Below are 116,210 nucleotides of genomic sequence, written 5' to 3' on the forward strand. Positions count from 1 at the left end.
TGCCTACTGTTGACCTTGTTCATCATAAGAGTTGATCCCTTGGTTCAAAGTGATGCTAACCTATGACTTATATACTGTATCTAGTGGGTAGCACTGCAGACAGAGAAGACAATTCTATGCACCACACATGCAATTATAATAAGGTAGAACTGCTGTTGTCTTTTCAGTGTGGAAGTGGTCTGATGTAGAAAACTAGCCTCCACATGGGGTGGTTAGCTTCGATAAGGGCTCAATACCATTCTCTGCTTATGACAACAGCATGTACAGCAGAGGCAGCAGAGGTGAGAGGGAGCCATGCTATTGGTCCACACCTGCTTCTATTCCTGCCACCATAGCTACTTTGGAATTCCATCATGGCATGTGTGCCTGAAAGTGACTTGTGGGATATTCCTGTGAACTGTTTTAAAAGGTAACACTTTTCCCCAAGCCCTACTCTGCGAGAGCACTGTGGGTTAATCTTGTGGGCCATAAAAGTCCTTTGGAAACCCAATACAGGGAGTCACGTCAGGTGCAAATTCATTCAGAGGAAGTGGTGTCATTCTGATCATATTCTGCAATATTTAGGGTTGACTTATTTGAGGGAGGTGGAGGAAATGGTATAAGAACTGAAGGATAAATGTGTGGGATGCAATCAGAGCATACGTCCTAAACACAATATAAGCAGATCAAATTCAGCACCATATACATATGATCATAACCACACTGAATTGTTTACAGGAATACAAGGTTTGTTTAACATCAAAACATGAATCAATTTTTTAAAAATCATATTTACTAAAAAAAAGAGGAGGCTAATCATATGATTATGTCAATAGGTAAAGAGAAAGCATTTTGTAAATTTAAAACACATTTCAAATACAGAATGCCTTAGCAAATAGGAATAAAAAAAAACCCTAGTTCCCCTGATGTAAAGAATCTACAGAAAAGACAGAAAGCTTAATATTTAATTATGAAATATGGAGAGCTACAGAGAATACACAAAGAAATCCACTTCACCATTCTATTCAATATTAAAGGGAGGGCCTACCCGTGGACTAAAGAAAGAACAATTTATAAGATAAAAAGGCTGCTGATGGATAAAACCACCATTTTCTGTGGATATGACTGTGTATTCAAAATTTCCAACAAAATTTTATTAGTAAGCTATTTAAATAATGAGGGAATTGGTTCCAAGATAAATTCATATACAAATGAATGTTTTTCTGTATGTCAGAAGCAGTTACAAATAAAATTTTATATTATTACCATAATAAGACCATAAAAATAAAATATCTAGGAAAAACTAATGAAAGATAGCCAAGATCCTACAGAGAACAGAATAGTTTGAACAAGCAAGTCTATGAGAAATCTACTGCTAGGCATATATATAATTATATATATATATATATATATATATTCCCCCAAAGGAACATTTATATATGTTTGCCAAATGACCGATTCAAAAAAATTCATAGAGATACTATTTTTTGAGTCCCAAACTACAAAAAACCTACATATTGCTCAAGTGGACAGTCAACAAATAAATTGTGTCATATTTATCCAGTGGAAGATTATATACCAACAATAATAAATGAACTACAAATATTTACATTGTTGAATGTCACAATCATAATGTAAAGAAGATCTAAAAGAGTGAAACCAACCTATAGGGTGACAGGTCAAGAGAGTGATTAGCAACCACAGGGGATGCATAAGGGGGTATGATTAGGAGTAAGGTTCATTTCTATTTCTTAACCTGATAGCATTACCACAGGTCTGTTCATTTTGTAATATCTGTCAAGCTGGAAATTAATCATTTGCATACTTTTAAAATTAATAGTATACCTAAAAAAGTTTAAACATATTAGACCTCAAAATAAACCAGGTAACATCTCAACTAACCTAATTACGTCATAAACTGAGAGAGAGAGAGGCAGGGAGAGAGAAAGAGAATTATAAGAAAATGAGAAAAAAAGGAAAGACAGTAAATGTGTAGTCAGTGACATGAGGTCACTGAATCTGCAGGTTAACAAGGTTAGGACTGGAGTCACCAACTCATTCTGATTTGCCCAAACTACCCCAGTCACACCCCTGGGGAGTCCCGCACACTGGGAAACCCCTCAGTACTGGGCAATCAGGACCATTGGTCACCCAGGAAGTGAAATGATTGATGCTTTCTCAGTCCCAGCTTCTGTTTCCTCCCACCTGCTTTGGTCCTGCTGTGCATATGCAAGAGAATATGCCAAACATCCTCTACCCAAGTGTCTGTGATCCAACCTGGATACACAGGTGGGGTGGGTGGCTCCAGAGAGATTCCTGTCACAGTCTTGAATCAGGCTTTTGTGGGCAAACAGACTTGGACTCAGGACTCAGGAGTCAATTTAACTCCATGAACATACCAGCATCATGTCCCTCTCACAGGGACACTTCCCAATCTAAGCACAGCCGAATACACAAAACACATGCACTGACCCTCATGAGGCCACGAGGGACTCTCTCATATGACCACAATATGACCAAAGCAGGAATGATTATGTGACCACCTTCCTTTTATCTGAAAAAGTTTCTGTGAGTTATTCTCAATTAAGGAACACATTAAACACTTTCTAAACATTCATATCAGGTAGGAAACAACCTCATCTTTGCATATTTCCCTGTGGTTACCAAAACAACATAAACAAAAAAAAAGGAAAGTCTTACTGATTGGTCCCAACATTGGGGGGCCACTGTAAAAAAAACATGCACGGAGAAGTCCTCAGAATCTGAGAAACTTACCTCTGAACAGAAACTCACCTTCTACACCTGACACCATGTGCTGCTCCACTTGCTGCCAGCCCAGCTGCTATGGGTCCAGCTGTTGTGGATCCAGCTGCTGCTGCCGCCCATGCTGTGTGTCCAGCTGCTGCCAGCCTTGCTGCCGCCCATGCTGTGTGTCCAGCTGCTGCCAGCCTTGCTGCCGCCCATGCTGTGTGTCCAGCTGCTGCCAGCCTTGCTGCCGCCCATGCTGTGTGTCCAGCTGCTGCCTGCCTTGCTGCCGCCCATGCTGTGTGTCCAGCTGCTACCAGCCTTGCTGCCGCCCATGCTGTGGGTCTAGCTGTTGCCAGCCTTGCTGCAACCCATGCTGTGTGTCCGGCTGCTGCCAGCCATGCTGCTGTACAAGCTGGTGTCAGACGACCTGCTACAGAACCTCCCGTTGCCAGCCCAGCTGCTGCTGCCGCCCTTGCTGTGTGTCCAGCTGCTGCCAACCATGCTTCCAGCCATGCAGACGCCCTTGCTGTGGGTCTGCTGCTGCCAGCATCCTGCTGCTGATCACCTCATCAAAGAAACACCTTCTTCATACACCATCTGTTAACTGACTTCCCATTTGGGGAAAAATTCAGTTCCTAGGCCTGGCTGATAACCCGCATGCTCTACTTTAACTTCTGTGACTCATTTGCCTGATACAAACTTATGAATCAGCTGGATGGAGAGCAGAGGACGTCCCCAATCCTCTTCCTCCCGGGTTGGTGGATCATGTGTCAGCTTTGAGCATCCTCAATATGGAGCTACGGTCTCTGCTCTGACTCTGTAGTCAAGGTCTTCACCCTCTCCCTCTGTGTAACTTAGAAAAAGGAATTCTTGTAACTGTTACATAGGTTTTCTGCAACTGCTGAAAATCTTCTCAATCCTGTTTTCTTTTCCCATGCACTTCTACTTCCTGTAATCCTGCTTTCTTCTTCCACAGTCACTCTGAGTTGGCTTCCTGGTTACGGGAAGTTGTACCTCTATTTCTTAATACAGTCTGTTCATTCCACATTGTGTTTGGTTTTATTATAAATCCAGATGTAAGGATTTGCACACCTTTTGCACATCATATGCATGATCCATTCTGAGCTTCATATAGTCCACCCAAAATAATTATCTCCATTCTTCATATGAGAACATCTCACTTGGTCATGTAAGATAGCTGATTTGGACAGACTCAGACCCAGGACTGTATCTTTTGCTTTACTGCTCAATGGCACTTAAGTGTCTATCTCAAGACAAATCAGAGAAAGGCCTGGACTGAGCACCAGCATGATGTTAATTTGAGTGTCTCTGACAGTAGAAGTGATATTCTCCTGTATGCATATGCACATAACACCTATTTACAACGTTCTCCCCAAGTCAGTGTCCACAGCTCAGCTACACAGTAGGGCAGCAAGGCCTGCAGTTCAGAGCTCTCCTGCATGAAGGATCCTTTCCTGTCTCAAGAGCTGTCCAGCCACTCACACTTTTATGGGTATCCAATATTTGGGAATATCCAGTGTGTCCTCATGAGGCAGAGGCTCCTCCAAAGAGATTTGTTCTTCGCTTTCACGTAAATAAAAATTCTTGGATAACCTCATCCTCTGAGTTACCTATAGAATAAAACAAAAGGGAATGAAGCCATTTCCCGCAGAACATTTTAAATTCCCCAACTTCAAGGGAATTTGTCATTCTGATCAAAATATTAGCAAGAGAAGTAAGTTGGGACCTGAGAAATAAGCAACGGGCATGTATGACTTTGAGGAATTCATAAAACCTGAACCTCCTATGGAAACAGAACCATCTCCTGTGAATTGTGAGTCAACTCTGAAGCATTTGAGAGAAATAAAAACCTGTGTCCCAGGATAATTGAAATAATGTGAGAAAGATGAAAAGTTGAAGTGCCTGAGCACTCCCCAGAGTCATGCTGGACAGAGGCTGCTCTGTGGCCCTGAACTAACAATGCTGCCTGAACATGCATTGAGGTAAGGCTTGAGACTGGGTCTCAGAGAAGTAGAAGAGTCTGGAACCTGGATCACCTCCTTGGGAGCAGTAGTGGTGCCTCTGATGAGCTCACTAAGCTGGTATCCGGGACTCGTGCTCCTTCCTGAGACTGTGCATCGGGGATGCTCAGAAGAGGCTTCCAAGACCAAACTTATGGACTGCTGGTCCTTGATGGGTGTTTGGGTGATTAAAATGAGAAACTAGCACAGCCGTGGGCAAACTACGGCCTGCAGGCCGGATCCGGCCCTTATGAAATGAATAAAACTAAAAAAAAAAAAAGACCGTACCCTTTTATGTGATGATGTTTACTTTGAATTTATATTAGTCCACCAAAAACTCCATCCATGCTTCTCTTCCGGCCCTCTGGTCCAGTTTAAGAACCCATTGTGGCCCTCGAGTCAAAAAGTTTGCCCACCCCTGAACTAGCATGTTCTGGGGGACTTACTATTTGCTGGGTATGCCCTCAGTGCTTCAGCTACATATCTTTAATTGTTGAAGAAAGTTTCAGTGCAGGTATAAATGTTTCCATTTTAGATGAGGATATTGAGACTGAGGAGGTAAAGAAATGTCATAGTTTGGTTTCTCTCAGAAGGCACTCTGAAGAAAAGATTCACGTGCATGGAGTGGACTTGGAAAGCACAGGTGTCACTGGTTGGGGAGTGTGGACATGATACAGGAAAGGGGCATATAAGCCAGTATCATTGTGGCCAACTGCAGCTTATGCCTAAGAGAAAATAACAGAAATGATGTAAGCACACACTTGAGGAATTCCCAACTGAGCAATTTGAAGGCGCGTTCTTATAATCCTCTCCAGAAGCAGTGGTTGGGACACACACAGGCAGCATGGCTTCTGTGGATGCAAGAAAGCAGCCCTGAGGCAGAAATTGGCATGAACACACTAAAAACTCGGATCCATGCACTGGGAATTCAATAACTAATGTACACTCTATGATTTTCTCCACTAGCAGGCTAATTGTGTTATTCAGTGTAAATTCACACGTTCGAGAAGAAGAGGACGGAGTAAGAAGAAATGGTAGTGCTGGTAAAGAAGGAGATGTAGAAGGTGGAGAAAATGGGGGTAGAAACAGATGAAGGAGAGAGGGAGAAGAAGAAAAATGAGGGGGAGGAGGAGGAAGAAGAGAAGGAAGAGAAAAGGAAAAAAGGACGAGGTAGAGAAGGAGGAAAAGGGAGAGAGCAGTAGAAAAAAAAAGAGAGGAAGAAAAGAAGGGATCAAAGAAAATGAGAAAGAAAGAAAAAGAAAACACAGGAATTGTATAGTAACTGACAAGAGGTCACCGAATCTATGGTTAACAAGGTTAGGACTGGAGTCACCAACTCATCCTGGTTTGCCCAAACTGCACCAGTCACTACCCTGGGGAGTTCCGCATCCTAGGAAACCCTTTAGTCCTGGAATCTTGGTCACCCAGGAAGTGAAATGATTGATTCCTTCTCATTCCCAGCTTCTGCTTCCACCCACCTGCTTGGTTCTGCTGTGCATATGGAAGAGATTATGCCAAACATCCTCTACCCAAGTGTCTGTGATCCAACCTGGATATACAGGTGGGTTGCTCCAGAGATTCCTGTCAGTCTTGAATCAGGCTTTTGTGGGCAAACAGACTTGGACTCAGGCATGGTGTCAATTTAACCCCATGAATGTACCAGCATCACATTGTTTAAACAGGGACACTTTCAAAACTAAGTAAAGCTGAATACAAAAAACACATGTACTAACCCTCATTAGGCCAGGAGGGACGTTGTCATATGACCAGAATATGATCTAAGCAGGAACCATCCTGATGATGGGACCACCTTCCTTTTATCTGAAAACGTTTCTATGACTTATTCTCAATTAAGGAACACATTAAACACTTACTTTCTAAACATTCATATCAGGTAGGAAACAACATCATCTTTGCCTATTTCCCTGTGGTTACCAAAACAACATAAACAAAAAAAAGGAAAGTCTTACTGATTGGTCCCAACATTGGGGGCCCAGTGTATAAAACCACAGAGAAGAAGAAGTCCTCAGAATCTGACAAACTCACCTCTGAACAGAAACTCACCTTCTACACCTGACACCATGTGCTGCTCCCCTTGCTGCCAGCAACCATGCTGTGGGTCCAGCAGTTGCTGCCGCCCATGCTGTGTGTCCAGCTGCTGCCAGACTTGCTGCCGCCCATGCTGTGGGTCCAGCTGCTGCCAGCCTTGCTGCCGCCCATGCTGTGTGTCCAGCTGCTGCCAGCCTTGCTGCAGCCCATGCTGTGTGTCTAGCTGCAGCCAGCCTTGTTGCAACCCATGCTGTGGATCCAGCTGCTGCCAGCCTTGCTGCAACCCATGCTGTGGATCCAGCTGCTGCCAGCCTTGCTGCTGTCCACAATGGTGTCAGACTACCTGCTGTAAAACCACCTGCTGCCGGCCTACCTGCTGCTGCCGTCCTTGCTGTGTGTCCAGCTGCTGTCAGCCTTGCTGCTGCTGATTACCTTGTCAAAGAACCACCATCTTCATAAACCATCAGTTAACTAACCTGCCATTTTGCAAACAAATGCATTTCCTTGACTTGGCTGACAACCAGCATGCGGTACCTTAATTTCTGTGACCTGTGTGCCCGATACAAGCCTCTGAATCAGCTGGATGGAGAGCAGAGGACGTCCCCAATCCTCTTCCTCCCGCGTATGTAGAACATGTGTTAGCTTAGTGCAACCTCGATATGGAGCTATGGTCTCTGCTTTGACTCCGTAGTCCAGGTCTCCATCCTCTGTGTTACTTAGAAAAGGGAATTCTTGTAACTGTTACGTAGGTTTTCTGCCACTGCTGAAAATCTTCTCAATCCTGTTTTCTTTTCCCATGCACTCCTAGTTCCTGTAATCCTGCTTTCTTCTCCCACAGTCACTCTGAATTGGTTCCCAAGAAACAGAAAGTTGTACCTCTATTTCTTAATAAAGTCTGTTCATTCCACATTGTGTTTGGTTTGATTATAAATCCTGATGTAAGGATTTGCACACCTTTTGCACATCATATGCATGATCCATTCTGAGCTTCATATAGTCCACCCAAAATAATTATCTCCATTCCTCACATGAGAACATTTTACATGGTCATGTTAGAAAACTGATTTGGACAGACTCAGACCCAAGACTGTATCTTTTGCTTTACTGCTCAATGGCACTTAAGTGTCTATCTCAACACAAATCAGAAAAGGCCTGGACTGAGCACCGGCAAGATTTAATTTGAGTGTCCCTGACAGTGGAAGTGATATTCTCCTGTATGCATATGCACATAACACCTATTTACAACGTTCTCCCCACATCAGTGTCCCCAACTCAGCTTCATGGTAGGGCAGCAAGGCCTGCAGTTTAGAGCCCTCCTGGATGCAGGATTCTTTCCTGTCTCAGGTTCTGTCCAGCCACTCTTGCATCATGGGCATCCAATATTCGGGAGTATACAGTGTCCTCACCAGGAAGAGGCTCATCTAAAGAGAACTAACTCTTCTTTGCTTTCAAAGAAATTATATTCTTGGATGGCCTCAATCCCAAGTTACCTATAGACTAGAATAAGAGGGAATGAAGTGATTTCCTGCACTTCATTTTACATTCCCCAACTTTAAGGCAATTTGTCATCTTGATCAGAATCTTAGCAAGAGAACTTAGTAGGGACCTGAGAAATAAGCAATGGGCACGCATGACTGTGAGGAATTCATAAAACCTGAACCTCCTATGGAAACAGAACCATCTCCTGTGTATTGTGAGTCAATACTGAAGCACTTTACAGAAATAAAAACCTGTGTGCCACGGGAATTGAAATATTGTGAGAAAAATGAAAAGTCGAGGAGCCTGAGCACTCCCCCTAGTCATGCTGGACAGAGGCTGCCCTGTGGTCCTGAACTAACAATGCTGCCTGAACATGCATTGAGGTAAGGCTTGAGACTGGGTCTCAGAGAAGTAGAAGAGTCTGGAACCTGGATCACCTCCTTGGGAGCAGTATTGGTGCCTCTGATGAGCTCACTAAGCTGGTATCCGGGACTCGTGCTCCCTTCTGAGACTGTGCATCGGGGATGCTCAGAAGAGACTTCCAAGACCAAACTTACTGACTGCTGGTCCGTGATGGGTGTTTGGGTGATTAAAATGAGAAACTAACATGTTCTGAGTGACTTACTATTTGCTGGGTATGCCCTCAGTGCTTCATCTACATATCTTGAATTCTTGAAGAAGTTTTCAATGCTGTTATAAATGTTCCATTGTACAGATGAGGATATTGAGACTGAGGAGGTAAAGACATGTCATAGTTTGGTTTCTCCCAGAAGGCACTCTGAAGAAAAGATTCAAGTGCATGGGGTGGACTTGGTTACTGCAGGTCTCACTGGTTGGGGAGTGTGGACTTGATGCCAGAAAGGGGCACATTAAGCCAGTATCTTGTGGCCAATGCACCTTATGCCTAAGAAGAAATATCAGAAACGATGCAAGCACACACTTTAGGATAACCCAACTGAACAATTTGGGAGCCGCCTCCTTATAACCGTCTCCAGAAGCAGTGGTTGGGACAAACACAGGCAGCATGACTTCTGTAGTGGCAAGAAAACAGCCCTGAGCCCTAACCGGTTTGGCTCAGTGGATAGAGCTTCAGCCTGCGGACTGAAGGGTCCCAGGGATGAATCCTATTAAGGGCATGTACCTTGGTTGCGGGCACCTCCCCAATAGGGACTGTGCAGGAAGCAGCTGAATCGATGTTTCTAACTCTCTATCTCTCACCGTCTCCCTCCCTCTCTGTCAAAAATCAATAAAATATATTTTTAAAAAAAGAGAACAGCCCTGAGGCACAGAGATGCAGTCTACTGGCAGAAATGGGCCTGAACACACAAAGATTCAAGATCCATGTGCTGGGACTTCAAAAACCCATCTACAATCTATGATTTTCTCCACTAGCATGCAGTATTGTATTATTCAGTGTAAACTCACACTTTCTAGAAAAGAGGACAGAGTAAGAAGAAGAGGGAGTGCTGGTGAAGAAGGAGATGTAGAAGGTAGAGAGGATGAGGGGTAGGAACAGGTGAGGGAGAGAGAGAGAAGGAGAAAAAGAAGAGGAGGAAGAAGAGAGGGAGAAGAAAAAGGAAGGAAGGAGGGGGTAGAGAAGGAAGAAAAGGGAGAGAGAAGATAAAAGAAAAAGGAAGGAATAAGAGAAGGGATCAAAGAATATGAGAAAGAAAGAAAAAGAAAACATGGTAATTATATAGTAACTGACATGAGGTCACCGATCTCCTGGTTAACAAGGTTAGGACTGGAGTCACCAACAAATCCTGTTTTACCCAAACTGCCCCAGTCACACCTCTGGGGAATCCTGCATCCTGAGAAACCCTCCTGTCCTGGGCAATCGGACTCTAGTTACCCAGGAAGTGAAATGATTGATGCCTTCTCATTCCCAGCTTCTGCTTCCACCAACCTGCTTTGGTCCTGCTGTGCATATGGAAGAGATCAAACATCCTCTACCCAAGTGTCTGTGATCCAACCTGGATACACAGGTGGCGTGGGTTGCTGCAGAGAGAGATTCCTGTCACAGTCTTGAATCAGGCTTTTGTGGGCAAACAGACTTGGACTCAGGCATGGTGTCAATCTAAACCATGAACATACCAGCATTATGTCGTTTAAACAGGGATACTTCCAAAACTAAGTAAAGCTGAATACACAAAACATGGATACTGACTCTCAAGAAGTCACAAGGGACTCTACCATATGACCAGAATGTGATCAAAGCAGGAACCATCCTGATGATGGGACTACCTTCCTTTTATCTAAAAACGTTTCTATGACTTATTCTCAATTAAGGAACACATTAAACACTTTCTAAACATTCATATCAGGTAGGAAACAACCTCATCTTTGCATATTTCCCTGTGGTTACCAAAACAACATAAACAAAAACAAGGAAAGTCTTACTGATTGGTGCCAACATTGGGGGCCCAGTGTATAAAAACCCCAGAACGGAAGAAGTCCTCAGAATCTGACAAACTCACCTCTGAACAGAAACTCACCTTCTACACCTGACACCATGTGCTGCTCCCCTTGCTGCCAGCCCAGCTGCTCTGGGTCCAACTGTTGTGGATCCAGCTGTTGCTGCCGCCCATGCTGTGTGTCCAGCTGCTGCCAGCCTTGCTGCCGCCCATGCTGTGTGTCCAGCTGCTGCCAGCCTTGCTGCCGCCCATGCTGTGTGTCCAGCTGCTGCCAGCCTTGCTGCCGCCCATGCTGTGTGTCTAGCTGCTGCAAGCCTTGTTGCCGCCCATGCTGTGTGTCCAGCTGCTGCCAGCCATGCTGCCGCCCATGCTGTGGATCCAGCTGCTGCCAGCCTTGCTGCAACCCATGCTGTGGATCCAGCTGCTGCCAGCCTTGCTGCTGTCCAGAATGGTGTCAGACCACCTGCTGTAAAACCACCTGCTGCCGGCCTACCTGCTGCTGCCGCCCTTGCTGTGTGTCCGGCTGCTGTCAGCCTTGCTGCTGCTGATGATCACTTTGTCAAAGAACCACCATCTTCATAAACCATCAGTTAACTGAACCGCCATATTGGAAACAAATGCATTTCCTTGACTTGGCTGACAACGAGCATGCTGTACCTAAATTTCTGTGACTCGTGTGCCCGATACAAGCCACTGAATCAGCTGGATGGAGAGCAGAGGACGTCCCCAATCCTCTTCCTCCCGTGTGTATGGAACATGTGTCAGCTTCGTGCATCCTCAATATGGAGCTATGGTCTCTGCTTTGACTCCGTAGTCCAGGTCTTCATCCTCTCCCTCTGTGTAACTTAGAAAAGGGAATTCTTGTAACTGTTACATAGGTTTTCTACAACTGCTGAAAATCTTCTCAATCCTGTTTTCTTTTCCCACGCACTCCTAGTTCCTGTAATCCTGCTTTCTTCTTCCACAGTCACTTGGACTTGGCTTCCTGGTTACGGGAAGTTGTACCTCTATTTCTTAATAAATTCTTTGCATTCCATATTGCGTTTGGTTTTATTTTACAGCATCCTCGTGGATGGATTTACACCAGCACTACCTTACATGTTGCACGTCATATGCATAATTCATTCTGAGCTTCATATAATCCCCCCAAAATAATTATCTCCACTCCTCACATGAGAACATTTCATATAGTCATGTTAGAAAACTGATTTGGACAGACTCAGACCCAAGACTGTATCTTTTGCTTTACTGCTCAATGGCACTTAAGTGTCTATCTCAACACAAATCAGAAAAGGCCTGGACTGAGCACCGGCAAGATGTTAATTTGAGTGTCTCTGACAGTGGAAGTGATATTCTCCTGTATGCATATGCACATAACACCTATTTACAACGTTCTCCCCACATCAGTGTCCCCACCTCAGATACATGGTAGGGCAGTAAGGCCTGCAGTTTAGAGCTCTCCTGGATGCAGGATCCTATCCTGTCTCAGGTCCTGTCCGCCACTCACACATCATGGGCATCCAAAATTCGGGAGTATACAGTGTCCTCTCCAGGAAAAGGCTCATCAAAAGAGAACTAACTCTTCTTCGCTTACAAGGAACTAAAATTTTTGGATGGCCTCTTTCTCGAGTTCCCTATAGACTAGAATAAAAGGAAATGAAGTCATTTCCTACAGAACATTTTACATTCCCCCACTTCAAGGCAATTTGTCGTTCTGATCAGAATCTTAGTAAGAGAAGTAAGTTGGGACCTGAGAAATAAGCAACGGGCACGTATGACTTTGAGGAATTCATAAAACCTGAACCTCCTATGGAAACAGAACCATCTCCTGTGTATTGTGAGTCAACTCTGAAGCACTGGAGAGAAATAAAAACCTGTGCTCCAGGGGAACTGAAATAGTGTGAGAAAGAAGAAAAGTCGAGGAGCCTGAGCACTCCCCCTAGTCATGCTGGACAGAGGCTGCCCTGTGGTCCTGAACTAACAATGCTGCCTGAACATGCAATGAGGTAAGGCTTGAGACTGGTTCTGAGAGACGTAGAAGAGTTCAGAACCTGGATCACCTCTTTGGGAGCAGTATTGGTGCCTCTGATGAGCTCACCAAGCTGGTATCCAGGACACGTGCTCCCTTCTGAGATGGTGCATCGGGGATGCTCAGAAGAGACTGCTAAGACCAAACTTACTGACTGCTGGTCCGTGATGGGTGTTTGGGTGATTAAAATGAGAAACTAACATGTTCTGGGTGACTTACTATTTGCTGGGTATGCCCTCAGTGCTTCAGCTACATATCTTTAATTCTTGAAGAAATTTTCAATGCTGTTATAAATGTTCCATTGTACAGATGAGGATATTGAGTCTGAGGATGTAAAGAAATGTCATAGTTTGGTTTCTCCCAGAAGGCACTCTGAAGAACAGATTCAAGTGCATGGGGTGGCCTTGGAAAGCACAGGTGTCACTGTTTGGGTAGTGTTGACCTGATACAGGAAAGGAGCACATTAAGCCAGTATCATTGTGGCAAACTGCAGCTTATGCCTAAGAGGAAATATCAGAAACGATGAGCACACACTTTAGGATAACCCAACTGAGCAATTTGGGAGCCGCCTCCTTATAACCGTCTCCAGAAGCAGTGGTTGGGACAAACACAGGCAGCATGACTTCTGTTGTTGCAAGAGAACAGCCCTGAAGCCCTAACTGATTTGGATCAGTGGATAGAGCGTTGGCCTGCGGTCAGAAGGGTCCCAGGTTTGATCCCAGTCAAGTGCATATACCTTGGTTGCGGGCACATCCCCAGTAGGGAGCGTGCAGGAGGCAGCTGAATCGATGTTTCTAACTCTCTCTCTCCCTCTCCCTTCCTCTCTGTAAGAAATCAATAAAATATATTTTAAAAAAAAGAGAGAGAACAGCCCTGAGGCACGGAGATGCAGTCTACTGGCAGAAATGGGCCTGAACACACTAAGATCCAAGATCCATGCGCTGGGATTTCAAAAACCCAACTACAATCTATGATTTTCTCCACTAGCATGCAGTATTGTATTATTCAGTGTAAACTCACACTTTCTAGAAAAGAGGACAGAGTAAGAAGAGGTAGTAGCCTTAACCGGTTTGGCTCAGTGGATAGAGCGTCGGCCTCTGGACTCAAGGGTCCCAGGTATGATTCCGGTCAAGGGCATATACCTTGGCTGCCAGCACATCCCCAGTAGGGGGCGTGCAGGAGGCAGCTGATTGATGTTTCTCGCTCATGGATGTTTCTAACTCTCTATCCCTCTACCTTCCTCTCTGTAAAAAAATCAATAAAATGTTAAAAAAAAAAAAAAGAAGAGGTAGTGCTGGTGAAGAAGGAGATGTAAAAGGTAGAGAAGATGAGGGGTAGGAACAGGTGAGGGAGAGAAGGAGAAGAAGAAAAAAAGAGGAGGAAGAAGAGAGGGAGGAGAAAAAGGAAGGAAGGAGGAGGTAAAGAAGGAGGAAAAGGGAGAGAGAAGATGAAAGAAAAAGGAAGGAAGAAGAGAAGGGATCAAAGAAAATGAGAAAGAAAAAGAAAACAGTAATTATGTAGTAACTGATGTGAGGTCACTGAATCTGCTGGTTAACAAGGTTAGGACTGGAGTCACCAACTCATCCTGTTTTGCCCAAACTGCCCGAGTCACACCTCTGGGGAATCCCGCATCCTGAGAAACCCTCTAGTCCTGGGCAATAAGGACTCTTGTCACCCAGGAAGTGAAATGATTGATGCCTTCTCTGTCCCAGCTTCTGCTTCCACCCACCTGCTTTGGTCCTGCTGTGCATATGCCAAAGAATATGCCAAACATCCTCTACCCAAGTGTCTGTGACCCAACCTGGATACACAGGTGGGGTGGGTTGCTGCAGAGAGAGATTCCTGTCACAGGCTTGAATCAGGCTTTTGTGGGCAAACAGACTTGGACTCAGGCATGGTGTCAGTTTAACCCCATGAACATACCAGCATCGTGTCGTTTAAACAGGGATACTTCCAAAACTAAGTAAAGCTGAATACACAAAACACATATACTAACTCTCAAGAGGCCACAAGGGACTCTATCATATGACCAGAATGTGATCAAAGCAGGAACCATCCTGATGATGGGACCACCTTCCTTTTATCTGAAAACGTTACTATGACTTATTCTCAATTAAGGAACACATTAAACACTAACTTTCTAAACATTCCTATCAGGTAGGAAAGAACTTTATCTTTGCATATTTCCCTGTGATTACCAAAACAACATAAACAAAAACAAGGAAAGTCTTACTGATTGGTGCCAACATTGGGGACCCAGTGTATAAAAACCCCAGAACGGAAGAAGTCCTCAGAATCTGACAACTCACCTCTGAACAGAAACTCACCTTCTATACCTGACACCATGTGCTGCTCCCCTTGCTGCCAGCCCAGCTGCTCTGGGTCCAGCTGTTGCCGACCCAGCTGCTGCTGCCGCCCATGCTGTGTGTCCAGCTGTTGCCAGCCTTGCTGCAGCCCGTGCTGTGGATCTAGCTGTTGCCAGCCATGCTGTAGACCATGCTGTGGATCCACCTGCTGCCAGCCTTGCTGCAGCCCATGCAGTGGATCCAGCTGCTGCCAGCCTTGCTGCCGCCCATGCTGTGTGTCCAGCTGCTGCCAGCCTTGCTGTCGCCCATGCTGTGGATCCAGCTGCTGCCAGCCTTGCTGCAGCCCATGCTGTGGATCCAGCTGCTGCCAGCCTTGCTGCCGCCCATGCTGTGGATCCAGCTGCTGCCAGCCTTGCTCTAGCCCATGCTGTGTGACCAGCTGCTGCCAGCCTTGCTGCAGCCCATGCTGTGGATCCAGCTGCTGCCAGCCTTGCTGCAGCCCATGCTGTGGATCCAGCTGCTGCCAGCCTTGCTGCTGTCCAAAATGGTGTCAGACCACCTGCTGTAAAACCACCTGCTGCCGGCCTACCTGCTGCTGCCGCCCTTGCTGTGTGTCCAGCTGTTGTCAGCCTTCCTGCTGCTGATCACCTTGTCAAAGGACCACCATCTTCATAAACCATCAGTTATCTGACCCACCATTTTGGAAACAAATTCATTTCCTCGACTTGGCTGACAACCAGCATGCGGTACCTTAATTTCTGTGACTGGTATGCCTGATACAAGCCTATGAATCAGCTGGATGGAGAGCAGAGGACGTCCCCAATACTCTTCCTCCCGTGTGTGTGGAACATGTGTCATCCTCAATATGGAGCTATGGTCTCTGCTTTAACTCCGTAGTCCAGGTCTTCATCCTCTCCCTCTGTGTAACTTAGAAAAGGGAATTCTTATAACTGTTACATAGGTTTTCTGCCACTGCTGAAAATCTTCTCAATCCTATTTTCTTTTCCCATGCACTCTAGTTCCTGTAATCCTGCTTTCTTCTTCCACAGTCACTTGGACTTGGCTTCCTGGTTATGGGAAGTTGTACCTCTATTTCTTAATAAATTGTGTGCATTCCATATTGCGTTTTGTTTTATAGTAAAGCATCCTCGTGGATGGATTTACACCAGCACTACCTTTCATGTTGCACATCATATGCATAATTCATTCTGAGCTTCATATAGTCCCCCCAAAATAATTATCTCCACTCCTCACATGAGAACATTTCACATGGTCATGTTAGATAGCTGATTTGGACAGACTCAGACCCAAGACTGTATCTTTTGCTTTACTGCTCAGTGGCACTTAAGTGTCTATCTCAACACAAATCAGAAAAAGGCCTGGAGTGAGCACGAGCACGATGTTAATTTGAGTGTCTCTGACAGTGGAAGTGATATTCTCCTGTATGTATAGGCACATAACACCTATTTACAACGTTCTCCCCAAATAAGTGTCCCCCACCTCAGTTCCATGGTAGGGCAGCAAGGTCTGCAGTTTACAGCTCTCCTACAGGCAGGATCCTTTCCAGTCTCAGGTCCTGTCCGCCACCCACACATCATGGGCATCCAATATTTGGGAGTATCCAGTGTCCCCACCAGGAAGAGACTCATCTAAAGAGAACTAACTGTTCTTCACTTTCACAGAAATAAAATTGTAGGATGGCCTACATCCCGAGTTACCTATAGACTAGAACAAAAAGGAATGAAGTCATCTCCTGCAGAACATTTTACATTCCCCAACTTTAAGGCAACTTGTCATTCTGATCAAAATATTAGTAAGAGAAGTGAGTTGGGACCTGAGAAATAAGCAATGGGCACGTATGACTTTGAGGAATTCATAAAACCTGAACCTCCTATGGAAACAGAACCATCTCCTGTGTATTGTGAGTCAACTCTGAAGCATTTGAGAGAAATAAAAACCTGTGTTCCAGGGGAATTGAAATAATGTGAGAAAGAAGAAAAGTTGAGGAGTCTGAGACTCCTATAGACATGTTGGACAGCGGCTGCTCTGTGGTCCTGAACTAACAATGCTGCCTGAACATGCATTGAGGTAAGGCTTGAGACTGGGTCTGAGAGACGTAGGAGAGTCTGGAACCTGGATCACCTCCTTGGGAGCAGTATCGTTGCCTCTGATGAGCTCACCAGGCTGGTATCCAGGACACGTGCTCCCTTCTGAGACGGTGCATCGGGGATGCTCAGAAGAGACTTCCAAGACCAAACTTACTGACTGCTGGTCCTTCGTGTGCGTTCGGATGATTAAAATGAGAAATTACCATGTTCTGGGGGACTTACTATTTGTTGGGTATGCCCTCGGTGCTTCATCTACATATCTTTAATTCTTGAAGAAATTTTCCACTCAGGTATAAATGTTCCATTGTACAGATGAGGATATTGAGACTGAGGAGGTAAAGGGATGTCATAGTTTGGTTTCTCCCAGAAGGCACTCTGAAAAACAGATTCAAGTGCATGGAGTGGACTTGGTTAGTGGAGGTGTCACTGGTGGGGGAGTGTGCACATGATACAGGAAAGGGGCACATAAGCCAGTATCATTGTGGCCAATGCAGCTTATGCCTAAGAGGAAATATCAGAAACAATGTAAGCACACACTTTAGGAATTCCCAACTGAGCAATTTGGGAGCCGTCTCCTTATAACCCTCTCCAGATGCAGTGGTTGGGACAAACACAGGCAGCATGTTGTTTCAAGAGAACAGCTCTGAAGCCCTAACTGATTTGGATCAGTGGATAGAGCGTTGGCCTGCGGACTGAAGCATCCCAGGTTTGATTCCGGTCAAGGGCATGTACCTTGGTTGGGGGCACCACCCCAGTAGGGAGTGCGCAGGAAGCAGCTGAATTGATGTTTCTAACTCTCTATCTCTCTCCCTCTCCCTTCCTCCCTGTAAAAAATCAACAAAATACATATTTTTTAAAAAGAGAACAGCCCTGAGGCACGGAGATGCAGTCTACTGGCAGAAATGGGCCTGAACACACTAAGATCCAAGATCCATGCGCTGGGACTTCAAAACCCATCTACAATCTATGATTTTCTCCACTAGCATGCAGTATTGTATTATTCAGTGTAAACTCACACTCTCTAGAAAAGAGGACAGAGTAAGAAGAAGAGGTAGTTCTGGTGAAGAAGGAGATGTAGAAGGTAGAGAGGATGAGGGGGAGGAACAGGTGAGGGAGAGAGAGAGAAGAAGAAAAAAGGAGGAGGAAGAAGAGAGGGAGGAGAAAAAGGAAGGAAGGAGGAGGTAGAGAAGGAGAAAAAGGGAGAGAGAAGATGAAAGAAAAAGGAAGTAAAAAGAGAAGGGATCGAAGAAAATGAGAAAGAGAGAAAAAGTAAACATAGTAATTGTGCAGTAACTGATGTGAGTTCCAGAATCTGCTGGTTAACAAGGTTAGGACTGGAGTAAAAAATATTCCTGTTTTACCCAAACTGCCCCAGTCACACCCTTGGGGAATCCTGCATCCTGTAAACCCTTTAGTTCTGGGCAATCAGGACTCTTTTCACCCAGGAAGTGAAATGATTGATGCCTTCTCTGTCCCAGCTTCTGCTTTCACCCACCTGCTTTGGTCCTGCTGTGCATATGCCAAAGAATATGCCAAACATCCTCTACCCAAGTGTCTGTGACCCAACCTGGATACACAGATGGGGTGGGTTGCTGCAGAGACAGATTCCTGTCACAGGCTTGAATCAGGCTTTTGTGGGCAAACAGACTTGGACTCAGGCATGGTGTCAGTTTAACCCCATGAACATACCAGCATCGTGTCGTTTAAACAGGGATACTTCCAAAACTAAGTAAAGCTGAATACACAAAACACGTATACTGAATCTCAAGAGGCCACAAGGGACTCTATCATATGACCAGAATGTGATCAAAGCAGGAAACATCCTGATGATGGGACCACCTTCCTTTTATCTGAAAACGTTTCTATGACTTATTCTCAATTAAGGAACACATTAAACACTTACTTTCTAAACATTCCTATCAGGTAGGAAAGAACTTTATCTTTGCATATTTCCCTGTGATTACCAAAACAACATAAACAAAAACAAGGAAAGTCTTACTGATTGGTGCCAACATTAGGGGCCCAGTGTATAAAACCGCAGAATGGAAGAAGTCCTCAGAATCTGACAACTCACCTCTGAACAGAAACTCACCTTCTACACCTGACACCATGTGCTGCTCTCCTTGCTGCCAGCCGAGCTGCTGTGGCTCCAGCTGTTGTGGATCCAGCTGCTGCTGCCGCCCATGCTGTGTCTCCAGCTGTTGCCAGCCTTGCTGCCGCCCATGCTGTGTGTCCAGCTGCTGCCAATCTTGCTCTAGCCCATGCTGTGTGTCCAGCTGCTGCCAGCCTTGCTGCAGCCCATGCAGTGGATCCAGCTGCTGCCAGCCTTGCTGCCGCCCATGCTGTGGATCCAGCTGCTGCCAGCCTTGCTGTAGCCCATGCTGTGTGACCAGCTGCTGCCAGCCTTGCTGCAGCCCATGCTGTGGATCCAGCTGCTGCCAGCCTTGCTGCCGCCCATGCTGTGGATCCAGCTGCTGCCAGCCTTGCTGCTGTCCAAAATGGTGTCAGACCACCTGCTGTAAAACCACCTGCTGCCGGCCTACCTGCTGCTGCCGCCCTTGCTGTGTGTCCAGCTGTTGTCAGCCTTCCTGCTGCTGATCACCTTGTCAAAGGACCACCATCTTCATAAACCATCAGTTATCTGACCCACCATTTTGGAAACAAATGCATTTCCTTGACTTGGCTGACAATCAGCATGCTGTACCTAAATTTCTGTGACTGGTGTGCCTGATACAAGCATCTAAATCAGCTATATGAAGAGCAGAGAACGTCCCCAATCCTCTTTCTCCTGTGTGTATGGAACATGTGTCAGCTTCTTGCATTCTCAATATGGAGCTATGGTCTCTGCTTGGACTCCATAGTCCAGGTCTTCATCCTCTGTGTAACTTAGAAAAAGGAATTCTTGTAACTGTTACATAGGTTTTCTGCAACTGCTGAAAATCTTCTCAATCCTGTTTTCTTTTCCCATGCACTCCTGGTTCCTGTAATCCTGCTGTCTTCTTCCACAGTCACTGAGTTGGCTTCCTGGTTACGGGAATTTGTACCTCTATTTCTTAATAAATTGTGTGCATTCCATATTGCGTTTGGTTTTATTGTATAGCATCTTGGTGGATGGACTTACAGCAGCACTACCTTACATGTTGCACATCGTATGCATAATTCATTCTGAGCTTCATATAGTCCACCCAAAATAATTATCTCCACTCCTCACATGAGAACATTTCACATGGTCATGTTAGAGAGCTGATTGGGACACACTCAGACCCAAGACTGTATCTTTTGCTTTTCTGCTCAATGGCACTTAAGTTTTTTCATAAGACAAATCAGAAAAAGGCCTGGAGTGAGCACCGGCAAGATGTTGATTTGAGTGTCTCTGACTGTGGAAGTGATAATCTCCTGTACGTATAGGCACATAACACCTATTTACAAAGTTCTCCCCACATCAGTGTCCCCACCTCAGATACATGGTAGGGCAGTAAGGCTTGCAGTTTAGAGCTCTCCTACGTGCAGGATCGTTTCCTGTCTCAGATCCTGTCCGCCACTCATGCATCACGGGCATCCAATATTCGGGTGTATCCAGTGTCCCCACCAGGAAGAGGCTCATCTAAAGAGAACTGTTCTTCGCTTTCATGGAAATAAAATTCTTGGATGGCCTCCTTCCCGAGTTACCTATAGACTAGAATAAAAGGGAATGAAGTCATCTCCTACAGAACATTTTACATTCCCCAACTTTAAGGCCACTTGTCATTCTGACCAAAATATTAGTAAGAGAAGTGAGTTGGGACCTGAAAAATACGCAATGGGCACGTATGACTTAGAGGAATTCATAAAACCTGAACCTTTTAAGGAAACAGAACCATCTCTTGTGTATTGTGAGTCAACTCTGAAGCATTGGAGAGAAATAAAAACCTGTGCTCCAGGGGAACTGAAATAGTGTGAGAAAGAAGAAAAGTCGAGGAGCCTGAGCACTCCCCCTAGTCATGCTGGACAGAGGCTGCCCTGTGGTCCTGAACTAACAATGCTGCCTGAATATGCATTGAGGTAAGGCTTGAGACTGGGTCTGAGAGACGTAGGAGAGTCTGGAACCTGGATCACCTCTTTGGGAGCAGTATTGGTGCCTCTGATGAGCTCAACAGGCTGGTATCCAGGACACGTGCTCCCTTTGAGATGGTGCATCGGGGATGCTCAGGAGAGACTGCTAAGACCAAACTTACTGACTGCTGGTCCTTCGTGTGCGTTCGGATGATTAAAATGAGAAACTAACATGTTCTGGGTGACTTACTATTTGTTGGGTATGCCCTCGGTGCTTCAGCTACATATCTTTAATTCTTGAAGAAATTTTCAATGCTGTTATAAATGTTCCATTGTACAGATGAGGATATTGAGACTGAGGATGTAAAGAAATGTCATAGTTAGGTTTCTCCCAGAAGGCACTCTGAAGAACAGATTCAAGTGCATGGGGTGGCCTTGGAAAGCACAGGTGTCACTAGTTGGAGAGTGTGGACCTGATACAGGAAAGCGGCACATTAAGCCAGTATCATTGTGGCCAACTGCAGCTTATGCCTAAGAGGAAATATCAGAAACGATGCAAGCACACACTTTAGGATTATCCAAAATAATTTAGGAGCTGCCTCCTTATAACCCTCTCCAGAAGCAGTGGTTGTGACACACACAGGCATCACAACTTTCTGTGGTTGCAAGAAAATACCCCTGAGGCACAGAGATGCAGGTCTATTGGCAGAAATTGCCCTGAACACACTACGATCCAAGATACCTGGGTAGGGAATTCAAAACCTCATCTATAATCTATGATTTTCTCCACTTGCATCCAATATTGTGTTATTCAGTGTAAACTCACCCTTTCTAGAAGAAAAATAAAGAGTATGAAGAAGCGGTAGTGCTGGTGAAGAAGGGCATGTAGAAGGAGGAGGAGGTGGATGGGAGAAGTGGGTTAGGGCAGAAGGAGAAGGAGAAGAAGATAGATGAGGAAAAAGAGGATAAAGAGAAGGAAGAGGAAGGAAAGGAGGAGGTAGAGAAGGAGGAACAGAGAGTAGAAGAAAAAGAGGGAAGAAGGAAGAAAAAGGAAGGAAGAAAGGAAGGGATTAAAGAAAATGAGAAAGAAAAAGAAAACACAGTACATGTGTAATCAGTGACATGAGGTCACTGAATCTGCAGGTTAACAAGGTTAGGACTGGAGTCACCAGCTCATCCTGGTTTGTCCAAACTGCCCCAGTGACACCCCTGGAGAGTCCCGCATCCTGGGAAACCCCTTTGTTTTGGGCAATCAGGACCATTGGTCACCCAGGAAGTGAAATGATTGATGCTTTCTCAGTCCCAGCTTCTGTTTCCTCCCACCTGCTTTGGTTCTGCTGTGCATATGCAAGAGAATATGCCAAACATCCTCTACCCAAGTGTCTGTGATCCAACCTGGATGCACAGGTGGGGTGGGTTGCTCCAGAGAGATTCCTGTCACAGTCTTGAATCAGGCTTTTGTGGGCAAACAGACTTGGACTCAGGACTCAGGAGTCAATTTAACCCCATGAACATACCAGCATCATGTCCCTCTCACAGGGACACTTCCCAATGTAAGCACAGCCGAATACACAAAACACATGCACTGACCCTCATGAGGCCACGAGGGACTCTCTCATATGACCACAATATGACCAAAGCAGGAATGATTATGTGACCACCTTCCTTTTATCTGAAAAAGTTTCTGTGAGTTATTCTCAATTAAGGAACACATTAAACACTTATTTCCTAAAGATTCATATCACGTAGGGAACAACTTCCTCCTTGACAATTTCCCTGTGATTAACAAAACAACATAAACAAAAACAAAGAAAGTCTTACTGATTGGTGCCAAAATTGGAGCCCAGTGTATAAAACCCCCAGAACAGAAGAAGTCCTCAGAACCTGAGAAACTCACCTCTGAACAGAAACTCACCTTCTACACCTGACACCATGTGCTGCTCCCCTTGCTGCCAGCCCACCTGCTGTGGATCCAGCTGTTGTGGATCCAGCTGTTGCCGGCCCAGCTGCTGCTGCCGCCCATGCTGTGTGTCCAGCTGCTGCCAGCCTTGCTGCCGCCCATGCTGTGTGTCCAGCTGCTGCCAGCCTTGCTGCCGCCCATGCTGTGGGTCCAGCTGCTGCCAGCCTTGCTGCCGCCCATGCTGTGTGTCCAGCTGCTGCCAGCCTTGCTGCCGCCCATGCTGTGGGTCTAGCTGCTGCCAGCCTTGCTGCCGCCCATGCTGTGTGTCCAGCTGCTGCCAGCCTTGCTGCCGCCCATGCTGTGTGTCCAGCTGCTGCCAGCCTTCTTGCTGCTGATCACCCTGACTTAAGTGTCACCATATGCACGCAACACCTTCTGTGAACTGACTTGCAATTTTGGAAATAAATTCACTTCCAAATGTTGCTGAAAGCCAGTATGTGGTCACCAAAATTTTTGTGACTCATTTGCCTGTTAACAAATTTGTGAATTTTCCCGACAGAGTGCAGAGGATATCACCCTGATCTTTTCTTACATCTTGTGGATCATGTGCCAGCTTCGTGCATCCTCAATGTGGAGTCTAACCTCCGAGTAACTTAGGAAAACAAACTCTCATTACTTCTCCTTGGATTTCTGCTGCTGGTCTTAATAGCATTCTTCATATTCATGTTACTTTTTCAATATACTCATGGTTCTTATATCCTGCTTTTTTATTTTCATGATCACTTTGAACTGTCTTTGTAGATGCAGGAATTCTCTCCTATATTTCTTAATAAATCCTGTAGCCTTATTCATCCCCAGTTGCATTTTGTTTTATTACACAGCATTCCTGATAGAGAGACCTATTCACTTATTGCATACCGTATGCGTTTCCATTTTGAGCCTCACAACAGCCTCTCACTAGTTATATCCTCAATTTGTTCAGATGAGAACATTTCACTGTGCAATGTAGCTAAAAATGGACCGAGGAGATCGAAGACAGGGCCTCCTGCTCCTCTCAAGGGCACTTACATTCCCATTATCGGGACAAGTAGAGATGAACCTGGGACTAACCACCAGCAAGCTGTGCACTTGAGTGTCTCCTTTGACAATGGATAAAATCATCTCCCATAGATGCAGTTACCTCTGTGTCTACAGAGTTCTTCCCCAGTCAGGGTCCCACACCTCGGCGAGCCATGGCTGTTTCAGTGAGGGTGGTGGTGAGTATCAGTTAGCAGGCAATGATGGCGCTGGAGAGCTCTCACGAATGCAGGGAAACTTTCATTCTCTCAGGATCTGGTCACCCCCGCATGCAATTCATCCGCATCAAGTAATTTTGAGCATCCATTGTGTCCTCTTAAGACAGGCTTGTTTATCAGGACTTGTTCTTGGCATCATGTACTTCGTGTGTGGTCTCCTTCTCCCGCGTCCCTGTTTTAAAGCAAAAAGGAATTAAGTAATTCTTCACAAAACATAGACCCTACATTACAATCCCCAACTTTAAACCAACTTGCTTCAATGAGTTTTTAAGAGGGATGTTACCATATTAAAGGCTCGACATCAGTCCCTGCTGCTGACAAGTAGCACCTTCAGTAGAGGCAACTGTGGTGGGAGGGGGCGCATGTGTCTGGTTCCTCACAAAGCCTGGGTCCCTGCCACCGCGGCTCCTTTGTTTGTGGTCTATCATGGAAGCACTGGGGCACCTGAGGACGGAGATGGGATGAGCTATCCCGAACTCCTGATTGTCCAGTGCCTCCTGAGTGGTGGATACTCTTGTGGGCACTGATATGGGACACAAAGAAGGAACACTTTCTGTCCACACACCTAGTTATAGCTACATGATTCTTCAAATCTCTGTATCTCCAATCTTTCAATCTTGCTCCTTCCAGGCCTCAGACCAATCACCCATGCTTTTCACCACTTCCCAACAGCCCATGAGCATCACTTCCTCATCCACTTTTCTTCTAAGCAAAATTTACAGCTAGAGGTACTGCTCACAGTTCTTTCCACTGGGAGTGTTTTCACTTTCCACTTAGACCAGAAGTTGTTGATCTATTTTAGAAAAAATTCCATATGGGGTATAATAGCTACTGTTGGGGCTACTAATTGATAAAATTTAAGGAATGCCATGATTACATATCATATTCCATTAGGTTTCTGCAGGGATAAATGGAGTGGTAAACCAATCACGCTTTAGTCATTTAGGTCAGCACTAACCTCCTGATGTGCCATAGCTTCTTGCTAGCACCTCGGTCTGGAGGTTTAATTTGTAAATTTGAGATAAAGCTTATGTTAAGTTGGGAATATAGGCATAAACAAGAGGCAAATCCCAATTACTGAGAAAAAAGAAAAGGCAAATAAACTATTCTTTACTACTAAGGATTAGGAATAAAATATGTGTTTGTGATACCCTTTGAAAATGTAAGAATGATGATTTCTTAAAGAAATTATCTGCCTACAGACTGGCTGATATAGTAAAGGAGGCTGAAAAAGAGAAAGAAAGAATTCCAGATTAATCCATGGGTGGACATACTATTTAGGATGGAAGTGGGAAAAAGAAAGCAATAGACAAAAGGAGATGACACTATATATGAGAAACATTCATGAGGGTGCATAAATATATCCTGCATGCCCCCCCTCCCCCCAACTAGGGATCAGCAGAACAGGAATTTGAAGACTCTTCCATATGATTCTAATTCCCATAACCAAGATCTATTGTATTCTTTTCCACAACAGAGAATTTACAATTAAAGATAAAATTGGAGATGAATAGCTGACAGTCTTGGAGGGAACTTAGTACAGACAAGGGCTGATGCAAACTAGCAGCATCTTTACAAAATTGGCTCGCACATGAGTGGCTCTGTAATCAGGTGAGGGTGGGGGCTAGAAGCTCTGCAGAACTTTTCCCTATGTTTCCCTCTAGAAGTTCTATAGTTTCAGGCTTTACATTTAGATGCATAATACATTTTGAGTTGATTTTGTATAACATATTAAATATGGGCCCAAGTGGGTTTTTTTGTTTTGTTTGGATATTTAGCTGTTTCAGCATCATTTGTTCAAAAGACCACACTTTCTCTGCATATTAATTTGATACCTTTTTAAAAAATCAATTTTTTCCCCATTGATCTATATCAGCGGTTGCCAACCTTCCAGGGGTCCACAGTTATTTTCTATTACATTTCTTCATGACCATGGACAACTGCCAAAGAAAGAAGGGTTTCCTAAGTATTATGAATTTTTCTGAAAATAAATGATAGAATTGTTCTCCTAATTAAAAGATAACCTGTAAGAACTTATTTCCAGAAGTGGGAAAGATAGTCAACATCAAAAGAATTATTAACTATGAATCATCATTTTTTTAAAGACAGAGTATATCCTCTGGTCATATGCTAGTTCAAGCTAGTTTGGAGAAGAGGCCAGAGCCACTGTCACTAACTTTCCTCCGTTGATGCTACTTATACTGAAATGCATCTCTGAAGACAGAGCATGTTATTGATGAAACAGAGATGACGAATTCAAAATACATTTTAACACGTTTTGAATATTTTAACAAGGCTTTCATCTGTGTCACACAAAACTTTTAGTAGCAAGCAACTCCACACGGGCACGTATTTTCAGTAGCAGGGAACGGGCTCAACTATAACTGGCTTGGTCCTCTCCATGCTGGCCTCCAGGTTTGTTGGCCGGCCTGACAGCAAGCCTGCTCTGGGGACACTATATTTACATTTACTGGTAAAGAAAAAGCAGTTAGTCTGACAACTAAAATAGTTTGCTTTGAATTGCAGTTTAGAGCTACAAATGCCAAGGAGGGTAAATGGAGGAACAAAAGGGACAATAATGACGCCATCATGTGTATCAGTGGAGCAAAGCAGAATCAGGTGCATAATATTTTGAACACTTAGAAGTTTCCATGTTTGGATAACTTTTAAAAAGAAAGAGCCTCTTTCTTTCACTGGCAGCGATGTGGCCCCTGAGACAGCTTCATGTGCTCTGAATTAAGCTGCGGCTAAGGATTTCTGGTGCCTCGGCTGCTGAGGCGGCCTGACTTGGCTGCGAAGGTGGAGAAACCCCATGTTCGCAGGTCCAGCATATGGTAATGGCATTTTTCACTCAACATAATTTTCTATTGAGTCATCCAGGTTGTTGAGTATTAATAGTTTATTCTCTTTTGTTGCTGAGAAGTATTCTGTAGTATGAGTGTTCCACAGCTTAATCACTCATTCATTGAAGAGAATCTGGGTTGTATCCATTCATTGGCTGTTATCAACAGAATTAGTACAAACATTCACTGTATGAACAAAGTCTTCACTTCTCTGGTAGAAATGTCCAAGTTTGCAGTTTCCAGGTTATATGGTAATTGCACGCTTTGTTTTAAAAGAACCTGACAAACTGTTTTTTAGAATAGCTACATCATTTCACATCTGCATCAGTATTATACAGTGATACAGCTTCTCCACATCCTCATTAGCATTCGGTGTTACCTATCTTTTATTTAAGCTATGATGATAGGTTTATAGTGACATCTCATCAAGGCTCTAATTTGCATTTCCCCAATGGCTAATGATATTGAACATCTTTTCATGTGCTCAATTGCCATTTATATATCTTCTTCAGTGAAATGTCTCTCCATGTCTTTACCCATGCTCTACCTTAATTTTTTTTTCTGTTAAGTTTGAGAGTTCTTTATGTATTCTAGGTACTAGTGCTCTGTCAGATATGTGGATTATAAACATTTTCTCCCAATCTGTACCTTGTCTTTTCATCCTTTTAACAGCACACCTTACAGATCAAAGGTTTTTAATTTCAACGAAGTTCAGTTTATCAATTTTTCCTTTTATGGATTGTACTCTTGATGTCAATAGTAAGAACTCTTTGCCTAGTCCAAGATCACAAAGACTTTTTCCCCGCCCTAACCGGTGTGGCTCGGTGGATAGAGCATCGGCCTGCGGACTGAAGGGTCCCGGGTTCGATTCCGATCAAGGGCATGTACCTGGGTTGCAGTCTCATCCCCAGTAGGGGGTGTGCAGGAGGCAGCTGATTGATAATTCTCTCTCATCGATGTTTCTAACTCTCTATCCCTCTCCCTTCCTCTCTGTAAAAAATCAATAAAATATATTTTAAAAAAAGATTTTTTCCCTATGTTTTCTTCTCAAAGTTTTATCATTTTACATTTAAGTTTGTGATGCATTTAAAATTTTCTTCTTCTTTTGCTTCCTTTGTAAAAAAAAAAAAAAATCAGTTCAGAATATTTGTGTGGTTCTGAGTCATCACTATCTTTTTATTTGAGATTTTATCCCATTCATATTTATTCTGATAACTACTGTGTTTATTATTGCTTTTTAAAGAGCTTTACTGAGATGTAATTAAAACCATCAAGTTCATCACTTTTAAAGTATAGTTCAATGTTTTTAGAATCTAAGCAGGTTGGGCAGCTATTACCACATCTGGTTTTAGAACATCTTCATCTCCCTGAGAAGATACTTCATATCAATTAGCAATCACTCCCCATGTCCTCAACCTCCAACCCAGCTGTAGGCAACTACTGATCTACTTTCTACTTAGATTTGCCTCTCTGGACATTCCATATACATGTAATCATACAATATGTGGTCTTTCATAACTGACTTCTTTTACGTAGTGTGTTGTTTTCAAGGTTCATCCACATTGTAACATGTGTCAATATTTAATTCCTTTTTATTGACAAATAATTCATCTGGATAAACAAAATTATAATATAAAGTTCATACACACAATTCATTAAAGGAATTTAAATGTTACACTAGAAAATATCCACTTAATACACTAGAAGGAAATAAAGAAGGCATATAGGAAAATGGACTTGTATCAAGGATATATAAAGAATTCTTATAACTCACTAACTCAATAAAAAAATTTTAAATGGACACATAATTTTGTCCATTATTCTACATTTTGTTTATACAGTCATTAGTTGATGGACATTTGGGTTGTTTCCTCTGCTTTGATATATCCAGGAGCAAATTGCAGGGTCTCTACATGATAACTCTATGGTTAACTTCTCAGAAATTGACAAACTATTTTCCAAAGCAGTGCACCATGTTATAATCCCACCAGCAATGTATAAAGGTGTCAACTTCTGCACATGCTCATTGTAAGGGCATAAAAAAAAAGCTTTTCTTTTTCTTTGCTGTGGCTTTCCACAATTTATGAAAAGCACATGGTAATTAAACCCCAAGATTATTAGCTCCTCTGATTCAAACAGTCCCTCTGTTCAAGCCGCAAGACAAGATAAGCTACTCTAAAGGCTACATTCTTGCCTTCTCCCTCTCCCTGCTGTTTTTACAACTCAGGGATAACTCACATCAAGGAGTTTTTACTTAATAGAAAGTTCCCTTCTCCCCTCCCGTTAAAACAAGTCTCTTTTGAACTCTTCATAACTTTTGCTCTAAGCGTGTTTTATAGGCTTGGGAAAAATACTAATAACACACCTCCCTGGGGCCAGCAGGCGTGGCTCAGTGGCTGAGTGTGACCTATTAACCAGGATGCCAGGGTTTGATTCCCGGTCAGGGCACATGCCTAGTGGGGGGTGTGCAGGAGGCAGCCAATCAATGATTCACTCTCATCATTGATGTTTCTATCTCTTTCTCCATCACCCTTCTTCTCTGAAATAAAGAAATATATATATATATATGTAAATAAAAAGGACACCTCCCTGGGACATCTGCAGGACTATCTCCTAAAAAGCAAACAAACTAACTTTTCAAGACAACAGCCCTGATGTCTGCTCAACTTCAGCCCCAAATCTGCCTCCCTTCCTTATCACCTAGTAACCACAGCCATTACTTTTTTAAAGGGGAAGCTTGACTTTGTTTCTTGCCTTGTATTGATAAACAATGCACCGTCCTTTTCCTCCCTTGGAAAGTAAAATAAACTCCCTCTCTCTGCATCTATCTCTTCTCTCAGTTGTGAATTTTTTCACTGCCCGCATCACTCACCAATACTTGTTATTATCTTCCTCTTAAGTACTAGTAGCCATAGAGTGGTGTATTGTAATTTGATTTACATTTCCCTAATGATTAATTATGTTGAGCATCTTTGCATGAGCTTATAAGCCATTTGTATATCATTTTTGTACACATATCTATTCAAATTCTTTGACTCACATTTGCACCCAAGTCTTTCCCGCCTCATTTAAAAACATTGGCTTATGATGCCACAGAGTGCTATTCCTGTTCTATCTTCTTGAGAAGACAAAGTCTCAGCGAATTCAATTTTAGGCTCTTTTCTTATCAATGGAATTGCACCAGCAAAAAATTAGGAGAGAAGGTCATGGCCCTGGGCCCTCCTGGGCACCTTCCCAGAACATCTTAGCCAGTTTCTGAAAAATATAGATTCCTAGGCTTCATTAAAGGGGATATGCGTCATTTGGTTATTTCATAGAGAAGAGGTATGATAAAGATATGATAATTTCTTGTGCTAAACAGTGATACTGCCAATAAGAAGTCTAACAACATGAAGAAATCTGCTAAAATGCAGTACTTGGGATTCCTTTCTCAGCGCACTAATCACCTAGTCTGCACCTAGAGCCATATCTTTTCTCACTTCTCAAGAATCATTCATGGTGAGGGGGTGGAGGTTGGGGGGGAGGTCTCCTACTCCTCTCCGGGATCCCTCAATATATCATTCTGAGAATTATTTCATTCCCATTTGTCTGTGTCCTAAACTCATGACTCACAGCTTAGGCCTAGGCTGAGTCATGGAAAAGAGAAACATATGGACACTTAGCAACAAATGGTGAGTCTCATTCCAGCCAATGGGAGCAGAGAGCTGCAGTCCTGAAAATTAGATGATACACACAAGGAAGAAACACAAGTGTTGATTTGAAGAAAAGATTAGAGTGAAGATACATCATAGAAAGGAAGAATGCATTCTATCTCACTTTGCAAGAAAAAATGATTATAATCACCTAATTGAAAAATTTCTTACCTATTAAGATAAACAATAACAAGGAAAAATTTGCTTCAACAGGGTATAAAAGAGGGCCTGAGCAAGGAGATTCAGCAAACTCACTCTCCTGGAAACTCACCCAGAACCTCCACCTTCTGACACCATGGTCAACTCTTGTGGTTCCACCTGCTCTGACCAGGGCTGTGGCCAAGGCTGCTGTCAGGAGACCTGCTGCCGCCCCAGCTGCTGCCAGACCACCTGCTGCCGCCCCAGCTGCTGTGTGTCCAGCTGCTGCCGCCCCTCTTGCTGTGGCTCCAGCTGCTGCAGGCCTACCTGTTGCATCTCTAGCTGCTGCCGCCCCACCTGTTGCCAGACCACCTGCTGCAGGACCACCTGCTGCCGCCCCAGCTGCTGTGGCTCCTGCTGTGGTTCTTCTTGCTGCCGCCCCAGCTGCTGTGTGTCCAGCTGCTGCCGCCCCAGCTGCTGCACTTCTAGTTGCTGCCGCCCCTCCTGCTGTGGTTCCAGCTGTTGCAGGCCCAGCTGCTGTGTGTCCAGTTGCTGCCGTCCAGTCTGTTGCCAGACCACCTGCTGCCAGACAACCTGCTGTCGCCCTGTCTGTTGTGGATCCTCCTCTTGTTGTTGAACTACATTTTTCACCACCAGCCCTGAGTCAACTATCAGTGCATCAATCTCGTTCTCATTTCCTTTATCCACAGCACCCGGCCCTTTTCTAATCTGTTACTATGTTTATTAACCTCTGCCACCAAGCAACTATTTAAAAAGTAACAACTTAAACTAAATACCACACAAAACCTCCAAGCAGACATTCTGTCAAATGACCAAATGTCTACTACTTCATGGGTAGGCTTCACCTTCACACTGAATGTGTGCAGTAGAGCAATCATGTCTCAATAAATACTTTTTCTCTTGGCATCAAAACATTTGTGGCCTTTAGTTATTTTTTAGTGTTGATTATGAATTGGAGATGAGTTTGGATATTTGTTATGAGCACAGAAAAACTGATTTTGCATATATCAATCAAAGCCTATCTAATCTAATAAAAGACAAACATGCAAATTGACCATACCTTCGCTACGCCTTAAGCCACTCCCATCACCAATCAGAGCGACTATATGCAAATTAACCCAACCAAGATGGTGGCCGGCAGCCATGGAGCTGAAGCAAGCAGGAGGTTTGGTTTCTCCAGTGATGGAGGAAGCCAAGCTTCATGGCCGGCTCTGAGCTCCACTGAAGGCAACAAAGTTTCAATTATAGAAGGTAAATAAATTCCAGAATTAAAAAAAGAAAAAAGAAAAAAAAGGAGAGGTTGGGAGCTTCCATCGCCGGGGGGCTTGGCCAGCCTGAAAACGGCCCTCAGACCCTCACCCAGGCTGGTCAGGCACCCCAGTAGGGACCCCCAACCCTAAAGGGGGGTGTGGCCAGCCTGAAAACAGCCATCAGCCCCTCACCCAGGCTGGCCAAACCTCCATGGGGTGAGGGTCCCCACTGGGGGGGGGGGGGCTTGACCAGCCTGCAAACAGCCATCAGCCCCTCACCCAGGCTGGCCAGGCACCCTAGTGGGGACCCCCACCGTGAAGGGGGTGTGACCAGCCTGCAAACACCCATCAGCCCCTCACCCAGGCTGGCCAAGCAGCCCAGCAGGACCCCCACCCTGATCCAGGACACCCTTCAGGGCAAACCAGCTGGCCCCCACCCGTGCACCAGGCCTCTATCCTATATAATAAAATGGTAATATGCAAATTGACCCTAAGAGCAGAACGACTGGGAATGTCTGGTCACTATGACACACACTGACAACCAGGGGGCAGACGCTCAATGCAGGAGCTGCCCCCTGGTGGTCAGTGTGCTCCCACAGGGGGAGCTCTGCTCAGCCACAAGCCAGGCTGATGGCTGCCAGTACAGTGGTGGTGATGGGAGCCTCTCCCGCCTCCTCAGCAGCGCTAAGGATGTCCGACTGCAGCTTAGGCCTGGTCCCCACTGGCAAGTAGACATTCCCTGAGGGCTGCCAGGCTGCCAGAGGGATGTCTGACTGCCAGCTTGGGCCCGATCCTCCAGGGAGCGGGCCTAAGCCAGCAGGTGGACATCCTCCGAGGGGTCCCAGACTGTGAGAGGGCACAGGCCAGGCTGAGGCCCCCCCCACCACCCGAGTGCACAAATTTTTGTGCACCAGGCCTCTAGCTTATATAAATAAAAGGCTAATATGCTAAGTGTCCGTCCGGGTAATGACATCACGTAGCAATGCCCGGGTTCCTTTCCCTCGCGCCAGGCCATTGAACAATAAACGGTACTTCGGACCTGATGCCCACAACACTCGGCTTCCCCCAAGTGGGACACAGGCCTTGCCACCACCCCGGAATGACGCCCCACCAAATTGCAGCCGATGTTGATGAGACCCCATGGTGCAAAATGCGCCCACAGCCCAGACCAGCCCAGAAACAATGGCTGTAGGTGCCTGGTAATGATGTCACATAACAATGCCCAGCTTCCTCTCCCTAGCGACAACTAGCCTCCTTGCAGTCCAGGAACATGACTTGCTTTATAGCCAGGTGGAAACATTTTACACTTTAACAAAATGTCTGTGAAGTGTTTTCCCATGCCTCATCTCATTTGATCCTCACAGAAGTCCTGGAGTAGGTAGATAGGAGACTCGGGGGAATCCTATTTTCTTTTCATTAGCCGGAAAACGGAGATTTAGAAAGCTTAGAAACTTGACCTGACTGAAAAGAAGTAAGAAATAGTGGACCTTGAAAATGACTTCAGGTTTTCTCACTGCGCAGAATATAGTCAAACACTGCTACAGTTAAATATTTTACCCTTTGTTCTCCCTGCATGATTTACAATAATAATCTGCTTCATGTTGACATTTACTGCTGTGTTGCTGACAATTACCTGAAAGAGAAGTTGGGGTGCTTCACTGGGCTGGAAAAAGTTTTCCTACATCATAAAGCAGGTCTAGTCAAGCAAGTTTATTCTATATATATATATAAAAGGCTAAGTGGACTCGCACATGCCAACACATATAAAGCTCTCGCTGGCGCCAATCGCACACATGTGTTTCGATCTGTCACTGTCGATCGTGAATTTGGTTGACACTTCTATTATAGAGAAAGGGCAAATAGCAATATTAAAATATTTCTTCTAATTAATTTCCTTCAATGTGCATGAATTCGTGCACCGGGCCACTAGCATCAAAGAAAATGCCAAATAATTAGTCTTTCTCCAGCCAGATTGCCCACATTGTCTGCCAGCAAGTTTATTGAGAGAAGACAAAAACATCCTTCTTACTAAACTGAATTATGAACCACTTAGCAAGGTCCTTGTGCTACTGGGCTCCAGGAAGCTTGTAAGTTGAATGAGACCCAGTTCATATCCCTCAGGTAACTCACAATGAAATCTTGGATTTAATAAAAAGACATAAGTTAAGTAGAGTATGTTGGTAATAATGGTGAGAAAGAGGATTCTATTCTATTGGAGAAGATAATATATAAGGATTGATTTCTAAAAATAAAATGTGTCCAGTCTGAAAATTCAAGGGGAACATCCAGCTCACAGACACATAAGACAAGACAAAGTGAGGGAAGGAGTGAATGAAAGCATAATGTTTATATTTTTATGAAGGCAGTCTTTATTCAAAAAGTATTAGAAAAACTTTGTCTCATATGTTGCTAGCCTGTGGACTGGGAGCTGTGCCATCTCCCTCCACCTGGAGTGGCTCCATTTTCCCTGATTTATATAAATACAGTGAGCTTCCAGACAAGAAAGCATTTTTTAAAAGGTTTGAAAATCATTAATTGAAACAACAAATTCACATCAATATGAATAATGTGAATAAAATACTAAGAAAATGACATAGTGGAAAAATGTACATGAGAAATGTTATATTTAAAGTACTATTATAAAAAAGGAAAATGAAAGAAAGAGAGAAAGAGAGAAGAAAGAAAGAAAGAAAGAAAGAAAGAAAGAAAGAAAGAAAGAAAGAAAGAAAGAAAGAAAGAAAAGGAAAACACACCCAAAAAGTGGCAAAATTCTCCAATCCTTCCCTGGTCTATGAGTTTTGCATATGGCTGACAATACTGTTTTGTATACTTAAAATTTTCTAAGGGGTATATCTTTATGTTGTACTCTTATATTTAACACAACATAATTTTTTTTTAAAGCATATATGTTTCTGACTTCAAGGCAACAGACTAGAATTTTCAGATTTTATATCATATCTGCAAGAACCTCTGTATTTCTCAAATAAAAATTGGATTGAATAGAGTCCTGAAATAGACCCAAAAGCCGATAGGAATTAAGTACAAAAAAGGTGGCAGTTTAAAATCACTCTGTAAGGGAAGAATTATTTTTAAAATGGTATAGGTCGGCTAGTTAACTGGATAAAGAAAGAAGGAAAGGAAGGAGAGATACTACATTCATTAAACCAAAACAAACTTCAATAGAGTGAAAACTCATTATAAAAACAAAACTGTTAAAAGTTCTAAAAGAGCCCTAACCGGTTTGGCTCAGTGGATAGAGCGTTGGCCTGTGGACTGAAGGGTCCCAGGTTCAATTCCGGTCAAGGGCATGTACCTTGGCTGCGGGCACATCCCCAGTGGGGAGTGTGTAGGAGGCAGCTGATTGATGTTTCTAACTGTCTATTCCTCTCCACTCCTCTCTGTAAAAAATCAATAAAATATATTTTAAAAAAAAGTTCTAAAAGAAATCAGGAGGGATTTTCAAACATAGTGTTAAGTTTATCCTAAGCAACAAGAACAACAAAGCAACACACACACACACACACACACACACACACACACACACCACGAAGGAAAAAATATAGCCAATTAATATAAATAAATGTGACTGCAGCTGAGTCATCAGTAGGTCTGTCATAAGGACTCCTGGAGACATTATTTTTCCCAAATTCCAGGTCATATAGAAATCTTGGAATTTTCTTCAGATTCCATAATAGGGCTCCCTATAGCCTTCACCCCACAACAACTTGAATCTGCATTTGTTCCCTCATCTTTCTGTGACAGAAGAAGAGGCTCAGGGCCTTTCCAATAAAATGCTGTGTGGGCTCGTCAGAGTTATGACAATGCAGGCTCAGCACACCAGCCACACCTCCCAGCAGAGGTCCAATCAGGAGCCCACGTTGTCATCATCCAGGTTGCGTCCACCTGGAAATTTGAGCCAGGGCAGAAGTGGAAACTGGCCAGGAATGTTAAAAGCAACATAAGGAGTTTGGCTTATGAGATGTTTAAGTTGCTTAAGGTAGAAAGGGATCCTCAAACCCATTTCATCCAATCTCCTCTATCTGGATTTTCATTCTTTCTTGGTAACACCAGCTTACAATTCAAGCCCTCCACTGACTGTCTACAGAGGCCATCATTCCATAACCTTACTCACCATGGTGAGTCAAATTTGATTCTATGAGACACCCACTTACCTGATATCAGCCTATTACAGGGGGGATGTCAATCCCTCACATTCAGCTACCATTCGACTAGCCCCATGGTCAGCAAACTGCGGCTTGCGAGCCACATGCAGCTCTTTGGCCCCTTGAGTGTGGCTTTTCCACAAAACACCACGTGCGGGCGCACATACAGTGCAATTGAAACTTTGTGGCCCATGCGCAGAAGTCAGTTTTTGGCCTGGGCGAGTCTATTTTGAAGAAGTACTGTTGATATTTGGTTCTGTTGACTAATGAGTTTGCCAACCACTGGACTAGCCGACTAGTGTTTCTCAGAATGAGGGGCACTGACAGTTCAGTTGGCTCTTTATACACATTCCCCCTTTGGAGTCAAGGAAACCTGGGAAAAAGAAGGACAGTTACTATAAAATCAGTTTTTATATTATGTTCTGCCAAATAGGCATCAGTTTCAACTTCAGGATAGTTTCTGGGTAGCCATTCCTGTCTTGAACTAGTCATCTTGAGAACAGAACCACGGACATCTCAACTTGGTTGAGAATTTTCTCCTAAAATGAGAGTCTTTTCATCAAAATATTTGGAAGCCATAAGGTAAGGGAGGTTGAATATGCTGAAAGACAAAATCACGAAGCAAAAATCTGTAGACATCCTTGCACAAGACACTAAATCCCACAGGATTTCCCAGCCAGGTGTGGCTCAGAGGTTGAGTGTCAACCCAGGAACCAAGAAGCCACCAGTTTGATTCCCGGTCAGGGCATATACCCGGGTTGTGGGCTCGATCCTCAGTATGGGGTGTGCAGGAGGCAGCCAATCAATGATTCTCTCTCATCATTGATGTTTCTATCTATCTATCTATCTATCTATCTATCTATCTCTCCCTATCCCTTCCTCTCTGAAATAAATAAAAATATATTTAAAAATAAATAAATAAATAAATAAATAAATCCCACAGGATGAAATGTCAGAGCCTTTCTCAGATCTAGAAGAGTAGTTATCAAAGCACGTGAGTTGGGGAGCTCTGACTATATTTAAATTTGGGGGGAGAACTGATTTAACGTTGTAGCCCCTCTCAGCACCTCTTCCCCAGGTGTACCATCATCAGTACGAGCCATGTTACTCCTGGTATCCGGTAGAAGAGATTGAGAAGTGCTGGTCTATGCCTATCCACTTTAAATCTATAAGAAAGACTGAAGCAGTTTGTAATGAAAAAGAAAAAGTGTTTCACAGGCTGTACATCCACATCTACTGCCAACCAATATTGTCGTTATACTCGGAATGTCAACGTTGATACAGTAATAAAAGTGTCTATTATTCAGCCTTTCAAAAGGAAATCCTGCCAGCCTTAGCCAGTTTGGCTCAGTGGAGAGAGCATCAGCCTGTGGACCAAAGAGTTCCAGGTTATTTCAGGTCAAGGGCAGGTACCTTGGCTGCAGACTCTTCCCCGGGATGGCCCTAGTCAGGCTCATGCAGGAGGTAACCAATCAATGTATTTCTTCCACATCCATGTTTCTTTCTGTTTTTCCCTCTCTGTTTTACTCTCCCTAAAAATCAATGGGAAAATATCCTGGGGTGAGGATTAACAAAAGACAACAAAAAAGGAAATCCTGCTATTTGTGATAGCATGGATGGACCTGGAAGACATAATGCTAAGGGAAACAAGTCAGTCACAGAAGGAAAAATACTGCAAGAATCCACTTATATGAGATATCTAAAAGAGTCAATTTTTTTCATAAAAGAGAATAAAATGGTGGTTTCCAGGGGTGAGAGGAGGAAGAAATGGGTAGTTGTCCAATTCCGTTATACAAAAAAAACACCACACACACAAGTTTTAGAGATCTGATGTACAATATTGTGTTTATACCAACAGCACATTATGGTGCACTTAAAACCTTGTTAAGAGAGATCTCATGCTAATGTTTCTCATCAGAAAATCTAGAAAATGGTCCCTGATGCACAGTGGGGAGAGGAAATATCCTAAGAGTCATATTCTCATGCCAATAATGCCCTGATTCACATTCAACACTTCTCTGCCCACCTGACCCACAATGAATGAGACATCAAACTAAAATGCAGCTGTATCCCCCTAAGTCACCAAAAGGAATGTGGCTTATTATCACCCAAAGGCAGACATGTTGGGCTGTGCAACATGAGACACACATACATGATCTAAATGCATAAATCACATGACAGCTTTCTTTAAGGAAGATGAAGCAAGAAAGACACATAAGAGATGATCCAGGAAGAGCTGAAGTGAGGAATCCTAACCCATCAGGAAAAGGAAACAATGTTTTCCATCCATCTTGAAAGGTTAGCCAGGAAAACAAACCTGGCTAATTTCCTAATCACCTGTTAATTAGGACAAACAGGACAAGGAAAGAGCACAGCTTCTGATGACAGCAGCCCTTAGCAGGGTATAAAAGGGGACCTGGGGCAAGCAGACTTCCAAACCTTCCAACCCACCTTTCTGAAAACTCACTCCGAACCTCCACCCTCTGACACCATGGTCAACTCCTGCTGTGGATCCGTGTGCTCTGACCAGGGCTGTGGCCAAGGCTGCTGCCAGACCACCTGCTGCCGCCCCAGCTGCTGCCAGACCACCTGCTGCCGCCCCAGCTGCTGTGTGTCCAGCTGCTGCCGCCCTTCCTGCTGTGGCTCCAGCTGCTGCCGCCCCTGCTGTGGCTCCAGCTGTGGTTCCAGCTGCTGCCGCCCCTGCTGTGGCTCCAGCTGTGGCTCCAGCTGCTGCAGGCCTACCTGCTGCATCTCTAGCTGTTGCCGCCCCACCTGCTGCCAGACCACTTGCTGCAGAACCACCTGCTGCCGCCCCAGCTGCTGTGTGTCCAGCTGCTGCCGCCCCTCCTGCTGTGGCTCCTGCTGTGGCTCTAGCTGCTGCAGGCCTACCTGCTGCCAAACCACCTGCTGCCGCCCCATCTGTTGCCAGACCACCTGCTGCCGCCCCACCTGCTGCCAGACTACCTGCTGCCAGACTACCTGCTGCCGCCCAGTCTGCTCTAGTGGTTCCTGCTGCTGACTGCCCTGAACTGTGCCCACTGGTTTTCGTCAGCCAATCTTCTTGATGCAGTTTAACTGAACTGAGTCATGAGAGGCCAATTGTAAAACCTGTTTCAACTGATTCTTAAATTGACTGTGGCCTCCAAATACACAGTCTCCTCTCCTCCTTCTTGCCCCCACCCACCATGTTACTACCTGTCTCCCAAATGAACACAAAGTTTGAATTTTGTCTGAAATCTTTCAACCAACATGTCATCCCAATTGATATATTTCTTCCCGGCCGTCTTTTCTCATATGGAGATGTCCCTAAATCTTAAATAAATCTGAATTTCCCAGGCATACAAATACAAGAGTATCATGTCTGATCATTTTTCCTCATGACTTGCTATCCTTAGCTGTCAGTTGTTCTGTTGTTATCTCTGCAGGGAGCAGAGGACAGCAGGTGATTTCAGGATGCCCCCCTCTATGCCCTCAGCATCCTTGTTTTAATAAAGGAAGGTGGTTTCTTACAGCAAACACTTTGATCTGTAGGCCTGTGGACTTTCCCCGGATGAAGGAGCCAGCTCAAGGCAGGCCGGGGGTCCAAGTGTGTAGAATCAATGCTCGGCCAGTGATGAGTGCAGTGGATACATACTCTAGCTCTTTCCTCTCAGGTGGGGCAAGGAGTACCACTCTCTACAGGTCCTTGGTGGAGTGACGCCCAGCTGCCCACAGGAGTAAGCTGCTCATTCCATCATCCTACACTGGCCTCTGTCCCTTCCCCGGTCACTTCCCAGGTTCCCTGTAGTGCCTTTTAGGATGATCTTCCTAAAAGACTATTTTATTTGAAACTCGTGCTGGGGTCTGCCCCTGAGGGCCCTCCATCTAAGACACTGAGAATCACATTAAAGACCCTCCAACCCAGGGATATTCACATAGTGGGGTGTGCTGCCGAATAGACTCCAGAATAGACCTAACAGCCTATAGAAACTCAGTACAGACTAAAAATGTTTGTACTATAATAATAAAAATCATGTAAGTCAGCTCGTTAATTTCTGGGCAAAGAAAGGAGAGAGTTAACACTTCATTAAACCAAAGCAATTTTCATTTGGATGAAAAACTCAATATAAAAATTAAACTGTTAATATACTAGAAGAAATCATGAGGCATTTTGAAACATAATTTTAAGCTTATCAAGGAACACACACACCATAAAGAAAAATATATACTAAATTAATATAAATAAAAATTATCTCTACTGAGTTATCAGTAGGCCTCACTCATCAGAGCTCCTAGGGGACAACCGTTTCCCAAAACAGGAGGTCACATGGAACTCTTCGAGGTTTTTTTGGATTCCATGATGAGGCTCTCTAGGGCCTCTGCCCCCACAGCAACTTGGTATCTGCTTTTGTTCTCCCATCTTCTGTGACAGAAGAAGAGGCTCAGGACTTCTCCAAAAAAAAGTGCTGTATCTGGTTCACCAGCGTTATGACAATACAGGGTCAGCACACCAGACACACCTCCCAGCCGAGGTCCCGCCAGGAGCTCAGGTTGTTAGCACCCGGGGGTGTCCACCTGAAAATCAGAGCCAGGGCAGAAGTAGAAACTGGCTAGAAAAAAAAGCATCATGAGGAGTTTGGTTTTATTCGACCTATACATCCCTTACGGTAGAGAGGGGTCCTCAAACCCATGTCATTGATTCTTCTTCTGTAAAACCAGCTTAGAGTTCAAGCTCTCCACTGACTATCCTTGGAGGCAGCCATTCCATAAACCATATTCACCACAGTGACTCAAATTTGTTTCTATGAGACACCCACTTAGGCTTTATCAGTCTATTATAGTAATCTGGGGAAAGTCAATCTCTCACGTACAGCAACCATATGACTAGCTGATTCGTGTTTAAAAAATGAGGGCACTGACAGATCATCTGTTAGCTCCTTATATACAGTTTCCCCTTGGAGTCAAGGAAAGTCAGGGAGGGAGTAGGACACTTACTATAAAATCTGTTTGTTTGTTTGTTTTGTATTATGTTCTACCAAATAGGTGACAGCTTCAACTTTAGGATAGTTCCTGGATAGCCATTCCTGTCTTGGACTAGCCATCCTGAGAACAGAGCCAAGGACATCTCAACTCGGTTGAGAGTCTTCTTATAAAATATGCAAATGAGAAATAAAATGAGAGTCTTTTCATCAAAATATTTGGAGGCCATGAAGTTGAGGGAGATTGAATATGTGAATGACAGAATCTGGTTCAAAAAGCCCTAGACACCCTTGCACAAGACACTAAATCCCGCAGGATGAAAGGTCAGAGCCTTTTTGGGGTCTAGATGAGTAGTTATTAATGCACATAGCACATGAGTTGGGTAGTTCTAACTATATTTAAAATTTTGGGCCCAAGTGGTGTGGCTCAGTGGTTGAGCACCAACCTATGAACCAGGAGGTCACGGTTCAATTCCTGGTCAGGGCACATGCCCAGGTTGCAGGCTCGATCCCCAGTGTGAGGTATGCAGGAGGCAGCTGATCAATGAGTCTCTCTCATCATTGATGTTTCTCTCTCTCTCCCCCTTCATCTCTGAAAATATGTGTGCGTGTGTGTGTGTGTGTGTGTGTATTTTTTTTAATTGGGAAAAGAACTGATTTGAACCACCCACACATCCTAACATTATATTTCCTCTCAGCGCCTCTTCCCGAGGTGTACCATCATCAGTATACCTGTTATCAAGTAGAAGAAGAGCTTGAGAACTGTTGGTCTGTACCAGCCATGGGCAAACTACGGCCCGTGGGCCGGATCCAGCCCGTTTGAAATGAATAAAACTAAAAAAAAAAAAAAAGACCGTACCCTTTTATGTAATGATGTTTACTTTGAATTTATATTAGTTCACACAAACACTCCATCCATGCTTTTGTTCCGGCCCTCCGGTCCAGTTTAAGAACCCATTGTGGCCCTCGAGTCAAAAAGTTTGCCCACCCTTGGTCTATACTCTACCTACTGCAAATCTATAAGAAAGATTGGAGCAGTTTCTAATGAAAAAGACATAGATGTGTACAATATTAACTTCAAGATAAGCCACACTTACTGCTGACCACTGTTGCCATTAAACTCTGAATGCCAACACTGACACATTGATGAAAGTGTATATTATTCAGCCTTAAATAAATTCTGCCATGTGCGACAACATAAATGGACTCAAAAGACATTACGCTAAGTGGAGTCAGTCAGTCACGGAAGTACAAATACAGCATGCTCCACTCGTTGAGATATTGAAAATAGTCAAATTCATAGAAGCAGAGAATAAAATGGTGAAATTTAGGACCTGGGGGAGGAGGAAGTGGGCTGTTGTTGTTCAATGGGTACAGAGTTAAAGATATACAAGATGAATGAATTTTAGAAATTTGCTGTACAACATTGTGCCTATAGTTAACAATAGTACGATACACTTGTTAAGAGGGTAAATCTCATACTAAGTGTTTTTAACACACACAAAACACAAAGGGACAGAAAAACTCTTTAGGGGTGAAGAATAGGTTTTTACCTTAATTTTGGAAATGGTATTATGGTGCATGCATAAGTCCAAACTCATCAGAATGTATACATTAGACGTGTAATTGTTTTTGTATATTACACATACCTTAATAAAGCTGAAGACAAAGAAGAAACATCAAAATTAGATGACTTAGTTTTTCCTCCAACACCAGTTATTTGTTTCTCATCAGAAAGTCTAGAAAATGGGCCGCAATTCACAGGAGGGAGAGGAAATATCCTAAGAGTCTATTCTCATTCCAGCGATGCCCTGATTCACATTGAACACTTCTCTGCCCACCTGACCCATAATGAATGAGACATCAAACTAAAATGCAGCTGTATCCCCCTAAGTCACCAAAAGGAATGTGGCTTATTATCACCCAAAGGCAGACATGTTGGGCTGTGCAACATGAGACACACATACATGATCTAAATGCATAAATCACATGACAGCTTTCTTTAAGGAAGATGAAGCAAGAAAGACACATAAGAGAAGATCCAGGAAGAGCTGAAGTGAGGAATCCTAACCCATCAGGAAAAGGAAACAATGTTTTCCATCCATCTTGAAAGGTTAGCCAGGAAAACAAACCTGGCTAATTTCCTAATCACCTGTTAATTAGGACAAACAGGACAAGGAAAGAGCACAGCTTCTGATGACAGCAGCCCTTAGCAGGGTATAAAAGGGGACCTGGGGCGAGCAGACTTCCAAACCTTCCAACCCACCTTCCTGAAAACTCACTCCGAACCTCCACCCTCTGACACCATGGTCAACTCCTGCTGTGGATCCGTGTGCTCTGACCAGGGCTGTGGCCAAGGCTGCTGCCAGACCACCTGCTGCCGCCCCAGCTGCTGCCAGACCACCTGCTGCCGCCCCTCCTGCTGTGGCTCCAGCTGTGGTTCCAGCTGCTGCAGGCCAACCTGCTGCATCTCTAGCTGCTGCCGCCCCACTTGCTGCCAGACCCCCTGCTGCCGCCCCTCCTGCTGTGGCTCCAGCTGTGGCTCCAGCTGCTGCAGGCCTACATGCTGCATCTCTAGCTGCTGCCGCCCCACCTGCTGCCAGACCACCTGCTGCAGGACCACCTGCCGCCGCCCCTCTTGCTGTGGCTCCTGCTGTGGCTCCAGCTGCTGTGGCTCCAGCTGCTGTCGCCCCTCCTGCTGTGGCTCCAGCTGCTGCCGCCCCACCTGCTGCCAGACCACCTGCTGCCGCCCCACCTGCTGCCAGACCACCTGCTGCCGCCCCACCTGCTGCCAGACCACCTGCTGCCGCCCCACCTGCTGCCAGACCACCTGCTGCCGCCCAGTCTGCTCTAGCGGTTCCTGCTGCTGATCATCGTGACCTGTGTCCACCTGGTTTTCATCAACCGCTCTTCTTGATGTAGTCCAAATTGAACTGAGTCATGAGCTTCCTATTGTCAAAACTCAGTTTCAACTGATTCTTTAACTGATTGTGGCCTCCAAATATAATGCCCCCCCCCATGTTACTATCTCTCTCCTAAATGAATAGAAAGCTTGAATTTTCTCTGAAATTCTTCAATGACTGTCATCGCAATTGATATATTTCTTCCTTACCACATTTTCTCATATGAAGATGTCCCCAAATCTTAAATAAATCTTAATTTCCCAAGCATACAAATACAAGAGTATTATGTCTCATTTTTCCTTCTTGAATCAGCATTCTTATCTGTCCGCTCTTCTGTTGTTCTCTGCAGAGAGCAGGCTATCGCAGGTGATTTCAGGATATCTAACTTTAGTCCCACATCATCCTCACTCTCTTATAGGAAGATGGTTTCCTACAGCAAGCACCTGGAACTTTCTGTCTGAGAACTTCCTGCGGATGAAGAAGCAAGCTCTGGGCAGGCCACAAGTCAGAGTTAAAGTCTCTGGGAACATTGTTCAACCAATGGACGGGAGTGTTTGGTCAATGCTGTAGCTTCTTTTTTCCCTAGTGGGGGCATGCTGTTCCAGGTTCCAGAGGGCCTCAGTGGGATTGCACCCCAGTTGTCTACAGGAGTAATCTCATTAACTCATTTATATTGTGGGTCAAGCATCCAGATGCAGCTCAGCTGACCCCTCCATTTCATCCACTTGCCCAACTCTGCAATTGAGGTGTTAGCTGGCACTGGGGTCCCATCTAAAGTGTTGACTGAGCAGGAAGGAATCCAGTTCCAAGTTCACTTATGTGGTTGGTGACAGGATTCAGTTCCTTGAGGGCCATTAGAGTCAGAGCCGCAGTTCTCTCTGGTTGTCAGTAGAGACTGTTCTCAGTGCTTTGCCACATACTTCTCTCCCACCCGGCCGCTTACTTCCTTCAGAGCCAGTGAGGGAGAGAAATCTGGCTAGTCACCATCTTTTGTAACTTAGTCACTTGATGTTGATTAGAAGCAATTTTCTCACAGGGAGGGAAATATGTAAGACCATGAACACCAAGAGGTAGAAATCGCTGGGCCACCTAAGGGGCTGCCTATCATAACTCTTACATAATATTGAGTGAGAGAATGAAAACACACAATACATATATGAAGATCCCACTTATATAAAATTCAAAAACATGTAAAACTAAACTATATTGCTTAGGATGCATACTTAGGTGGTAAAACTGTAAAGCACATCAGTGAAAAGATTACTTTAAGGATCAGGACAGTAAGAATCAGGGGGAAGGAGAGCGATGTGGTCAAGAGAAGACACATCCAGGCCCCTCTTGGTGACAGCAATGTCCTATTTCTTGACCTGGGTGTTGGGATAGATAGATGCTTGCTTCATAATTATTTATTATATTATACATGTATGTTTTATACACTTTTCACTATACAGTAGTTCCCCCTTGAATCTGAGATTCTGCTTTCTGTAGTTTTAGTTACCCACAGTCATCCATGGTCTGAAAATAGTAAATGGAAAATTAAAAAAATAAACAATTCATAGTTTTAAATTGCACGCCATTCTGAGCAGCCCTGGTGAAATCCTGTGCTGTCCTGTTCCATCCCACCCAGGCTGTGAATCATCGCTTCGCGCAGCAAATCCGTACTGTACATGCTACCCACCGTCAGTCACTCAGTAGTTGTCTCAATGCTCATATCAACTCTCTTGGTGTTGCAGTGCTTGTGTTCCTTCCTTACTGCTGCTGGTCATCGCGACCTGTGCCCCAAAGTGTAAGAATAGTGACGCTGGGGATTCAAATATGCCAAAGAGAAGCCCTAACGTGCTCCTTTTAAGAGAAAGTTCTTAATAAGAAAGTATTTTTTTTTTAAAGCATATGCTGAGGCTGCTAATTTCTACAGTAAGAATGAATCTTCTGGCCTAGCCAGTTTGCTCAATGGATAGGTCACCCCTAACTGGCCAGCTCACTGAAGGGTCCCGGGTTCAATTCTGGTCAAGGGCACCTTCCTGTCTAGGGCACATGCCCAGGTTGTGGGCTCAGTCTCCAGTAGGGGACGTACAGGAGGCAGCCGATCAATGATTCTCTCTCATCATTGATGTTTCTATCTCTCTCCCCCTCTCCCTTCCTCTCTGAAATTCATAAAAATATTTTTTTTAAAAAAAGAATGGATCTTCTATCCATAAATTGTGATGAAGGAAAAAGAAATTTGTATTAATTGGTTGAGAGACCACATTCACATAACTTTTATTATAGCACTAGAGGCCTGGTGCATGAAATTTGTGCATGGAGGCAGGGGGGTCCTCTCAGCCCAGCCTGCACCCTCTCCAATCAGGGACACCTTGAGGGACATCCCTCTTACAATCCTGGACCGCTGGCTCCTAGTCGCTCACCTGCTGGCCTGCCTGGTCACCCCTAACTGCCCCACCCTGCTGGCTTGATTGCCCCTCACTGCCTCTACGTGCCAACCTGATTGCCCCTAACTACCCCCCTGCCGGCCTGGTCACCCCTAACTCCCCCCCCCCCCCCCCCGCTGCCAGCCAGGTTGCCTCAACTGCCCCCTCCCTGACGACCTGGTCACCCCTTACTGTCCCCCATGCCAGCCTGGTTGCCCCCAACTGCCCCCCCCGCCAGCCTAATCGCCCCCAACTGCCCCCCCGCCAACCCGGTCACCTCTTACTGCACCCCCTGCCAGCCTGGTCGCCCCCAACTGCCCCCCGCCAGCCTAATCGCCCCCAACTGCCCCCCCCCCGCCAACTTGGTCACCTATTACTGCAACCCCTGCCAGCCTGGTCACCCCCAACTGCCCCCCTCTGCCAGCCTGGTCACCCCTAACTGCCTCCCCCACCAGCCTGGTCTCCCCCAACTACCCCTCCTGCTGGTCTGGTCACCCCCAACTTCCAGCCCCTGCCGGCCTGATCGCCCATGCAGCCTGCTGTTCAGTCGTTTGGTCGTCCCTCACTAACCCCCCTGCCAGCCTGGTTGTAGTCAGCCATCTTTGTGAGGGTGTGAGGGTCAATTTGCATATTATCTCTTTATTACATAGCAGTGATGGCGAACCTATGACGCGTGTCAGAGGTGACATGCGAACTCATTTTTTTGGTTGATTTTTCTTTGTTAAATGGCATTTAAATATATAAAATAAATATCAAAAATATAAGTCTTTGTTTTACTATCGTTGCAAATATCAAAAAATTTCTATATGTGACACAGCACCAGAGTTAAGTTAGGGTTTTTCAAAATGCTGACACGCCAAGCTCAAAAGGTTCGCCATCACTGTTATATAGGGTAGTCTTATAACTGTTCTATTTTATTATTAGCTATGTTTGTTTATCTCTTACTGTGCCAAATATATAAATTAAACTTTAACAAAGAGATCAGCTGGAGAGAGATACAAACATATATGCCAGCAAAGTAACAACGTAATAAACTGTGGGATGCTGTAGTAACCAGAGCCATGTAGATAAATTGTCTGCCACAGTTTAGGATACAGAACATGATCCAAAGTTTGAAACACCTAAGGAAACCCATTCCAGTGGCATAGAGGCCACCAACATCACACACGTACAGAGGTCCCCTTCCTCATTGCTCACAAATGACCCAGGGGTCATTCTTCTCTTGTCCCATGCCTGCCTGATGCCACACTGTGCGCATGGAATTTCCTCCACATTAGTCACTGGAAGAAATGCACAACCAGGAACATGTCTGCCCAGATCCCATCCTGAGGGGACACCGAGGGGAGAGTAAGGAGTGTGATCCCACATGCTAAATGGAGGAGGAGAGTGTGGCCTAGGAGACGCCCGCAGGTATGACTCAGAGGCAAAGCAAATCAGACAGCACTTAGCATATCTGGAAAGGAAAATGTTGTTTCCAATAAGTTTAAACCATTAGACAGATAAACATTCATGTGTAATCTGATAATTACTCAAACACTAGGTAAATAAAAACAAGGAAACATGTGGGCAGCTCACCCTGTTCAGACAGTATATAAGAGGCCTTGCCACAAGGAGACCCCCAAACTCAAGAACCTCACTCTCCTGGAAACCCACCCAGAACCTCCACCCTCCAACACCATGTCCTGTTGTGGCTCCGTCTGCTCTGACCAGGGCTGTGGCCAAGGCTGCTGCCAGACCACCTGCTGCCGCCCCAGCTGCTGTGTGTCCAGCTGCTGCCGCCCCAGCTGCTGTGGCTCTTGCAGCTGCCGCCCCTCTTGCTGCGGCTCCAGCTGCTGTGGCTCTAGCTGCTGTCGTCCTTCCTGTTGCATCTCCAGCTGTTGCCGCCCCTCTTGCTGCGGCTCCAGCTGCTGTGGCTCCAGCTGTTGTCGTCCCTCCTGTTGCATCTCCAGCTGCTGCCGCCCCTCTTGCTGCGGCTCCAGCTGCTGTGGCTCCAGCTGCTGCCGCCCCTCTTGCTGCGGCTCCAGCTGCTGTGGCTCCAGCTGCTGCCGGCCCTGCTGCTGCCCCTGCTGCTGCCTCCGCCCAGTCTGTGGCCAGGTCTCCTGCCCCACCAATTGCTATCGCCCCACCTGTGTCATCTCCACCTGCCCCCGCCCTATGTGCTGTGCCATCCCTGATTGCTGAATCTTTGCCTATAATCTGTCACACTATGGATATCCTCACGAGTCACCTAAAATGTGTTGAGCCAGCCAGTGACTGGGGAATGAACGCTTAGCTTCCAACTCTTCTTCTGATTTGGCATTCAGAGTTGGTGTTCAATTTCAGGAAATGATAAATGAAAACACATTTGTCAAATGGTTTTAACTGAGGCCCAGATGCATCTATTTTTGAACCAACACTGTCTCGTCCGAAGTATATACTGTATGTGATGATCTCATATAACATTGTCTCCATATGTTCTTAATAAACAGCCATTTTCCCTGATATCGAAATCTCCTGATTTGTTAATTTGATGTGTGTGTGTGTGTGTACATGACTTCACACTAAGAAATGTCGCATGAAATGCAGGACAGTAAGTTTGGGAGCAGTTACTTATCTTGGCATCAGGATTCCACTAGGCATTCCTTGCATGACACAGGCAAAGTTACTTAATATCTTTAAGCCTCATTTTTTTCCTCTGTGAAATGGGGATAATACGTTATGCTCTTCAAAGGTTCAAAGACATAATCCAGGGAATAAATACACTTAGCACAGAGGTGAGGAGCATGATGTAAGCTCTCAGTAAATACCATTTTTTATTGTTACTATTATTGAAACACTACCCTGGTTGAGAATACTACCTTAGTATCATGTTCTGTTCGACAGAACAACAAAGAAAGTTTGTGTAATTGTTTCACTGACCTCTAGAACTCTAAGTATTGGCATATGTCTGAAATGTCCCTTAAAAACTCCAGTGAACCTAACATCATACAGACACCTAAACTTCACTGGACTGTATTTCTACTTGCAGGATGTCCCATTACTGGTTGTGTTAATAAATGCAGGCGTTTCACTGAGCTGGAGTACTTCCTCCTCCCACCCTCTGCCCCTTCCTCATTTTCTCTCTAAATAATAAACTTTACCTCAGAATACTAAGTGTGCCTTCTAAATATAGCTTTCTGGAAGTGTATTAAAGTCCATGGCAACTTCTCCATAAAAATTTTAAACCTTTTAAAAATATTTTTTTATTGATATTTATTTATTTATTTATTTTAGAGAGAAAGGGAGAGAGTGCTAGAAAACATCAATTGAGAGAGAATCATTGATCGGCTGCCTCCTGCACAGCCCTACTGGGGATCGAGCCCACAACCCAGGCGCACACCCTGACTGGGAATTGAATCCCAGTGACCTCTTGATTCAGGGGTCGATGCTCAACCACTGAGCCACACAGCCTGTGCTTTTAAAGCTGTTTATTAATAGATGTGCAAGCCCAGCTGAAGTGGCTCAGTTGGCTGAGCTGCTGTCCCATGCACCAAAGGGTTGCCTGTTCGTTTCCCAATCAGGGCACATACCTGGGTTGCAGGTTTGATGAGAGGGTAGTTGATTGCTGTTTCTCTCTCATATCTATGTTTCTCTCTCTCGCTCTTGCTCTCTCCATCCCTTTCTCTAAGCATGTCCTAAAATTTTAGTATTTTAATGTGGGAACTCCTTCATGATTTTAGCCTCTCACATTACTGAAGTTTCCTATGTTCCTGATGGTTTTACTCTCCTGTTTTCGGCTTTTGTCACCTTGCTTGGTCTTACATAAGAGCACATGTGCAGGATATCTTTGAGACTCAGTTTTCTTGTCAACAAAACTCAGGTGAGAATGATCCTCCTTAGCTGCAAAAACATCTCACAATATATATATACAATAATATCATTTTTATCCTATATAATAAAGAGCCAATATACTACTTAGACCGAACAGCAGAAGGACCGTCCGGATGAAGCTGGGGCTGCGAGGGCCAAGCCCCTTGCATGAATTTTGTGCATCAGGCCTCTAGTACTAATATAAGGGTCTATAACTTTTGGTTCATAATCTGAAGTACAATAAAAAACATTTTAAATTCAAAATTTGTGTATATCAGAGTTTTACATATTAGCTGGGTTATATTTCCAAAAAAATAAATGTAACTAAGAGCTGATTGTTATTTCTAAAAAATTTTTTGAAAGTTCTAAGGTGTCAAGAAACAAACCATATAGAGGTTGATATAAAATGGGCTTCACCCCAACGTAAGTTGAGTGTTAGGGTGTTAGTGAGAGTGAGAGGGTTAGCTTGACACGCAGGCAGACAGGGCAGGGGTCCAGTGGGAAACAAAGGCAGGTGGAACATAGGCAGGGGCAGACACGGACAGCAGTGTGAGCAAAGCCTAATCACAGGAACCAACCACGCAGAAAAATAAAATGTTTCTGGACTCAAAGCGGGAGACGTGTGAAGCTAGGGAGGGTCTGCAACAATAAGTTGAACTGACGCATAGAAACAGGGAAAGTTCAGGTCTGTTGCTGGGCAAGAATATTTGAGGGAATCAATCAGGTGATGACATGGATAGATACACAGCAGGACTGTAGCCAATATATACTAGACCACAAAGCTTCATGGGAAACCCATTATTGGGCCCCCTCCCCGTGCGGGAGGTCTGAATCTGCTTGTAATAAATTTTCCACACTTTTGCTTCAATATTCTGGTCTGTAATTTAATTTGGCTTCATAAGACATTACCCCAGAGGGGAAAAAAACCTTGGCTCTGCATCCTGGTTATCAGTACAAAGCCTCAAGAAAAACCCAGAAGAATGCTGCTCAGGGAGCATCTGGTTGGTGGACATTTGGAGCACCGTTTATCCTTTAAAATTTTTAATTGTGGGCTTTTAGGAAGTGGGTGTCATAAATTGTACACACAGCTAGTTACAAAATATATAAGTAAATAGTTAAGTTAAGGCATCTTTTATAACTTTTCTGAAAAACCCTCCTATATCTCCATTTTCAATTTGGCCCAATTCTTTTCTGATTCTTTCTTTGAAATAATTATACTCATCTTATCACCTGATGCTGTGAACACACCACCCACCCTGCCCCACTTAAAACTTTTAAGCAACATCTCTCCCCAGAAATCCAAGTGTATTTGGGCATTTCTAAAGGCAGATAAAAAATTAAAATAAATCACATATAATAAATATATTACTTCTTGCCTAAAGGCCTTTCATAGATCCTCACAATTTCTTGTGGAATTCAAGGCTACATACAATCCTTCCCACATTCTAGCAACCTCACCATATCTCTCACTATTTCTTAAAACAGACCTTCTAGACATACCGCTCTCATCATCACGAGCCAGAGTTATGCCTACTCTCATTTGTTTCTCTTTTGAATCCTTTTTCTGTCTATATATGTAAATAACATGTTCTCAACATCCGTGTGTCATTTTTTATGACCTAGACAAACTCTTCACTTACTAAAAAAAAAACTCCTTTATCAAAAATGTGTTCTATTTCAAGCCTGCGGGATAAAAAGATGGGTAAAATACTGCCCTAATGGAGTTGACATTCTAGAGAGAGCTAGCTATATACATACATTTCTGGCAGAGAATGCTATAGAACCCACACATACACAAAGCACAAAAGAAGGTCAATGAAGGAAGAACTTTGCTCTGCATTGGCCAAGAAAGACAATGGAGGAAGATGGCATTTGAACTTCCCAATAAAAGATAACTAAGAGAATGCTGAGTTCACAGAGACTTTGCAGGAAGAGGGAATATCATGAGGGTAATTTGTTCTTTCCTCGATTTAGTTTTTTTCCTGAATGCCTGTGGCACTGAAGAAGACCTCTTATTATAACTATAATCATATAGGCATTGGTTACAAAACCATTTATGGATGCAATTTCTGTGTACATGCATGTATGATGATGAATACGGCATTTATATTCTTCTTAATTTATCTAAGAAAATCTTAAATATAAGTGATACTACAAAAACTACTAGATTTTTTAGGTCAGCATGTTTAAAAAAGACTTTAAGAAAATGTCCATAAAGCATAACCATGACATACCATGATATTTTGAAAGGCCAATAAAAAAATTTTGTCCCAATTACTCTACCCCACCTGAGAGGAGATTTATGAAGATCAAAAGTGATCAATACCAGATGACTCTTTGCTATTTAAAAACACTGAGTCACTGCTAACTGTTTCAAAGTGCATCAGGGTGATGAAAAATAACACAGCTTGGAATGTCCTAGTAATTTTATTAGCTCAATGGACACCCAGAAAACACAATGAATCATAAGTTTCCTTATTTCTCAAACTCAAAAAGATGAGCTTACTTCCTTCTTTCCTATCAGCATTCCATCTGATCGAAACACAAAATTTTCCACCAGAAAACCTAGCCCCATCAGAAGCGCTGCCATAATTATGTCAGGGTGAGGAACAGACAAGAGATAGTGGCCCACCTGTGTCACATGATACCCAGGGAGTGAAATCTTATGACACTGCAAACAAGGGAAAAACACAAAAGGTGATTCATGTGGGAACACTGGGGAACTTGATAAGAGGGAAATAACTGTGTTCTATATAATGAAAGTTTTTACTAGAAAAATGCAATGATATAATTTACTAAATGCATTTGTAGTCACATAAACAAAAACAAGGAAATAGTGTTTTCATAGTCACAGAAGTCCCTCGGCTGGGTATAAAAGGAAGCATGTGCTAAGAAGACATCCAAACTCAAGAACCACACTCTCCTGAAAACCCACCCAGAACCTCCATCCTCTGACACCATGGTCAACTCTTGTTGTGGCTCCGTCTGCTCTGACCAGGGCTGTGGCCAAGGCTGCTGTCAGGAGACATGCTGCCGCCCCAGCTGCTGCATTTCTAGCTGCTGCCACCCCTCCTGCTGTGGCTCCAGCTGCTGTGGCTCCAGCTGCTGTCGTCCTTCCTGTTGCATCTCCAGCTGCTGCCGCCCCTCCTGCTGTGGCTCCAGCTGCTGTGGCTCCAGCTGTTGTCGTCCCTCCTGTTGCATCTCCAGCTGCTGCCGCCCCTCTTGCTGTGGCTCCAGCTGCTGTGGCTCTAGCTGCTGCCGCCCCTCCTGCTGCATCTCCAGCTGCTGCCGCCCCTCCTGCTGTGGCTCCAGCTGCTGCCGCCCCTCCTGCTGTGGCTCCAGCTGCTGCCGCCCCTCCTGTTGCGTCTCCAGCTGCTGCCGCCCCTCTTGCTGTGGTTCTAGCTGCTGTGGCTCCAGCTGTTGTCGTCCCTCCTGTTGCATCTCCAGCTGCTGCCGCCCCTCTTGCTGTGGCTCCAGCTGCTGTGGCTCCAGCTGCTGCCGCCCCTGCTGCTGCCCCTGCTGCTGCCTCCGCCCAGTCTGTGGCCAGGTCTCCTGCCCCACCAATTGCTATCGCCCCACCTGTGTCATCTCCACCTGCCCCCGCCCCATGTGCTGTGCCATCCCTGACTGCTGAGCACCTTCCCTGAGCCCACTCTCTCCTGCATCCTGCTCATCAAAGAAGCAGACCCTGTGCACCTCAGAGATGCCTTAGGACTGCCCATTCCCTTCAACTCTGTGTCCATATCCTAGCCTCAGGCCAAACTCTCTGTTTAGCTGACTTTTCTCTGATGTGGATCCAGAGTATGAAATTAGGTGGCATTTATAATAAGCAATTATTATATTTATGCACATTCTGTACCTGATCTTTTGATTTCTGGGTTCCAGGTCATCCTGTCCAAAATATGGAAATTCCTGCAGGGCCTGTAGGGCCACTGATGTCACAACCTCAGATCTGAACACCTTAGAGGGCCCTATCTTGTATTTCCTTTAAGAGGGATGATTCAGTATCTTATTGTTGCTTCTGAATAAAGCTCTATTTTCCTGGCTTAGAAATACATTGTTCTTGTGTCTTGTGTCTCTTCTGTGCCACTGAAGGCACAGAACTCCTGATAGACCAGAGATGGCAAACGAGAATTGGTTGTACCTTCAGTTGGTTTCAGCATAAACATTTTTTGGTTGTTGGGGGGAGGGGGTCTTGTGTGTGTGTGTGTGTGTGTGTGTGTGTGTGTTGGGGGGGGATGCTGTATAAGTACATTTTTTCCCCAGAAAGATATAAAGAAGTGAAAAAAATTGAAATGATTGTCCTCATTTCCAGGGAAATTATATCCAACACACAATTGAATTAGGTTTTGTAATTCTTGTTCTCACCTTCAGGAAAACCCTAACATGTATTAACATTAAAAGCAAACAAACAAGTCCAGAAATAATAACAATATATAGATGACTCCAAAAGAATTAAAGAATAATAAAGATTTTTATTTAAAATGTGTGGGGTTATATCCCACAGCAAACCTTTCTTAAAGACTTTTAAGAGCATATCTTTCCACTCCTCTCTTAGTTGCCTTCGTTCTCCTTCCCTCTCTCTCTCTCTCTCCTTCTCCTTTCCCCTCCCACATCCATCATTTTACCCTTGTATCTTTTTCTTGGAAAACCAGAGAGTCCTCCTCAAGGCTTACACATCTCTCATGTAACACAATTTATTACATTCTCAGCTTCTCTAATTTCAGCTCCACCCATTAAACAACAAAATAGTTCTCTTTTGGAAAAAAACAACCTTCCTGAGAAGTTGGGGGATAGCAGAAAATGGAAAACACTCAAATGTTAATATTTTCCGATCTGCTTGGCTTTTCTGGGATGTGTATTTGACGGAATGGCCTGGAGCACTTAGGTAACAAATTCTATGGGGAATGTGGGGACTGACAAGAAACCAATTAATGGACTAGTTTGGTTCTTAGGTAAACCTGGAAGATTCCCAAATTCCTATGAACACTATCCTAGGAAAAATAAGGTAAAAATAAATTTCCGAGGAATACATGCTAGTGAAAGTAGGAGAAATATTTAGAAAGCTTTGTATGAAATGCATATTCTAGGAGTTGTAGGATTAATAAGTATATAGTGGTGTTGAATCATTAATATGCTTGACTTCCATAAATTCTACACATGTGTAATAAAGATAATGAGAAAAAAATTTAACTTGTGTAGGGGCATTACTCTCAAACCCCACTTAAGGCACAGAACTTCTGATAGACCAGAGATGGCAAATGAGAATTGGTTGTGCCTTCAGTTGGTTTCAGCATAAACATTTTTTGGTTGTTGTGTGTGGGTTTTTTTGTTGTTGTTGTTTGTTTTGTGTATGTGTGTGTGTGTGTGTATGTGTGTCTGTGTGTTGGGGGGGGGGGGTGCTGTATCACTGTATCAGTACATTTTTCCCCAGAAAGATGTAAAGAAGTGAAAAAAAATTGAAAAGAAAACAAACAAACAAAAAGGACATTTTTTGCAGATAATCTGTCTTCATGGAAAATCTAGGAGCATTTCACATGTATGAAATTGGTATGTGTATTAGTCATTTAGCATCAGTTAAAATTTAGCAGTTTAAAAGAACAAACATTTGTTATCTCACACACTTCCGGAGGGTGAGAAGTTCAGCAGTGGCATGTTGGGGTCTCTCATGAGCTTGCAGGAAGTTTCCGGCCAGGCCTGCATTCATATGAACAGAGGAAAACCCATTTCCAAGCTCACTCACACGGCTGTTGGCAAGAGGATTCAGTTCTTCCCCGTGTGGGCTGCTCACACAACATGGCAGCTGGCTTCCCCCAGAGTGAGAGGGATCTCAGAAAGCCAGAGCAATAGGAGGAAAACCCAAGATGGAAGCCACAATCTTCTGATAATAACCTAATCTTGAAAATTACTTACTCTTCCTACTTCTCTATTCCATTTATTCATTTGAAGTGAGTCACGGTATCCAGCTCGCACTAAAGTTGAGGGGATTACACAAGGACATGAGCACAGGGGAGGCAGGGACTGCTGGAGGCCCTCTGAAAGGCTGTGAGAGGAGATGACAATCTAACGTGGTTTCTAATGCCATGGGCCTGTAGAGGGTGCCCTGGGTCACAGGAAGTTAAGTGAAGAGAAGATGAATCTGACCTGAACTACAAGAAACACCAACATTTGTAAATTGAAAATGGAGCGACAGCAACCCGAAAGGACTAGCCAGAGAAGTAAGAAGACAACTAGTAGCATGCAGGGTCCAAAAGACAGCGGCCACTAGAAAAGTTAAAGGACAGGATTCCACGTCCAGCTATGACAAAGCAGCTAGTATCACACAAATCGCTCAATGAAACTAACTATGAGAATTGGAGAAAACTGAGAAACAATTGTTCTAAAGCATTGGAAACTGACCTATGTAGGCAGGATTGAGCGTCTAAGGTCTAAGTCAATGAAATCATTTCTGGTGGAAGATAAATCACCTTAAGCCTCTGAAGTGTTTCATGTTCAATGTCTGGCATTCAATTTGAAAAATTACCAGATTTGCCAGAACATAAAGGACCAAATGACTAAAAGCAGGGCAAAAGGCAAAGAAAAGATAATAAAAATAGATTCAAAGGTGATACTTATATAGGTGTTAAAAACTACATTTAGGGTAACTATGATTAATATGTTTGAAATAATAGATAAAAATAATAAATTTCATCAGAGAATTGGAATCTGTAAAAATAAATAAATAAGATAAATGAAAGTCCAGTGGAAATCCTAGAACTCAAAAACTCAAAAACTGAAATTCAGAATTCAATAAATGATTAGACGGAATAGATTAGGTTGAGCAGGTCACACAGAATAGAAGAGAGAAAGAGCAAACTGGAAGCAGAAAATATCCACACTGAAGTACAGAGAGAAAAAAGGTAAAAGGTACAGACAAGAACACGAGACAGTGGAGTACAAGGGAAAGGTCTGAGCTATGTGTAAGCCGGGGTCCCAGGAAGAGAGAACAGGGCAGAAGCTCTGAATGAAGAGACAGTGATGGGCAATTTGACAAAACCGTTGAAACACTTCAAGCCACAGATTCAAGACCCTCTTTGAACCCTAATGTTAGTATAGTCTCCTTCAGATCTTCAATTATCTAAATTCTTGGAGGTTATACTTCCTTTTCCTGCATCTACTGTGCTACTTATGGTGGGTTATTTTCTGTGTATTTCATAACATCTCCCCTATGGACATTGCATACAGTCTCTGTGTGTTTTCTTAGAGGGTTATCTGTTCTGTGGTTAATGCTTTTTCAAGTTGTACTTTTATGGGGGTAATTGCTGTGTGCTGTGATTTTTACTTGTGTTTCTGATGAGTCCAAGGACACTCGCTATTTTGCAATAGTCAGTTCTTCTCCTTGAGGTTCCTCACTATGCATATAGTGTAAAACAGAAAGCTTGGTGACGTTTCCGTGGTTGAGATGTTCATGGGAGCCTTCATTACCACTTACAACCCCTTGTGGGCGGACTAAGTTTTTCTTGTCTCCATCTTACTTACAAGGGAAGAATGCAAACTTTATTCTGAATCTGGCCTTGTGACAGCCTGAGGTAGCATTTCCGGCATCATCCTGGGTTTTGACTACCAGCCCCCAATTCTGAGAGCCTGTAACTAGATCCAAATCCTCCAAAGGCCACAGGACATCAGCTACTGTTTGCAGTTTGAGTTCCCTTTTTGTAACTGGAAAGTGAGAACCTTTCTTCTCTTTAAGTTCAGCTATGTAATTGAAATATTTTAAAAATATTTTTAAAGTACTTCTATTCGCTTGTACCAGAAAGTAGACCTGTCCATAGCAGCTTATTCAGCCACGCTGCCAGAAGTCCTATATGATCAGGGACCCAAGAAGAAGAAAGTTTACTGCATTGGTTAGAAATATAGGGTGTCCCAAAATTCATGCAAGATTTGAATTTTGTGTGAGCATTAACAACAACAACAAAAAATAAAAACCTAATTTTACTTGGTTTAATGAATCAGATTCTAATATCTGTTGCCCTTTGATTTCAATCCCTTCAATTTGATAAGCATTACCAAGTACCAATTATGGCCCAGGAGCAGGGACAATGAAGACCAATGAAGACCACGGCTTTGCATATGTGCCAGCAAAGCCGTGGAGGCCATTTACCCGATGTGCTATTTATACATAACCCTAAATTGTATACTTTATGAATCAATAAAAATGTACAATTTTTAATTATAAACCTGTATTTTCTACCAAAATTACTTCTTGCGTGAATTTTGGGACACCTTATATAAAAAAGAGATCTTGGAGTAGAGGCTACTAAAAAGTAAACTGTATCAAATACTTTTGTATTTCCCCCCCAAAGACACAGAGTATTTATTTTTAATACACTAATACTGCAGAAAAAACGATTTTCAATCCCAATCCCCTTTGATATTTTTTAACTTTTTATTTTTGAAATTTTTCAAATATACAGAGCTGTGCCAAATAACTGTTTTATACCATTAGACTTTACCCTGATTCAACCTTTTGCCACATTTTGTTTCTCTCCTATAGAGAGAGATGAGTAGGCAGGTAAGTAGATGGATAATGATCTGCTTAGATACAGATAGATTTATATCCTAAGACTAAGAACATTTTCTTGCATAACGACAGTACAGTTAGCAAATTAAATGTTGATACCTTACTATTACCTAACATATGTCTAACATCTAAATGACACCGTCAGTTTGTGCCATATTAACAATGCTAACGTTGATCCCGTGGTGAAGGTTATGCTCTCAAGTTTCTCCACAGTACAGCTCATATGTCTTCCTTTGAAATTAATAATCGGTGGAGAACTATTTTGAAAGTGTGCAAATAGCCTATTACCTGTCAAACTTTTACCCAACAGTTATAGCATCCATTGATAATATTTATTGGAATCAAGCTTTATTATGAGGGTTGTAAATGATGATTTGGTAACTCTGTTTTTATTCTTCTACATTTATTAGTTGATATTCTACTGTCATAGATAGTTGTCTCATCTTCCTTTTAAAAATATTTTTATTTAATTAGTCTCACTATGAAGCCATAGATTTGATTTTATTTAACGAGTTAAAATCCATTACTGCCATTATTCATTTTGGTGCTTACACTGCTCCATATTGAGTGAGAGTATCTTTTAATATTTAAAACAATGAGTCATTGGCAACCATTTCCAATTGAATGCAGGAAGTAGTACTTGGTACATATTTTGGGGCAGCCAGAGAGTCCACTATCTAATGAGCATCCATGTCTCACAGATAGGTTCTGTCTTCCTCATTGCACACAGGTAGCTCACAAAGGTGAGCCTTCTTCTTTCTATTCCCTGCTGTAATTCTGCCTCTCTTTTAACATCAAAGAGATCTCGGCATAATGAGAATAACTGATCCAAACAGCATCATGGAATGATATACAGATCACAGGTGACTGAATCATGTGATGGCCCTTCTTGACCAACGAGAAAGTAGGAAAGACGATGCTGAGAAAGACCAGATTGGAAAATCTTAACACATCAGAAAAAAGAAATCGTATTTTTCTTCATCTTAAAAATCTTTAACCAGAAAAACATGATGCTCTAATTTTAGACTAATATTTATTTAGAAAAATAAACTAGAAAATGGTCCAGGACCTGGACACAGCACCTCGGCATAGTATGAAAGAGGACATACAGCAGAGGGACTTCAAATTCGCTCAGCTCACACTCCTACCAATACCAAAGCCTCCTCCTCTGACACCATGGTCAGCTCCTGTGTGGCTCTGGCTGCTCTGACCAGGGCTGTGGCCAAGGCTGCACCTGCTGCAGGACCACCTGCTGCCGCCCCAGCTGCTGTGTGTTCACCTGCTGCTGCTCCTCATGCTGTGGCTCCAGCTGCTGTCCCCCCTGCTGCTACCCCTGCTGCTGCCTCCACTCAGTCTGTGGCCAGGTCTCCTGCTGCACCACTTGCTATCGCCCCACCTGTGTCATCTCCACCTGCCCCACCCCCTGAGCTGTGCCTCCTCTTGCTCTGTAACCACCATCTCCATTTACCTCTGTCCTCACAGATGCAGACCCTCCTTTTGTGTGGACCGTTAGGGCACATGGAGTGGGGCTGATGTCGCTCAACTGAACTGGGCTTCATAATTCCAATGAGGCACCAGGTCCTGGGACTGAAGATGGATATGGCCTGGAGCTGCTGGCTATTGTCCAATCTTCCTGAGGAAAGTGGAAGCGTGCCTGTTTTTACATAGTCTCACTATCAGAGAATGTTGTCAAATTTTGAATTTTTGACAATCTAACAGGTGAGAGGTGATGTGCCATATTTTCAAACTGTTTTAACTCAAATAGATTCAATAAGAAAAAACAGATAGGAACTTTGCTTCAATCCTTCATACCCCACTGACAATCCAGGAAATGCACAGAAATCACAGTATTCTTAATTGCAGACAAGTAACTGCCCCCCCTTTCCAAGATGGGTCTTCCACCTACTTTATTATCAGTACCTGACATGACTTACTCTTTGAAGGCAGAGATTTAGCACCATAAATCCATTCTCAACATATTATTCTGGAGTCAACTAGAGAAATGAAAAATTTACTCTTGCGAAATCCAATGAAGTGGTGTCATGTAATGGGTCTACTTGAGAAAACACATGGGACAGAGAAATATGGGCGCTGATTCACCTGCATTAACCAAACTGGACAGCTCATTATACTACAGGAAAAGGAAATGGTGCCGTTCCTATAAATAGGAACATTTACCAGATAAACACAATTATCTAATTTACTAAAACTAACTGATTTTCAACGAGGATAAACAAGAACAAGAAGGGGCCTGCACATGGTCACCGCAGCCCTCAGCAGGGTATAAAAGCAACAGAGGGCAAAGAGCGATCTCACTCAAGAACCTCACTCTCCTGGAAACTCACCCAGAACCTCCACCCTCCAACACCATGTCCTGTTGTGGCTCTGTCTGCTCTGACCAGGGCTGTGGCCGAGGCTGCTGCCAGACCACCTGCTGCCGCCCCAGCTGCTGTGGTTCCTGCTGCTGCCGCCCCAGCTGCTGCATTTCTAGCTGCTGCCGCCCCTCCTGCTGTGGCTCCAGCTGCTGCCGCCCCTCCTGCTGCATCTCCAGCTGCTGCCGCCCCTCCTGCTGTGGCTCCAGCTGCTGCCGCCCCTCCTGTTGCATCTCCAGCTGCTGCCGCCCCTCTTGCTGTGGCTCCAGCTGCTGTGGCTCCAGCTGCTGCCGCCCCTCCTGCTGTGGCTCCAGCTGCTGTGGCTCCAGCTGCTGCCGCCCCTCCTGTTGCATCTCCAGCTGCTGCCGCCCCTCTTGCTGTGGCTCCAGCTGCTGTGGCTCCAGCTGCTGCCGGCCCTGCTGCTGCCCCTGCTGCTGCCTGCGCCCAGTCTGTGGCCAGGTCTCCTGCCCCACCAACTGCTATCGCCCCACCTGTGTCATCTCCACCTGCCCCCGCCCCATGTGCTGTGCTATCCCTGACTGCTGAATCTCTGCTTTAAACACACCACTTCCTCCTTGCCTCCCTCCCCAGAGATGCTGGCTCTGTTTTTCAAAAAATGTGTAACTGATCTCTTGGATCCCATAGCAAACCCCAGCCCTACTGATTCTCTGTTTACATCCTAACTTCCGTCCAAACTTCCTTCCTTCATTCAGAACCTTCTAATAAATTAAGTTCCCCCAACAGCTCTCCCTTTATCTCCAAGACATCCATTCTTCGTGCTTAAGGAATTTGAAGATTGTCTCCATCACTTGTGGGGCCACAGATTCTAAGTCCTCTGACGTGGAAGTCCAGTGAACCCTTTTTCTTGTACTCCTTTGCAAAGATTTTCTTATACCGAAATAAACCTCTTTGTTCTGGGCACTGAAAATTAAATGTGATTTTAGTCTCTTTTTTTAAAGGTTTTATATGTGGGTCCTGGGTAATTGTAGTTTGCCTGTACCTGTTGGACAGACAGCAGAGACTAGTCAACCTCCAACAGAGGTCAAATGTCATTGGTCACCAGTTTTCTCTAGAGACCTTTTTAGTCTTAGGCAAATCAACTAATCGTTTTCTGGTCTTTAGGGGAGAAAATGCAACTGAAGTCATGGTGCACCCATGACTATAATAAGAAAGTTTTACAAAGATTGAATGTATTAAAAATTAAAAACAAATCTTTTACAAAGATTGAATATAAAACATGATCTTTTAAAAAACCATCTTTTGGGGTTCTTTATTCACCATAAAATGCAGCTAAAAAATACATAATAAATAAATAAATGTGACTTTCCTTGAGTGTAACTATGATCCCTTTGGAATATTTCTCCCTTTTTTCTCCATTAGTCAAAAGTTACATATTTCAACAGGACCATTACATGCTCCTATGCCATCAAAAGCCTTCGTTTACTCAACAGACATTGGTCACTAGTGTCCTCTGCCCCAGCCCTGTTTGGAACATGATGGGACAAAGTAAACGTTATCGCTCATATCATCAGGGCGTCCGCATGGCAACTGGCGGAGAGACGGAAGTAAAAACTGACAGAGAGCGCTAAATTAGGGGCACAATGCAGGGAACAATCACATGTGCATGGGGCAGTTTTTCAGAAAGGGTATCACTGAGGAGGAGGCACTGTCCGCTGGCTTTCTGGCAGATGAATGGGAGTCCGCAGAGCTGACAAGAAAGAAGAAACATTCCGGGAGGATGAGACAGCTTCGGCAAAGGCTTGGAAGTGTTACTCTTGGCACCTTCCTCAGCTGCCCTGAGATTAAGACAAGCTTACTTTCTGTTTAATCTTACAGAGTTTTGTGTTTTGTTTTTTTAATTGAATTCAGAGAGGGAGGGAGAGGGAGAGAGAGATAGAAACATCAGTGATGAGAGAGAATCATTGACCAGCTGCCTCCTGCATGCTCCCCACTGGGGACTGAGTCCGTAACCCAGGCATATACTCTGACCGGGAACCGTGACCTCTTGGTTCATAGGTTGACGCTCAACCACTGAGCCACGCCGGCTGGGCTTACACAAGTTTTTTTTCTCGTACTTTCTCTGTGTTTCTTTTGCCTATTCCACTAAGAGAGTAACATGACTACACAGTACTTTATATCAGCGGTCGCCAACCTTTCGGACCTGACAGACCATCAGTGGCCCGCGGACCACCGGTTGCTGACTGCTGCTTTATATGGTTGTATTAAAGATTAAAAACAAATATTAGATATTCAGCATGCCTGGTACAGAGTGAATACTTCACAAATGAGAGATGTTAATATTCCCTCCACCTTTACTTACCCAGATACTGTATTTTTATTTTAATTACTTAATTAAGTCCCATTATTTTAATTGATGCCAAACTCTGTTCCCCATACATGTCTTCTTCTTATACAGGAAAGATTATGAGGGAAAGATTACAGGAAAGATCATGCCCCCATCGTACCCAACAGAATGTCTTGGATGTGTGTGTGCATTCCATGCTGTTGAGCCAGCTCTGACCCCCGGCGACCCTATGAATGAGCGACGTCCACAGGGTCCTGTCCTCAACAGGCCTGCTCAGCTCCTATAGACTTTTATGGAGTCAATCCATCTCATATTCTCGTCCTCTTTCCCCGATGCCTTCTATTTCCCCAGCATTTCTGTCTTTTCCAAAGAAGCCTGGCTTCTCATGATGTGCCCAGAGTAAGACAGCCTCGGTTTTGTCATGGAAACATGGTACTGAAGGCCTGATAATTGCAAATACTGTTTATATAACAAATGCTTCTGTAATAAAATATCCACTTGGAAGGTTTAACAATTAAAAGATAAATAAAAAATTGCCCAACGTTAAGGCCTATCGTGAAAACCATACAACAGACCCAATGCTAAGTACCTCAGCTTGAAACAGTAAAATAAAGTCTGACACAGAATTTGAAACTTCCTTGGGGTCCAGCTATTTCCCTGACCCTTCAAGATGCCCACACAGGATCAGCTATCCTCCTCATAGATTGTTATTCCCCTGACCAGCACGCGTTCCCCTCATCTTTGCCGACAAAAGATAGATTAGCATTTTAAGAACCATTCTCCATGATTTTCATGGAGCAGTACAGATAGGAGGAAATGTCCCATTCATAAACAAAATGTCAGAGTCATGTGACAAGTCACTGCATCTGTCAGAAACATCGGTGACACCCATTAAGAAAAAAATGTGACAAGTCTTCTAATTGCAACGCAGAAACTTACCAGAAAAGGGAAATGTGCTGTTTCTTCCATTTTTTTAGTACTTCACCAGAAACACACAATTATGCAATTAAATAATTAGGCTTTCTAGTGGGGTAAATAAAAATAAGGAAATAATGCCATAGTGAGAGCAGCTCTTCAGCAGGGTATAAAAGGAGGTGTGGGCCAAGGAGACCCCCAAACACACGAACCTCACTCTCCCGGAAACTCACCCAGAACCTCCACCCTCCAACACCATGTCCTGTTGTGGCTCCGTCTGCTCTGACCAGGGCTGTGGCCGAGGCTGCTGCCAGACCACCTGCTGCCGCCCCAGCTGCTGTGGTTCCTGCTGCTGCTGCCCCAGCTGCTGCATTTCTAGCTGCTGCCGCCCCTCCTGCTGTGGTTCTAGCTGCTGTGGCTCCAGCTGCTGTCGTCCTTCCTGTTGCATCTCCGGCTGCTGCCGCCCCTCTTGCTGTGGCTCCAGCTGCTGTGGCTCCAGCTGCTGTCGTCCTTCCTGTTGCATCTCCAGTTGCTGCCGCCCCTCTTGCTGTGGCTCCAGCTGCTGTGGCTCCAGCTGCTGTCGTCCTTCCTGTTGCATCTCCAGTTGCTGCCGCCCCTCTTGCTGTGGCTCCAGCTGCTGTGGCTCCAGCTGCTGCCGGCCCTGCTGCTGCCCCTGCTGCTGCCTCCGCCCAGTCTGTGGCCAGGTCTCCTGCCCCACCAATTGCTATCGCCCCACCTGTGTCATCTCCACCTGCCCCCGCCCCATGTGCTGTGCCATCCCTGACTGCTGAGCCCCCTTCTCTGTAACCGTCATCTCCATGTACTTCTGTCTGCACAGATGTATACGCTTCTTGTGATGGCCCCTTAGGACACATGGGATCTGGCTGATGTCACCCACTGGGCTGGGTTTCAGATCCAATGAGCTCACCACCGCCCCAATGCCTTTGTGAGCACATTCTGGTTCATTTACAACTCTCTCCCTTGCTATCATTTCCTTTAGATTTGGACCAACTCTGTATTAATTTGTAATCCACCAGATAGGAAATTATCCCAATCCTCCAAATGTCTCGTTCTTATCTTCCTTTGGGGGCTCTAAATTATCCTTCCAGCAAGGCGGGCCTCATCTGCAACCCCTGAGTGACACTGATTTGACACTCTCAGGCCTGGGGTCCATTTATACCCTGTATATTCTCCTAGAGTGAATTTCTCGTGTTTTGTTGTTTCTCTGCTTTCTAATAAACTTTTTTTGCACATAAGAAGTCATTGGCATTGTTCCCTATTGTTTTTATGATCATTTTACTCAGTAACTAGGCAGATATGGAAAGAACAACCCATGTTGAAATCACTTTTTTAGTTTCAAGCGTTCTTGAGGCTTAAATTCCAGAACTTACACAACTCACCCACCATGTTGTGTAATGATGGATTACACAAGGCCACACCAGACGCAAAGAGTAGAGAAGAGAATCTAACTCCTGGCGGAAAGAGCTACAAGACACTGCTGGCCCGTGTGGGGAAGTTCCGCCAAGTCAATGTCAGTCCTGAGGACCCCTTTCTCCCTATCTTACATCCATCTGAATGCGAAGTAAAAGCGTTTATGCAGGAATGTTGGATCCTCGTGTGTATGCATTACAATCAGCAAATTTTAGCTACAATTATTGGCAGAGATGGGGCTACAGGTAATGACAGCTCTTTATATGTAAGACAAAGAAATAGGGAAAATGAAAACTTCCAGATTGCAAAACAACCCCAGCTGACATCAGCTACTCCTGGGTTGGGAGAATTTCTTATCAACTCATTGTAATGACAGAGACGGTATAGCCCCTACACACCCGAGATATGATATGGTTAAAAAAAAAAAAAAAGTAAAAATGTCAAGAGGCAGATAGTACCATCTTTTTTGCTTCTTTTTTATAAACAAATTAAGACTATTGAAATTTTGCAGTAGAAGCTAAAAGAGACACAGAGGTAGAGTTGTGATTCTCAAAAGACAGAAAATTCAGAACATCTCTTTAATTTAGGAAGACATACTACAATCGGGTCACCTGCCAAAGATGATCTTTACTTTGGGTTAAAGGAATAATTATTGTCCAGTGTCCTCCATCTCCTCCCCCAACCAAGTGATCTGACCAAGGAATGCCATGCAAAGGCTTGGGGAGCCACTATTTCACTGTCATCCAAATGAACCACAGAGGTTCGGGGGGGAGAGGGTAGGCAATCACATGGATGAAGAAGTAGAGAAAAGTCAGAGTTGTCACCATAACACCAAACAAACTAAGAAGAGCAGAAGTCGCACTATTCAGATGTAAGACTGATAATTGGTTGATTTATAAAAAATGAAAGCACAAGGGCACTTCCACATCCAAGGAAAATGAAATTCTTATAATACAAACAATTCCTGAAGATTAACTCATGATAAAAAAAAAAATGACGTATCACGCAGGGAAATGGACCTCCATCCTCATGATGGTTTGAGTTTGCTACTGCTGGGAGACCCAGGGGTTTCTCTGGCCTGAGACAAATAATTTCCTCAGCTTGGGATTCCCACACCACAGAGAAGTCTAAAACTGGAATCCAAACTCACTTAAATTGTAAGCTTTCAATTCTGAATATAGAATTGTTATTTCTTCAATTGACATTCACCAAAGAACAAGATGAACTGGGCTTCTCTTATTGAGATTATCCAGTTCTCCTATGTCAGATGAGAGATCCCTCCAGAGTCTCAGGTTTAAATGGTCCCCAAGAAAAGGCTTTTGGCCCCGGGAGGAAGTTAAAACCCTGGCCCGGAGTCATTAGTTCATATCCTAAGAAAATTGCAGCACCAGATCCCAGATGGAACAGTCTGATCTTAAGTTCCTTCTTCATTCTGGCACCTGGGGATTTTCATTTTCTTTCCTTTAAGCTCAGAAATTTATTACTTTAAAACTTATATCCAGAATCTCCATATATAGGTTTTCAGAAGAGGATTTCATACTTGATTAGTATCTGTGTTACTGAAGTCCTTCATTAATTTTTCCCAAAAGAAAATTTCACCTGTTAGTCACTGGAATAAGTGGTACTTACATTAGGCAATGAAATATAATTTCTAATTAAATATTTGATTAACTCAAAAGACATTTTCATAAAATTGGTGTTTCTCTTTTGGACATCTAATCAAACATAAACTAACAGGAGGCTGACAACATGAATTTCTTATAGAGAAATCAGGCAGTCTTTGTTTAATCAACGACATTTCTTGGCTGACCAGAAAGAAGAAGACAATGAATATAAGTTACCTCGTAAATGGAGACCTAGTCAACATAATCTAACTTGATTTTCTAGGAGGCTGTATCCAACCTCCACAACAAAGATTATGAAGTTAACTAATTCGCTGCGCTGGTAGGTGATATCGTTCCTCATTAATATTTACTCTTTTCCCCTCACACCCCCTGGAAGGAGTGGAAGCCCCTCCCACCCCCTACCCCATGGTTTGAACTTCACCAAGTCACGTGCTTTGGCCAATGGGATGTTAGAGGACATGACCCAAGCAAAGACCTGAAATATATTGGCATGACTGGGATTGCTTCCTGGTGCTGGTGCTGTCAGAGGTAGGGTTGTCAGTGAAAATACAGGACGCAGCTCACAGAAGTGGAATTTCAGATAAACAATGACTACTTACATGTCTGTTACTAAAAAAGTATTTGTGGTTTATTTAAAAACGGAATTTAACTGAGTTACCTGTACTTTTATTTGCTAAATCTGGCAACTCTAATTTGGAAAAAAGTTCAAAACCAACCCATAGCCAAAAGGCAAGGCCAGCCTTAAACAGCCAAAACCCAACTGACTTGCAGACACGTGACTAAGAAATAAATACTTGTTAGTGTATACTCTGAGAGTTTGTGGTTGCTTGTTATGCAGCAACAGCTGACTAATGCAACTGTGGTGGCAATGAGAAACTAGCTTAATAATCAATCAGTATGAAAAGATTAAGCAGATAGTTTTCTATAAAGAAGATAAAAATAAAGGAGTGCCCAAGTGTTTGTGCCAGGGTTGGTTTTATTTTAATAAACTTTCTGAAGAACATGGGTTAATAAATTTCTGGGCTTATAGATAAAATTACATTTTTATGAATAATACAAAGTGAAATACTATGTTATACTGAAGGGCAATCCCATGCATTTTTGCAAGCATATTTGTTAAAACACAGGCTTAAGAGTTGTCCATGCTTAAGCTGAATCCAGACTTTGAGCTGTGTAACTTTGGGCAAATTAGTTAACCTCTATAAGTTTCAGATTCTTCATCTATAAAGTGAAGGTAATAATATCTAACTCGATTGTTATGATGATTGATAAGATAGGTAAGGATACCTACCACAGTCCCTGGAACAGGGGTCCTCAAACTACGGCCCGCGGGCCACATGCAAATACAAATATTGTATTTGTTCCTGTTTTGTTTTTTTACTTCAAAATAAGATATGTGCAGTGTGCATAGGAATTTGTTCATAGTTTTTTTTTTAAACTGTAGTCTGGCCCTCCAACGGTCTGAGGGACAGTGAACTGGCCCCCTGTTTAAAAAGTTTGAGGACCCCTGCCCTGGAACATACCAAATACTCCCTAATCATAACTTAAAGTTCTTACACAGTGGGAAGAAAAATGGAAGCTGACATCCAATATCAGCAAACAAAACATAAACTGTACTTAGAGGAAAATGGGTGTAAGCTTCCAGTAAGAGCCTGGTTAGAAAATAAAAGAAAATACCTTATAAAATTATGCTATATGATATCAGTTCAAAGGACTGTTTTGGCTGAGGCCAAAAATGGCCATAGAATGTTGGTCTTAAATAAAAAGGCTATTTGTAAACAAATCAGAAAATATTATCCTCATACCAGATTATAATATGACTTTGCCTAGAATATTGCATGTAATTCTAGCCACATTATCTCAGAGAATTATTTAATCTATACAGTAAAAAAAAAAAAATCAACTAATGTTATAAAGAAGCCAAGAGAAAATCTTGGCATAAGGAATACAGTGAATGAACTTGGTATAATTCACATCTATATCTTCCAGAATATCATCAAAGCAAAAATAGAACCAATTACCCATGACAAGAACAAAAAGCCTTCCCCTCGAAGCAGAGAAGGTAATTTTAGGACAAACGACTATTAAAAAGCATTGGCTTGGTGGTCTGCAAGCTCTTGGCCCTCCTTTTTTCACTTAGAGTCAATGGGATTGACTGGACAGATTTCTTTCTTTCTTTTTTTTTTAATTCAAATCCAAATAAAAGTGTTGATCTACTTCACTGGTAAGAAGTAAATTTATGGCACTCATTATAAAGGTAAGATAGAGTTCCCAAGGGAAACCAGACTACACTTTGAGACTGACGTGCAGAAAAGAAGCGGCCCCCACCCCGTACCCCACAGTCCAGCTCTGCTGATCCCCAGAGAGAAACCTCTGTGCTCATGCACAGGTCTGACTAGCTGTCATGGGGTAAAGCATTTCCCTAATAATCTTCCCTTATCACTTTTAATGACACTACTTACTTCAAGGCTTGAGTCGGTCTCTCTTCCATCCCAAGACTCAGGTGGAGCCTGGTCAACATAAATCTCATGGAGGATGCTCTCTGAGGAATGAGAAGACCTGGATCCCGGACCTCACTGTGTGACCATAACCCCTTCTTAATGAGGGGATAGGCCTACACAACCTCCAGTCCCTTCCTGGATTGCACACATGCAATGAGTAATCCCAAATAAATGACAAACACACAAACTGCAGCAGATCCTCGGTGAGGGTTTTGCAATGAAGGTAGATGTTGATTTGGGGTTGGAAGGATGAGAATGGCATTCCAGGTGAATGTGGAGGACAACAGGTAGGACAGCCCAGGGGTGGGAGGAGTTACTGAACCAGGGTGGCAGAGATCCAGGGTGCCATGTGGTCCCTCCTCCTGAGAAAACCTGCCTTTCAGTGAGTGGTGGGAAGAGACATCTGGGAAGCAGATGACTGTCGGTAGGCACTGGGGTGCTGCTATTAACCTGGTACTGTCACGTGCATGCATGTAGAGGAGGCAAGTCACTGTTTGGGGAGTAATTATGAGTCTCTTTGAAGTCCATGAATAAAATACTAACTTTAGGGCCACAGGGCAGAGTGATTAGAAACTATACTGGTTTAGAAAACACATTCTTTTCTCTTTCATTTAGAAATATTCACAAGGAAATTCATCAGAGTCGAATCCAATTTCAAGATTTGGTGAGAATAAACAATACAGAAAAAGGAAAAACATTTGTGGTATGGGTGCATGTACAGGTATGAGGCGAGGATAACCAAAAGCTCCATTAGTCAATGCTAAATCCTCACTTAATTGGCCAGGAAATTAACCAGCACGTGACCCTGTGGCCTGGGGGTCATCAGCACCAGACCAGGGTATATAAAGGACCCCGCAGGGGAGGAAGACATTCACACCTGAGAACACCCAACTCCTCTCACCAGTTCAACCCAGCCCAGCCCCAGACACCAACATGACCGGCTCCTGCTGTGGCTCCTCCTGCTCCAGCTGTGGGGGAGGCTGCTGCCAGCCCTGCTGCTGCCAGCCCTGCTGCTGCCAGCCCTGCTGCTGCCGAGACCCCTGCTGCTGCCGCCCCTGCTGCTGCCAGACCACCGTGTGCCGCCCCGTGACCTGTGTGACCCGCTGCACACGCCCCATCTGTGAGCCCTGCCGCCGCCCCATCTGCTGTGACCCCTGTGGCCTGCAGGAGGGCTGCTGTCGCCCCATCGCCTGCTGCCCCACATCCTGCACGGCTATTGTCTGCCGCCCCTGCTGCTGGGCCTCCACCTGCTGCCAGCCCATCTGTGTGCAGGCGCCCTGCTGCCGGCCCCCCTGCTGCCAGCCTGCCCCCTGCCGCACCACCTGCAGGACCTGCCCCTCCTGCTGCTGCTGAAACTCTATGGTCCCCACAGATCAATTCACTGAAGCCTAAGCACCTATTCTGCATTTTAATCAAATTGAAAGAAAAACAGATTTTTCCATAAAGTGACAATCGTCATTTTTATATCCTACCATTTGGACACATGAGGAGATCTCTATCTCCACTCTCAGCCAAATTCCCAGTGTCCCCATCAGCAGAAGTCACCATGGATGGCAAGCCCACCTTTACAAGTCCCTGTAGTGGACTTGGCAAACCCATCCTGAACTCTGGAGGCTGCTCAAAGCCTCCCAGCATCATCTGTAATGTGCTGCTCACTTGTTTTCAATAAACTAATTTTTCCTGTAAACCTCACGGCTACCTGATTCATTTATTAGTGTACACAGATGAGCAGATGAGGAACAGGAAGGAGAGTGAAGAGGAAAAAGGAAAAAGAGACAGACAGGAGAGGGAAAGAGAGGTGCTAGGGGTCCTGGTATGACTCTTGAGCAGTGGTACAGGACAGCCAGGCGGGCCTCAGGCTGCTCACGTGGGTAGGAAATCTATGCACACCAGGCCCTCCAAGCCTGTCCTTTGTCCCTGTCTCAAGGTTCATGTCTTAACACTCCTCACTAAATTTCACTAAGCAACACTAAATTTCTCACAGTAACTGACACATGCCATGCTGTTCCATTTGTCTTTGCTTTTATCATGTTCTTTCATTTTTCACCTTCCTCTCCCCTCCACCTTCTTCACTTACCTAACTATGATCCATTTCCAAGTTCAACTCAGTCTTCTCTTAACCCCTCTACCACATACACACACACACACACACACACACACACACACACACACACACAAACACACACACAGCATGCTAGGTTAGGTGCCCTAACATATGCCAATAGCATCCTGTGATCCCATGCTTATCTCCCTCCCCATAAGGCATTGCATTGAGATTATCTACTTCTCTTCCTCCAAGAAAAAAAACAGTTAATTCATTCTGGCTCCCAGCACTGCGTTCAATGTTTAGAATAGAATCTCTTTGTTGAATCAAACTAAATTAGAAGGGAATTGTCTTTATGACAAGAATTCTAAAAGGTAGATATTTACTTAAAGCAAAAACTTCAGCATTGGCATAACTTAACTTTTCCCACCCTCAGGTTTCCTCATCTGCAAAACAGGAAAATTAATGCTAATCAATGTAGATTGCTGGGGAAGTCAAAAATAATAAAAGCCTAATATGCTAAGTGTCCAGTTGACGGGTAGGCCCTTCAACCAATCAAAGAGTAATATGCTAATGATATGCTAAGACCACTCAACTGCTCGCAATGACGTGCACTGACCACCAGGGGGCAGATGCTCCAACCAGTAGGTTAGCTTGCTGCTGGGGTCCGGCCGATTGGGACTGAGTGAAATGCCCTTGAGCCCTCCCACGGTCCCTCCTTGGCTGGCCAACGTCCCACATCTCTCCCTGGCCTCGATTGTGCACCAGTGGGGTCCCTCGGCCTGGCCTGCGCCCTCTCGCAATCCAGAACTCCTTGAGGAATGTCGGAGAGCCAGTTTCGGCCTGATCCCACCGGCCAGGCCAAGGGACCCCACTGGTGCATGAATTCGTGCACCAGGCCTCTAGTTCATTTATATTCCTTGTTGCACATATGAGCATCACTATATCATATGAGCCAAAATATGTGATATTTATTATATATCATGTCATGGAGAGTGGGAAAGTATTCAGGGAAGGCTTTTTTCTTTCCAGGATAGTCCACATCCACTGGCAGAAATAAATTTCCTAATAAATATAATAGAGAAGGCCAAAAACTTCATCATCAGATCGAGACTGTCTTGTAATGAAAGGGCTCTTTAAAAGATGTCCTACAAGTCCACAGGAAAGAGTCCTAAATTACAGGATTCGCAAATAGGGGTTTAGCATCGGGAGCAAAAACGAGCCGGGGGAAAATATATGCATCAGACAGACTTTCCTCTCACCCTGAGGCACCCAAAGGAATCAAACAACCCCAAGCTATAAGAGACGCCAAAAGATGACCTGGTTTCATTTTCCCTGGCTTTAGCAGATGAATATCTAAGCCACTTAGAAGATATATTTCTTCCTTAAATTCCAGAAATGAATCCTACCAATTCCCTGATCATCTAGAGTTTTCTGTCTTTTCCAATTAAAGTATTTTCTTTTCTCAATGAATGATAGCCATCTCTTCCGTCTTTCACGTTTGTGTAGATTCTATGATAAACCTGGCCTGTGAATTCTTGCCATTTCACAGATGAGGAAACGGGGGCTAGCAGGGTGTAAGCACTTGCTCTAAGTCACACAACTGCTTGGTGGTGGAGGAAGGATCTGAATCCTTCTTTGTCTTCCCCATCCTCCTCCCATCCCTTCCCGTTAATCTTTCCCATCCCCATTTCTAACGCTTATGATTGGAGGATATTTTAAAGATCACTTTGGAGGACAGGGAATGCATATTCTGTTTTCATAATTTTAAAAGTGTCCTAACATCCAGTGGCCCTACAACTAGTTCCTACCAAAACACAGCTCAGGAAACTATTAGGATGAGGGCACGGGTCAGCATCACAAAAAGTCATCAACACTACATTCTTTTTCAATCCAACCACAAAATATCCTACCATTGATCACCACCACGGTTAACATTTACTTGCTCCCGGTCTGGTAATTGTGTTCTTGCAGAACCTGTAATTTGAATGATATGACACAAAACCCCCCGTGATGAAGACCAGGGACACATCTCTTGCCCCATAAGCGTGGGCCCATTAATGTGCTACAGTGAAGGAAACCACACAGTATAGGACCACCGAACAAAAGGAGAGGAAAGGTTTCTGTAGGATTCTGAGAAATAGTGGTTGTAGGTGAAATTGCATGAAATGGTGTTTTGCTCGGCTCAAAGCAGAATAGGGCTTTGTGCAAAAGAATTAGCATCAGGACTGGCCCGTGAAAAGGACTCAGATACTTCCTTCAGATACTGTGTAGCTAAGATAAATGCGAATGTCGTGTCTGAAGGTCTCTTACCTGAAACTCTGCCTCTGGGTGGGATACGAAGGCTGTTTCTCTGTGTTAAGGTGACTAAGATCCTGGTCAGGAAATGGTGGGCTCGTACAGAGGTGACTTCAGACAGCCAAGTTTCTGACAGTCTGTAATTTTAAAATGCAAGATTTCTTAGTACTACGCATTTTTGTTAGTTAAAAATACAAATCACATTGAATAAAATAACAGATATATTCCTGTTCCTAATATTTGGATCTCTGTATATAGTCTAAGCCAGACAACAATATGCTAAACCATAAATCAAGCAAGTTCTTATTTTATTTCACTAGATGGGATAGAATTTCTGATAAGTACTAATACATTTTCACTACTTTGAAGTGACTCAGAATTGGGCAAAAACGAGGAGTCAACCACCAGTGTTTGTTTTGTTTTTTCAGAGAGGAAGGTAGAGGGAGGGAGAGATAGAAATATCCATGATGAGAATCATTGATGGGTGGCCTCCTGAATGCCCCCTACTGGACATGGAGCCCCCTACTTAGGCACGTGCCCTTGACCGGGAATCGAACGCATGACATTCTGGTTCAGAGGTTGATGCTCAACTTCTGAGCATGCTGTCTGGCCAGTGTTTATACTCCACAAAGCCCTGTAGTATTGTTAAAACTTTGCCACTCTCTTATCTGAGTGACTCTGAGAAATCATCTTACAGATCTGGTTTTCCGACAACTGTGGTGGAGTGCGATGGTCCACAAAGTCACAGGCCTTCAAGGACTGGGACTCTGGTGGACCAAAGAATGTATAAAATGATTTAATCAAACCAAATATAATTTGGAGACAAATTCCGCCTGACAGCCATCAGCATCCTTTGGACAATGTTATCTTAACCTAACTTCCAACTATACATTTATTTTCTATGCCCCCATTTTTCTTAGCCATGGCTAAAAAAGACAAAGCTATGTTATCAGTCATCAGTTCACTTAATTCCCCTTGCCTTTTTCAGGAGCCCAACTTCATCCTTCATAAGGAACAAAACCCTTAGCCAACAAACCTAAGCATCTACTACTGAAATATAATTGATTCCTTTACAAATATTTTCAATATACTCTGAAGAACTCAATATGTGTGCTTATGTCACACGTAAAAAGCAAGGAATACCTCAATTTAAATTTTATTTCTAAAACCGTATCAGACACAAAATCAATAACATCCACATTTATTTTGGCCTTATTGTCCCATGAAGAGTTCTTCTCCTTCAATTGCTGTATCTGCCTTTGTCCTGCCTTCCTAAAATGTGTAATTACTGTGTGATCAGGAACTACTTAGGACTTATTTTTCTTTCCTTTCCCTCTCCACCCCCCAAAGAGTATGGCAATGTTTACATAGTAAGTGTCTCATGAGTCACTAAGTAATAGGCCAGCTCAAATGGCCGAAAACCATGCCACTCTCGTGGTTTGGGTGGTTATTTCCATGTAAACAAGGAGAAGCAACATGTTGTTTTACTGAAGCACTGCACCATTCTTTTCATAGCAGAACTGCTACACATCTTTTATGAGCCATTTTAGTTTTTTGGTTTGGTTTTGTTTTTTTTAGGAATTCTTGCCTCATTGCAAGAAATCAGGCCTGTGAATATTATAGTCTCACACTTGGTCATGGATAGTGAACAAGAGAAAACTGTGATAGGTGGCAACACTGGATTCTTCAACTTGTCACATGGTCTGTAAAAGCTGGCTATTCAATGAGTAATTTTGCTAAAGCTATAAACCATCAAGTATTCATTTCAAGGAGAAAAGCAGGAAGAAAGAAAAGCATCCTTCAGTGATATTGGAATTGCTGCCTCAGCAGCTGAATCCACCAATCTGGAGTTCTCATTTCAATGGGCAACCACAGCTTTAGGAAATGACCTTGTGTCCTGGCGGTTATCAGCACCAGACCAGGGTATATAAAGGGCCCTGGAGGGGTGGAAGATATTTACACCTGAGAACACCCAACTCCTCTCACCAGTCCAACTCCAGATACCACCATGACCGGCTCCTGCTGTGGCTCCACCTGCTCCAGCTGTGGGGGAGGCTGCTGCCAGCCCTGCTGCTGCCAGCCCTGCTGCTGCCGAGACCCCTGCTGCTGCCGCCCCTGCTGCTGCCAGACCACCGTGTGCCGCCCCGTGACCTGTGTGACCCGCTGCACACGCCCCATCTGCGAGCCCTGCCGCCGCCCCATCTGCTGTGACCCCTGTGGCCTGCAGGAGGGCTGCTGCCAGCCTATTGCCTGCTGCCCCATATCCTGCACGGCTGTGTTCTGTCGCCACCGTATCTGCTGTGAGCCCTGCGGCCTGCAGGAGGGCTGCTGCTGCCCCATCACCTGCTGCCCCACATCCTGCACGGCTATTGTCTGCCGCCCCTGCTGCTGGGCCTCCACCTGCTGCCAGCCCATCTGTGTGCAGGCGCCCTGCTGCCGGCCCCCCTGCTGCCAGCCTGCCCCCTGCCGCACCACCTGCAGGACCTGCCCCTGCTGCTGCTGAGCTGCCCACAGGAAACATTCCAAGTGTTCAGAAATGTACAGATTTTCCCACCCCAATGGGTCAGATGAGAGATAGTACCTTTGCAACCTACCTGCTCTTCAACAACTAACTCAACAGTAACTGTCTATCCATTTTCCATATAATTAAACAGCTCATCCTGGCCCTCCTTGAGAATCTTTAGAAAGATTCCAACTCTCATCATTTGAGTTTGTAGCTTTAAAAAGAATGAGTATACAAAGACCAAAGTTCCTCTTGAATGAGACTCTACCCTACTGACTCATCATCATTCCTCTGTTTCAGATGGGATATTTTTCTATGAATAGATTACATTTATGCTGGTGTTGTGCACGGTAAAATAATAAAATTTTACTTCTGGGAAGCAAATGTGTTTCTCTTCATTGCTTGTTAATCTTCAAAAGCTTAGTTTTTGCTTAAGTTATAGTATGCAGAAGAATCAAAGGAAAAAGGATTTTCCATGGCCATATTTTTAGCTTTAGAAACAATTCCAGTACCTAGTCTGTAATTTTAATAGCAATTCAAATAATTCAGAACATCTTATGTTAAGTACCTTCATATTTCAAGCCACAGGTTTTGTGCTGATGCTGAGGAAATGGAAAGACTTCAGCAGGTCTCTCTGACCATGAACCTGACTCATGAATCATCGGCACATGAGGGAATGGGGAGGAAGCCTAAATCAGAACTCTAATTCCCTGATTCAGAAACCACACAGTGATTAATGTCCCTTGGTACCTGGGAATCCCTAACAATCGAGTGCCTATGCTAGAAGGACCATATCCCAGCTTTTTCCATGGTTCCCACCAACACCACCATGGTCAATTCCAATTTCAGTGGAGTCACAGTTGCTGAGCAGAAAGAGAGAAATGTCCCTTGGTTGGAAGCATTCCAATTTAGAACTCCAAATAATTTTACCATTAAAACAATGCTAATGCAGTTGAAATAGTGGTAACATAAATCCCCATTGGACATGTTGTTGTTAAAAACTTTGAGGCTGGCCAGGAAAACTATTATTGTGTTACTGAGAAATATGTATTGAGTTCCCAACATCTGATCTATAGGAGTTTTTTGCAATGTGCTGTCTGTATGCCTGGACATATCTACTGCCCAGTGAGGGCAGTCAGGCAAGATAAGCTTTGTGAAGGCCTAGATCTTAACTGACTTTGCTCACTACTGGATTCCCACTGACCTACACAGTTATTTGGCACATAGTATATGACCAGAAATTATTTGTTGAATCATTGAATAAATTCTAAGGGTTGGAAGAGTGACTCCAACTATCTCCTCATGCTAGACATGGACATTCTTACATTAACACAACAAGCCATCTCCAGAGGAACAGTATTTTTCTTGAAATATGGTAAAAGTTCCTCAACAGGAATTCCATTATATTAAAATATTAACATTGTCAGTTCGTGCACAATGGAGTTTTCTCTTTACTAAGGGTTTAATAGTTTACCAATGGATAGGCTCACAGGTCCAATTTCCTTCTACATACTCTTAACTGCCATTTTTTAAATTCTCTAACTTCATCTGTTTTCCTTCATCCAAGAATTGTTCTTGTTAGCCTTCCAGAGACTTCCTCATCTTCCAATAATTTCTCAGATTTAGACTGCTTAGTTTCCTCCCAGGGTCATCATTATTATTGGATCATGTTTGCTTCCACAGTAACTTTATGCCTGGCCAGCCATGGTGGCTGGTGCAAGTCTAGGTAAGTTGCAAGGGACTGTGCGAGCAGAATGATCAAGAATAAGGCTTCAGCTGGAGCCTCAGCCGCAGACCTAGAACAGACTTGGTAGTAAAGCAAAAGGTCAGAGCCAAGCAAATCCAGAGGCAGAAGCGGTAAAGTTGCTGAATGACAAGATTCTCCTCCAGGCTGTGACAGTTTGAGACAACTGAATATCACAGCTGGTTCTGTAGGCAGGAAGAAGCTCACATAGCACAGGGGGAGACAGTGGAGCAAGAGGTGTTGGGGTATGCACTAGGCGGGCCTGGAGACCACCTCTGGCTGGGATCACTACCCAGGGATTTTGTCATGCTGGATTGCATCTAGTTTGTGGTTTTGTTCATAGTGCCCCATGGCTACTCAATTATGTCCAATTTTTATTACTATCTCCTTAGGAATTTTGAGAAGGCTGCCTGGGAGATCATTCCCCCAATTCCTAATATTGGTGAGACATAGAGCCCTCTCAGGCGACTAAAAAAATTAGCCATTTCACATATAACAACGATATAAAAATAAACTCACTGATAATATTCCTAAATAAAAACAGACGTTGCTTAATGACAAGAAATATGATACCCACAATTCCATTCTTCAGTTTCTTGGGCTTACAAATAATGTTCCCACAGATGTTTTTGGAGTAAGTATTGGTATCTATACAATACTTGACCTTAGGGAAGCCACTTTTCTAGTTCTTTATGTGTAAAATGAGGACTATAATAATACCTACCGCATAGGATTGCACAAAGAATAAAGTTAATGCCTTTATTGCTTTTGCATAATGTTTGGAACAGAGTTAGAACTCAGTGATAGTGGCTAGCATGAAGGTTATAAATAATGAAATTCACCTTGTTATGGGAATATATAATTATGAAAATCAATGAGCATGTAATTTAAGACTAAAAAAAAACCCAAATTCATAGGATGGAACGGTGGTTACCATAAATTGGGTTTGAAGGGAAAGAGAAGATAATTTTTTTAAAGAAAGTACAATGGTGGTTGCCAGGGGCTGGAGAGACAGTTGGTGTTTAAAGGTAGAGTTTTAGTTTACAAGATGAAAGAGTTCTGCAGAAGGATGGTGGTAATGATTACACAATAATATGAATGTATTTAATGCCACTGAACTGTATACACAAAAATGGCAAAGATAGTCAATTTTATGTCACATGGATTTTACCAAATATTTTTTAAAAATGGAATAAAAAGAAACATTGATGATAGAAGTTTATGAAGATGCATTTCTGTAGCTCCAACACACAGACTGAAAAATTCTTCTTTTCCTGACAAACCATGACTTTAAAAACATTCCTTAGTATTTTTCTGAACTTGTTTTGCCCAGGAGGCTTAGCAGTGCTAAAGGACACTCAACTTGGGGAACCCACTTCCACGCTCAGTCAGTAACCCTAAGAGCACGACAGCTACGTTTGTGCTATCAAAACACCAATTGGTAAAAGCATCGCTAAATTATAAAGATAATTGGAGACTTTGAAGTTAATGTCCTTAAGTACAGATTTGAACCATAAATAGCAAAATATAATGAGTCTTGACTAAAAAAGGAAAACAAGCAGTCTTTTCTGAGTACCTGAGCACCAAAAACAGTGTCCAAAGAATTTACTAGCCTATCAGTGCCATTTCAAAATAAATAAACAAAAACAAGGAAATAACCGTATGTCCTGGAGGTCATCAGCACCAGGCCAGGGTATATAAAGGGTCCTGAAGGGGTGGAAGACATTCACACCTGAGAACACCCAACTCCTCTCACCAGTCCAACCCAGCCCCACCCCAGACACCACCATGACCGGCTCCTGCTGTGGCTCCACCTGCTCCAGCTGTGGGGGAGGCTGCTGCCAGCCCTGCTGCCAGCCCTGCTGCTGCCGAGACCCCTGCTGCTGCCGCCCCTGCTGCTGCCAGACCACCGTGTGCCGCCCCGTGACCTGTGTGACCCACTGCACACGCCCCATCTGCGAGCCCTGCCGCCGCCCCATCTGCTGTGACCCCTGTGGCCTGCAGGAGGGCTGCTGCCGCCCCATCGCCTGCTGCCCCACATCCTGCACGGCCATTGTCTGCCGCCCCTGCTGCTGGGCCTCCACCTGCTGCCAGCCCATCTGTGTGCAGGCGCCCTGCTGCCGGCCCCCCTGCTGCCAGCCTGCCCCCTGCCGCACCACCTGCAGGACCTGCCCCTCCTGCTGCTGAGCTGTGCATCATCCCTAAGGCCCCTCAGTAGATGGCTGGGTCCATCCTGCTGTCCCTTAGCTTCACTGCAGAACAACATGGCTTTTCTTGAGAAGACCATTTCTCATTTCTTCAAATAGTTCATAGAGACACTGGGGACACCTTTCCAAGCTAACTACCAATGAAGAGCACCCTGTCTTCTCAAGATCCTGGTCTAGCTCCAAATCATGGTGTCTGTTTTCTAATAAACATTGTGCTCACAGCCTAGGAATCATGGTCTTTGTGATATTTCCTTTCAGTGGATTTCTGTCTCTCTGTTTTGACCAGAGAACTTCAAAACAAGATGCCAAATAAGCCTCTTACGTTGTTTTATACAATAATCTACGTCTGCTTAGTTTCCTTGTTATCCTTGTAAACGGCATTTATAAGGCCCAGGAGCTGATGAGGAAGGTGGACATGGCTATATTTTCATCATGTAGAGAGTTACTTGTGCTCATTATTCAGACACACAAAACACCTTCCGAATGATCAGTAAGGAGGCTGCTCTTGTCTGACATATAGAGTCCCAGTCCGAGGGTTCTTTCACTGACCTGGCACCTGTTAGCACAGCATAGAAAGCCCAGTACCTTAAAGGTAAAAGGAATCTTAGGTGACATCTGGCCAATCATCTGGTTTTGAAGCTGAGGAGCAATGAGAGATTAAATAAATTCTGACTAATATAATTTTAATCCTATATAATAAAAGCCTGATATGCAAATTGACTGAACAGCAGAACACCTGGTCGCTATGATGCCCGGTTGCTATGATGCGTACTGACCACCAGGGAGCAGACTCTCAATGCAGGAGCTGCCCCCAGCCCACAGGCCCCAATGCGGCCAAGGCGGGTGCCAGTGGGGGGCCCCCCCGATCACCCCGCCGGTTTCCCCACAGATTGGCCCTGATTGCCAGCCAGGCCTAGGGACCCTACCTGTGCACAAATTTTGTGCACCAGGCCCCTAGTGTAATTATAATCACCAAGGCTCACAAAAGACCCAGGAGAGTCAAGCCCCCCCGACAACAAGCCTTTAAGTCTGATAAGCCCTTTAGTGTAGTTCCTCTGCCCAGAGGAGCTCTCCCATCTTCTGTGACCAAGTGTAAACTGCACCTGAATAATGCATTCCCTGCGATGTTAATGATATGATTATTACTTAGAATGTTATTCACAGTGCTGACTCTTGTGGATTGTAAATCCACACCAACTCCCAAGGGCTGCTTATCTCTGAACTTTGGGCATTAATGGCATTATATATGTAACCAAAATCATAGAACTCATGGGAACAGAGCACAGAAAGGTGGTTGCCAGGGGCTGAGGTGTAGGAGAGATGGGGAGATGCTGGTCAAAGGATACAAACTTTCAGTTATAAGATGAGTAAGTTCGGGGATCGACATGTACAGCATACAATACAATGTGGTTAACAATACTATACTGTATACCTGAAAGTTGCTATGAAAGCAGAGCTTTGATGTTCTCACCACCACCACAACAACAAAATAATCATGTGAGGCGATGGATATGTTAATTAACCTTACTGGCGTGAACATTCTGCAACATGTATGTGTCAAGTCGTCACAATATACATCTTCCTTATGCAATGTTATAGATCAATTATACCTTAATAAACTTGTGGGGAGGGAAGAGCAGAATATACAAGTTTTTATCTAGGCCCTGGTTACTGCTTTGAAAAAAATCACATATGTCTATGGACAAGAGAAAGAATGTGACATGTGAGCGACGCAAAGGTCTTCACTGATGAGACTGCTTGACTTCTCCCTCCTCTGTTTTCCCCAGTGGTGACTATATGTTTAGTCATTTTACATTCCTTTCAAAGTTTTGAAATTATGTTTGAAATTCCATTTAGGGAGCTTTAGCTCCTGGGGCCCAAGGCACATTCTTTTGAATAACGAGAAAGATCCTGAAGTGATCCCAAACCCTGGCTAGTGAATAATAGGAAGTAATGAGATTGTTTCCAGGCAATTCCTTACTGCCTCTGCCTCTGCCTCTGCCTTTGCCTCTGCCTCCAGGGGAAGCATGTCCATCACATGTCTAGCAGAGCCATCGCAGGGCAGCTGTGTGGCCTCCCAAGGCAATGCCTCTGAATAAGGTATTGCACATGTTTGCATTGCTGGTGGGAAACCCCCATCTTGTCACTTCTTAGTCATAGCACCATGTGCAGGTAAATTAAGAAAAAGCTTCTCATGACATCATTCTTGATCACATACACAAGGAAACCAAGTATAAAGAAATGCCATATCTCTTGCCCCGCTGGTATAGCTCAGGGGCTGAGCGTCAACCTATGAAACAGGAAGTCATGGTTTGATTCCCCACATGCCCAGGTTGCAGGCTTGATCTCCAGCAAGCGGCATGAAGGAGGCAGTCGATCAATGATTCTCTCATCACTGATGTTTCTATCTCTCCCTCTCCCTGCCTCTCTGAAATAAAAAAATATATACATATTTTTTAAAATGCCATGTCTCATGATCAGCTTTCTGTGATCAGAAGGACCAGAGATATGCACAGCATGAACTGGAGAAAAGAAATAAAAAATAGATGGCAGCCTTGGATGCTTTATTCCAATACTTACGTGGTTTACAAAAACAAAGTTTTGCGCTTCCCATACAAGTATATGAGCTGAAGTCTTATTCAAAGTACACATACATTCCATTATAGCAAGTAATATGTAGTTCCAAGGAAGGACACGTGCAATACCTGTGTGATTAACATGAAGGCTTTTCAGAGAGCTCTTGAGGGTCAAGGTTAGGATCTAGTCATTGTTCTATAAACCCCTATATTACGTTTAATTTCTTTTAAATATTACAATTCCTACAGAACCATTTGTCCAGGATTCATCAGATGCTATCTACTCAAAATGAGCATCAAGAGTTGCTATCACCTGAAACGACTGTGACTGTTTAAATTTTGATGATAAACAGCAAGAATATACCAATATTTAATGTACAAAAATAGTTCTTTAATGAGATCATGAGTCTGTCATGAGCAATGCAACCATTAGTCAAAACAACTTCTACTTAATTGGCCAAAAGATAAACAAGAGGGGTAATCAGCACCAGGCCAGGGTATATAAAGGACCCCACAGGGGAGGAAGACATTCACACCTGAGAACACCCAACTCCTCTCACCAGTCCAACCCAGCCCAGCCCCAGACACCAACATGACCGGCTCCTGCTGTGGCTCCACCTGCTCCAGCTGTGGGGGAGGCTGCTGCCAGCCCTGCTGCCAGCCCTGCTGCTGCCGAGACCCCTGCTGCTGCCGCCCCTGCTGCTGCCAGACCACCGTGTGCCGCCCCGTGACCTGTGTGACCCGATGCACACGCCCCATCTGCGAGCCCTGCCGCCGCCCCATCTGTTGTGACCCCTGTGGCCTGCAGGAGGGCTGCTGCCGCCCCATCGCCTGCTGCCCCACATCCTGCACGGCCATTGTCTGCCGCCCCTGCTGCTGGGCCTCCACCTGCTGCCAGCCCATCTGTGTGCAGGCGCCCTGCTGCCGGCCCCCCTGCTGCCAGCCTGCCCCCTGCCGCACCACCTGCAGGACCTGCCCCTCCTGCTGCTGCTGAGCTGCCTAGAGCAAGCAATCAACCTTCTCTACCCAACGAAACTCCTGCCCTGAGCCATTAAGACCTCAAGTCAGCCAGAAGTTGCATGGAGATCCAAACTCATCTATTAAGATTTGGGCTGTTCTCAAGTCTTTGTAATAGTAGCAACTTCTTTCTTTCCATCTTAGATCTCAGGTCTTTCTGGCATGTTTGGTTTCTAATAAACTTCTCTTCTTTGGCCTAGCAATCACAGCTTTGGTTTTACTTATTCATCCTAATTCTGTTCATTAAATTTTAATAAATGTGCTGACTACCATCTGCAAGTTACACAGGGTACGGTATATAATAGAAAGTAAAATTAACTTTAAGATGTTCCCCTCTTCAAGAAACTTCCAGAAAGGTGAATCAAATTAATAATCACTCAACTAAAAATTAGAATATGAAAAAAAACAAAATACAACACCCTGTTTGGTATCAACAAGAAGTCACTATTGGAGAACAAGAAAGACTGGAAGGAGAACCCAGCATTTTATAAACATTAAGATTTGGGGGTACAGTTCTGAGGGAAGATGGCATTCTCAACTATGGAAACAGTATGCACAAAGGTATAGACAGGTTGTTCACAGAAGAGTTGCCTGGGAGCACTGGATATATGTAGACTAACAGTGGAAGGTAAATTTGGATAATTTGTGTGCTTTGAATATTAACCAAATGAGTATACCCTTAGGGCAAAAGCACTAAGGAGCTGTTGAAAGCCTTGAGGCAGGGGAATGGCATGACAGGAGTTGGACGTTGGGGCAGTTCCTATGGTTACTGCTTATAAAAACAGAAGACCACAGGCTATACATATGATGACTATACAGAAACAAACTGAGAGCTGAACTAAGATGATGGCAACAGAATAAAGAAGACACAAAGAGGATGGCAGACCTAGAAACTCCGAAGGAATATTAGCTAGTCTCAATGTGGGAAATAAGAAACAATTAGGAAGCAAATGTGATTTACTGCAGTTCTAGAGGGAACTCTTTTGATCAGCAGACACCTGAAAGAATGTTAACATATTTATGCTTATTTACTGTGTGTTTAAAATCACTACTCCACCGTGTATTCTGCCTTCCAGTAATATTCACATTCTTGAGCTATTGTAAAATATTTTTAAAACAGAAGACAAAAAATTTTACTAACTCTAATTCTGGACAGCAGCAGAAAATAAGACGAACAGATTTAGAAGCGAAAAATAAGCATTTTATACCCAGCTCTTCTGGCTATGTACTGCCTATGTGAATGTGGCTATGTACTGGCTATGTGAAAGTAGCAAGTCAATAACCTCTCCAAAATGCAGCCATTCCTAGACTCAATGGTATTTAAACATCAACTGGTGTTCAGAAGGAATTAAAAGTAGTTCATAACATTAGCACCAATGTCCCAATTTAGAACTTTGAGATTAAATGGGTCTCTATTTGACTCTTTTCCTTGGTTAATCCCTCCTATCAATACTATACTGATTTGTGCACTAGAGAAAAATGTGAGGCAAGCAGATTAGGTTTTGCTTTCTACATAACCCTTTAGTACCTCATACATAATAGGATTTAATAAACATGTGCTATTTATAAAAAGAATGATGTCAGTTTCTGTACCTATAAAATTAAATGGTTGAACATGATTTATTAAGGTTTGGATCTCTAATATGTAATGATTCCATTTAACCATTTTTCAACTTCATACCTACAGTCATGGGTATCATATGACATGAACATCTTTATTGACACTGGCATGAATCACTTTTTAATTCTATCCTTGTACTAACCAACACCTCTACCCCATAAAAGCTAACTATGTACTTCTATTCATGATTGGAAGGAAGGAATAAGGCTGCCATAAGTAGCAACACTATGTTCTTTTGGCCATAACTTTTTTTCATTTCTCCCCCTGTAACCATAAACATCAATTTTTTTTTTCTTTTAGCAACTACCAGGAATTGTTTCCATTTTACTTTGCACATATTAAACAATATTTGATCATCCATTTACTGTCCTGCCTTATAAGCACTGTGATCCAGAAAAAGTATTTCCAAGTTCCTGCTATTTCTTTTATTGGTTCTCCCTTATAAATTAAATTGTTTTGCTCTTTGGTCTGATATTCTTCCATAAGACACAAGGTGTAGTTAAATAAAATGATGTAAACTGACATGAATCCCACCTCTGAGAAATCAATACTATCCAGATAAACTGGATAGCAATGATTTCAATGTTTCATAGAAATATAAATTACACTTAAAATTTTTTTGTGATTTTTTTCCTAATTACTAGATATGAATTTTAGCTCTTATTTTAAATTTTTGATAACAAAATATCCATAGTAAATTGGAATGGAACAGGTTTTCTTCCATATATCCTCCTGAGTGATAAATGTTTCCTCAAGGCTGAAGTTCAGGAGAGAGCATAGAAATTGGAAAGATCCAATTTCTAGAAAGATCTATGAATTTCTATGAAGTGGAGTTTATCAGAGTTTCTATGTGGGTGATTGTAGAGACTGATATCTTATTAATCTAAACAAATATAAAGACAGCCTTACATAGCCCGGCCAGCATAGCTCAGTGGCTGTGCATCGACCTATGAATCAGGAGGTCACGGTTCTATTCCCAGTCAGGACACATGCCTGGGATTGCAGGCTCAATCCCCACTGTGGGACATGCAGGAGGCAGCCGATCAATGATTCTCTCTCATCATTGATGTTTCTATCTCTCTCTCCCTCTCCTTTCCTCTCTGAAATCAATTAAAAAATATATATTTGGGGGGAGGGGAGATAGCCTTACATAAAGGCAATGGTTAACAATAACAGTCAACGGCTAAAATTTTTTTTCTGAAGACTTGAGTTTTGGTGAATGAGAGTCACTTTGTCAAGTAAAAATTACAGCATTGTTTGGAAACAAAACAAAAAAACAACTGAACACATTTGGTGAGTACTACCAGCTGAGCAATAAGGAAAAACCAATTTGGACATTTATTTAAAATAACTCGGTATTTGAATAATCAGAGGGCCCTGGGAAAGCTTGTTTGAAGAGTAACAAGATAAAAATGCTATCCATGACACAGAACTGGCCAAAGCCTATAAAAGGCCCCAGTGGAACAAGCAGCCTTAACTCAGAAACTCCTCCGAACAACCCATCTCTCAACCCAACTCCTGACACCATGGCCTGCTGTCAAACTAGCTTCTGTGGATTTCCCAGCTGCTCCTGTGGGACCTGTGGCCCCAGCTGCTGCCAGCCAAGCTGCTGCCAGACCAGCTGTTGCCAGCCGACCTGCTGCCAGACCAGCTGCTGCCAGCCAACCTGCTGCCAGACCAGCTGTTGTGGGACCGGCTGTGGCACTGGCTGTGGCCAGGATTGTGGCTGTGGAGGTGTGAGCTGCCGCACCAGGTGGTGCCGCCCTGACTGCCGCGTGGAGGACACCTGCCTGCCCCCCTGCTGTGTGGTGAGCTGCACCCCCCCAACCTGCTGCCAGCTGCACCATGCCCAGGCCGCCTGCTGCCGCCCATCCTACTGTGGACAGTCCTGCTGCCGCCCAGCCTGCTGCTGCTACTGCTGCGAGCCCACCTGCTGAAATACCTCCTTCTGATGGGAATCCTGAGAAAACGGCACATCCAAACTAACCAATGTTAGAGTCTCAACAAACTTCTGAACTCTATATACTCATAACCCAGCTTGCAACCTCTTGTCATGAAGCTGCATAATTCCCTAAGATGTCAAGTAATGTATAACAGAAGACCAAAGTATTTCATAGACCTGGATATCAACCGAAGTCCTACAATCTGAAAAGACGGCATGATAGATTACCATCAATATCTCCTGAAATACTTCAACAGCTCATTGGGTTAGGAATTTAATAAAAATTTTCATTCTTCAGTGATGAAGTCATTGTTGAAGAGTTATTTTCTTTTAAACTTGTTATTGATACTGGAATTTTCCAATATCTCAATACATGTGGCATAGCACTGTGGGTTTTCATTACTATGCCTTTAATAATGGTCTTTTAAAAGGGGGCTTTTCTTTATTTTGCTACTAAGTGGTCCAATATTCTGCAGCCAAAACATATGATTAAAAGAATTTCACCTCAATGTTTTCAAAAGTCAAAGAGAGCCCTAACCGGTTTGGCTCAGTGGATAGAGCGTCCGCCTGAGGACTGAAGGGTCCCAGGTTCAATTCCGGTCAAGGGCATGTACCTGGGTTGCGGGCACATCCCCAGTAGGAGGTGTGCAGGAGGCAGCTGATCGATGTTTCTCTCTCATCAATGTTTCTAACTCTCTATCCCTCTCCCTTCCTCTCTGTCAAAAATCAATAAAATATATTTTTTTAAAAAATAAAATAAAATAAAAAGTCAAAGAGATAGAATTCTCCATAGCACATTACAAGAATGACACAGCTTGTTGAGCCTACAGCTCTTTGTGTGAAGAATAAGGTTCTCCTACCTCTAAGTGGGCAGAACACCCCATCAGGGCACAGCCTACACATGCATATACAACACCTCTATTCCCTCCTCTACCACTCTCCTGGCTCCCATCACCTTGGGATGATTTAGACTAAATGCAGCTTTTACTTACAATGGCTTCAACTCAGAAACACCAACGTGAGCCCGGTTGGAACTCAGGAGAGAAGAGAAAAATCTACTTACATGATTTAGGATAAAAAGTTGAGGGTGTTCATTTGCTTGGTGCATCAACCATGTCTTACCTTTCAGGCTTTTAAGGAAGGCAGCTGCAACTGATGCAGAGAACTGATTAAATGGAGCTTAAGAAATTGAAAGAATACCCAAAACTTATAACTAGAAAATGGAACCCTGACATCTTAAAGAAAAATAATTCAACAGATTAGTATCTATAAAAAATTGAGAATAACATCCTCTCTTCTTATAGTTCTGGAATTGTCTGGGCACCATAACTTAAATGAAATCATTAAAATCAAAAGGAACAGGCATAATAATTTTAAAAAGCTTTAAGTGTAAGCTGGTATTCCCCTCCCCGCTCCCCCCAAAAAAGACAGCAATAGAGTATCCAGCATTGAAACAGAATAGAAAATCTACATAGGGAGAGATCACAAATGATTAAACTTCTTACTCTATTTGTTTGAGAACCAATCAGGAAGCAAGGGACGTAAGTGGTAAGACAAAAATCTTGATTTTCTTTCTTTATTAGGAAATGTAAGGGAATATTCAGATTAGTCTTCATTCTGTGGCAGAGAGGTAAAATTGTCAAATTTTAAGCATCATACATTATGTGATGGTTAATTTTATGTCTCAAGTTGATCAGGCTAAGGCAGTGGTGGGCAAACTGCGGCTCGGCAAACCGGGGCTCGTGAGCCACATGAGGCTCTTTGGCCCCTTGAGTGTGGCTCTTCCACAAAATCCCGACTTCTGCGCGTGGGCCACGAAGTTTCAATCGCACTGTACGTGCGTTCCCGCACGTGGTATTTTGTGGAAGAGCCACACTCAAGGGGCCAAAGAGCCGCATGTGGCTCGAGAGCCGCAGTTTGCCGACCACGGGGCTAAGGGATAAGCAGATAACGTTATTTCTGGGTGTGCCTGTGAGGGTGTTTTCAGAAGAGATTAGCATTTGGCCTGCAGACTGAGTCAAAAGGATGAACCACCCTCACCAACACAGCCAGTCATCAATTAATCCACTGAGGGCCCGAATAAAACAAAAAAGGCAGAAGGGCAAATTTGCTCTCTTGCTCGAGTTGGGACATCTGTCTTCTTCTGCCCTCAGACCAGTGCTCCTAGTGGGGCTTATCAGCCTCCATAGTTGTACGAGCCAATCCCACATAATAAATATATATATTTTCACTAATATGTACAGGGGTAGGCAAAAGTAGGTTTACAGTTGTCCATATGGAAAAAGACATTCCGGTTATGATTACTATAGTAGCTTTATTAACTCAAAAAAATGTCACTCACAACCTGCTTTTGCCCACTCCTGAATTTATGTATCTTGTTGGTTCTCTTTCCCTGGAGAATCCGGACTAAAACATTTTATTCTTAATAATTCTCTAAGGGCAACTAAAGATCAGAAACATGAAAACTGAGTTAAATTTTGCAGTGAGAAAGATGTTGAAAGCAATGCCATGGTAGAGAAGCACAGACATGGAAATATAATATATAATGCTACTCTATCACCAGTGCCCTTGTCAATATGAATTTCAACTCCTCAAACATCGGAAATGTGTGCAAGGGGAGGTAAGTCATTTTAGTATCAAAGATTCTGCTAAATTTAGGTATGAATTAGCTCCTGCGATTGTAGTAACGAGAAATCCACATATTTAAAACATTCAACGTGGAAATATTAGCTAATCAAAGAATCAGTGATACAAATTTGCTAAAGGAGAAGAAGCAAAAATATTCACAAAGAACCATACCTTTCAATTCACATTTGATGTGGAATTTCAAAATGTCTTAATTCATCTGCGAAGAGTTATGATCTGAACTCAAAGCTATCATTTCTAGAGAAGCAGAACTAACACTTGCCATTTTGATTCAAACCCGCTATGTGGCACTGGATTTGTCTCTAACAACTACAGCAAACTGCATACTCTAGGTCTAATACACCACAGTACGCCACATACTCCAGTTTTAATATATTAAGATTGTGATTTTTATGCAGTTAAGAGCATTTATTCTCAGCACAGAAAAAAATTGTAACTATGTGTGGTGATGGATCTTAACTTACTGTGGTAATCATTTCACAATATATACATACTAGAGGCCCGGTGCACAAATTTGTGCGCAGGTGGGGTCTGGCCAGCCCGCCCCGATCAGGCTAATCAGGCCTGGCTGGCCGGGGGGAGGGACCATGGGTGGTTGGCTGGCCAGCCCCACCCCCTGGTCAAACTCTCAGTTGAACTCCCGCTCCAGGGGACAATTTGCATATTAGCATTTTATTATATAGGATATCAAATCATTGTTATACACTTAAAACTAATACAATATTATATGTCAATCATATCTCAATTTTAAGAAAAGAACATTTAAATCTATAGAAGAGCCTAAAATCAAAGATTGGATGAAGTCACAAGTCAAGTAGTCACAAGTCACGTTCATTAACTCTTTCAGCACTTAAGATTTTCTTGAAGTATACCTATTATATAGCTTTTAAAAATAAAATCTCCTGCCCAGATGGCGTGGCTCAGTGGTTGTGCATTGACCTATGACCCAGGACGTCACAGTTTGATTCCTGGTCAGGGCATATGCCCAGACTGTGGGCTCGATCCCCTGTAGAGGGTGTGCAGGGGCTGCTGATCAATGATTCTCTCTCATCACTGATACTTCTATCTCTCCCTCCATCTCCCTTCCTTCTGAAATCAATAAAAAAAAATTTAAATTAAATAAAATCTCCAGAGAAATCTCTAATCACAGAGTTATTACTCAAGCTAAACTCTGTCTTTCCTCCCTCTACTCTCCAAAAGCCTGTAAAAAATAGGGCAAATTTCCATTGGTTTTCCCTCGAACACCTGCTTACATGGAAAAGACTGTAATGATTGAAAGTTTAGTCTGGAGTTAGATGGCATGGTTCAAATTTCAGATTCACCATTTGTTAGCGTGAACGTGGGTGAATACCTTAAATCTGTTTGTGGCTCACTGTCCTCGTAGAAATGGTTTAAAAGCAATGATACCTACCCTGTAGGGTTGCTGTGAAAATTAAATGAATTGATGCAAGCAAAGTACTCAGAACTGTTTGGACACATAAGTGTTTCAAAAATGTTTTCAGTACCAATTCATCCATATTTCCCAGCCCCCGATGAAAGCATCCCGTTCTGGCCGCTGAATCACTCTGCTGCTCTGGCAAAGTGAAGAAAAGAAAGGGTAGGGAAGGGGCAGCTGTCGACATTGGAGGCCACGTGGCTGAGCATCAAACTGTCATGTGAGACCCAAGAGCTCAATTATTAGAGTCAACATAGAGTAATATTGACACTCCTTAAAGGTGAGGCATCAGCCAATTATTCTTTGGGCAATGAGCAGATTGTAACGAATATGGGAAATTAGGGGTTACGTACTCAGTGAACGCTAATGACTACTGGGCCATGGTAAAGAATCCTAATTGAAGACCAAATAAAATAAAGCTTTAAAGGCTTTCAGAAGGTTGCACAAATAACTCAGGGACAGGGCAATTATCATTCAGAAACAAGTTATTTAAACACAAACAAGGAAGAGACTTTGGGAATTATGTAAATAATAGCTGGCCAAGGCTTATAAAAGGCCCGACGTAGAAGTTATCACCAAACCTAAAAAATTTCTCCAAGCAAACCACCTCTCAATCCAACTCCTGACACCATGGCCTGCTGTCAAACTAGCTTCTGTGGATTTCCCAGCTGCTCCTGTGGGACCTGTGGCCCCAGCTGCTGCCAGCCAAGCTGCTGCCAGACCAGCTGTTGCCAGCCAACCTGCTGCCAGACCAGCTGTTGCCAGCCAACCTGCTGCCAGACCAGCTGCTGTGGGACCGGCTGTGGCACTGGCTGTGGCCAGGATTGTGGCTGTGGAGGTGTGAGCTGCCGCACCAGGTGGTGCCGCCCTGACTGCCGTGTGGAGGACACCTGCCTGCCCCCTTGCTGTGTGGTGAGCTGCACGCCCCCAACCTGCTGCCAGCTGCACCATGCCCAGGCCGCCTGCTGCCGCCCATCCTACTGTGGACAGTCCTGCTGCCGCCCAGCCTGCTGCTGCTACTGCTGTGAGCCCACCTGCTAAAAGCCAAGTTAATGATTTTCAACCTGAAGTTGCAACTTCCAACTCAATCCATGAACTAATTATTTCTTCAACCATTCCTGGACTACTAACAAGTTCTGGAACTTTTATTTGACTTTTGTTGTGGGAGTTAGCAAATACTTGAGCCTTGCAGACCTGATCTCCCCACTGAGGCTGCCAAAATGTAAATTTGACTCAAGAAATGGGAAAACCAATTTGCATTGGGCTTGACCTTCAGCAAGCATTTGATCCCATGCTCCAGGACTCAGTGCTGCCGAAGCCGGGCAAGAACTATCTATACTTCTTAGACGCGTTCACCTCCTCAATCTACCATCCTTCAAACTGCACTTCCCATAAAAAAGGAATACTATACTAAGGCCTAATAAATTATATTTATTTGGTGCAGCAGACATATCTCCTTTTCTTCATTGAGTGTACTCATGATGTATTGGTATATTTCATAGAAAGTTATGCAAAATATTTTAATCTGGTTTTGCTACCCCACACTGCTCTTCTTATACAATGTTAGGAAAATATTTGATAAGATCCATAAAAACATGCAGAAAAGGCAGTTCTAGGGCCTCAGAAATGGCACAGCTCTATGACCAAGTCCTGACCTCACACAGTGCTTTCACAACCAGAAAGCTACAGAAGCCAGGACCTCTGAATCTAGCGCCAGAATATGAGTCATTTTTTTCACATCTGTTAAAGGAATGCTCTTTCAGGCAATCTTCAAACACTGGTAATGTATGCTAGTAAATCCCACTCTTCCATTTACATGTGGTCTTGCAGAATAAAGCAAGAGAACTACAAGTTGGGGAAATATGCTTTTAATTAGATGGAGATTTTTACTCCAAAAACTTTTCTTCCCTAATTTCTGAACTGAAAGTGAGGACAACAAAGATTTGCTCTATTTTTAGAATCAACATATTGTACATTGGCTTAAAATATATGCTTAACAAAAATACATATGTATTATACATATAGATGCATTTATATATAATACTTATATACAATGAATTTAAACACAAGTATCGCAAAATATTTCACAAATTTTTGAGAAAGGATCAAGATTAATTCATGGTTTCTTGGGATTAGAACTGGATGAGACTGAAGGTATTCTTTTCTATTAAGAACTAGAGGCCCGATGCACAAAAATTTGTGCCCTGGGAGTGGGGTGCCCCCTCTCACAGTCTGGGAGCCCACAGGGAGCGGGCCTAAGCCGCAGTCTGGCCTCCCTCTGTGGGAGGGGACCCAGCCAGTCAGGGGAAGGCGCCGCCCCCATCACCCTGCTGCTGCTGCCATTGCCAGCCGCTGCAGCTGTGCCGGCCCTCCTCAGCCCTCGCAGCCACTGTGGCTTTGTCAGGAAGGACGTCTGGTCTATCCAGTCTAATTAGCATATTACCCTTTTATTAGTATAGATATTACTTTGGCCCTGACTGGGTGGCTCAGTTGGTTGGAATGTCATCCTGTACACCAAGAGGTTTCAAGTTCGATTCCCAACCAGGGCACATACCTAGGTTGCAGGTTCAATTGCCCATCAGGTTGCATACAGGAGGTACCAAATGATGTTTCTTCCTCTTTATCTCTCTCTCTCCCTTCCTCTCTATCTAAAATCAATAAACATAGCCTCGGGTGAGGATAAAAAAGAAAGAATGTTACTTTGGTTAAAATTCCAATGCTTTATTCATTTATAGGCTAATAAAAATCAAGTAATTAGAAAGCATGAATAAAGAATAACATGTAAGCAAAGAATCAGTTACCCTGATGCAGCATCTAGAAACCTGATCCAATCCAGAAAACACCCCTTGAACACCAGAACAGAAAGGAGGACAATAAATAAATAAATAAATAAACAAACAAACAGACAGACAAGTGACTTTGGTAGGAGGCAAAGTCGGCTGTTTATCATTACCATACACTGCTCATCATTCATTCCCTCTTTAATTCAACAAGTGCATACTGAGCATGGACATGCAGATGGTGCAGAAGGTACTATCTACGAAAGCAAGGTGAACCAGACATGGGCAGATCATGCCCTTAAGCAACCAATGATCTGGTGGAGCAATAGCACAATTTTCGCCCTGGAGGTGTCTGAGAAAGCATCTCATCTTACAGATGAACAAACCAATGCTCAGAGGGACTAAGTGACTTTTCTGAGGTTCAGTCGCTTAATGATAGAACCAGTGTGAGAAGCCTCTTTGGTTGAATTAATTTCTCAGTTAAGAGCTCAGTTCCCTACAGCATGTGACCATCTCTAATCACCTAACTCTGGACTTGTTTAAAGTTACTTTCAGCTTAAAATTCTATGATCTTTTTAAAATTCAAAAAGCACAACTAAAAACAATTGAGATTTTATCAGTAGGGGATGACTGAAGAGAGTGTGGTGTGATCATACTCAGGAATACCACATAGCTATTTAAAAGAAACAATAACAGTATGTACAGGATAGGTCAACAAATTGGATAATCTGAATGAAATGGGTAATTCCTATCGAAACTGAATCATGGAAATATAGAAATCTGAACAGAGCTATTGCTAAGATGGAGACTGAATCAGTAATAAACAACCTCCTAAAAGAGAAAATCCCAGTATCAGACGGCTTTATTGATGAATTCTACCAAACACTTAAAGAAAATGAAAGAAGGGGAAACACTTCCAAACTCATTCTATGAAGCCAGCATTACCCTATACCAAAGTCAGACAGACACTGTAAGAAAAGAAAATTACAGACCAATATCCCTGATTAATATTGATGCACTATCCCTTGACAAAATACTATCTAACAGAATTCAAAAGCACAGTAAAGGATATACACCATGACCAAGTAGATTTTCAACATATAAAAATCATTCAATCCAATACATCACATAGTAGAATGAAGGGGGGAAACACATGCTTATCTCAATAGATGCAGAGAAAACATTTGATGAAATTCAAGTCTTTCATGATTAAAAAAAAAAACTCAACAAACTAAGAATAGAAGGAAACTATCTCTGCATAATAAAAGTCATATATGAAAAGGCCACACCCAAATCATACTCCATGGTGAAAGATGACGTGTTTTTTTTTAATAAAATTTTATTTTATTGTTGAGAGTATTACAGAGGTCCCCCAATTATCCCCACTTTACCCACCTTCTCCCAGCCCCTGCCCCACCCCAGGCATTCACCACACTATTGTCTGTGTCCTTTGGTTATGCATATATGTATATGAGTTCTTTCGTTAATCAATTCCTGTTCCCCCCCCCCCCCGCCCTCCCCTCTGGGACATGTCAGTCTGTTCCATGCCTCCCTGTCTATGGACCTATTTTGTTCATCCGTTTATTATATTTATTAGATTCCACTTGTGAAATAATATGATATTTGTCTTTCTCTGACTGGCTTATTTCACTTAGCATATTATTCTCCAGATCCCTCCATGCTGTTGCAAAGGGTAAGAAATCCTTTTTTACAGCTGCATGGTATTCCATTAAATGTACTACAGCTTTTTTATCCACTCATCTACTGATGGACACTTGGGCTGTTTTCAGACCTTAGCTATTGTAAATAGCACTGCTATGAACATGGGAGTGCATATATTCTTTCTGATTGGTGTTTCGGGCTTTTTAGGATATATTCCTAGAAGTGGGACCACTGGGTCAAATGGTAGTTCCATTTTTAATTTTTGAGTAAATTTCATACTGTTTTCCATAGTGGATGCACCAATCTGCATTCCCACCAGCAGTGTACTAGTATTCCCTTTTCTCGACATCTTTGCCAGCATATGTTATCTGTTGCTTTTTAAATCTGCCACCTATTAATATGGAATGGTCTGCTCTTTCTTTGGTTTCTCCTTGCCCTTTGTGTATGCGGGCCAGTTTGCAAACCAAAAGAGTATTAATCATACAGCCAAAGGTGTAAGCAACCCAAGTGTCCATTGATGGATGAATAGATTAAAAAAGCTGAGGTATATACATACAGTGGATATTACAGATGCCAGAGGGGTGGGAGAGGGGAGACTGGATGAAAGAAGGTGAAAAGGTTAGCCAAAGAACATATAGGCATAGTTCATGGACACAGACAATATTGTGTTGAAGGCCAGAAGGAGGAGTGGGAAGGGGCTGGGTGGAGACAGGCAAAACAGGGGTGAGTGAATAGGGGACATCTGTAATAGTGTCAACAATAAAATTTTAAAAAGGAAGTTCTGACACATTCTACAACATGGATGACTCTTGAGAATATAAGCAAGTCACAAAACAGACAAATACTGGATGATCTTACTTGTATGAGGTAACAAGAGTGGTCAAATTCATCAAGACACAAAGTAGAATGGTGGTTGCCAAGGGTTTGGGGAGGAGAGAAAGAGAAAGTTTAATGGATATAGAATTTCTGTTTTGCAAGATAAAAAGAATTCACAATGTGAATTTACATAACACTAGTGAGCTGTACTCTTAAAAATGGTTAAAATGATAAATGTTATGTGTATTTTACAATTAAGTTGTTTAAAAAATAGTATAGCCCTAGCTGGTTTGGCTCAGTGCATAGAACATCAGCCTGTAGACCAAAGGGTCCCAGGTTCGATTCCGGTCAAGGGCGGGATCAATCCCCAATAGGGGGCGTGCAGGAGGCAGCCAAACAATGATTCTCTCTCATCATTGATGTTTCTATCTCTCTCTCCCTCTCCCTTCCTCTCTGAAATCAATAAAAATATATTTTAAAAAATAAGTAGTATAGGAGACCCCGACTACTGAATTATAAGATCTATGTGCATAGATGCTGCTTCATGTTGACAAAAAAAGGAAGAAAGGTATTGAAGAACAGGTACCAAACTTAATATTGATTATCTCCTGGATCGCTTCTCGGCCTTTTGGCTAAGATCAAGTGATTATCTCCTGGAATACTACTTTTGGAAGGGATATGTGTATTTTGGGATAGGGAGGGAAAATATTAACTTTTGGTACTGCTTGACTTGTTAAAAGTGTGTGTTCATTACTGGCATATATTCTTAATTGAGCACAGTCAGAAAACAATCTACAAGCTAAAGTCATTAGGGTCTCAGTTGGGAATATGTACACTGACGATGAAGATAAAAGCCCGCTAGAGCTCTGAGGATCCTGAAACTTGCACACTCTGATCACAGAAAGGCATACTTCTTTTGGATACTGATGAACCAAGTGAGTGCTCATGTCTTGATGACACTAATGTTAGTTATTCAAGTCTAGACAACGTGTTTATGAATCATGATCCTAATTGAGTGACCACCTACAAAGAAAATGTTCATTCAGATAGACTCTACTTGAAAGTTATCAAAAGACAGATTCGACAAAGCAAGCCAGGGCCGTGGTTGGCTCAAGTTTGGTCCCTCATGTGACTAACACTAAGAGGAGCTGCCATGATTGGCTCCCACAATGAGTCTTCATTTGCCCCCACAGGGCAAAGAAGAAATGTAATGAGACTTAATTGAGCAATGACCAAAGCAGGCTATTGAAATGCTATTTATAACTTTCTAAACAACTCAGGTACTAGCCAATCAGAGACTGACTTTGCAAATAGTTTCAAGGAAAGATGCTAAACATTAGGAAAATAGGTGTCTCTGGGGACTATATAAAAGGCCAGATGTAGAAGGTGCAACCAAAACTCAGAAACTTCTCTAAACAACACACCTCTCAACCCAACTCCTGACACCATGGCCTGCTGTCAAACTAGCTTCTGTGGATTTCCCAGCTGCTCCTGTGGGACCTGTGGCCCCAGCTGCTGCCAGCCAAGCTGCTGCCAGACCAGCTGTTGCCAGCCAACCTGCTGCCAGACCAGCTGCTGCCAGCCAACCTGCTGCCAGACCAGCTGCTGTGGGACCGGCTGTGGCACTGGCTGTGGCCAGGATTGTGGCTGTGGAGGTGTGAGCTGCCGCACCAGGTGGTGCCGCCCTGACTGCCGCGTGGAGGACACCTGCCTGCCCCCCTGCTGTGTGGTGAGCTGCACGCCCCCAACCTGCTGCCAGCTGCACCATGCCCAGGCCGCCTGCTGCCGCCCATCCTACTGTGGACAGTCCTGCTGCCGCCCAGCCTGCTGCTGCTACTGCTGCGAGCCCACCTGCTAAAAGGAAGGTTGCTGGTTACTTAAGAATGAAAGGAGCAACTCAGGAAATCTGCCTTGATCTCTAAAGAAGTGTTCAACTTTACTTGGATGCTATGTATAGCGATGTTTCTAAGCCGCTCAGAAATCATAAGTCTTAGGCCCCTCTTGAGTGTGCTGAACTCTCCCACTGAAAACAAGTATTAACCAGTGTCAGATCAATGACAGCTCTGTCCTCCTCCCTATTTCGTGATCCCCACACATTTTCAGACCTGCTTTCTCCTTCAATACCCTGTTAATTTAAAATAAAATGTTTACTTGTGCTAAGCAAACTGAGTCATTGTCTTCCATCATTCAGCTTGTCCACCTTCAGCTGAAATTCAAGAGAAGTGGATTTGCACTTTGATAATAATCCTAAGGCATAAACAAAAAGTCTAAACCAGAAAAATACAAGTTATATTATGCTTTCACCCATCAGTTAATGAGATGTTCCATGCAGTAAATAATACTTGCAGTTATCCAAAAACTTACATGCTCCAAATCTATTATGATTAGGTCTAAACTAATAAGGCCACTTTTAACTAAAATGTTCAGGTTGATCAAAGCTATGGGATTTCTACCTAGATGTACTTCTACGACTTTTAATCTCCTTCCCTTTAATCTACTAGATGTTCTCCTTCATGTATGCCTAATAGCGAAAGAAACTGTAATGCCGACTAAATAGATTTGAAAGTATCTACCAGATGCTATCAGACACTATTTTCCAAGAGCATTTCGGTTTTAATTCCTATGCCTTACCCTAATATATTCTTCCCACTGACCCCCAAATTGATCTCTACGCTTCAACTCCCAACACTCCCCTCCATTATAAGTATGTATAAGGTGCATCACTGGTCTAAACGAAATTAGAATAAACAGCTATGTAGATAGCTACTGAGTTCCACCAGCACCACATGTCAGACACATGTATCAGAAAAATAAAACAACTATATATTCTGCACTTTGCGATCCAATTTGAAAGATGTTCTCTTAAGAAGTTAGCACAAATCTAGACCCAAAATACCTTTTACCAATTAATTTTTAAGTAATTTGAGTGCAGCATACAAAATACAACATGACAAAATATCAGACACTTTAAGCCGTCTTTTCCAAATTATTTACAAGCTCCCAGCACTTACCTCTACCATTTAATTAGTAGCAGAATAAAGTAAATGGCAGTATATCCTTCAAAATGTCCTAACTCCCAGATGCTTTTCCTGAGCCTTGGTTCAACTATCAAATGCAGAAAAAAATTTTAGCATTTCCTTGTCTCCTTTGACCATAACAAGGACTCCTTCATGAGAGGCACTAAGCTTGAAAGTTCTATTCAATCATTAAGTGGTACAGGCACCCATGAATCATGCCTTTTACTCCTCCCATTCAAAATCATATTCAACAGACATTGAGATACTACCAGTAGGTAAGCACTCCACCAGACACTTTTATATATACTATGTCATTTGGTTCACACGAAAAGATTTTTGGCCTGAAACACAAATAATATTTGCACATTTCAAACTGGTTAAAAGGAACTATAATGGGAATCTGACTTGATGTTGGGAGTAAATTACTTGGAAACTAAATTATGCATGGCAGAAGGCATGCTTTCAACTCAGTGGTTGTCCTGATGTCCTAAATTCAAGAGAATTTAGTCTATACATCCAGAGGCAAAAAAAAAAAAATAATAATAGTTTTTTTTAAAAGGAGCACAATTATCCTTAGCCCTAGAGGTCTGGACAGAGTGTCACGTGGAATAAATACCTCTATAAAGCACGTGTGTTGACATGGACAAAAATAGCAGGACTCTGAAAACCACAAACCTATTCCAAAGAGCAAAAGACCGATCTGAGGAGTCCAAATAAACTATAAAACAAAGTAATTTCTAAACTGCTGCTCATAATGTGTCATAAGTATTTATGTGTAAGCCAATCAGAGGCCCACTGAGGAGCAAATTTAAACAAAAACAAGGAAGATATGGTAAAAACTGTATAAATACCAGCTGGTCAGACTATATAAAAGGCCCAACATAGCAGTCACCACCGAACCTCCAAGCAACCCAACTCCTGACACCATGGCCTGCTGTCAAACTAGCTTCTGTGGATTTCCCAGCTGCTCCTCTGGGACCTGTGGCCCCAGCTGCTGCCAGCCAAGCTGCTGCCAGACCAGCTGCTGCCAGCCAACCTGCTGCCAGACCAGCTGTTGCCAGCCAACCTGCTGCCAGACCAGCTGCTGTGGGACCGGCTGCGGCACTAGCTGTGGCCAGGATTGTGGCTGTGGAGGTGTGAGCTGCCGCACCAGGTGGTGCCGCCCTGACTGCCGCGTGGAGGACACCTGCCTGCCCCCCTGCTGTGTGGTGAGCTGCACCCCCCCAACCTGCTGCCAGCTGCACCATGCCCAGGCCGCCTGCTGCCGCCCATCCTACTGTGGACAGTCCTGCTGCCGCCCAGCCTGCTGCTGCTACTGCTGCGAGCCCACCTGCTAAAAAGCCAACTTGTTGATTTTTAACTGCCCAGGACACAGTATCGGAATAATGTCTCCTCCACAACCCGTGGGCCACTAACAAGTTCTCAGACTTCTACTTGGGTTTCTGTTATGGGCTCTTATGGGGGCTATCAAGTCGATGAGTTCTATCAGATTCCACTCTACTATGAATACCTTGACTCTCCACTGCGGACACAGAAGTGCTGTGAGCCCACCTGCTGATCATCAAATTGCTTTGGATCTACTATTCCCGATTTTCCCACAGGGTTGAAAATTGCTGCCATATTGTGGATTTTATCCTTGAGAGCTGTCCACAAGTCTATTTTTCCAATGCTTTGTGATCTATTTTTACCTTCTATTTACCTAAAAAAAATTTTCAACATTAAAGGCACCAAAGTATAGCCAAGCGGCATTCCTCAGATGTCACCAGAGAGAATGGAGGCTCTTCACCCAACATTCAGCTTCTAAGAAGACTTTCCCATATTTCAAAATCTGATTCCACCCCTTTTGGGGGGATCATAACGATCTTTCCTTTTGGCTATTTTAATTATACCTGTGATACAGTGTCTTCTGTCATTTCTTAATAAATGTTATATACTGGGCAAAGAAATCATGGTCAGTGTCTCCACTTGTACATAACTGCTTATAGTTCAAGAATGTCCACTTGTAAGAAATACACTCGTTTCTTTTTAAAAAGAGACTGAAGCCATATGTAGTGTATTCATTCAATAAAAATGTATTGACCACCACTTCAATGAAGTGATTATGGAAATCAGAAAGATGAAAAATTAATTCTTATCCTGGAGGACCTTACTATCCAGAAAGAAAAAGAATGTGTAAAAATAGCTACATACAGTGTGATGAGAAAAACTATATTTTCTTAGTTCATAGAAAAAAAAACTCCCTCTACCTTAGGGATAGATGCTTTTGTGACCAAGATGCCTCAACAGTTGAACTTAAAATAGGTTCATCCACATGGGATATGCATGCTGGCAACCCCAAAAGCTTAAGAAAAGGGCATTAAACATTACACATGAGACCAAGAGGAATATTTCCTATTGCAGAAAGGGAGGAGAGAAAAGAAGAAAGAGAGGCCATGAATATTACTCTATGATCCCTCCACATTAAGCTGTCACACTCACACAATCTGTGGGTGGTCAATTGTCCTATGCAAGGAGCTGAGTTTCATGTCTGGGTTGATTCAAGGGAATGACAGCCCAGGACCTAACAGACGAGGGGAATGGCAGGAAAGTAATGCCCCAGGAACCTTCAGAAACTGTGGAGAGGCTTTGGGTGGATCCTGCTGTGGAAAGTAGTAACACTTCAGGACCAGCAAGGGCTACGCTGGGGGCAGCATTAGGGAAGACTTCCCAAGGGAGGTGATCTTTGAAGAGGGCCTTGAGGTCATTCTAAATGGAACAAAAAGAGTGAAAAAGAAAAAAGCCAACCTACACACCAAAGCAATGAGAACACCAAAAGGTAGCAAAATGTTGGTGGAGCAACAGGAACTCTCACTCATTGTTGGTGGAAAGGCAAAATGGTACAGCCACTCTGGAAGACAGTTGGGTTGTTTCTTACAAAACGTAGACTTGGTGCACAGTGCAGCGATTGTGCTCCTCAGTATTCCAACCCTAATAAGTTGAAAGCTATGTCCATGCAAAAACCTGCAAATGAATGTTTATAGAAGCTTTATTTGTAATTGCCAAAAATTGGTAGCCACCAAAATGTCCCTCCATAGGTGAACGGATAAGCAAACTTTGGTATATCTATTCGATAGATATCACTATTCTGTGATAAAGAGAAATGATTTCTCAAACCACAAATGGGTATGGAAGAATCTTAAATGCCTATTGTTTAATGTAAGAAGCCAATCTGAAAAGACTTCATACTATCTGATTCCAACTGTAGGACATTCTGAAAAGGGCAAAACTATAGAGACAATAAAAGTTGCCAACATGTCATGCCTGCTATTCCCTGCAGATGCCTGTAGTATAATACTATATATAAGCTTATAAATTTAAAAAATAAAGGATAGAAATAGAGAGATATGGCCCTGGCCTATGAAATCTAAAAGTCAGCTGTGAGTTTCCTTTATTGATAAAAGGAACACGCATTGCTGGAGCTCCCACTTCCTCTTCACCCTGACGCTTCTTCAACATATACTACTTTAACCCACTTACTGATAGCCTGAAAAAGTCAGTACCACTGTGAACTCAGACCTCTCAAGAAAAAATTTAAATCACGCCCAGCAGTAAAGAACCCCAGCCAGCTGAGGTCCTGGCTGAGGGTAAAGAAAACATGAAATGGGTAGTGGGCAAAGAGAGTTTCAGTATTAATTACAGCCCTATAACCAATTAGAAAAAAAAAAAGGATTACAGAAACTATGAATATTTTTCTATGTATATTTTCCTGGTTATTTTCTTCTCTTTTTTCCTTCCCTTGTTTAATGTCATATGCTGTACCACAAGCTAAGTAAACTTCGTATGGACCTAATTGCATTGAATACTTACATCAGTCCTGTGAAATAGATAATTTTTTCAATGAGTAAATTAAGTCTAAAGGAGGTTCAATGAATTGAAATCAGGGTTTCAAAGAGATATCTGCACTCCCGTGTTCATTGCAACATTATTCACAATACCCAAGACATGAAAGCAACCTAAGTATCCATCAACAGATAAAGAAAGCATAGTATTTACACACAGTGCAATATTAGTCAACATTAAAAAAGAAGGAAATCATGCCACTTGTAGCAACATGGATGAACCTAGAGGACATTATCCTAAGTTAAATAAGCCAGACACAGGAGAGCAAATACTACACCATCCCACTTATATAAGCAATCTGAAATAGTCAAACATAGAAGCAGAGAGTAGAGAGGTGAGTAAGTCTTAGGGATCTACTGTACATCATAATGTCCAAGATTAACAATACAATATTGTAGTATGCTTAAATATTTGCTAAAAGGATAGATATTAAGTGTCCTTATCACCAAAAAGAGGGCAGGAAGAAAATTTGGAAGTGACAGGTATGTTTATGGCTCTGATTGTGGTGATGGTTTCATGCATGTGTACTTATCCCCAAACTCATCAAATTATACATATTAAATATATACAGCTTTTTGTATATCAATCATATCTCAATCAGGAGTTTTTATTAAGTAAATAGGTAGACAGATAAGTGAAGTTAAATAGTTTGCTTATAGTCACACAGCTCATAAGTAAAAACTAACATATGACTCCAACTCGGACTCCAAAACTCATGAAGAAACAATGAAATGTAGGGACTGAAAGGAAAGAACGGCGTGGGCAGGTTCGGCTGGCTTAAAGATGGCTATTTGGGAAGCTGTGGGTTTCAGAATAAGTTCCTCTTGATGCCAGTTGTTAAGTTATTACCTCGCAGCTCCACACCGGCCCTCCATACGCAGCTTTGTGATGCCTCCATGGTGCTCTGCAAACCCTGAGAGCTTTGCCAGCTGCTCCATGTCAGGTTCTGCCACTAGAGGGTGACAGAGGGAAACGACAAAGCTGGAGGAGGAAGGAGGGACTTGTTTGTTCCTATGTGTTTCCTTCTGTTTAATCAGGGCTTCCTGTACACTACGGGGTCCCAGGATGATCACCCCAGTAACACTTCTTCATACAGCAGCTCCGGGTATGGCGATAAGTCGATACATTACCAAAAAACCACCTGCTGCAGGTCTCCCTGGCTTTCCATAGCAACACCTAAAGTTTGCTGTTTTCTCAGCACTCACCACTGTGCCTGCCTCAGTCACAGCAGCACCGACCAGCCAGTTCTCTGGAAAACGCCTGAGTTCCAGCCCCACGGGGCAATCCCCTAGCTAAATTCCTAAATTTCAATTCCTTCCCTCTTCCCTTTAAAGAAACTCTCATTCTTAGGACTTTCTGCATTTCCTACATTTATGATAATCCCAGGGTTCTCTTTTTTATCCTTTCAGTTAGTTACCTAGCTAACAACCTAGTTTAAAAGTCTCTGTATAAAATTCACTCCGTTCAAATAATGGGTATGGCTCTTTTCTCAGGACTGGACCCTAACTATGAAACTCTTACTGCCTTTTAAAAGTCAGATTATTTCATGAACCACTGTTCAGACTTTTCACTCACTCCCTTTAATCACAGCAGCTGATTACCAAGGGGGGAAATTAGTCCCTGAGCTTTGGAGGTAGCAGCCAAAACATGACAACATTTTAGGCCTGATAGAAGCCGGCTGAGGAACTGGAAACACTACTCAGCACCATTTAGCTTTGTACTTAAGAAAGTTCCATTTCTATTAAAAACCGTCCATGTAAAATGAGCTGTGCCAGCAAAATCTGGCAGCAGATGGGGTGTGTTTTTTGTTAACTACTGACTTATCCCCAAAACCATAACTCTGACTTAAGAAACCTGCTTGCCATCATCATTATTCAAATTTTATTGAGCATCTACTTTCTCAACCAGGCTCATTTAAATGAACACATATATTTATACCTTATTTAACTGGGTATAAGTCTCTGCTACTACCTGCATATCCTATAGCTTACAATAAATAAAACATGAGGTTTAAACTGGAAGCGTGAGATCCCCAAGAGAAAGAGGCAGCATGTCCAGCCAGCAGAAGCCAGGCTAAGCTCACATGTGCCCCGCGAGTTTACATGCTATGAGACCCGCCCTGGCATATTGGAATGGGAACATATATGTCCAAGTGATGCAGCACCCAAGGGTCACCCCCGTTGGGTCACATACACCTACGAAACTATAGCCAATATCAGCTGTCCCCAAGGGGCAAACCAGCACTACTTTTATTTGAAAGAAATCCAGTTGAGAGTAGTTTTCAGTGCCGGCTCGTGCACTATCACCACACACTGGGAAAAAATGTCCTGATGCAACTGTAGGAGGTCCCCAAAGTCTGCCGTTCTACCTACACCCGGAGTCCTCTGCCCGCACGCTCCGCCAGGGGGACTTCCTGCCATGAAAGAATTGATGTCGGTGGCAGTCCTGATACCAGCCTTTCTTCTCCCCATGTGTGTATATCATAAAGGAGTTCACCAGAAATTTAAAAGGTGGTGCAATTCAGGAAATAAAGACCAAGTGTGTTTACTTACAGGCATGTTTATTGGGATGACAAATTGAAAAGGTCCCTATGTCCTGCTTTTGCGAGGGGATGAAGCGCTTAAGGAAACGGAGTGCTTGAAGTGTGTAACCTCCCAACACTGACATGCCTGCAGATGCGGGAGGTGCCGTCATGGGAGATTTTCCTGACAGCAGCCCCGAAAGCTGCCGAGTTGTTGGGAGATGGATGTCGGTAAGTCACACGGAGGATCACACACACTGTGACTCACACACATAAAAGTGACCTTTGATCTCAGTGAGGAACTTAGCAGAAAGGACATTTTTATGAGTGCACTGGAGAGTCACAAACCTTCAGCCCTGCTCCCTCTCATGGGCTTCAGGCTGCTCACCCTCTGCAGGCCCCACACCGAACTCATCGTTAGACCCTTCCCTACTACCCTAGATGGCAGCTTTGGGGCTCAGGTCCCCTCACTTATGAGTAAACCTGACACCTAAGCATGGTCCTCGGCCACTCTCCTGATCAGCATGATATACCATCTCTACTTACAAAAATGCCTCCTAAACTCTCCCGCCTCTGACCCATTCATCAACCACTGGCCTCCCCGTTCATCCTCTCACCTGCACCACTTACTTGTTATGCCTGTTTCCATTCTGGCCCTGCTGCAGCTCCTTTTCCATGGAATGTAACTCACATCTTACCACTCCCTGCCATAAATCATCCAGTGGATTCTCAATGCCCTTAGAATAAGCTGAATTCTGCAGAACTACCTACACATCCATACCTGTCCTGGCACCTGCCCACCTCCTTGAACTCCGCCTCCTATCGCACTCCTTCCCTTTCACATACTCCAGCCACCTGGCAAAGGCTGTCCCTGACCACCCGAACAGAAGCAGACATGCTCCCTGAGGGACACTACCCCCCCCCCCTTCACTCTCTGTCACTTTACTCTGTATTATTTTCTTTTGGGACTTGACACTGTCTGAAGTTCTTATTTATTCATTTGTTTGCTTTTTTTCTGTCTCATCCATGAGAATGAGCACCCTGACAACAAGGACCTTTACTGACCTATTTCTATATGCTTAGCACCCAGCATGGGGTGCTAAGAGGGTGGAATCACACACAGGGACTAAGAGCATGGAATCGGCTTTGCTTCAAATACCAGCTCCATCCCTTACTCACTAGTTACTTAGCCTCTCTGCGCCTCAAGTTTCTCATCTGTGAAATGGCAAAGGCAGTAAGTAACACTACGTACATCACAAGCCTGTGGTGAGGAATGTGTAATATATATAAAGCACTCAGCACAAGACCTAATACTTAGTAAGTGATGATAATGATGACGATGATGATGATGGGCCTCCATTCAAAAACTACAGTCATCTTTCTAAAATACAAACCCAATCATGTCCCATACGCATTCAAAACCCTTTCAGTAATGCTCATTGCCAACAGGATGTATTTCACAATCATGAGTGTGGCATGCTCCATGCAGTCGAAGTTCTTTCCACCGTGGCACTAACCCACCTTTCCAATGCCGTCTTTCATCATTCTCCTCCGACACCTCCCACACGGAGCCCCAGAATCGGTGCCTCCGCCAACCAACACTTCTGCCCTCCCAGGAATATACCACAACAGTTTGCTTCTCTGTTTTACTTGCTTCCGCATCCACACAAATGTTTTCTTTTCATAAAGTTCTCCCCAAATCTTCCAGGCAGTGACCTCAGCTCTAAATTCCCACTTCTGCCCTGGCCGGTTTGGCTCAGTGGATAGAGTGTCAGCCTGTGGACTGAGGGGTACCAGGTTCAATTCCGGTCAGGGGCATGTGCCTTGGTTGTGGGCACATCCCCAGTGGGGGGTGTGCAGGAGGCAACTGATCGATGTTTCTAACTCTCTATCCCTCTCCCTTCCTCTCTGTAAAGGATCAATAAAATATATTTTAAAAAAATAATAATAATAAATAAATAAATAAATAAATTCCCACTTCTTACCTGGAAAACTTGAATGCACAACCCTGTGTTGTCATCAGCAGTTTACTGCTCTGTGACTTCCTCAAAGACAAAAACCTACTTGCCTCCTTTCTGCATGCTGACGGACTTACAGCAGGTGCCTGACCAACGAGTGTTTGGTTGAACAAAGAGATATCTGTGGAAGCAAGGTGAACAACAAGCTAACTTCCAGCAGTGGGATCCCAACCCGCAATATCATTCTAGTAAGAAAATGACTAAAATGAAAGCAGTTTCCATGTTAAGCGCCCTTTGCATCCCGCATCTTGTTGATCTGCATGTCCTGTGATTTCTGGCTCCTCTATATTGAGCAATTTTAAATTATTTTTCAAAGCCTGGACCATTTCACCTGAAGATGGGTCAGAAAATAGATATATATTTAGGACTTTCAAATTAACATGTATCTAAAATTTTACCAATTACTATTTTTCCTACTTTAAAGTAATTCTAAAACATCATACTGTTTTATGTCTTTAAAATTAAGTAATTTTATTTATTTGTTAATCCTCACCTGAGGATATTTTTCCATTGATTTTTAGGGAGAGTGGAAGAGAGAGGGAAAGACAGAGAGAAGCATCGATGTGAGAGAAACACATTGACTGGTTGCCTCCTTAAAGGAGTCAGGACCAGGGCCTGGGCTGGGAAGGAGTCTGCAACCAAGGTATGTGCCCTTGACTGGAATCAAACCCGGGACCCTTTGGCCCACAGACTGCCGCCCTATCCAGAGAGCCAAACAGGCTAGGGCAGTGGTTGGCAAACTGCGGCTCTTTGGCCCCTTGAGTATGGCTCTTCCACAAAATACCGACTTCTGCGCATGGGCCACGAAGTTTCAATCGCACTGTACGTGTGCGCCTGCACGTGGTATTTTGTGGTATTTTGTGGAAGAGCCACACTCTAGGGGCCAAAGAGCCGCATGTGGCTCGAGAGCCGCGGTTTGCCAAGCCGCAGTTTGCCGACCACGGGGCTAGGGCAGTAATTGTATTATTAAGGCCTTCGTGGTTTAGATGTAATTCGGGAATCTCCCCAAGAATGTTCCATTGAACACTAACTTATAAAGCTAATCTGTGAAAATTAAAATACAAAAATGAATAAATCTACAAATAAATAAAGAATAAATCTACGAACCTTACTACTTTTAAGCCACAAAGCCAGAAGTATCACATAGTTGCTGGTAGAAAAGCAAGAAAAGCAATCAAAAAGCCTACTTCTCTCTTCATGTGAAAAAAGACAGAAGACATGGGGGTGACGTGAAGAAAGCCAGCGTGCCAGGCCGTCATTACCGATGTGTGATGATTAGAAGACAATCACTTGGTGCCTTTGAAGACTGAAAGGAAACGCTGGTGCTGTGACAAACAGCAACGGGAAGAATCCCAATTTGACAACAAAACAAACGAACCCCCTTTTACGAGGTGAGGAGTGTGTCTTAGGTAATAAACACTTAAGTAATTAGATGGTTTTTATGGAGATAGCTTTAAGCTGAAACATGGGGAAGAAAACCTGGCTAATAGGGTGACGCCCAGGGAGGTGGGTATATAAGAGCCAGAGCAGAAGGGAGAGGCACTGAGACACTAAGAGACTTCTCTCCTCAACCCAACAAAAACCCAAATCTTGACACCATGGCTTGCTGTGTCCCCTGCTGCTGCAGCGTCCCCACCGGCCCCGCCACCACCATCTGCTCCTCGGACAAATGCTGCCGCTGCGGAGTCTGCCTGCCCAGCACCTGCCCACACGACATCAGCCTCCTTCAGCCCACCTGCTGTGACACCTGTCCCCCGCCCTGCTGTGAGCCTGACACCTACGTGCCAACTTGCTGGCTGCTCAACTCCTGCCACCCGACTCCCGGACTGTACGGGATCAACGTGACGACCTGCGTTCAGCCCTGCTGTCAAAGCCCCTGTGAGCCCTGCTAAGCAGCCACGGCTTTGCACAGGTTCCGTGATGTGCTGCTCAACTTCCTACACATCACCCAGCCTTCACCACGCTGCAGCCTACAGCGGGCTAACGCCATACTATTCCCTGGGCCATGTTTTCATGAATTAGTCCAACTTCTTAATTCTTTCCTCCTTTGGGGGGACTTGGAGACCTCTGTTCTGTCTTTTAGGCTATTTTACTGCTCTTTGAGAAATAACCATTTTGACTATTCATTAATAAACTTCATTCTGGCTTAGCATATATGGCCTTGTGGGTTTTTATTCCATGTTCCTTCTCAGAGAAAGTAGAATGCCTACCTAAACCTGAACAGCAGGTCATCCTACTACCCAAGATTCATCCCTCCCCCCCCCCCCGCCCCCCCTCTCATTCAGCAGAATGAGAGCTTTCATGGTGGAATCATTGAAAAATTAGATACTGGCTCTTTGTGGTAGGTTTAAAAGTAAACAATTCAGTAGGTCATTTTGTAGAACCTTCTTATACAATAAATATTTTTTTTAAGATAACCACTGCACCAAGCACTATGCTAGAGTCTAGAGATTACTATGTTTTTAAATATTTTATTTATTTTAATTTCTATAACCCCTAAAAGTGATTTTTTTCTTCCTTAACTATCTAAACAAACTAATCACTTTGCTAGTATGTAGAAATGATTTTAATTCCTTAGTCATAGTCATCAATGAAATTCCAAGTTCAAAATGCTATGAAATTTTGGGAGATATATATATATATATATATATATATATATATATATTTCTTTATATATGTTGTCTTCTATGAATATTAGCATTTATAGAATATTCCTTATTTCCTGAAATTAGGCTTGGCTTCCATTAGTCATAACTATATTTATAAACTTACTAGTCCAAATGACATATAATAGCATGTCACTGAAATAAACTAAAAACATCAGACTAGTGCAGTCTTCTCTATACACCAGAAATAGTCACACGATCATGGGAGTGAAAACATACATTTCCTCCTACAACAAACTTTTATGATGACCAGTAATTCATCTCCTTGGCTGTCCTGGAAAAATCCAAGTGCAGTAAGGCTTTTGCAGAAAGGACCCAGAATACAGTCCAGTTGTATATTGTCTTGTATTTGCCTTGGGACCTTGGGCCATTTACTTCTCTCTCAGCCGCTGATTCCTCATTATTACAGCAGAAATAATACTCTCTTCTCTGCTCATGTCCTAGGATTATTGTGAGGATCAAATGGCCCAAAGTGTCCACAGCAGCAATCCAGACACAGGGAGAGGGTCCACCATTACTGCCACACACTGGTTCCCAGCCTATCACCGAAAGACATCCTTTTTTTAATTTTTGTTTGTTTGTTTTCTTTCTTTTTTTCTTTTTTTTTTTTTTTAGCAACTCCTCACCCAAGGATATTTTTCCATTGATTTTTTTTTTCTGAGAGAGAGAGAGTGGAAGAGAGAGGGAAAAAGAGAGAGAAACATCGATGTGAGAGAAACACATCGATTGGTAGCCTCCTGCATGAGCCCTGACTAGGGCCTGGGCTGGGGAAGAGCCTGCAACCAAGGTACATGCCCTTGACCAGAATCAAACCCGGGACCCTTCGGTTCGCAGGCCGCTACTCTATCCACTGAGCCAAACCGGCTAGGGCCATCCTTTTATTTCATGAAAAGTGTTTTATTTTCCCAACTGGCTTTTAAAAATAGTAATTTAGTCATTTCTTTGTTTTTGTTCATAAATACATTTATAAATATCAGTGAGGGTTTTAGGATTAATAGAACTATTGTTACTGTGCCAAGTTACCTTTTTTTTTCAGTCAAAAGCAAAGAAGTTTGATGTTATACATCTTTGTAAGGGATAAATATTTAGACTTTCAGACCTTAATTTTAATACTGAAAATAACTCTAAGTGTCCTGGGACTGCCACTGTGGGCCTTCAGGCATTTAAGGCTAGTTAAAGAGCCCCACCTGCAAACCAGAAGGGTGTCCTAGTCCGGGCTCTACCTCGGCTGTCTCTATGACTCTGAGCAAGTCACTTGAACTCTTTGGGTCTCAGGCCTTAAACCAGTAAGATGGGTTGGTTGACCAGATTCTCTCTAAAGTCACTTTAGTTTTGACATTCCATGGTTCTAGATTATCCAGAGCATTTTAAGTAACAAGTACCCCACACCATTAACCAGCCCCATCTCACTTATTAACTGTACTGCTTTCATTCGTCATAGCTAACATTTGGCGAATCTACTGGGCACTCGAAGAAGTGCTTTATGTGCATATGTCCTTTATTTCTAACAAAAACACTAAGAGGTGTCTACCATTACAGGTGAGGAAACTGAGGCTGAGAAAGTTACTTGCCAACGTTATACAAACTGTGACAGAGAAGGGATTAAACTGAAAACTGCCTGAATCCGAAGTCCCTTCTCTTTCCACTTCACCAAAGTATCTGCCTCCTCTGCAGACAGAAATATGATTGCACGTGGCTCTCTTCACTCAGGAGAACGCATATGCCCCTTGGCAACATTCTCCACGATCCCTCTGAACTGTGTCTTTGGTTGTATATAGTAACTCATCTTTCTCTGTGCCTTAAGACAAAACTAGTGTATACAATGAGTCTGGAAAAACTGTTTTCATTTTTAAGGTGAAAGCAAATCATTTTTTTTTAAATCAGACTTTAAATACTGATTAGCAATATCAGTACAGGAGAAATACTGGTTGGGTCTTTAACCTTACATTGAAGGTTACTTCGGCAACTCAGACACATTTTCCATTTTCTGATAAGTTTGAATAACCTAGTTCAAGGTAAAAACAAACTAACCTTAAAGTTAATAATTATTTACCCTTGATAGAAATGATTATTTACCCAATTAATAGAAAACCAGTCATTTCATTTTTCTTTCAAACTATTCCTGACACCTTTCCTTCCACCTTCACTGACTCTAGCCTAACCTAGACCCTGACCACCACTCCCCTGATGACAACCACAGTCTCCTAGTTGTCCTTGAGTCCAGTATTCTCTGCCCCTTTCTCATCCCAAACAATATTCCTGTCAGACAGGGCTCCTGTCCCTGATATTGTTTAAACTGAATTGCTCAAAACTCTAGGACGACTCAAGTTGCCTGTTTTTACTGAATCAAAGCTAAGATCTTCAGTGTGGTTCTAAAACTCTTGATAACCTGATATAGTCATTTTTACAAATCTTCCTGGCTACTAACCTTGGGGAAACATGCAGCCTATATTCTAGTCAGAGCAATGCCCCCTATATAATGGTCAAGACAGTGGTCTCCAAAACTAGGCTGTCATACCTACCACTTACTAGTTATGGGTCCTTGGTTATGTCATTTAACTTGTCTATGCCTCAGGTTCCTCAACTGTTAAATAAGATTAAAAATAATATGTACCCTAAAAAATACCTGAGTATACCTCAAATCTGCCCAGGTGATGAAAAACAAGGAAAGACTGAAAAACTAATAAAATATATTAAGCTCTAACCTTGTCACAGACCAGAGAAGACTAATAGATGTGATGACTAATATAATCGGTGCTTCAGATAGGGTCCTGGAACAGAAAGTGACATTTGTGAAAAAAACTAGTGGTATCTGAATAAAGTATGACGTTTAATGAATAGCAATATACCAATGTTGGCTTCTTAGTTTTTGACAAATGCACAATGTTATTATAAGATACCATCATTGAGGGAAAGTGAGTGAGGGGTGTACAGGGACCCTGTACTATCTAATTACACCAGGCACCGTCCATGGGACAGAATGTGCTAATTGTCATCCTCCAAGTCCAACTTGTGATACTCTGTGATGCCTAGGTGAAGACTCTGTTTCTCCTTTGGCTGGTTTTCTACTAGGTTCCACCAATACAGGGTGCTAGAAAGAGACTGCAAGGCCTGAGGAAGAATGAAGGGTCTTGTTGCCCCAGCAACAGTTCTTTATCTGACAGAAGCAATAGATTCCAGTCTCCAGCTTCTTCCTGCACTCCAAAAAAAAAATTAAAAAGAAAAATGGCATCACTGCATCTTCTCAGAATCACCAGCATCAGCAAGGGAGTGACAACAACAAGCAAGTCTGAATATAGCAACACAAATAAAACTGCAGGAGAGCTCATCCCATGGCTGATAAATAGCAAGCTCGTGAGTTACCTGTATGGGATAATACAAACAACAGAAAACATTCTGATGTTCTGATGGACGCAGCCATGGTCTCTGACACAAGTGGATATAAGAGATCCACCGAGGACGACTTTGTAGAACAAAACCTCCCTTTGCAACAAAAATCTACCGGATCCACTGTCCCCATGTTTTGCTGGGAGCCTTGTCTCCAAGGATGCTACAGGGTCCCCACTGACGGATGCTGTCAATTTGGAGTCAACCTTCCCAGCAGCTGCCCACTTGCTGTGACACCTGCCCTCCACCCTGCTGCGTTCCTGACTCCTAGCGCCATTGTTTGGCAGTTCCACAGCCGCCACCCTCCTCCAAACCTGAGCGTGATCTCTGTCCCAACCTGCATCCAGCCCTGTGAGTGTGAAGCACCTCGTGCCAGCCAAAGATGTTTCAAAGGGCTTGCCCACATTGCCCCAAGGGACTGCAATAGTCATTAAGGGCTGCTCAGCAAATGGTCTTTAATTCGAAGCTCTGGAAGAAAATGTTCTGACTCTGTGCCTTCAGTTTTGCAGTGTTTGTTCTGTGTTTTTGAAAGATGATTTCAAATGAGAAGAGAAAAATGCTATCATGACCTCCTTAGTACTTTAAAATAACTACCACTGCTCCCCAAACCACATACTGTCTCAATGTTTAATGCTATAATGACCCCACAACTCTTGACACATGCATACATCATGAACTATGAATGTGTCCAGTGGAAGTACATTTTCTGATGACATCAACATAAATCTCATCCAGAAAGGAGGCCTCACAGGGATATGTAAATACCTGAAGAAAACTGTCTGGATAATAAAATATACTAAGCTCTAACCTGAGAATCATTTTAAATTCTGAGTGGTAGTGTCTACTTTATTAGTAAATTTTTCTTTTTCCCCTGCCTCTTTAAGTAATTTACATACATCCTTAAAGAGGCTGACACACTAACATAGAGGTCAACACTCACAGAAGGGGCCCCAAAGACTGAGTGGAGCCACCTTTTTTCATTGTCTAATTTAGGTGAAATTTTGAATGTAAAACTGTTTTAACAGCGGTAAAGTACTTCACAAGTGAAATGAACCATTTTGCTGCTGTAAAATCTATAATTTAATCCAATTCAATAAACATTTATCAAATGCCTACTATGTATCAGGCATTGTCCTAGGTGCTTGACAGAGACAAAGA

General features: G+C 43.4%; 17 protein-coding genes, 1 long non-coding RNA gene and 1 pseudogene across 23 annotated transcripts; 18 read left to right on the forward strand and 1 right to left on the reverse strand.

The window, feature by feature from the left end:
- Positions 1-6,829: 6,829 nt before the first annotated feature.
- LOC118671390 (keratin-associated protein 5-4-like) lies at positions 6,830-7,225 on the forward strand. Its single transcript, XM_036339526.1, has one exon. It carries the CDS (start codon positions 6,830-6,832, stop codon positions 7,223-7,225), a length of 396 nt encoding a protein of 131 aa, XP_036195419.1.
- A 7,838-nt stretch (positions 7,226-15,063) lies between these two features.
- Positions 15,064-15,669, forward strand: LOC118671391 (keratin-associated protein 9-1-like). The gene has a single exon (XM_036339528.1). It carries the CDS (start codon positions 15,064-15,066, stop codon positions 15,667-15,669), a length of 606 nt encoding a protein of 201 aa, XP_036195421.1.
- A 3,573-nt stretch (positions 15,670-19,242) lies between these two features.
- LOC118671392 (keratin-associated protein 9-1-like) lies at positions 19,243-19,731 on the forward strand. The gene has a single exon (XM_036339529.1). The coding sequence runs from the start codon at positions 19,243-19,245 to the stop codon at positions 19,729-19,731; it is 489 nt and encodes a 162-aa protein (XP_036195422.1).
- Positions 19,732-23,097: 3,366 nt separating this feature from the next.
- LOC118672348 (keratin-associated protein 4-11-like) lies at positions 23,098-23,460 on the forward strand. Its single transcript, XM_036341985.1, has one exon. The coding sequence runs from the start codon at positions 23,098-23,100 to the stop codon at positions 23,458-23,460; it is 363 nt and encodes a 120-aa protein (XP_036197878.1).
- A 7,730-nt stretch (positions 23,461-31,190) lies between these two features.
- Positions 31,191-31,670, forward strand: LOC118672347 (keratin-associated protein 4-3-like). Its single transcript, XM_036341984.1, has one exon. The coding sequence runs from the start codon at positions 31,191-31,193 to the stop codon at positions 31,668-31,670; it is 480 nt and encodes a 159-aa protein (XP_036197877.1).
- Positions 31,671-38,958: 7,288 nt separating this feature from the next.
- On the forward strand, positions 38,959-48,917 carry LOC118672344 (keratin-associated protein 4-12-like). Of its 3 annotated transcripts, none has more exons than XM_036341977.1 (2): positions 38,959-39,127; positions 39,221-39,486. In XM_036341977.1, exons 1-2 carry the CDS (start codon positions 38,959-38,961, stop codon positions 39,484-39,486), a joined length of 435 nt encoding a protein of 144 aa, XP_036197870.1. The 3 variants fall into 3 exon arrangements, with proteins under 3 accessions (XP_036197870.1, XP_036197868.1, XP_036197869.1); XM_036341975.1 differs by lacking the exons at positions 38,959-39,127; positions 39,221-39,486 and adding exons at positions 43,483-44,268; positions 48,471-48,917; XM_036341976.1 differs by lacking the exons at positions 38,959-39,127; positions 39,221-39,486 and adding an exon at positions 43,483-44,454.
- A 4,606-nt stretch (positions 48,918-53,523) lies between these two features.
- On the forward strand, positions 53,524-62,042 carry LOC118672345 (keratin-associated protein 4-11-like). Of its 3 annotated transcripts, XM_036341979.1 has the most exons (3): positions 53,524-53,629; positions 53,810-53,980; positions 61,540-62,042. In XM_036341979.1, exons 1-3 carry the CDS (start codon positions 53,524-53,526, stop codon positions 62,040-62,042), a joined length of 780 nt encoding a protein of 259 aa, XP_036197872.1. The 3 variants fall into 3 exon arrangements, with proteins under 3 accessions (XP_036197872.1, XP_036197873.1, XP_036197874.1); XM_036341980.1 differs by lacking the exon at positions 61,540-62,042 and having other exon boundaries at positions 53,720-54,198; XM_036341981.1 differs by lacking the exons at positions 53,524-53,629; positions 53,810-53,980 and having other exon boundaries at positions 61,494-62,042.
- A 2,931-nt stretch (positions 62,043-64,973) lies between these two features.
- On the forward strand, positions 64,974-65,507 carry LOC118672346 (keratin-associated protein 4-6-like). The gene has a single exon (XM_036341982.1). It carries the CDS (start codon positions 64,974-64,976, stop codon positions 65,505-65,507), a length of 534 nt encoding a protein of 177 aa, XP_036197875.1.
- Positions 65,508-71,201: 5,694 nt separating this feature from the next.
- LOC118671129 (keratin-associated protein 2-3-like) lies at positions 71,202-71,910 on the forward strand. Its single transcript, XM_036338859.1, has one exon. The coding sequence runs from the start codon at positions 71,207-71,209 to the stop codon at positions 71,624-71,626; it is 420 nt and encodes a 139-aa protein (XP_036194752.1). The 5' UTR covers positions 71,202-71,206; the 3' UTR covers positions 71,627-71,910.
- Positions 71,911-74,232: 2,322 nt separating this feature from the next.
- On the reverse strand, positions 74,233-89,839 carry LOC118672466. Of its 2 annotated transcripts, XR_004973061.1 has the most exons (5): positions 89,731-89,839; positions 89,289-89,377; positions 83,650-83,774; positions 74,631-74,752; positions 74,233-74,294 (listed from the first exon to the last, which is right to left on the reverse strand). It is a non-coding gene; the product is annotated as an uncharacterized LOC118672466 (long non-coding RNA). The 2 variants fall into 2 exon arrangements; XR_004973060.1 differs by lacking the exon at positions 83,650-83,774.
- On the forward strand, positions 76,624-77,118 carry LOC118672465 (keratin-associated protein 2-3-like). Its single transcript, XM_036342144.1, has 2 exons — positions 76,624-76,855; positions 76,949-77,118. The coding sequence occupies exons 1-2, from the start codon at positions 76,624-76,626 to the stop codon at positions 77,116-77,118; spliced, it is 402 nt and encodes a 133-aa protein (XP_036198037.1).
- LOC118672463 (keratin-associated protein 2-3-like) lies at positions 80,646-81,049 on the forward strand. Its single transcript, XM_036342143.1, has one exon. The coding sequence runs from the start codon at positions 80,651-80,653 to the stop codon at positions 81,047-81,049; it is 399 nt and encodes a 132-aa protein (XP_036198036.1). The 5' UTR covers positions 80,646-80,650.
- LOC118672462 (keratin-associated protein 2-3-like) lies at positions 84,196-84,762 on the forward strand. The gene has a single exon (XM_036342142.1). It carries the CDS (start codon positions 84,238-84,240, stop codon positions 84,637-84,639), a length of 402 nt encoding a protein of 133 aa, XP_036198035.1. The 5' UTR covers positions 84,196-84,237; the 3' UTR covers positions 84,640-84,762.
- LOC118672461 (keratin-associated protein 9-3-like) lies at positions 87,788-88,452 on the forward strand. Its single transcript, XM_036342141.1, has one exon. The coding sequence runs from the start codon at positions 87,810-87,812 to the stop codon at positions 88,218-88,220; it is 411 nt and encodes a 136-aa protein (XP_036198034.1). The 5' UTR covers positions 87,788-87,809; the 3' UTR covers positions 88,221-88,452.
- A 3,074-nt stretch (positions 89,840-92,913) lies between the features above and the next one.
- On the forward strand, positions 92,914-93,685 carry LOC118672460 (keratin-associated protein 9-3-like). The gene has a single exon (XM_036342140.1). It carries the CDS (start codon positions 92,937-92,939, stop codon positions 93,345-93,347), a length of 411 nt encoding a protein of 136 aa, XP_036198033.1. The 5' UTR covers positions 92,914-92,936; the 3' UTR covers positions 93,348-93,685.
- A 4,491-nt stretch (positions 93,686-98,176) lies between these two features.
- LOC118672595 lies at positions 98,177-98,349 on the forward strand (annotated as a pseudogene).
- A 630-nt stretch (positions 98,350-98,979) lies between these two features.
- Positions 98,980-99,669, forward strand: LOC118672458 (keratin-associated protein 9-3-like). Its single transcript, XM_036342138.1, has one exon. It carries the CDS (start codon positions 99,012-99,014, stop codon positions 99,420-99,422), a length of 411 nt encoding a protein of 136 aa, XP_036198031.1. The 5' UTR covers positions 98,980-99,011; the 3' UTR covers positions 99,423-99,669.
- A 1,835-nt stretch (positions 99,670-101,504) lies between these two features.
- Positions 101,505-102,464, forward strand: LOC118672459 (keratin-associated protein 9-3-like). Its single transcript, XM_036342139.1, has one exon. The coding sequence runs from the start codon at positions 101,508-101,510 to the stop codon at positions 101,916-101,918; it is 411 nt and encodes a 136-aa protein (XP_036198032.1). The 5' UTR covers positions 101,505-101,507; the 3' UTR covers positions 101,919-102,464.
- An 8,091-nt stretch (positions 102,465-110,555) lies between these two features.
- LOC118672291 (keratin-associated protein 3-1) lies at positions 110,556-111,148 on the forward strand. The gene has a single exon (XM_036341897.1). It carries the CDS (start codon positions 110,598-110,600, stop codon positions 110,889-110,891), a length of 294 nt encoding a protein of 97 aa, XP_036197790.1. The 5' UTR covers positions 110,556-110,597; the 3' UTR covers positions 110,892-111,148.
- Positions 111,149-116,210: the final 5,062 nt, after the last annotated feature.

Source organism: Myotis myotis, unplaced genomic scaffold (assembly GCF_014108235.1).
Source record: "Myotis myotis isolate mMyoMyo1 unplaced genomic scaffold, mMyoMyo1.p scaffold_m19_p_17, whole genome shotgun sequence".
Classification (NCBI taxonomy): Eukaryota; Metazoa; Chordata; class Mammalia; order Chiroptera; family Vespertilionidae; genus Myotis; species Myotis myotis.

What these genes read in the sequence shown, in the direction of transcription:
- LOC118671390 (XM_036339526.1), top strand. Translation starts at nt 6,830, where the DNA reads ATGTGCTGCTCCCCTTGCTGCCAGCAACCATGCTGTGGGTCCAGCAGT.
- LOC118671391 (XM_036339528.1), top strand. Translation starts at nt 15,064, where the DNA reads ATGTGCTGCTCCCCTTGCTGCCAGCCCAGCTGCTCTGGGTCCAGCTGT.
- LOC118671392 (XM_036339529.1), top strand. Translation starts at nt 19,243, where the DNA reads ATGTGCTGCTCTCCTTGCTGCCAGCCGAGCTGCTGTGGCTCCAGCTGT.
- LOC118672348 (XM_036341985.1), top strand. Translation starts at nt 23,098, where the DNA reads ATGTGCTGCTCCCCTTGCTGCCAGCCCACCTGCTGTGGATCCAGCTGT.
- LOC118672347 (XM_036341984.1), top strand. Translation starts at nt 31,191, where the DNA reads ATGGTCAACTCTTGTGGTTCCACCTGCTCTGACCAGGGCTGTGGCCAA.
- LOC118672344 (XM_036341975.1), top strand. Translation starts at nt 43,732, where the DNA reads ATGGTCAACTCCTGCTGTGGATCCGTGTGCTCTGACCAGGGCTGTGGC. An exon ending in AGACCACCTGCTGCCGCCCA is followed by an intron (nt 44,269 to 48,470) that starts GTCTGCTCTAGC and finishes GGCTGCTGCCAG; the next exon opens with ACCACCTGCTGCCGCCCCAG.
- LOC118672345 (XM_036341979.1), top strand. Translation starts at nt 53,524, where the DNA reads ATGGTCAACTCTTGTTGTGGCTCCGTCTGCTCTGACCAGGGCTGTGGC. An exon ending in CTGCATTTCTAGCTGCTGCC is followed by an intron (nt 53,630 to 53,809) that starts ACCCCTCCTGCT and finishes CCAGCTGCTGTG; the next exon opens with GCTCTAGCTGCTGCCGCCCC. An exon ending in TTCTAGCTGCTGTGGCTCCA is followed by an intron (nt 53,981 to 61,539) that starts GCTGTTGTCGTC and finishes GCTGTGGCCGAG; the next exon opens with GCTGCTGCCAGACCACCTGC.
- LOC118672346 (XM_036341982.1), top strand. Translation starts at nt 64,974, where the DNA reads ATGTCCTGTTGTGGCTCCGTCTGCTCTGACCAGGGCTGTGGCCGAGGC.
- LOC118671129 (XM_036338859.1), top strand. Translation starts at nt 71,207, where the DNA reads ATGACCGGCTCCTGCTGTGGCTCCTCCTGCTCCAGCTGTGGGGGAGGC.
- LOC118672465 (XM_036342144.1), top strand. Translation starts at nt 76,624, where the DNA reads ATGACCGGCTCCTGCTGTGGCTCCACCTGCTCCAGCTGTGGGGGAGGC. An exon ending in CCTGCAGGAGGGCTGCTGCC is followed by an intron (nt 76,856 to 76,948) that starts AGCCTATTGCCT and finishes AGGGCTGCTGCT; the next exon opens with GCCCCATCACCTGCTGCCCC.
- LOC118672463 (XM_036342143.1), top strand. Translation starts at nt 80,651, where the DNA reads ATGACCGGCTCCTGCTGTGGCTCCACCTGCTCCAGCTGTGGGGGAGGC.
- LOC118672462 (XM_036342142.1), top strand. Translation starts at nt 84,238, where the DNA reads ATGACCGGCTCCTGCTGTGGCTCCACCTGCTCCAGCTGTGGGGGAGGC.
- LOC118672461 (XM_036342141.1), top strand. Translation starts at nt 87,810, where the DNA reads ATGGCCTGCTGTCAAACTAGCTTCTGTGGATTTCCCAGCTGCTCCTGT.
- LOC118672460 (XM_036342140.1), top strand. Translation starts at nt 92,937, where the DNA reads ATGGCCTGCTGTCAAACTAGCTTCTGTGGATTTCCCAGCTGCTCCTGT.
- LOC118672458 (XM_036342138.1), top strand. Translation starts at nt 99,012, where the DNA reads ATGGCCTGCTGTCAAACTAGCTTCTGTGGATTTCCCAGCTGCTCCTGT.
- LOC118672459 (XM_036342139.1), top strand. Translation starts at nt 101,508, where the DNA reads ATGGCCTGCTGTCAAACTAGCTTCTGTGGATTTCCCAGCTGCTCCTCT.
- LOC118672291 (XM_036341897.1), top strand. Translation starts at nt 110,598, where the DNA reads ATGGCTTGCTGTGTCCCCTGCTGCTGCAGCGTCCCCACCGGCCCCGCC.